The sequence below is a fragment of the Ailuropoda melanoleuca genome, chromosome 2, assembly GCF_002007445.2.
Source record: "Ailuropoda melanoleuca isolate Jingjing chromosome 2, ASM200744v2, whole genome shotgun sequence".
Lineage (NCBI taxonomy): Eukaryota > Metazoa > Chordata > Mammalia > Carnivora > Ursidae > Ailuropoda > Ailuropoda melanoleuca.
This window is the reverse complement of record NC_048219.1, coordinates 134,480,800-134,624,978: the sequence shown is the minus strand read 5'-3', so window position 1 is coordinate 134,624,978 and position 144,179 is coordinate 134,480,800. Positions and strand designations below refer to the sequence as shown.

Here is a 144,179-nt window from a genome sequence, read left to right as displayed (position 1 = left end):
TTCTTAAATTTCTGAATAAAAAGATAGATGACCTTCTTTCCACTTTTTCACAATACCATTCAAATCTGGGGACAGGTATATGAACTAAAATTCTCCCTGCCTAGCTCTTTTGATCTGAAAGCCTTTCACAGCGGTTGCATTAACGCTATCCGTGGTGCTGAAAACCAATTCCAGAACTCACAGGATTCCAGGTCTTAAACTGATCTGAAATGTTGTTTATGTAATATTTGATATAAATTTTATTTTTAAAAGTCTTATATCATCCAGGATAAGTGTTAGTATCTTATATACAAATATCTAAGTCATATTTTATCCACAGAATATGTAGTATACATGTTGACTGGAAGCCATAATGCTGATGAACCTATTTAATAAAAACATGATTATCAGTCACACGTTTTTTGATTCTTTATATAATATTTCACTTTATCCTTGCTGAGGTCATATTACGTAGCTTGTGCCAGAATTAGTGGCCCATTGACTGTATGGAATAGATGAGGATACCCAAGCCCACTTTTTAGTAACTTCTCCAGAGTTAACTAATAAGCAAGTCAGAAGAACAAATCTGGTTCTCTAAATTTAGTCCTATTTCTACAATATTATTAAGATACATTTATATTGTTTTTTAAAATGCATTATTAACATTTCACAAAAAAATAAAGTGACTTAGTAGGTCACATTATTTAAATATGTATACTCAACTATTTCATTTTGTAAGTTTTCTGCAAAAACATAGGATACTGTTATAAATACTCAGGGCACATAAGTCATGATCATTTTTTCTCAAATTTCCAGCAAAGCATTCCTAATGGCCAAGAAGCTTGAACTCATCATTTTAGAGCTTGAGATGCCACAAGCATGAAATATCATTGAAGCTTCACTTTATCTTTAAAATCACAGGAATTTTATAATAATTTATATAGCATTTAAATATTTTTCTTAAAATATGAATCATTTTTTCCATTGGTTTGAGGGTAAATTTTACCCTTTAGGAAGATGTATCTAACTTATCCTGGGATTTTGTGTATCTCCAGGTATGCCACTGCATACTCTTACAGATACAATATCCCAGTTTGAGGACCATGAAATGATGTGATATAAAATCAACTTATCTCAGCAAATAGATAATTACCTAAAGTATTTTTCGTGTATTCCTTTCCAGCATATAACTTCAGTTTTGATGAATCACAAAACATAGAATTCAATAATAATAGGTTATACCTTTTAAAAATTTATAAAGTATATTTGCATTCTTCATTTTTAGCATGCTCTTGTCAGTGTCACTGTGGTAAATTGAAAACACTGTCACAATCCTTTCCTCCTCCCCTGTTCGTGTTGTTTGCAATGTGACTACTATTAAGTGATGGAGATTATCTTTCCATCTTTTATCTGGGCTGACCTCATGATTTAGCAAAAGAATATAGTGGAAGTGATACTGTTCCAGTTTCAAGTCTAGGCCTCAAAATTTCTTAATCTTTTTTTTAAGATTTTATTTATTTATTTGAGAGAGAGAGTGTGAGCAGGGGAAGGAGGAGAAGGAAAAGGACAAGCAGACTACACTGAGCACGGAGCCTGCCGTGGGGCTTGATCCCATGACCCTGAGATCATGACCTGAGCCAAAATCAGGAGTCAGATGCTTAATCGACTGAGCCATCCAGGCACCCCTAGGCATCAAACTTTCTCGCATGCTTCTGCTTATTTTCTTAGAACCCTCTCTGACCACAATATGAAAAAGTCTGGGCTACCTGAGGAAGACATGAAACCACATGGAGTAGAGACAGGTTTAATTGCTGTAAACTTCCAAGAATAGCAGTCCAAAGCTGACCTGGCAGCCAATGCAGGTGAATGAACAAATCCAGCTAATATCAGCTAAGTCTAACCAGGATCAACAGAACCAAAAAACCATGAACTAACTAAATGTTCATTTGGGGATGGTTTGTAATGTGCCAAACCCAATTTCTTCATGCTCAATTCAATGTTATATTTTTCTATCGTAATATTTGAAAGCATTTGAAAAGTTTGCTTACTTCCTCTTTCCTGAAATACTTTCCTCACTTGCCTTTGCTTGGCACCATTCTATAGTCTACTTCTTCCACACATTCTTCTCAGTGCCCTTTGCTGGTTTTCCCCTCCATTATCCTACCTTTGAACATTGACTTGTCCCAGAAAACCGTCTTTGACAACTTCCAAATTATTGCTCTAGCCTGGTCCTCTCTCCTGAACTACAGACTTATCATTAAATGCCATTTAACATAGTCACTCTCTATTGACTTAACATGTGTAAAATGAGCTTCTGTATCTCTTGTAATATTCACCATCTTAGGTAATAGCAATCTCATCTTTTAGTGATGTTAATCCAAAACTTTAATGTCACCTTTGACTCTTCTCTTACTTTCATACTCCACATCTCATCAATTTGTGAACACTGTTAGCTTCTCTTTTGAAATGTATCCAGAATCAAACTCACTACTTTCCTATTATATCTTGGCATAAACCAGCATCATCTGTACTTCGTATCTTTGCAATATCTTCTTAACTAGTTTCTTTCTCTATTTCTTCCCTTGCCTTTGCTACAAGCTATTCTTAACACAGAAACTGAAGTCATCTTATTAGATTGTACATCATATAATGTACTCCTTTTTTCAAAACCTTCCAGTGGCTCTTCATCTCCCTCAGAATAAACCCAAAGCCTGACCAAATGCTCACAATGTTCTGAGCAATCTGAACATTTTTACCTCTCTGATTTATTCCCTGGTTACTCTTGACCTCACTCACTCTACGGCAACCATTCTAGTGTGCTTGCTAGTTACTCAAACAAGGTAGCGATGTTCCTTCTTCAAGAAGTTTCCATCTCTTGATCTCTTTGCCTGGAATGCTCTTCTATAGGTTTCTCATGTTTCACTTTCTCTGCAGTTCTGGTCATGGCTCAGAATGACCTCCCACGTAAAGCTAGCCCTGATCCCTACCACTACACCCTACTGCCTCTGTTTTTATTTTTTCCTGTATTACTTAGCTGACATACTATACACATTTTGTGTGTCTCTGCTAAAAAAATATAAGTTCCATGAAGGCAGAGATGTCTATTTTGTTCATTGCTGTAAACCTGGTTCATCAAATAGTACCTAGAACATCAAAGCTGTCCAAATAATAAATGAATTAGACACAGAATATGCATATCATTTTTTATTACTATGTCATGGAAATGTTATTTATTTTTATGTGTGGATTCCATGTTTTCATTAATAGAGTGTGAAATCAATATAGTAAATAGCATGCCTTTGATTAAACTATCATCCAAAATCTAAACAGAAAGCTGAACTTACAGTGGGTATTCAATAAATATGTTGGGTTAATTATATAAATATTGAAAGTAGACCACAATGCTCTACAATTGTTTTCAATGGAGTTCTAAAATAACTTTGTTAATATCATTGAACAACTCTTATTTCATGTTAGCATTTTTGTCACTTTGAAAAAGACTTTGAACAAACTTTGAGGAGATTATTACAATTTTATTTTTATTAAAAATGTTTATTCTCATCTAGAATAAATGTTTATTCTCATCTAGAATACATATATATGTATATACATACATATATATGAGACAGAATATATATATTCATATATATGTATTCTGAAATCAATTTGACATTCTTTTAGCTAGCAACACTAAACCAATAAAACATAATTTTTTAATGATTTATCTTTCTGGCACTATTTTAATCATAAAGTCTATAGTTTTATAGGTTAGGGTTTTATTTTGGCAGCTTGATTTTCAAAATTACTTTAACTTTTAGGGATGAAAGCAAGTGTAGTCATTAATTTTATGTGTCAACTTAACTGGCTAAGGGAGCCCAGAGTAAACATTATCTATGGGTGTATCTGTGAGAGTGTGTCTGGATGAGACGAGCATTTGAACTAGTGAACTCAGTAAAGCAGATTGCCCTCTCCAGTGTGGGTAGGCGTCATCCAATCTGTTGAGGGCCTAAATAGAACAAAACGTAAAAGAAGAAAGAATTCATCCCTTTTTCTTCTGCTCCCTGCTTGAGCTGAAACGTCTCATCTTCCCTTAGGAAGGGATATATACCATTGGCTCCATTGGTTCTTAGGCTTTTGGACTCACACTGCCTCTCCTGGGTCTCCAGCTTTGTATGTGTGTGTATATATATATTATATATATATATACACACATATATAAGTATAAAGATATTTATATATTTAAGCACATATATTTTATATAAAATATTTTACATGTAATTTATATACATTTAATATATTTATATGTTTATATTATATATAGCCACATGTATTGTATATTATTCTATATTTTATGCATTGCATATAATATAATAATTATTATAATATATCATTTTACACATTTATACTTATGTTTGATCAAAACTTGATTTTGTCACTTTTTACCACATCTCACTCAATTTTTTTAGCAACTGTACAATTCAAGAAAGGGAGAAAGACAATCTAGTTTGGACCTAATATTTGTTTACATTTTTTTTGCATCAATTCTTCCCACATAAAATATCTACATTGAAGAAATACAACCAAGGAAACCCCTGAAAAGAATGATTTAATTTATACAGTTTTAGGCACCTTGAAATATGCCAACCTCTTTTAAATTACTGGTTGCCAACTTCAAGACAGTTTTAAAAAGTTGAACTCTATATCTAATGTTTTTCCTGTAGCATTAGCATTGAGCATCGTAGACCTTTAAGCTATAAAAGGCAGATTTTTTATACCATATTCAAAGACTTCTAATACTGTTGGAAAAAAAGGGTAGCTTATCATACTAGTTTCAATTAGTACGAATTGCCATTTACTAGTATGTTATCAAACGATGGATGAAGAAATAAAGGGTCAGTACAAATTAGGCTGTCAAAAGCATGTAACTTCCATAAACAAAATATTACAAACAGACTATGTGCCATAATCTTTTGAAAGAGGAGGTGTTACAAAGAATTTTAGCATTAGCTAATGTTTGTTGAGTACTTTTTATGTGCCAACCAGTGTGCTAGGCACTTTGCAAAGATTATCTCATTAAATTTCCACAACAGGTCTGTGAAATAGGTTTTCTTTTTCTTCCCTCACAAAGATGAAGAGAATAAAGGTAAAATTCACTAGCTGTGTCTTGTGTCCCGCGTGTGGAACTCCAACTCAGACCTCTCTTTTCAACAGTCAGGTTCTATTCGAGTTCTACTTCAGACTCATGAGATAAAAAACACCGAAGAAAATATTTTAGTAAGTTTTGGAATTTATGTGCTTTTTGTTCTCAGCTCCAGGTCCTCACCAATTATGTGAGCCAAAAGGGCAGGGTGATCTTCAGGTTTGCTTCTCTTGACTGTGGCATTTTAGAACGGATGATGGGTTTGCAACTGATGGAAAGACTAATATAGGAAGACAGGAAGAGAAGGCAAAAAGAGAAACAGAAGGAGCCAGAGTGATTAAAGTAAATAAACTGTTAAGAGATTAATGACTGGGAGAAGAAGGCAGAGTGGTAAAGAAGAGAAGCATAGGACCCCTGGAATTCTACCAGAGATTCTTCTCCTCCGAGAAGATAGTTCATTGAAAGAAAAGTGCAGCTTTCCATGATCCACTGAATGAGAAGTTCTCATACATGGTAAAAGTCTCATGTGATCCTGTTACTGACACCAGAAATATATGAATGCTGGCAGGTGGCTCCCTGCTGAGGATAACAAAAGTACAATCGGGTTATCCTGACATCACTAATCAGGAGGGGCACTTCTGTCCTGGTCAAAAACTCAACCAACATGACGTACTGCTTAGACACACTAATACTCTCTGAATCCTATGACAGTATGGTCACTTGGTTTCCGCAAAAATCCCCCTGAGAGGCAGAAGACTGATCATAAACTCCAAATCCTTTTTTATGGTTCTTACAGCAGCCATTTCATAGAGCCTCATTTTTCTAAGCTTATTGTTATTATTATTACTAATAATGGTAATTCTCAGCTAAAAAATTTAGATTTAAAACTGCATTTGGTAAATTCCTAATTTTATTTCCTGACAAATTCACCTCTGTGGGGTAAATAACAGAAGGTAAAGAACTAAAACCACATTTTTTTTTAGAGAGAGTGAGAGAATGCACAGGAGTGGTGGGGGGAGGGGCAGAGGGCAAGGGAGAGAGAGAATCACAGGAAGGCTCCACGCCCAGCACTGACCCCAATGTGGGGCTTGATCTCACGACCCTGAGATCATGACCTGAACCAAAGTCAAGAGTCCAACACTTAACCAACTGAGTCACCCAGGTGCCCCTACAACCACTCTTAATTCAGCACAACAAATTTTAGGAAGAGCCTACCAGGATGGATTATGAGATGGGATGGAGAAGTCAGAGATGATTAGAATTCTGGAGGTTGCATGTGGCAGACAGTCCTGCTTCTCACCTATATGAACCATGAAAGCTGAACTAGAAAAGACAGTCAGGAGAAGCCTTAATCACTAGAAGCAGCCCTTTCTCTTACTGGATTTATTGCACCATAGCAAGTTATAGGGACCTAAGTCACATGAGAACGTTGTAGCATGGCAAATGAGAAAAATGAACTCAAAATAAAACCCTAGAGGGATGGGGCCTGAAAGATGCTAATTGTTTTGTAAATGGAGTGGAGAAAGGAAGATAAAGTCTAAAGAAATTTCTGAGTGTCTCCAAGTTCACCTTACTGTGAGGATAAGTACCTTCTGGTAAGTTTCTGGAGATAAGAGGTGGCACTGCCCATCTTTTCCCTTAACCCGTGTTTATATCGATCTGCTAGTTACTTAAAGTTACCTCTATCATGTCACAGTTCACTGGGGAGGTACTTCTGTGAGCCAGGCAAATCTACTAACTCATGGAAGATAAGGGATGTCAGGAATGGAGGGAACACCTAGAAAGGAAATATCACAGAATTAATAATTTTGCCACCTGGGTACCAAATAGTGTTCCTCCAGTATCTACCATCATTGGATGATGCAAATAAACTCAGTAGAGAGCCAGCTTGTTTTTCCCTTGGATTTGGCTCCAGTAGATATTTCTTTGTTCTAAAAATTAATTGGAAATGGAGTCCTCTGGATGGACAAACATTGTTTTAGGCATGTAGCTAGTCACTATGATGTCAAAGTAGAGAGGAGAATTGAAATCAGAATAGTAGTTTAAATGTTTCCTTTGAATAAGTGAAACACCACCAGCAGCATGGTATTATCCAAGATAAACAATGTAAGACAGTGGTAGGAAGGGGAATAGAGGCCCTTGAATACTCCAGTCAGGTCCTCACCAGCTGTGTAGGTATAATGTCAGAACTGCTCTTGTGATCAGCTAGGGTCAGTTAGTGATAGATTCTGAGTTCAATAAAATAATCTCAAAAGTAAGCGCTCAGGCTTCAAAGGAGATTTCATCGATTAGTTGAACTTACTATTTGAACAGGACCAGTTACCTAGAAAAACATAAATAGTATAGAGTTTTGCTGGAGGAGTAATATCCTCCTGACATGTTGGAGTCATAATTACTTCTAAGCCAGCTTGCAGAGCAGAAGTCAACAGGATCTTTGGGTGAGGAAGACTTCAGTTCTACCCAAAGACTATAGATAGGAAAATTTTGCCTTCTTGAGATCAGTTAAGTACAACAAACATTGGGAATATTAGCAGTGACCCATCATTAGTACTGCAAAGCCCTAGAAATGACAAGATACATCGATCAAATCAGGATCTCCCAGAGTGAATGCCTCATTTAACCTTGTCCATACACTTTGCAGTCATGTACACAAGAGGGTCTTGCATACTGCCAGAGATGACTTGAAATTTCCATTTCAATCTTTACCCTTCCACCAGTTGAGGTCTCTGGAGAACCTGCAGGAAAATGTCTGCATATCAGGAGACATTTAACCTATCCTCTTCTTGGATAAAAGGAGAACAGGGGCTAAGCAAGAAGTTTCTATATGTGGCTCTGGAATAAGAAGGGGCAATATTGTCAGATATAGCATAGTAAACTGTGTTAATAACAGAAATTAAATTCACATTACCATGAACAATGTGAGTAGACGAGGATGGTAAGTCAAGAATAAAAGATATGAATTTTGGGATACAAAATGAAAGCATACATGAGGAAGATAAAGCTGTCAGAGGATATCCAGTTTTTAGCAGTGCTTTTTTATGTTCTCCAGGATTAGTGGGCAGAGTTGTTGGATGTGTGGACCAAAAGAGCAACAAGATGATGAGATATAGTATTTGAACAATTATGATGACATATAGTATTTGAACATTTCATGCAAGATAAGTGGCATGATTCACTGAAATAGTGAATAGTGCAAAGGGGCTGTCAATAGATTCACAAGTAACTCAGGTGAAGAGAAGGCACTAAAATCTTTAAGTTCCACCTGCTTTTATCATTATACTCTGCTCAACTTAATGATAGCTATATGACAATGGAAAGAGCTACCCTGCACAAAGGAATTTCTTTGAGTTCCACCAGAGTTTGAACACCTATCAGAAGTGTTGTCAAATGGATTTGTACTGAAGATTTCTCACTGATGTAGGAATAGCTGGCTCCTATGATTCACTTTGCCTCTTAAATAACAAGATGCTGTGACCAAAGCAAATATCTAAATACCTCTCTTGTTTTACAAATCAGGAAACTGATTTCATATCTCCTTGAATTTATACCTCAGAAAAGGTAGTTAGCATGGGAGATAGCACTTGAAGAGAGAGAACTAGAAGCCCTAACACCTTATCGTCCAACCAGTTTTCTTTCCAGTAAACCAAAGAGTCCCTCCCATGGAAAGGATGTGCAGTTTCTCAGGAGAATCACAGTAAGAGTTGTTTCATTGCTTTGCCTTGCTTTGTGTGAAAGCATTTTATGTATTTCTAAAAGAAAATGCAATTAGAAAGAGTTGAATTAAGGAAGTCTCTAACATTTTTCAAACTCCAGGGTAGCAGAGACAATTCTCTGTGTTCACCAAACCATTACATTTTCCTCTTTAATATACAACTAAGTTATAAATTCTCAGTTCCCTGGCAGCTTATTGGACTATAATCAAGACAGTGCAAGCAAGAGTGATTCTCATCTCTTTCAGGATGGCTCTTCAATCTTTCATATGATTCTTGATAATCTCTTTTTTTCCTTATATCCTGGCAAGGTCCAGTGGAGGATTCTGAAGAGCTATTATATAAGATGGAATTGGGTCTTGGGTCATCAGTTATAGGAGTGAGAACCCAGGAGATGGAGAATAGTAAGGAAAATCATGGAGCAAGTCATGCCTCAGAGCATGTGGTGTTGATTAACAAATCAGAATTAAAGAATCCTTTGGCATGGTCCAGTATTGCCTAAAGTGTGTTCCCTTAAAATTTAGTTTTTCAAGATGTTAATGGATTTTCTACAAAGGGGGAAGGTAGTTTCTAGAGTCAAAAATTGTTTAAAGAATGTTGAGTATAATAATAGCACAAGCTGAGATATTATAACAAAGTTATACCTTGGATCAAAAAGGACAGAAGAATTATCTCTACCATAAGAGTCTAGATCATAGAGGCAAGCTCATACATAGGGACCATTCTGCTGTTCTGCTCCCTCCTAGGCAATTGTCCTCATCCTCATGGTTGAGCTTGGTTGACTTTCATGTCTGCATTCTGACCCATGGGTAGAAGAAAGAAGGTGGAGAACAAGCAATTTCCTTCTAAGCAAATAATGCATAAGTTGTACATTTACTCAGTTACAATTGACTGGTGAGAACTCAATTGCATTGCCATGTCTAATTTCAAGGGAAGATGTTGGGTGGCCATATTCCCAGGTTAATCTCAATTACTATGGGAAAAGGAGAGAACACACTTTGGGGGAAAACTAGCAGTCTACCATACTGGATTAAAAATATTAAATTCTTTTTTTACTGAAGGATTTCTCAAGATATTTAAATCACTAGTGCATATTATGTGTTCTATATGGTAGTGTTCTATAGGACATACCATCCGAAACATTGGCTTATCGAGTTCCTCTAGTTATAAAAGCAGGAACCTACCTACCTCACCTGCCACTGAAAGGATAAAAGAGTGGCCACTGGAGGAGACCACCAGATTCACTTCTAGAGTTCTACTGGGATAAACTAATGATGTACAACCTAATATAACACTTTCTGCCCATGGATTCTAAAAGGAAAACAACAAAAATAAAAATAACAGTAGAGAACTTATCTTGCTGCTTCCAAATTTGTATATGTGCTTGGAAATAAACATAAAAGGCTTTCTTCAATTGAACTTTTTGAAGGAGAAAAACACTTTACCCACACATTAAAATATTATCCACAGACTACAGTAAGTATTTTTAACACTTGTTAGTTAGGAGTCATACAGCCTTATAAGTTTAGAACAGAGTACCAGCACAGAAGGCTTAAAATATAAGAGTGGGAGTATTGCTGTTGGGACAAATTTAATGGCAGTTGTGGTGACAGCAACAAAACTCAGGTTTTCTGCCATGTGCCAATAATTCTAGGTCTCTCTCCTGGCTCTCTATCTCACTCTGACTGCTCTTTTGTCTTCCTCCTTCTACTATCATTTCTATCTGATCAGATGCAGTATTTTAATTATAAAAATATTATATTTAATTTGCTAATAATGATAATAGGCCCATAGATGCAAATGATTACTTTTTTTTAAATTGTCATGTAGTTGATAACACAATGTCACATTAGTTTCAGTTGTACAACATGGTGATTTCACAAGTCTCTACGTTATGTTATGCTCACCACAGTGGTACCTATCATCTGTCACTATACAATACTATTACACCACTGACTATATTCCTTATGCTGTACCTTTCAAAATTATTAATTTTCAATATAATTTAAAGTGTATCTGAGATTATCCCTATAATACCAGGAGACCCACTCTCTATCATTCAGAGATACTTTCTTTAGAGGGGAAGAAGTTAGATTTACAGTTGGCAGGTTGGTGATGCACTTTACCTTGGGTAGAACTATGAAACTGGATCACTAGTGTAAAGAGCATATATTTTGAAGCAGAAAAATATTACATGTCTCTGTTCCAAATATTAGCAATTGTGCTTTCTACATAATTTCTGCCAAGCACAGAACTAATTATGATTACCTGCTAAAAAAACATTCAATGGCTCACTACTGTCGAGGGATGAAGTCCCAGCCCTTAGGATGGGAAGTGAAATCTTTGTGATGTGACTTCTGCCTGCTTTCCCTTTTCAGGTTTATCTCCACTCCTCTACCATGTGCCATTAGTTTTCATATTACTGGATATTCCCAATCACAGCATATATTTTCATGTCTCTGTTCCCTCCTTCATATTTTTATTCCACAGTGAACCTTTTTCCTTTTCCATCATCTGCCTGGAAATCTACCAATCTGGTAAATCTCAGGACCTGTACAGACCCTGCCAACCATCTAAAGCAGATTCATCATTCCCTTCTCCTCCTTATCTTGGATACAGTAGTATAGCTCTATCATCCAAATTCACAAGGTTGTTACAAGGATCAATCAAATAAAGTTGTGAAGTTATTTTTGAAAGAACAACTGCTACAAAATCATTTTGAAATTATAAGTAGGCAGTGCTGGATAACAATCCCAAGAGAACCTTTGAGCTTCTTTGTTTTTCTCCTTTGGTATTGACGTAAGATGCTGTCACACTGCAATATCATATTTATTTAATTTTTTGTCATTGTGGCCCCTCCTTCTTTTAGCCTGTCTCTGGGAACACAAAGAGCAGACTGCTAATCAGAAGAGTCCCAGCTGGAATGAAATTGACAGTGTGGGTGCTGAACAAAGTGTTATTAACACTGTGGGCAGAAGCAAAGGATCAGAGAAATGCTTTCTTCCTAGAAATAGCTCCTGGGCTCTCCTCCACCTCATTTGCACCTCTAGGTGTTAGTCATGTGGATTTAAAAAGATAGCACAAAAAAATTCAAACCTGCCCTGTCTCTTTAAATAAAGGCAATCCCAAATGTCTGAGCATATCCAGACCATTGTGTAGATCCAATTAATGGGATAAATGTTTAATAGCAGACCCTGTGTTAGGTGTTAGGGATCCAAAGATAAACAAAGCAAAATCTCTGCATCAAGTAGTTTTACACCTTCTAATAGTTTACCTTCTAATAGTTTACCTTCTAATAGTTTACCTTCTAATAGGAAAATGAAACCAAGATTAACACAGGGGTGAGATACATTTTATAATGCAGACAAGTATAGCAGATGACCGAGCTAACCAATTTGAGGTTGGAAGCAAAGAGAAAATCCAGAAAGGTTTCTCAGGTGAAAAAAAAACGAATGTGTATCTACTAGTGTACTGATACAACATTCGACCTAAACTTATTTTGCTTTTTGGCCCAGCCTTTTAGACCATATGTTCTATGAATTTATCACTTGGTCAAATTCTTCTAAATTTGGGAAAATATTATAATCTACATTTGGAATTACCAGTTAAAGCACTTTCCTCTCTTGCCTTCTATCCAGCCTGAGTTTTAAGCAAATTTGATGTTTATTTAAACATAACCTGAAGTTATATTTAAGCTATTACTCTGTATTTTTCTTTTCTTACCAAGGAATTTTTTATAGTCAAATATTATAAATTTTATGGCATTAAATGTTGCAGTCAACTATTTACAAGTTAAATTTCATTTTAAGCTGATTTCACTTTTAAGTAACTTTCTATGCCCTACTACTTTCATTTTTGCATTTCCAAAATTATTAACACTTTCTAGGTTTTGAACAGATTGGAGACCCAGTTATAAACACAGAGGATCATATTAAGTCCCATTAACATATTAAATAAGGCCATTCCAGACAAATATTACAAGGTCAAAACCAGAGCTAAACCAGTATCATTTGAGTAAAAGGCTAATGAGTAGAAAGCAATTTTGACTAGATTTTTAAGCTTCTTATCTATTTCAAGGAATCTTGAAGTATCCTTCAGAACAGAGTCAATAAAAACAATTTATCTCCACTGAAACCCCCTAGTAAATGCAATGGAAATAAACCTGCTGCTTATAAAAATTTTTAGAAAAAAGTGATTGTACAGAATCCAAGTGGGAATGAAAGCTCCCCGGAAAAATCTTCAAAAAGGTTTAAGATGACCCTTATATTGTTGATTCCATTTGGGTAGCTGCCTTGTTGTGCACATACACTTATCTGATGACAAATTTCATGATTAATTTCAATATAAAAACCCTGCTTTTGTTTGAGTCTGGTCATCAGTGAAACAAAGAAAACCTCTTCTCTGGCAACACACTGGCCCAGCTTCAACTGGTAGGAGATACAAGAAAATGTAGTATAAGGCACTGCTTTTAAAGAAGAAAGCTATGAGGCTAAAAACAGAATGAGAGCCAACAATCACAGTGTGTCTCCTAGAATGAAGAACTAATTTAATGCTGCTCTTTCACAAGTAAATAGTTTTCATTCATGCTTTAATTAATCAGATTAATGTAAGCCCTATTTGGATGGAATAAATGTTTGTCTTTTCCATTCTTGTGTGTTATGATTTGCTTATTGGTAACTCAGCTCCATTTCAGATAGCTTAAAGGAATAATTCTGCTTATTCAAGCATGCTGGCAGAGCTGGTTCCAACAAGAAATATCTCTGCATTCAGAGTATGGCTCAAAGGTATCTGCAGAAAAAATACCATTTCTATTCAATCAGGCAAGAACATTTGTCCCAAAGTGATGAATCAAAAAAGTAATCTCTTATAAGGCCCAGACTGCACGTTCTAAGAGACTGTTTTCTTATACCATGATATTCTTTGTGGTAGAACACCTCCACCATCCCTCTTTATTTCCTCATTAGGGTTGGCTTCAGAGCCACCTCTTTCTGAACCTGTCCTGACTACCTTGGCCCACACTGGCTTCCTTCTTTAAACAATGCATTTTTTTGCATTGATTCTGACAATAGGATGAGTATATGGTCAACACATTGATGTGTGCTAAGGCTAAAAAAGAACGTGGGCTTTGGAGCAAGATAGTGCTTGGATGAAATTTCGGTTCAAATATTTATTAGCTCTGTGACCCTGGACACTTCACCTAACCTTTCTAGTGTCAGTTAACTCCTCTGTGATACTCATCTGTAACTATCTTACAAGGTTGTGAGTAAGTAAAAAAAAAAAAATGTAGCATACCTAGAACATAATAGATATTCCATAAATGCCATTATAACTTCTATACAAATGATGTCATAGACTATGATAGAGAAGATTTATTCATGTTAATTATATATATAAGTTCTTTCAATTTCAGTGAGTTAACATACAGTTTAATATTAGTTTCGGGTGTACAATATAGTGATTCAACACTGTCCATACAATAGCACATCTCAAGAAGTGCACTCCTTAATCCCCATCACCTATTTAACCTATTCCCTTACCGCATATTAATTATATTCTTGATTAGAGAAACACATTTTTAGGTATAATTCAAAAATCTATTCGATTCCCTGAGTCTTCCAGCAAGACTATATATTAAATATTCCCAAATGGCCCTTCTGAAATATTAACAGATTCATTTACTTAATCATTCTTTTCAACAAACGGTGCTGGGTCTATTGACTATACACATACAAAAGAATGAAGTTGGACCACTTCCTTACATCATGAAGAAAAATTAACTCAAAATATATCATAAACCTAAATTTAAGAGCTAAAGCTATAAAACCCTTAGAAGAAAACACAAAAGTAAATTTTCTTTACCTTGGGTTAAGCAATGATTTCTTCACTACAACACAAAAGGCATATGTACAAAAGGAAAATTTAAAAATTTGACTTCATCAAAATTAAAAACCTTTGTCTGATAAGGAACTTGTATCCAGAATATATAAAGAACTTTAACAACTTGACAATTAAAACAAAAAACCACACAAACAACAATAAAAAAACTTCCACTTCCAAAATAGGCAATGGGCAAAGGATTTTTACAGATATTTCTCCAATGAAAATATATAAATGGTCAATAAGTACAGGAAAAGATGTTCAACATCATTGATTATTAGGGAAATGAAAATCAAAACGACAACAAAATACCACTTTACACTCACTAGGATAGGTACAATAACAATTTAAAAAAATAGACAAGTGTTGGTGAAGATATGGAGAAATTGAAAACTTCCACGTGCTGATGGTAATTTCAAATGGTTTTGGAAAACAATTTGGCAGTTCCTCAAAAAGTTCAAGATGTACCATGTAATACAGACATTCCATTCCTAAATATACTAAAGAAAATTTTGTATATCATACAAAATCTTGTACATGCATGCCAATCACAGAATTATTCACAGTAGCCAAAAAGTGGAAACAATTCAAAAGTCCATGAACTGATGAGTGGATAGTTAAAATGTGGTAAATCTCTATAATAGACTATTATATGACAATTAAAATAAATGAAATACTAATACATGCTATACGATGGATGAATCTTGAAATCATTACGCTAATTGAAAGAAGCCAGTCACAAAAGACCATTTAATGTGTGATTCCATTTATATGAACCGTCCAGAATAGGTAAATTGATAAAGACAGAAAGTAGGTTAGCGGTTGCATACAGCTGAAGATGCAGGGGTGGAGGACTGGAGAAAATGGAAAGTGACTGCTACTGAATATGGGATTTCTTGTTGGTGTAATAAAGATGTTCTAAAATTGATTGTGATGATAGTTGCACAACTCTTTGAATATACTAAAAACCATTACATTGTGCATTTTAAGTGAGTGAATTGTATGACATACAAATTATTTCTCAATAAAGCTGTTTAAAAATCAAATCAAATATGCTGGGGAAGGAATATGTATGAGGAGTAAGTTTAGGCTGCCTCTGTTTCTGGCTTAGATGACTAGAGACCTGACACTTAAAACTACCAAGGTAGGAGAAAAGTCGTTGAGATAAATGTTTTCACCAAAGACAATGGGGAGTAGAATTCTATGGAAAAAGAAGTCAAGAGTGCAAAATAACAGAAATATCAAGTAACCTAAGAACAGGAATATGTCCTTACATTTGGTAATAATAAGACAATGGTGACTGCAAGGAAACTGGTTTCTGAGGAGTGGTAGGGGTGAAATCAAATTTCAATAGTCAAGGATTAAATAAGGACTTGACTGGCCATTTTGCTATCTCTCCTACACTGAGAGAACACACAAACCAAATATAACATCTAAATGACACTTAATCTTCTTTCCTTCTCACCTAAACTTAATATCTTTGCTCCTCTTCCTCTGCCACATTGCACCCAGATGTCAAGAATTTAGAGGACTTTCTTCCTATACCCTTTCCTAAAATGCATTCACAATCTTCAACTTAGAACCTGATCATAAATCTTGGCTCCAAGAACTCTAGTGTGCATGCCACCCATGTCTGGCATTGGGGACAGGTAGAAGCCCTGAGCAGAGATGACTGTGACATTAGATGAACAAATCACTGAAGCTTCATTTTAATCCAAGTCATAGAAGATAAGATGTTAGAGGGATAGGGAGAGGAGAATGCAGAGATTATGAGTTTACTACATGACAAACTAGACCTCAAAATATCACCATATGCTTGGAAAATAAGTTAAACCTTATAAAAACAAAAGAAAATGGAATGGTTAATAGAGTTAAATAAACAGTTTTGGTCTTGGATATAATAAAGTCTAACTTTAACTTTAGGATGAGGTGGGTTGGTTTTAATAAAATTGTATCTGAATAAGAAAAATGTAGCATCTGGCTGCTTAGAACAAATCTTCAAACTAAAACATTACAGTGATCATTCTCTCTGGCTCTCTATATACGACTTTGGTATTAATGCAAAGCAAATTTAATTTAGCTAATAAAGTGAAAAACTCCTAGGGGAATATTTCAGATGAAGACAAATGGGGAAACACCCTAAGAATTGAAATTTCTACATACAAGTATGTTTCTATTGTTTTTAATCAGAGGTATCGCAAGACATAGGAAGATACTGCCTGACTGTAATAGAGTTTGGCTAAAAATTTACCTGAATTTGGGTTAGGGAGAGGGACTGTCACTTATTTGGGTGTTCAGCTGCCACAAACATATTCCCTACAAGACATAATCTTTCATATAATTATTTCCAGGGAATGTAATTTTGGTGGTTTTTAGATGTCAGCACAAAGACACTCTTTGTTTCACATCCTCTTCCTAGATTGACCAACAGGAGAAAACTCTGTGAGGGATACTTGCTGTACTTGCCACTCTACACATATCACCCCATCTTTTTATGCCTGCATCCCAATTTTTCTGTAGAGATTTTTCCTGCCCAAATTTTTGGTACTTAGACTTTGTCAAGATCCTGTATTCTTCTGGACACCAAGCCTGGCTCAAAATTGGACATGAATCTCAATCAGAGCCAGTGGATTGAAATATCAAAGTTTTGGAACTATTTGAAGAGAGGGACACTTCCTTTTTAACTGGACTAGAGTTGTGAGGATGTAAAGCTGGAGCTCCTGGAGGCCATCTTGGCATAAAAGAGGAGACTATAATCTATGAATAAAGCCAAGAGTGGAGAAAGAAAAGGAGGAAGCTGTTATAGAGATTGGGTCCAGGCAATCTCATTTGATCCCCTGGGTACGGACTTGCCTCAGGTCATAGCACCTTCTAGACTTTCCAGTTCTCTAAGCCATAAAGTTTTTGTGCTTAAGCCAATTATGAGTGTTCTGTCACTTGAAGCCAAATAATCCTGACTGATTTTTACATCACTGATTCTAAAATGCCTGCTTCTTGGCAGGCAAAAGAAAACTGGACAGTCTTTTTTATAGCCAGCGAAGGACCCTATGTAAAAATAAGTCATAAATTCAGGCTGGCTTACCAAATATCTTTTCTTTCCAAATGATATTGATTATTAATGTGATTGACTTAAGTCTGTGTAAAACACATAAATGGAATAGCACAATATTAAAGAAATCTTTTTATTTGCAAGCGCTCTGGGAAAACATTATCAGATATGTGATAGCTCTCTGAAAGTAGTTTCAGTTCTAGCACTTGAAATTCTTGTACTCAATTACAAATTTGGTTTATTAAATGGCAATCTCATTTTATTTGCTTTTACCATCCACTGGGCTTTGCTTCTGCTAATGCTTAGGACACACCCTGTGAATTAAGCTTTAAGGAAAATGTCTATGCTTCCTTCAATCAACTTTCATATACAAAATGGAATGAAGACTATCCATTAGACAGAATGTGTTACCTAAATGCAATGCCTTCAACTTGTGAAAGAGACATGCCAGACAACCTCTCTTTGTCACCTCATTTATTTCCCCCAAGTTTATGACTTATAAAATGAAGTCTTTCAATGCTTTGTTTATTAGCAGCTAGCCTGCTATTGTTCAGTAACACATAGAATTTTAGGACTCAGGTTTCTAGAAGTTATTTAATATATCTCTCTAGCCAAAATTGTGTGCGTGCATTTGTGTGTGTATAATCGGAGTTTGTCTACAACCTGAGTCATTAGTCTTTCTCCATGTCACCAATCCATCATAATCAGAATAACCTTTTTTTTCTGGCAGATCTTTTCTGTCTAGCTCATCAGGGGTGATCAAGAACTTCATTGATTTAACTGACTATGTGCTTTTAGTTCTGTCAAACTCGGCTTTGGAGGTGGGACTTTTGGAGATGAGAACTCTGGTTTATGAATATGGCTGTCTTTTGCTGGTCAGTTTGTCTACTTTTTCTTTAATACTCTTTACCACTCAATTACTAAAAACTATCAAGTAGTTTAAGAAGTAAAATACACTTCCTTAATCTTTATTTGTTCTTAAAGTTATTGCTAGAAGTTCAGGAATTTGTAGGACAAATTTCTAATTAGTGAAGAAAAATTGCTCATGCTACTCCATCTTAAAAAAAATGAACTGCATTACTGGCAGTTATCCTTTATATGTCATGTTGCTTGTCAGTGATGATATAAACAATGCTAGGACAATTAATTTATAAGAGCACTCTGCAAATGGAGGAGCACAACAAGGACAGAATTATTGGAGTGTCTTATCAATTTTGCTGGTGAAAAGTTTGGTGGATTATGAAGATATTGGAAAATGAGTGAAACACTGAGGCTTTACACAGATGTAACAGCTCACTACAAAGGATTTGGAGATGAAATAGGTGTGGATTAAACAGAGTAGGTGAATCAAAATGTTTAAATTGGAAATTTCAACTGATGAAATAAATGCAATGCTATATTACAAAGAAGGTTCCAGACATCCATATCTGAATGAAGTTTCATGACTCTTACAACCTTATGACTCAAGGAAACAAAATTTGGTCTGTGGAAATTACAGGGGATTTCTGAAGAAAATTATCTTTGAAACTCCTACTGATTAGTTTCTAAAACACCCTCCAGCAAGAAAGATGGAGGTAACCCCATCTTCACCTCAAGCATAGTTATAGGCATTTCAACAGAATCTATCAAGGAGCTTGATCCAAGTCCCCAGCATTTAATCAGGGATTATGCACAGAAAAATCTAAAATGCTGCTTTGCAAAGGTTGCTCTTGCAAAGCACGAGAAGCGGTTTCTGCACTGGAATTGGAACCTATCTACAGAAATTGTCCGGGGGAAAAAAAAATAAGAGTTTCCACATGGTAGAGACAGTTAATGCAGAATCAGTTTTAAACCTTTTCAATTATCCACCTGAAAAGGCTGATGAGATATGGACAAATAATCTGCATGAAGTGGGTCACCAAATAAACAGGAGCTGAGGAAGCAGCATTTTCCAGGGGAAAAAAACCTGCTTTGTCCTTATGAAGGGAAGGGTAGTCAAATATTCTCAAATATTCCTTTTAAAGAATCACTCTTGAAAGAAGGAATCACCTCTAACAATTTGGCAATTCCTGAGATGATGAGATGCTGAAGCTGTTTTACAACCTTATCAGCCAAGTAAGAACTTTCCTTCCACTTTCCATCTCTCTCATCTTTAATCTAAGAGTGGTATGCTGGAGAGGAGAGGTAGAATCATAAGGAGGGGAAAGAGGACCTCATTCCTGTTTCCATCAGAAAAGGAGAAAGTTTTAAGTTTAAATCAAGTTCAAAGTTTTATTTTCTAAGTGGGTCTAGATACACATAGTGAATTGAGAATATGTTCATTACAAAACGAGACTACAAGATTTTAAACCACTTAAAAGTGACCAGAAATATTATTGAGCATGCCCAAGATTTGAACCATGAACAGATGAAGAAATTCTTCCACTCTATATCTTTTTTAAAGAACATTGAAGATGGAGCACCTGGGTGGCCCAGCCAGTTAAGCGTCTGTCTGCCTTCAGCTCAGGTCATGATCTCAGGGTCCTGAGATGGAGCCTCAAGTCAGGCTCCCTGCTCAGTGGGGAGTCTGCTTCTCCCTCTCCCTCTGCTGTTCCCCCTGCTTTTGCTCTCTTGCTTGCAAGCTCTCTCAAAATAAAGAAATAAAATCTTTAAAAAAATTGAAGATAAAAATGCAGTTGTCTTTGATATCATATGTTGTAAACCCTAGCTGTTCAATGTATTTTTTGGCTATGAGTATTCTGTAAACATATCGATGGCCTAGTATTTACAGTGTCACTATGTATATAAACATACTTATTCTGAAAACTCCTGAATGGGAGTCGTTGCATATAATTTGTTCAGGCCTTTTAGTAGCCACCTAGCTACCAACAAAATGCCAAAAAAATCTTATTTTGAAGGCTTCCAAACAATGGAATAAGTATGACTAACTTATAAGTAATTAACAAGTAAGCAATAAAAAACCATTGAAAGAGTCTAGAGGAATCTAGAGGAGTATGAAAAATCCAAATTTTAGTTTTCTTGATAGTATAGGAAGCTGAATTATCACATTAGATATTGATTTTTCTAATGTTTTCTGTATGTATATTAAGAGGAAGAAATAATACAGTGGAAAGAAATCTTTACACAAAGTTAAGTAAAAATATGTGTTTGAAAAATAAAGTTTGTGAAGAAATATGGTAGTTGACAGTTTAAAAACCATACGGTCCTTCTATTTGTCTTGCCAACAATCCTGTGAAAGAGGTAAGAACAGAAAAATTACTACACTTACAGATGATCCCAGGGCTGATCCTGAGATTTTCGCTAGTGCTCCTGGGAATTCATTCTCACTATTCGTGAATCTGGTTGGTTATAAGCTAAGACCTGCAGGAGTACACCATGTGCAGACAACCTGTCTGAGAAGGAAGGCAGCAAAAAAGAAACCGAGCCAAAGATGGAGGGACAGATTCCAGATGCCTTCATTTCAGGACATGGGACCTAGATGTGCCCAGAGCACCTTTAACTCTTACAATTTTTAGTTCATGACCTTGTTATTGCCCCTTTTGTCTTGAGTTCTTTTAAACAGGGGTTCTGTCACTTACAATCCACAGAGCTCTAAAATGCACATGCTGGCAATATAGCCACATGATTTTCTTTGACATAGTTTTCTAGAAGCACCCATTAATGCACTTCACAGAGATCATTCTGTGTAAGGTGACTGATTTCAGGACATTTACACATTTTAAAGCCTGCTATCCCATTTTTTCAGGCATTCCTATTTAACATAAAAAAGAAGGAATGATTGTTCTCTGAAGAGCAATTCCAGCCAGATGTCCCGTCCCCTAGCGCCTGTGCATACCTCCATCTTCAGATATGTGTTGTCTGCTGTGGTGTCAGTTTCCCTCCCTTGTCTGAAAGCTCCTTGAGGTCAAGGCCAGGTTTTATTCTTACTCGTGTTCCACCATCAAGCAGAATGAGTGGCATATCTTACGCTTTCAACAAATGTTTGGTAAGTAAGCTTCAGTATTTTTAAACATCAAAATTGCTGTTGCAAATAATTGTGTAAGCTCCGAAGGTGCGGTTCCCTCTCTCAAGGTAGTCTTTAACAGTGATATTACATATTATATTCTTCACAGGACACCCTGAGCCTGTCTCTGATCTATTATAATAATCAAATAGCACAGATGAATGACATGATTCTTATCTTGATGTCCCCAGCCCTAAGAGATAATCTGGCTCTCAACTATTATTATGTTTACAAACCTAGCCAGATCAAGTGAATCACAGCCTTGCTTTAACATGCTACTACTTCCTCTGCTGTGTTCTTAATCCTGCATAAATAAATAAATAAATAAACAGGCTAGATGGAGTAAATTAGTAGTATCTACCTGAAGGCTGGGAAACTGACACTCTTAAAACAGTGAGAATAAATCAACAACTAATATTTATCCAAGTGCTTACAATTGTCCAGCCTAGGCAGAGCACCTGCCTTGGTGTTAACCAGCATTTAACTACTGTGTAAGTGGCTGCCAAGCCCTACTTACTGCCAGGAATTATTTTAGAATCTAAAGTCTGTGTTTGCATTATCAGTCCTTCTATTTGGCTCCCTCCTGAGCCTCCCAGAGCCATGCCCGCCCACCCACTCAGCAAGGCTGCCTGGCACAGGAGCAAAGCACTGTGCTAAGTCCATTTATGTCCCGCAGGACAGCCCACCCTCATCCCACCTGCTCTACTGGAGGCTGAACAATTGGGTCCAGGTGTGCAGTGACCCATAGCAACAGGGACCAAAGCCAGTGCCACCTGTCTTGCTGGTTAACAGAAGGAAAGATTTTTCTAGAAGACTACACATTGCCAATTTGGGTAAAATTAATATCTCTGCAAGAGAAGTAAAGGTAGTATTATTTTCCAGATAGAGATAAAAAAAAAAAAAAACTAGTGTTGCTAGAGATAACATTGTAAGAAAAATAAATATGCAGTTGTCTCCAAAAAATTTTAAAAGATACTTAGTGTTGGCTATCAAAGGGGAGATAAGAATTGTTTGAATCTATCCATACAATTGAGTAGATCTATAGTAAATTATAGTTTCCCTCCATGGAACCAAACTCTGTATGCTTAAAGTTACTTCTTTGTCTTTCTGTTCTCCAGGCTTAAACACTATTAACATAATTAACATTTCCCTACAGGATTTGTACTCTGTTAACAGTAGTGTGTGCTCCCTTTTCATTTAGGTCAATCTTGAGAATCATTATCCATAAATTCTGTATCCTTCATTTTTAAAATCATTTGTCTCTACACTTAGCAATTAAAAATTTCTGATATGAGCACTCCTGCTGTCTGTAGTTTTTAATTTACCACTTTTTTTCCAAGTTCCTTAATTTGGTCTCAGATGAGAAATGCTGCAGCTTTACAAAATGCATTACCTATTTCGTTGTCAAAGAAGTAATCATTTCTTCAGAGATATCTGATTGTAATTTATTTTATGATTTTGTCCCACTCATTTCCATAATTCTTTAAAACATAAACTGTTGTGTACAGGGGACCACATTAGAAAATTTAGAGATTACAAGGATAAGTATGATATTTATGCTTCCATGAAATTTACAATCTACTAGGTGATTTAGATATTTAACAATTATAATACATGTTTATACATAATAAATGCAAAAAGAGAGTAAACCAGTTCTTCTTTCAAATCCTTTACCGTAAGAATCTGGGTGGCTCAGTTGGTTAAGCATCTGACTCTTGATTTTGCCTGAGGTCATGATCTCAGGATAATGAGATCAAGCCCTGCTTGGGGCTCTGTGCTGGGCGTGGAGCCTGCTTAGGATTCTCTCCCTCTCCCTCTCCCCCTCCCCTCCCTGTACACTCTCTCTCTCCCCCCACCCCCCCAAAAAAAGTCAAAGCTCTAACTTTGACATTCTATTCCAAATTCTCCAGCTGTGTAACCTTGGTCAAGTTACTTGACCTCCTAGAGCCTTAATTTCTACATCTTTAAAATTAAAATGAAGGCAACACCAACACTTACCACATAAAATTATGAGGATTAAATGAAATAATACATGTGAAGCACGTAACACAGTGCCAGTCACTGTGCCCACTAAAAATGAGCAATTTAATATTTATTGTCATATATTTTTATACCAAAGCATCAGAGAGGTTAAAGTTCAGATAGACAAATCAATGAAAACCTAAGAAGCGAACTGATTAAATAGAAGACTAATGGCATTGGGTAAAACCTTGGAGACTTCATTTCTGTGTGATGGGGGAGGCAGACAATAAATCCTAAAAATAACAGTTTGAATTTCCTATCACTGCAGTGGGATGGAGCACCAAAGTCAAAATAAAACATGTTCATAGAATGTAAGGAAATGTGGTATTTCTTGCATGCCCAGGTTATGGACGCTCAATTGGACTTACTACTTTTGGTCAAGGTTGATGCCATGGAAAGCTAACTCCCTGCATTTCTGGGCTGCATCATCTAGTCACTCAGCAGCCACTCAGGAAAGTAGATTCCCCCAAACTTGAATATTGTGGTGTTTGTTTCAAGTCCAAAGGAGGGAAACCTGGTGTAGTTAGATATCAAGTAAGAGAAAAGAGAGTTGCAAGGGACTCGGAGAAAGCACACAAGGTTTATAGTAAATGCACCCCAAAACTTGTCACAACTACTGAAACTGGAAAACTAAATAGAATACAGTACGTTATAAAAGCACAGTGTGAAGGAACAAGAAGGAGGTTAGTATTTGAAAGAATGACGACAAATTTAGAGAAGCAGTTGAAAATGAGAGGTTTCAACACAGATCCCTTGAAATGATGTGTGGATTGAGAGCAGTAGGTATTTGAGAAACAGGAATTTGGGCCCTCTTCTCTAGAATCAGCCCAGAGAGGGACCAAGACTGTAGAGAGGAATGGCTGACTTTTACATCTAAAAGATGTAACCCAGGCACCTAGATTCCCAGCGTAATAAAATATTTTGACAAAATTTGCCAAAGACACAAGCCATTGCTTAAAATCATCTTAATAAACCCTTCTGTATGATCATCCAACTTAAAATTACAACCTCCTACCCCATCGACTATTCTAATTCTTTTCACTACATTTTAATTTTTCTTTCTTTTTTTAAAGGTTATTTATTTATTTATTTGACAGAGAGAGACAGCCAGCAAGAGAGGGAACACAAGCAGGGGGAGTGGGAGAGGAGGAAGCAGGCTCCTAGAGGAGGAGCCTTATGTGGTTTTGTGGGGCTTGATCCCAGAATGCTGGGATCATGCCCTCAGCCTAAGGCAGACGCTTAACGACTGTGCCACCCAGGCACTCCAAATTTTTATTTCTTTACTCAATACTAATCTTCTAACGTACTATATAATTAATTAATTATGATTATCATTTATTATCTATATCTTCTTCACCCCTAAAAACAAGCTTCATGAAGGCAGAGATCTTTGTTTTGTTCACTGACATGTACCAAAAGCAGTTCCTAGCAAACAGCAGACACTCAATAATATTTACTGAATAACTGAATTATTGCAACCTATGCAAATATATGACCAAAGATTGAACCCTTCACCTCTACCTTCATGCGTCAGTCCCATGCAAGACTCTGGAACTTTGATATGATGGGTAGAGGTGCCCTGGTAATCACTGAAGTTGAAATTATTATCAATATTATTTTTTACACACCTGAACATAGATTGAAATTCATATATACAACATAAGCTCTGTAATATCTTTCAAATCCAAATTCTTTTGTCTATCTCCACTTTTGTCAGCTTGTGCATGCATTATCCACCCATCATCTTTCTCAGGTCTATAACAGTAACATTCTTTTTTTCTCTCTGCCTTTCCTCTTGGCCTCCATCTATTAGATGGAGTGTCTCGCTTCTTTTCTAGATTTTTCTTCATTAGCATCTTCCAATCCCTCCCACCCATCCCCCATCTTCATAGTTTTCTTAACGACCACTCTTCCTGCCTACAGCACATTGGAAAGTTGCATTAGCCTATTTACCTTTGTAAACTTAGAATGATTTTCTGAAATATGGATATGTAATTTCAAATGTGATTAAATGGATTAAAAAATAATTACTTAGATTTCTTTCCTCCACTAATAAAATGAATATACAAACTGTGAGGGATTTATTTTAGCTAAATTCCTCTTATAAAATTGATAATCTAAATAAAAGTTTTCATAAAATAAAATTTTTCAAAGAGTTACACTCTCTAGACTTATAAGATATATTGTCTAAGCACAGTTTCCTATTTTTACTGTTCTATTTTATTGAGGTAACATTAAAAAATGTTGTAAAAATTTAATGTAAGGTCAAGTAAATATTTTCAAAAATGAGAGCCTATCAAATTAAAATTTCAATTCTTCCCATATTGACTTAATCATGTACAGATTTGAACATAGTTACTTGCATCACCAAATTTGAGAAGACAGAATGAGAGATCGTATAAGTGAATTTTCTAAGTGCTTGCTTATAATTAGTACTAGATGCTAAGAGCTCATGGAAAAAAACAACACTGCATTTTTCCCTTTAGCTTAGCTCATCTGATAGTCTGACAATGTCACACTAACAAAGTTTGTGTAGGAAAAAAAAAAAGCCTGTTGCTTAGTCACAAAGCCCTAGAGTGGAGAGTATGTGTGCATACAGGTAATTATCCGGTGATCTTTCCTGAGAGAAGCAGAAAAGTCTATCCTCAATACCTGGCCTTATCTGCTTCACATCTGTCTTTTCCTAATGAAACCCCATGGTAAACAATGGGCATTTGCAAGCATCTAAGAGTATTAAGTCATTTGAATGGATGACACGTTCTCACTCCCAATAATTTGTTCAACAGTATGAAAGATATTATTGAACACTTATAGTTAAGTTGATACTTTGCACTTAGGTACAAGTTACCACAGTTGTTACACTATTAGTGAAGTGGAATAAATTTGCCTACCTTTTATAAAAACAGAGTAAAATCTTATTCTTACTCTGGTATTAGATGACAAGGCTTTTCTCAATACTGGCTTTCTGAAGAGGTAGTACACGAAGGTATGCATAGTCACACACCATCCAATGCATAACAGATATTTATTAAGCACGTACTATGTGTCAGGCATTGTATTAATAAAGAAAAGGTTATAAAAAGGTATAATGCTTGCTCGCAAGGACCTCATAGTCTGTATAAGAGTGTTGAAGAGGATGATTGGAAACAGATAAGCCAACATTTACACTGCGATATGAAAAATACTACTAGATGACAAAATACAACCAAATAACATAATGCTACCCATATATCCTGAAGAACACAGATGAGGATTTGTAAATCATTTATGGAGAGAGCATGACAGGGTACCAAGTTCATTATCTTTTCTGAGTCTTTAAGAATAAATAGCAGTTGGCCACATGTTGAAGTGAAATGTGGTTGAGAAGGGCAACGACAGAAATTTCAAACCGAGGAAATAGTGGAAACTAGAAAGGCATAGTGGCCAACATATCTTCTGAAAATTGCAATTACATGGTTGTATAGCAACAACATGGAGGGGAATCTATATTGGATACCATTTGAAAATGGAATATTTTTTACTCTTTTATAATAAGGGTAAAAGTATTTTAATATTACTGAATCAAAGCACACCTTATAGGTAATAATTTTGACAGTTACTGTACCTGAGATATGTGAGTCCTTAATATAAAATCACTCTGTCTACTGAGTAGACTTTAAATTGACAATTATCTTGTTTTTTAGATTGATTTTTACCATGTAATTTTGCTTTTCTGTACCAATTTTTACCACCTTAAAATTGTGAAAAGTATCTATACTTCTCAACTTTAGAGATGTTATAAAGAAAAAAAAAGACACAACGAATGTAAAAGTATTGCATTATCTTTTATCAGAAGAAGACCATTATTCCTTTTTATAATTTATAACACCTTATATATGAAACACTGGCAAACATGAGTTAGTGTCAGTATTTATCAGCAGAAGATTAAGATCTAAAATGGACTATAGAGGTGTAAAGGCACAGAGAACATTTGTTCTCTGCATGAATATGAATTATGTTTACTTTATGTTTACTTTAATAACAATAAAAATAAATGCAAGCATAGTGGTAGGTAGATTTGCTATGAAGCTGACTAAAAATAGAAACACAGGAAGCTGAATATAAACATGAATTAGGCCTTCTAGAAGAAGGCAGGTTCCAGGATCTCTTCAAACAGCAGAAAGGATCCATTCTAGACTCAAAAGGCAACCACTGAGCGATAAATAAATGTAAATGGCATGAAGGTATATATTTAACGTCTTTTTAATATCTTAAATGCTTAAAATTACACTAATAATGCACGCACATATAATCGCACAAGGTTTAACAGAACAGAAATATAAACAGAGCAAATCCTGACATTTCCATACATTTCATCCTTCATTCCCTTTAACAACTGTTAAACCTTTAATGTCCCTTTTTAAAAAATTCAATATAATCCACATACAAAACAAATGCCTCAAACATAAATGTTGGACTCAATTAACGATCATGAAGTGAATCCCTGTGTTACCTCCACCCAGGTGAAGAAATAAGACTATACCAGCTCCCAGATCAGCCCCAATCTCAACCAATTCTTGCCAATTCTTTCTTAACGACCACTCTTCCTGCCTACAGCACATTGGAAAGTTGCATTAGCCTATTTACCTTTGTAAACTTAGGATAATTTTCTGAAATATGAATATATAATTTCAAATGTGATTAAATGGATTAAAAATAATTACTTAGATTTCTTAGATAAGGTAGCCTTATCTCAAGGCGATTCACTATTCTAACTTCTAATATTAGAATTCATTTTACCTGTTTTTAAATTTAATAAGAGTAATCACAATGTGTTATTTATGTGTGTCTGCCTTCTTTCTGCTCAGTGTTATATTTGTGAAAGTCATCATGTTTCAGGCAGTAGTTTTAGTTTCTTCATTTTCATCTGTGCACACTATTATGGATTAAGAATATATCATAACTGTTTTACCATGCTCCTGTTGATGGATGTTGTGGTTTTACTCCTTTGAACAGTCTTCAATAATGTTGTATTCTTGTATTATACATTCTTATATATATGCACACATTTCTGTCATGTATATACCTAAGAGTACAACTCATTGGCTCACAGGCTACATTTAGGTTTAGTTTTAGTTGATAATACCAAAGTGATTTTTCAAAGTGATTGTACTAATTTATATTTCTATGAGCAGTATATGAGAGTCTCTGTAGCTCCAGATCCTCACCAATGCTTAGTAGTATTAGCCTTTATAATTTTAGCCATTCTGGTAGTTATAGTGGTACTTCACTGATCCAACAGGATAATAGTGTTCCTTTAAACACTGTCTTGGAAATAATAGTACAGGGAATAAGAAAATGTGGCCTGGGTCTGGGAATTTTATCATAAAGTGTATAGATGTTGCGAAAAAGCATTATTTGGCTATGAAAGCTTATGAAATTGAAACAGAGCCACTAGAGTTAGAGCTCTACCCACAAAGTTTTTGAAGATCCTGAGAAACCAGAGGCTGAAGGAAGAAAAAGACCAACTCAAAAGTCCTTACTGAAGGTTATTAGCTCTATTCTATTATGAATTTCTATGATTTATGCAGGATATGCTTACAAAGTGGTGTCAAATACCACTAAGGTTCCAGAAGCCCTATACTTGTAACCAACAACTATTTTACCTAAACCTCAAGACCACTTACTGAACACCTGAAAATCACCCGTCATTCCATCTGCAGAAGGAAAGCATACAAGCCACAATGAAGTTAGAATCATAGCAAATTATATCACCCTTCTGGTCATTTCTCCCTCTTCTTCTTTGTATTTAAAATGATAAATCCTGCTCAAATAAAATGAACTTCTTTAGCAAAAAAAGAGTAAAGATCTCTTTACTGACATTTATTTTTCTTTTTACTACAAGGTATATTGGCCCAATCATTATCATTTGTTTTTCTTGTCTTATTCAAACTAGTTATTAAAATGTGGCCTAGATCAGTTCAACTTTCAAAAATGAATTAATGTGGGGTGCCTGGCTGGCACAGTTGGTTAAGCGTCTGACTCTTGGTTTTGGCTCAGGTCATGATTTCAGCGTCGTAAGATCAAGCCCTACACTGGGCTCCACGCGCAGGGCAAAGTCAGCTTGAGATTCTCTCCCTCTCCCTCTGCGCCTCCCGCTCGTGCACTCTCTTTCCTGCCCCCTCTCTCCCTCTCTCTCTAAAATAAATAAGTGAATCTTTAAAAAAAGAAAAACAAAAAACAAAAATGAATTAATGTAATCCATCACATCAATAGGCAACAAAAAGGAATTAATCATCCCATTTGTGTTTAAAACTTACATGAAATTTCCTTTGTGGACATCCTTTGTTTCCACCTTATAATGTGGACTGATTGTATTTTCAGCCTCCACAAAAATTTGATTCTGGGATAGGAATGTTACTTCTTACTAGGCAGATTCACAGATGAACTTGAATGTTTTCTGGATATTATGTCTTTGTCTTCCTTGGTTTTCTTTTCCTTCCTTTCCTCTTTTTTGGGGGGGGGTGGAGCTGGAGTATATGCTCAAATGACTTTTCAAAAAAGGACATAGAGAAGCTAAAATTTTATTGGTTAGATTATCTGAAATACCTTTATTTGGTTCTCATACAAGATTTGATTTTCCAGCTTGGCTCGGAACAAAACGATAAAACAATGTTCTCCACACCTTTTAATATCCTTCCTTCCTTGTACCTACTATCATTTATTGTTAATAAGTCTGATGGTGATCTGATTCTTTTTTGTTTTCTTATCTTTTATGTTTTGAATTTTATAATGCATCTAAATGTGTGTTCCTTTACATCAAGTGAATCCTTAGTAAGTCTCTTCATTTCTGGAAATTTTTCTTGTAATACATTTATTTATTTATTTATTTATTTACTTACTTACTTACTTTGGGGATTGATGCTCTCTCTTTTTTTCTTATCATATTTTCATATCCTTGTGTTTAGTTCAACTTTCTAAAAGATGTCTTTATTTTTTCCTTTCAGACTATTTTTCCTCCGCTTTATGTATGGTATATACAATTTATGAGCACTCTTTATTACATTTTATTTTCCCCCAAGATTTCCCATTCCCACTTCATAGATGCAATATATTTTTATTTCTCCAGGATACTGATTATAGTATTTATGTATTTGCCTTAGCTCCATATATTGTCTTGATTCTTCATATTTACATTTATACTATTTTTGCATTTGGACTAAACCACCGTTCCAAATTTTAAGGTAGGGATGGAAATGAGCAGGAGATATCTAGAAAAACTTTGAAGGGAATTCTAAATTAGGTTTGGACATTGGAATAATAATTGTTACTCACTGGCAGATCTAGTGAAGCAATTAAAAATATTAGCAATGAATATGTAAATCAGATAAGACTAATATTACCTGCAAATTCTATTAAATTTGGCATTATTTATATTTTCAACTTATATTGATGTTTATTATAGCCATATAATTCTATTAAATTTGTAATAATTCTATTAAATTTGTATAACTCTATTTGTTATAGAACTGCATTGTTTTTCTTCTTCTTCCTCAAAATTTCATCCTATGATAATTCCATCTTATTGTCCTTAGAACAGTCTAAAATACACATACACATACATACCCATACAAAAATCAGTTCCCCAGAACACACTATTAAGAAAATCTTTTGAGTGTACGGATATGTTCTTTTGAGTATATTACCAAATTTGGGCATCAGAATGAATATACTTCTAAGTATTATTACTGGTGGAGAAATTACCATGGGGTGCTAGGGATTGGCAGAGTTAATGAACATTTAGTAAAGCAATGGTGAGCAAGGATAATTTGGCTGTGATTACAGAAAAAACATCAAAGTTTCTAGAAAATAGAAATGTTTCATGACAGAAAACTTCCATAATGAAATAGTAAAATGTCATGAATTTTCATTAAATGTGTGAGTAACAGTGGTCTAAGTTAATAAAATCTAATTTTCTTTATGCTTCTCCAGGACTTGGTGCATATTGGTATCATACGTGTGGTGATATGATATATGAAGTACTAGGTCATGTGTTTTTACCTCCCCCCATATTTGTTTCATCTGTAAAATGTATATAATTCTTCCTATAGGTAAGGGTTAACTGAATATATTCAGAGTGCTTAGAAGAGTATCTGACACATAATACTGAAAAAATTTTTTTGTTACTGTTGTTATTATTAATGAATTTCTTCACTATTACCTGAAGATTTTCCCTCCACCCAATTCTGGCCAGATACCAAAGCTATTATTTCCTAAGTGGAATTATCATGGGAAACAGATAAAAGAATCATCAAATTCTCTCATTTTAAATTTAAAAGTTTTTGATCTTAAGTGTTTTAAGTTAAATTGTGTCTACTGTCCTCCCAAAAAAAAAAAAAAAAAAAAAGGGCATATTGAAGTCCTGATCCCCGGTGCCTCAGAAAATACCCTTATTTGGAAATAGGGTTTTACAGAGAAAATCAAGTTAACATAAAATCAGTACAGTGGACTCTAATCCAAAATGACTGGTGTCCTTATAAAAAGAGGAAATTCGGACACAGAGGCAGACATGCAGACATGCAGTCTTTCCTCTGAAAGACTATGTCAAGAGATGTAGGGAAAACAGCCTGGAAAGATGGAAACAGAGACTGCAGTTATGCTGCCACAAGCCAGGAATGTCTGGGCTACCAGAAGCCGGAAGAGGTAAGAAAGCAGCTGTCCCCCACAGGTTTCAGAAGGAGTATGGCCCTGCTGACACCTTGCTTTAGGACTTCTAACTTCCAGAACTGTGAGACAATAAATTTCTGTTGGTGGGAGCCACTCTGTGTGGTAATTTGTTACAGCAGCCCTAGAAGACTAATATATTAGGTATAAGACAGAAAGATTTGAGAGGAAAACTTGTGGATCCAGTTTACTACTGGCACAGAAGGAAGAGAGATCCAAGCATAACTTTTTTGGGGGGCTGGAAAGGAAGTTTGGGAAGAAGCAAGGGAACTCAACCGAAGAGGGTCTCTGATGGGGCCCCCTACATAGCTTGCTCAACCAGGATTAGCTAAAAAGGTAGAGAGATGAGAAGCTGGAATATTCCAATGTAGCAGAGATTGTGCTTCACTTGTCTGAAGCCCATAGAGCACCTATGATCCACTGAGATGGAAAAAGTAATACAGAGATGGCGGTGTGGGATACCTCAGATGTGGGACTTACATCAGTTACAGCCCAAAGTGACTCTGGAAGCCTGCTAATCGTGTTTCTTCCTTCCTTCTCCAAGGACAAGAACGAAAGCTACCTGAGAGGAAGAGTTGACAAACCTGAGGTAACTAATGCTTACGAAGAGGGGATGCTGCCATGCAAAATTGGAGGATGGTGTTTCTGGGACCAAAGGGGAATGCGGGCACGTTGGTAGATGTCCATGTGGAGGGATTTTGGTACCCAAAAATCATACAGGATTCTACACCTCATTGGATGCCCACATAGAAAAGCAGGAGGCTGGGAACCGTACTCTGCTTTCTCCACGTATATAAGCATTCCTGGACTTAAATCAATCCCTGTGTAAGAATACGGAAGAGGAAAACTGTACACTGCTTTAGTATAAACTTGAAATCATTGGGAAAAGCCTCAAGTGACTCAGTCTACCTCTAACTGACTAGATTTATTATTTGCCATTAGACAAAATGTGGCTGGAATTAAAAACTAAGTAAATAATACTCCTTGAGCACGTAGCTTGAAAATATGGTACCTGCTATATTTGTCTCTCTTCATTATACATAAGCTCCTTGATGACAGGCAGTGTATGTTTTTATCTTTGTCTTTTCAAAGCTAATATAGCACTTAACATATATTAAGGTGTTCCATCAATATGAATATATTTTAATTAATTAATGATAAGCTAATAAAATTATAGTTGTTCGCTCTAAAGTAAATATAAAAAGTCAAATAAAATGAATAGCAGTTTCATTAGTTGACAAATCTCTTTTAATAAATTGATAAAAGTCATTTTCATTTTGCTTATGTATAGCGTGCTTCAATGTTCTTATAAACAATGTGTTCTCAGGTATTTTAAAGACCTAGATATAACTGATTTGAATTATCTCATGTCAGGTGAATTTAATTGTTCTTCATGTCATATATACACACCAAAATAATCCACAGATCTAAATTAGCTAGACCTCACTAAAGTTTAGAATACTTTTCTACATTCAGATATTGTTTCTTGTACATGTTTTACCAAAAGCAACACAAAAGACTATCAGTTAATGTGTACTACACTGTTCTTTAAGGAGTCAGATTACTCACTTGGAAAATAATCCATCCCATGAGGAGAAATTTTCAGATGACCAGCACAGACCACAAGAGAGATTTTTGCAAAACTCTACACACAGGGTGTAAGGTAATCTAAAAACGTAATTTTCAAACAGATATTTGTAGGTTTTATGTTCATTGTAGTAGTTTATGAGTGAATAACCTTCGTAAATTTATAAAATTTTATAAAAAATATTGGTGAGGCCCAAATAAGTGAGTATGGGAAAGAGTCTCTTTGTACATATTCATATGCAGGGAGATGTTGCATTTTACCTTACGATAAAGAATAATGAGGATGTTTTTCCTTTTGTTCAATTTTGTGTGTCTGCCAGTAGATGGCGGTNCCCGCAAGCTGTTTTCTGATATATGTTGGGTACCATAGACTGAATCTCAGAACAGGAAGCGGAGGCATAAGCAGAGAGGATTCTGGAAAGGTCTCTTTGTTTTCTTGTCCACAGAGAAAGCAAAGAAAAAAACATGGTAATTAATTTGTAAATCTCTGTGGCCCAAAATCTGAACAACTGCAGAGGAAGGCACCTTATACTCTAACCATCTTGGATACGGGGCTTTGTTATGCTGTGATCTGTGAAGCTCTGTTTTATCAGGTAAGCTGGCAAAACATTTAATTATCTGCACCATAGAATCTCGCCACCAGATCATTTTTCTTATTTTAAAATCATCTTCATGCTGTTATTTTTAACCTAATGCTGTTTTAATGTAAATTACAGGAACCAAAGTCATCATTTGATGTGTAAACTGCTTACTATTCCTTTATCTCTCAAAGGAAATAGAGCCTCTGTCTAGAAATGGTGACTTATGGTAGAGACTAGGCATTACTGATCTCATGTTTTTGAGACATGCAGATTGTTATGATTCATTGTATTTAAGGAAAATATATTTATTGCACAAAGCTGACCTAATGGATTTCGTGGCTATACATCATCTATTTGAATGTCCAGTGTGCCCAGTATTTTTTAAACATAAATGTGTAGTGAAATGGGAACTATTATACTTGTGCTTTAGTCTTTTATTTAACAGCTTTGGAGGGGTCGTGTGTATAGGGAGTGATAACAATATAGAGGTGTAATAATCCATTTTCATGGAGGGAAGAAGATAACCAATACTAATCATTAAAAAGAGATTTAACCTTTTAATAATAAAATGATCCCTATATGCTCCATAATGTGTTATTTCTTTTATATTTTAATATGTTCATTTTTATATTAAATATTTATCTTTAAATTTATTGACTTAAAGGGTATTATATTTTCTTGATGAATTATTTCAGAAGCTTGATATGTTTCTGTTTATTTTTTTCTGTGTAGATTTAACAACTAGTTATTATTACTATTAATTACCAGGGAGAGCCACTTGAGCCAAAAAACAATTACTTACTTTATCGATAATTATGTATTTTTTGTAGTTTTCTTTAAAATATTTTATAGCATAACTACAAATGCTGCAGTCAGTTAGCAATCACATACATAGAATAAGAAATCATTGGCAGAAAAATCTGTAGGTATTAATTGAAAGAAGGGTTTTAAATATCATAAAGTTGTTATTTTTTTAATACAACAGGTGGTGTAATGTAGCATATGAGGACAAAGATAAAGGCATACGTGCTTGTAGGAATTTGCATGGAAAAATTTCAACACAACCACTCCAAGTAGTGTGTGTTCTATGTGAAATACAGACCTCTGATTTTAACCTGGGTTTCCAGTCAGTACTGGTCAAAATGGCCTAAGGACAGAACTTGAGTACTTAAAAAGCAACTGTACTTTCTAGTGATATAGCAAAATACTGATTTCTCAATATTTTACAAAAAATATCAATAATACTCCCCCTAAAAACACAAAATAGTGGTTGCCTCAGAGAAAAGCCCTGAGTCTTGTGTATTTCAGAAGAACTCCTACCATAGGATATGAAGAAAACTGTTTCTTTAAAAAGGGTTCCCAGAAATGGATGTCAATTGGCTTCAGTGTATTGTGTACTCTGTGCTTCTCTACAGGGGACTGAATTTGAGTAACTTTGTTCTATGTAAACACAAGAGCTGCTCTTGATTGAACTGTTTTAGATTTATGAATGGATGTTTGTGTTTCAGCCCTCAATATGATAAATTTTTCAGTATATTTGTAATAATCCCTTATTTGTCTATATAGGTAGTCATGATGTGAAGAACGTATGTACACAGAGTTCTTCACAAAACTGGCTCTTTGAAAATTTTGGAAAATCAAACCTGTTCTGATTAAGTGATATATCAAGTAAGTGTGGGTATCTTACTCTTTAGAAGAATCTAACAGTGACTTCATTTGTAAGGTCAAGAAAAATGCTGTAGGGGCGCCTGGGTGGCACAGCGGTTAAGCGTCTGCCTTCGGCTCAGGGCGTGATCCCGGCATTATGGGATCGAGCCCCACATCAGGCTCTTCCTCTATGAGCCTGCTTCTTCCTCTCCCACTCCCCCTGCTTGTGTTCCCTCTCTCGCTGGCTGTCTCTATCTCTGTCGAATAAAGAAATTAAAAAATCTTTTAAAAAAAATGCTGTAATTTTTTTAAAGGTTTATTTATCTATTTTAGAGAGAGCACAAACAGGAGGGGCAGAGGGAAAAGGAGAGAGAAGCTCAAGCAGACTCTGTACTGAGCAGGAAGCCCAATGTGGGGCTCCATCTCACAACCCTGAGATCACGACCTGCGCCAAAACCCAAGAGTTGGACTCTTAACCAACTGAGCCACCCAGGTGCCCCAAATAATACTGTAATTTAATGGTGTAGTAGAGATAAATAAGTTGAACACTGAGCTGGAAGTCTCAGTTTCTGATTCAAATTCTGCTACTAACGAGCTTTATCACTTCGGAAAATATACCATGTATTACCGAAATACATTTTCCTTGCCAGTATGGTTATTAGAAGCAAAAATAGGGGCACCTGGGTGACTCAGTCATTAAGTGTCTGCCTTCGGCTCAGGGCGTGATCCCAGAGTCCTGGGATCGACCCCCATGTCAGACTCCCTACTCCTCTGGGAGCTTGCTTCTTCCTCTCCCACTCCCCCTGCTTATGTTCCCTCTCTCGTTGGCTGTCTCTCTCTCTGTCAAATAAATAAATAAAATCTTTTTTAAAAAAAGAAACAAAAATATATAAGGACATTTCTCATTTTTAAAATTTTATGATTCTAATTTACCTGGATTTTCACCAATTGATTTCTCAGCTTAACTGTAATATGATACAACTTTAACTCTTACTGAGTTGTATATTACCACTAATGGTGCACTAAACCTGGAGATAGAAAAATAGAGGACTAGAGATGTTTTAAAGATCCTTGGCCAGTTCCTTCTGTGGTGGAAATAACCAGGAAGCAATATGGAGAAGTGAAGAAGAGTAGGGCTGACAGACTGAATCTTAGCTTCACTATTAAATGACAAAGTATTTAAACTTTCTAAGCCTCTATTATATCATCTATAAAATAGGAATGATAGCACTTAATGCTGCAGGATTGTGTAAATAAATAATGTCTGTTCAGTGTTTATTATACATCCTGGGTGATGACTGATGCCCACCCTCCCCTCATCCCCTGCCCCCCATTAGTAGTGATGGTGATATAATATCTTCCACCACACCAGGAAGGACAGAATGAAACTGCCAAGAAACTCTGTAGCTGAAAAATGATAATTCTCATCCTGGAAGAATGCCCTTGCTGAAGCAACAACAACAAATGTGCTCCCTATAATAATATCGATTAGTGCTAACATCCTGGGCGTTTCCTGGGAGTTTAAAGAACTCTCCAAATACCTTCTAGAAAACCATTCTTTGGCCCAATGATATATTATCAGAGACTCCACTTCGAAGGCTTTCTTCTTTTTAACAAATTAGGGTCAAGGAGCTTTATTTCATTTGTGACTTAACAGATAGACTCATCAGACAAAAGACCTCTTTGAAGATTCACAAAGAAAATCTAGGTTTCACCAAGAACATTTAAATATTCCCAAATTTCTACTACGGCCATCAAATTACAGAGCCTAAATCCCAGAAATGACCACATGTGTTGGCTATGCGATCAACTCACAAACTCTCTCCTGCTTAAGTCCTATTAATGGTACAATAAAAGGTGGGAAGGCAACTTGCGCCTGATGAAATTGTAGACAACTGCAAAATCCCTACTTCTCTCCAAAGGTTTTTTCTACGTGCAGTTTTACGCTCTTGACAGCTCTGTGCTCCTGGGATCTTTGGGAGCTATAGCTGAGATGACCATTCAGCACCCCAGGCCTCCTAATCCCACCCTTCAACCACCCTGGGCCTCTTTACACAGACTCAAGTAACTGCACTGTCATTTTCATCTTCATGGCAGCCAAGACGACTTAATGGGCTCACGACTAGAGAGATATGAGAAGGCTGAGAGTTTGGGAGGCTTAACGATAAGAGGGGAAGATTTCTCAATTACACCGTGTTCTGCCTGGAATTTGTTGGTTAGTCCCTCTTCCTTGATTCTAGGTAACTCCAGCTTTTGTGATTCCTTACTTTTAGGGTTCAAATTAACTGAAAGCAAGCATAAATATAAGGATATGAAGACAAATGCACTTTTTTCCCCACTGAAGAATGAACAAGTGACTAGATAGTGAAATTTCTTTGCTTGAGTGGCTCTACATATTACTTTTTCTCATTATCATTCATGCATAGGAACATTGTGAACTCACTGAAGGTTGGGAATTAGTGTTTTGTTTGTCATCTAAAAATATATTCTTCATTCTACCTTAATATTGATGGTTGTTTTCCAAAACTATGAAGATGAATTACCTACCAGCCCCTGAAATATAATTTAAGATATTAACAGTACACTTCTGCACTTTCAGGATCTATTTTTAAATTTTGATTAATTTCAATTCTAAATTATCTTTGCTTCCACTTGAATTTTACCCCAGAAACAACTTTAATGGCAATTCAACATAGAACCTGGTATCTGAACTATTACTTATTGAGGGAGATTGTTGTTTGAGGTAGTTGTAAAATTTGGGAAGGACAAAAGCCAGTTGGATTATTTTTTTATGTTGCAAGGTCATATATTTATCTTTGATTAGGAAGCTACTTTTTAGTTCAGTTTTACCTGATGATATTTCTCACCCTGAGGTAAAGTTAACACATTCTTTGGATACATTTTAATGGAGTATTAACAAGTGTAGATACCTATTTCAGAGCAGAATAGGGTTTTCTTTTATTTGATAATATGGTAATAAAGAAAATCTGGCTCTCCTATTATGCAAGGACATGCTTTGTTCTATGAACTGCCTGACAAGCATCAACTCTTTGGGTACCTAAAATCTGAATCTACACCCAGACATATAATTAGCCACAGTAGAAGAATTCTTTAAAATATATATGAATGCCTACTGGATACCACAAGTTTTAATGTGCCCTATCTATTGATTTTTTTTTATATCCTACCTCTTTTCTTCAGGATTTGAAGTGCTGAAGGAACTTATAGAAAGAAGTTTAAAGATGTTTTGTCCCAAGACATATGAATAGAGAGCAACTGCAAAGTAACTTAAAAGCAGGTTTACAATGTTAAATATATATATATTCCGAACAAACACAGTGCATATAAACATATGCTAGGTGGTGGTTTGGATAAGGGAATTCTCAGGGGTTGTTTCAGTTCAGAGAAACCTTTTAAAAGTCTGGAGTTATTTCTGTAATAATTGAATTAGGCTTTCATCCTTTTGGAGACTGCATATAGGGAGCCCTTCATGTGATTAAGCTCTGTGCTGGAGCAAAGTGAAAGAAGTGATGGTCCTTAAATTATTAAAAGGTGGTTGAATATTGTTTTATTCAATGGGTGAATTCAAAGATGGGAAGTCACTCTTTAAATAACTTTGGCCATTTTGTGCCAAGAAGCTCACTTTGGGGAATTTTAATCTCCTAATATTCAGAATATTCTTACTCGGGTTGTACAGAACATTGTGTCCTTTTCCTTTTCCAAGAGCTCTGACTGGAATAATTCACTAAATCTCAGTTATTACTGCTAAGTGACATTGTGCTTCTGATCTAGAACCCAAAATATTCTTGCATAGGGTTTAACAGGACACATTTTAAGGGCATACGCCTCTAGTTAAGAACCAGTTATCTGTTAGTTTCTCTGTCTCATTGGTGTTTTTGCTTGTGACATTTATTTTTCTCTCTGTAAATTATTTTTGTTCTACCTAATGAAGTGTTGAGCACTTTCTTTTCTTGAAACTTATATCATGGTTGGAAATAGCCTTGCAAATAAATTCTTAAGGAAACACCCCCAAATTTTTACATGGGCAGAAGGGTAAGAAAAAGAGTGAAGCCAGCCAGCTTGAGACTATGGAACTGGACAGCCATAAACAACCATATCCTTTCCAAGGAGGTGAAGTTCCATCTTAGGGCTAGGAGACTGATGAATCAAACGATTTCTCGAAAGAAGCTAAAAATCCAGATTTTTATTAGAAAACTCCCTCTTATTAAATATTGTCATCTATTTCAAACTATTAACAATACTGGATAAATCCAACAAAACATACCTACAGGCAGGGTACGGCCAAGGGAGTTTGGCCAGGTTTTTTTTTTTTTCCCTTTTGCCAATCCAACCAGTATTTTTACCAGTGAGGAAAAATAAACCTGATAGAGAGGAAATGGCTTGACTGCATTTCGAGGCACAGTCACAATAACACTCCTATTTCTTATCTACTACTCCAGGCCTCAACCAACTGCCTGTGATTTTCCTATTACATTCATTTCAAACTCTTAAATATTCTATGCATTACCTCCCATTTCTGTTTTTCCTGCTGATATTTAAGTCACCAAATTTTAATTATCATCATAGATCCTTTTTACCCCATTTTGGTTGCTATTAGTGCTTCCCTTGCTGTCATTACCATGTTACTGATATGATAGTTGATATAGTATGTAATATTCCCACTTCTGCCCTGTTCTGAAACTATTGAAATATGTCTTTAAATTAAAATTCAAAAATCAATCCTTTAATAGGATATTTACATGTTCCTGAGTTCCATATAATCTCAAAGTTCTAAAATATCATATTAAATTATCTTTAATCGTAGCCAACAATGATTGCAGTTCAAGTGATCCATTCTGAATGTTAGTTTTCAACCATTGTGTTGGGCTCCACTATAAATCTTATATATTTATACCGAAAATTAAAGTATATTATTATATCAGCATTGGAAGAACAGATAAAAGTATAATTCACTATCATATTGCATTCTCTTTCATTGACATAAAAATCTGGTAGTATTAGATAAGAATACAAAACAAATACATGGGCCTGGAATGAAAACTTGGCCAGTAAATAGAAAATCAGAAAGAAAAAAAAAAGCAAATGAGAAATGACAAAAATTAGATTTTTAAAACCTCACTAATAAAAATGACAGAAGAAAAGAACAGTTGAAGGGAAATAGATATGCAAACATTCTGAGAGAAAACAGAAAAAGGTACAATATGATAAGGTTTGGCTGCACACTGGATTCACCTGGGAAGCTTAAAAAGAGCAATGCTGGCTCCACATTAGACCAATTCAATTATATTCTCTGGGGCTGAGCCTGGGTATCAGTGTTTGTTTAAAAGCTCTGCTGGTAGTTCAAACATGTGGCCAGGTTTGAAAACCAGCTGACTGAAGGAAGGCAGAGAAAAATAAGAGAAGCTAATGAAAGGTTGGCTAGTGAAGTAAAAGATAGCTAGAAATGACTTTCCAAATTATTTCAAAATTCTAGTAAGTGGGCGTGTGTTAAGCAAAGAGACTATGCAAATACTTAGGAAAATAACAAAAAATATACTCGTGTCCATTTCTTCCTTGGTTAGAAAGGCTGGTATTTATTCTATATGTTTAAGCAGTTTTATATTTCAAATTGCTAATTTCCTACCCTTACCTCTATTTGAAAGTTGACCCAGCTGCTGGCTATGGTATATTTTGCAAACTAACAATACAAACAATTGTGCATGCTCAGAAATAAGCATCTGTGAACTGCAATTTGTAAAACCGGAGATTTGCTCTCTTTTTATTCTGTACCTCATAAATTGCTCCTTTGAAAATTAAGTCTTAAATAATCAAATAAGAGTTTCTATTGAAAGATACTCTTTGAATGTCCAGGTCATCCAACTGGAAACAAAACATTGATTTCTCATTTCTGAAACTGCAACTGTGGCAGATTGAGAGGAAAGGCAGATCTGTAAACCAACAAATTTCTTAAAGCCAAGACGCATTTAAAAGTGTATTTTCAGAAAGTGATATTTATAAGAAAGAAATGAATTAACCTAATAGCTAAGTGGAATTAATAATGAATTGCATTTCTTAAAAGGATTCCATTACCAAGGTGAGTCAGCTTTTTCAGCTCTTTAAGAAGACATTTGCAGGGTTAACACCTCAGTTGCTTTTTTATGTTGGCTTCTCGTGCAAGCACAGTCCTTTCCACAGCTGGGAGGAGACTGCGGTAGCCTTTAATAAAACAATTTTCTATGTCCTCCAGGGCAAATTATATCCTAAAGTCTTTCCTCTAGATAAACACCATTTAATATTTACTACTTGACTCTGCTTTCTTCATAACCGCTACCATTCTGTCAACCTGGTCAGTAAAATTACCCCATAGAGAAAAGATCTGTTAAATCTCAAGATGAAAATAGCCATATTTTAAGGCAGGAGGCTGGTGCTTCCATAGTAAACAGAAGAAATACGATGTTATGTTTGAGGCTAGATTTATAATGGATGTCTGCGAAACAGTGCCTGGGTTCGTAAACTGGGATCAGATAATTTACTTAAAAATAATTGATGTCCTATCTTTATGTACAAAGTACTTGGGTAGTAAACAATGAAAATATAAAAAACAAACAAGTGAAATGTTAATAAGAATTGAAGCCTGAACCAGAGAAGAAATGTTTTTCGAAGAACGGTCACCTTAAATTTTTCAGTGAATATAGACAGTAAAAAATTTATTGTTGATATAAACATTCCCTCCACCAACATGGTGACAACTGTGATAACTAACCTGATTCTTTGGGGAAAAGCATTTCAACTTGTCATTCAAAAGCATTTAGTACAATTGAAAAGGGAAAAGGTAATGCTTTGGGGTAAATAAAAAGTGACAGAGCACATCCAAGTCACAATGCAGATGTTTATGCAAATTAACACAAAGGAGTTAAGCTACACCACCAAAGCCACAAAAGTGAGCTCTCCCTTATACCTTTGTTAGACATGTTGTTTACTAGGTGTCTTAAAATTATTTAGAGTCACTGTAAGGCACGTTTCTCTTAAACATCCGTTAAATGCACAATAGCGATGATACGTCTCAGACAACACTTTATGAGATCAATTTAATCATAAAATAATACACATTTTTTTCAACAATCCATATCCCTCAGGAAAGCTAAATTTAGAGAATTTTATGTGTGAGAAAATACTTTCTATTTATTCTCTTAAATTCTTCCTGAATCAAAAGTTTCAGGGCTAAATATTTAAAGCATTAAAAGGCACACAATGTGAGGACTCTTTGTACCTTCACAACCAGTTGTTTTGTAAACCTAGAACTGCTCTAAAAAAAGAGAGTCTATTAATTTTTTTTAAAAAGGGGGTCACTTGAAGAATTAGTGAATTCAATGCCCAATATTACAGAAGCAATTTTGTCATAATCCTGAATGACCCATGTCTTTGAGGAGATAATTCAGGGGGAACACCTAGAACACTGCAGGAAGACCACAGATTCCAGTTATGTCCTTTCTAGCATCTTCTCCCTTGAGCTTTTACATTTCTCCTTATTTGTTGCCCTCTCTAGCCAGGGTCTTACTTGCTAGATATTCCACCAGGATGGGCAGGCTACATCCATCTTGGCTCTCATTAGCAGTTCGGTTGCTGCAAATCCTTGCCTGAAATACAAGTTTGCATCACATGCAATTTTTTCTTACCTGTGGCATTCTGGTTGTCTTTAGCCTCAACAGAATTGAGCATTGAACAGCATCCTTCCTGCCTTTACATGCAGAGACATTCCACTGTGTGTTCCTGCTGCAGTAAGTGGCATCATTGACACCTAAATCAGAGCAGCGCACACAGGCCCTTGCTCTAATTTGGTGCCAATGATGTGCTCTGTGGCTGGGGGGGAAAAAAAACAAAAAAACTGACTTTTTGGGACCTGAATTCAGATCCTAGAAAAATATCTTCAGCTTCTCTTTACTTCAAAAGCCCCTATTTTGGTGGGGCGGGTGTGTGTGTGTGTGTGTGTGTGTGTGTGTGTGGAATTTAATCAAGTGATTTCTCATATTCACTGAAAACTAGACAAAGTTTTGAGAGTTTTTTTTTAAACTGCTATTTGTATAAATTTCTCATCTAGGAAGAAATTTCATGTATAAGAATTACATGAAGAAAATACATGAAGAACTCATGCATACAGAATGGAATATCTAGAGTTAGAAAGGATGTGAGGGATAGTTCTTTTCAGCAACCAACCTCCCAGCTACACTATACTCAAGGCATTCATAATATCTGTTCATCAAAAACATGGTTTAAATTTGAGCAAGCTCATAGTTCATGAAAGTATTCTGAAAAGAAGATAGCCTCTAATAGGTATAGCACAGCCTAGCTCAGTTACATGATTAGTCCAGTACTCAATAATCCTTGTTCAGAGTACAGGACTATTTTTGTACCCATCATTCTCTCCCAGAGGGACAGATGTTGGAGTGCATCTGGCACAGTTCCAGAGTCTGGACACTGGAACTAGAGTTTTAGAAACAAAAGAGGCACTACAAATGAGCTAGTCAATTTTCCTCCTCCCTTCTCTTTTGTAGATGTGGACAATGAACACCTAAGATGTTGAGCATTCAATATGTCACAGCAAGTGACAGCAAACACAAGTCTAGAATACAGGTTACCTGAATTGCAGCTTCCATTCCCCTCCTGTTTTCCTCCCTCTCTCCATTAGCTTTTCATTAAATCTTGTTTCTAGAAAGACTGAGTGCAGCAAATTTTTCCATTATGTTGCACTGTCTTCTGTGGCACCATCTCAGGGTCAGAGCGTATGGCATAATAATCATCTATTCAGGGGGCACGCTTAATAGAGAAGGTCCCTCACATGGCTGGGTTCTGATGGAAGGAGAATCACATGACAGCCAACACTCAGCCCCACTTAAATCAACCTGTGCTCCAGTGGAGTTTACCAGTAGAAGTGATCTGAAAGCAGTGATTACAACCTCTCAGCTCCAGGCTAGATAAATCTCAAACCTCTGCAAACCACAAAGGAATGCAGGTAATATGTGGAAAAGTACGCACCACCGTCTTGAATGAACGCAAGTTGTACCTCAAGATCCTAGTTCTTAAGTTCCCTCAGGTTGCCAAGTGAAAAAGGCAATCAACTCTTAACACTCGGTTGTGAAAACAGTGCGCTGTCATTTTGATTACAGCCAGTAAACAGTCTGTGGTTGCCTGGAAAGAAGCTGCCTAAAGCACACAGCACCAACAAGCAGGAGGAGAAACGGGGCTGAGGGCAGCCCAGAGGGCTCTCTGTTACGGCTGAAGCGGCACCGTCGCTACGCTGGTGTTATGGATCAAGGATTTATTACTGGTCTGAGAATGCTGTTTGCTTTCTCTTTGTCATCATTCCAATTTATTTCAAAACAGAAAGCTTTCTATTATTCCGCTATATTCAGATTGAAACGTGGTTTCCTCTCCAGAAACACATGTGCTGCAGGACACACCCACACAAATTATTTGCTTATGGACAAAGTAACTTTTTCACTATAGTGTTTCTTGGTCTCAAATCCTATGATTTAAGGACAAAAACAATAATCTGACCAAGTAAAACAGAAAAATTATCCATCCAGAGAGAGCCCCCCACCCTTTTTGAGCATCAGAATAGGAGATTGCCTCCCTTTTTAACTCATGTGTTTGTTGATGGGTTTGATCACTTGGAGGAGGATGGGGGGGTAGGACAAAGGGATATATCAGACCAGCACTATTCAATAGAAATATAATGAGACCCAGAACGTATTTGGAAATTTTCTAGGTGCTAAAAAATAAAGCAAAATAAACAAGTGAAATTAATGTTATCAATGCTATGTTTTATTTAAGCCAACACGCCCCAAATATTCTCATTTCAAGATTTGGCACTAGCTACACTTCAAGGGCTCAACTCCTGCATCTGGCCAGTGGCTACCACACTGGACAGGGCATTTGTAAAATTTGTAACTTCCTGCTTACAGTAGTAGCTAGTCAATAAAATCCTTATTGACTCAAGCAATTTAACAGTAATGTAGAAATGTAGTGATCCTTATTCCTCAAAGAATTTAACAGTACATGTAGAAGCAATTAGGCACATCCTTAAGAACAACAGAAGATAGAATATTGTAATTATTATATGAATTTTAAAGACAATATATGTGTGCTCTGGGAGTTTAGAGGAATGCAAATCACTTCTGACTTTGGAGTGAAGGTAAGATTTTAACAGGCAATGCCTGGTGGTGAATGATATTTCAGGCAGAAGGAATGTTTTTGAAAGCCTGAGGCCAGAGACTGGGAACTTTCAGGGAATGGCAAATAGATCAGTTTGACTAGAGAAGAGCATATATATAGGAAAGTATATAAGATGAAACTACAGAAACGGATGGTAAAATATTTTTAGAGAGAGAGAGACTTTGATTACTTTTTCTAAAGAAAAACAACACTGGATTTGGTAGTTCCATTTACTAGCCATGTAATCTTGGACAAGTTACTTATCCTCTCTGGACCTTATAGCTCCTTTATCTGAAAAACGAGGGCAATAATCACATTTATCTCATAGGGTTACTGTGAAGATTAAATGAGCTAATCAGTGCCTATTGCACAGTAAGTGCTTAATTTCCTGTATTATCATTATTATTTCTTCTTCGAGATATTTTGGAGTGGGGAATTCTTTGAGTAGAGCATTCAGTCTTCATTTTGCTTTGTTTTAAAGAAAGTCTAGTAAACTTAGCCCACTTAAACAATTACCTTTGAGGTAAACAAGATCTCAGTGTATGTATTTTGATCTAGATTAAATAGGACTACATAATTAGGAAATACAGTATTAGGAAATCCATACAGAATTTGGCTTTCATTGCTGTTTTTTGTTTTATCATGTTAATGGTTGCATGATACAAAACTAAGTTACTTTATTTACTTGGCCAATCCCCTATTAGTGGACATTTCAGTTTTTTCTAGGCTTCGTTATTATAAAATGTGCTGCCATAGTAGAATACAAGCCTTTCTAAAGAGTACTTGTAGGTTGAAATAAAAATTACTAAATTTGGGGGGAAAACCAAAATTAAAAATCCATTTATTCAAAAAATGTCTGCTGAGCACCTACTATGTGTCATACACTGTTCTAAGCACTTGGGATTCACTGGTGAACAAAACAGACCAAAAAAGGCAAATATTGTGGCCCCTGCAAGGCTTATGTTCTACCCAGGGGAGACAGAATGTGAATAATGAACATTACAAATAGGTAAATTATGTAGCACATAATAAGGTGATAGATAGTGCTTTAGAAACCAATGGAATGGGGTAAGAAGCTGGAGGAAAAGCATAGTAGGTCTCTTTGAGAAGGTAAATATTTGGCCAAAACCTGAAAGAGCTGAGGCAGTTAGGCATTCAGCTACCCAGAGAAAGAACATGCCTGAGAGAGGGAACAGTATATTTGTGCCTGGTGGGTGCAGAGGACAGAGAGAAGCCAAGCTGGCTGAAAAGCAGTGAGGGAGTGGGAGAGCAGGAAGAGATGAGTTCAGCTAGGTAACTGGAAGCCCATATCAAAAGGCCTGATAGGCAACTGTGAAGAGTTTAGTCTTTTCTCTGGGTAACTCCTGAAGGCTTCTGTCAGAGGAATGACATGATTTGCATTTTTAGAATCAGCTACTCTGGGGTGAGGCCTGGCAAACTGTGTTTTAACAAAAAGCCATCTAGGTGACTCTGACACTAACGAAGAACTACTACTCTAAACTTAAATGGTGAAAATAGATGGACCGACAGATCCTTTTCAATTTTAGCATGCTGGGTTTCCAAGTTCAATTTTTAACATTTATTTTCATAATAAAATTAGGTATATTCCTCAAGAAAAAATTTAAAAAGAAGCATAGACTCATGCTTACAAACAAATTTTTTAAATCACGTAGGAAGTTTTGACATTTATTATACCCCATCTCTTTATAAAAATATGATCGGAAGTGGTCTATTATTTTTTAAATCCATGTGCAATACAAAGTTGAAGACAGGGCCAATGGACACAATGGAGGTGATAACTTGTCAAGACTGTGGATTAATGGAGTTACTCTTCTGGAATGTACATTTAGCTCTGGGCCTCCTGGACTCAGCGTTGTTAGAGTGAAGGCAGGAATGAATTTTATAGAACTCAGAGAAACAAATACCAGATTTTAGGTTAATGTGAATCACCATGCAGCCTTCTGATGGTCAAATCTGATCCAGGAGAATCTCTGGAACACCCAGAGGAGTGGATGTACGGTTTACTTTCTAGACAAACTTCCTGTGTTTCATTTCATAGTATCTTGGTGATTTGGCCATTTGGAATGGTCCCCTTGATAAGGGCCTCAAGTCTTAAAACCAAATGAGCAGCTGGTAGGGTAGGATGATTACAGACATTGGAGAGCCAACCAATATTCCCACCCAGATGGAAGACTGCCCCTTCCCTGTGGGGAAATGCTGCCAGAGACTGGCTGGCAAAGTCTGTGAGTTCCTCAATAAGAGGCTTTGGATCTGCTTCAGCTTTTGCATAAAGAGCTAAGTCCCCAGAGTTTTACAGCTAATGCATGACAGAAATGGTTTTGATCTGGAAAATTCTAAAGCAGGTACATTGTATTTTGAGTATAAAAGAAGACAGATGTACTGAAAGAAAAGAATAGCATAAATGGCCAAAAACAGTGAAAAGATAGACTAAAGAGGAAAACTGATGGTTAAAAACAATGAACCTGGAGTAAGACAAAAATTTTTAAAAAACACTGGGTCTAGGTCTTGAAGAATAAATAGGATAAACTAAAATACCACAAAAAGGAATATAAACAATTAAACTCACCTCTACCAAATTCAATTGTCGACATTAGCATTACATTTAATAACATTAATATAAATGGATTAAGAAAATTAAAATCAAAGCAACTTTGTCCAAAGTTCCTCAGCTGGTGACACCTACCCCTTTCAGGGTAAAGCCTTATGTTCTTTGAGCTATCACTTCCTCATTTGTGGCAAGAAGAACGTCCCCTTAATTTCCAAAATGCTGAAATTCTATGAAGATAATTTCAAAATTTGGGGGTGGGGAATGTCCTGATTCAATACTTATATTAGATAATCTGAAAATAAAGTTTCTGAACCATCTTATTTTATCACCTTCTTAATGGAATTCACTGAGTTCAACTAATTTTAGCCATTAGTAGAAGACTTACTTGATTTAACCTTGTTTGGATCTTTTGTGCAATTATATTCAGGACTTCTGGTAACCATGTTACCTAGTGTCCCTTGTGTTATGTCCTAAGCAAAACTTCCTTTCTCTCTTTAGTTCTCAGAGAAAGTTTGTCTTTTTATACATAGCTTTTAGGAATTGTTTTTGTTTTTTCCTAAATCCCATGTGCTTCCACTTTTTCTTACCTACTGGGAACATCAGAGCTGAATTCTAGCCTTGATTGTGTAAAGTACCCATCTCAAATTTCTAGTAACCTCTCTTCATGTCCTTCAGAGCAGACTTCTCAAATTATAATCCACATGCCACCTGCACTAAATTCATTTCAGGGAGCTTGTTTAAAATGTAGATCTCTAGGCCATGACCCAAACCAACTTCTTCAGAATTTCAAGAGACTGAACCTAGAAATCTGCATCTTTGACAAGTAGCCCAAATGATTCCTAGCTCACTGAAGTTCAGAACTACTTGAAAGAATCCTCATTCTCTAAATAACTCGATTAGGCCAATTTTATATTAGTTAATCTGTAAGCCATGGTCTGCTTTTAAAGATGACTGAGGCAGAGATCTTAATAAGACACAATGCAACTTGAAGTATGAAGCCTAAATTGGAGCATGCGGCCATCTACAGAAATCACTACTATTTCCCACGTATATTTGGGGTTGGCAAATCCTTCCCATTTGGAGCCCAGGCCATAGGATATATTTTTTCTGATCCATGAATCAGTGATTTTCACAATAGGGAGAGGATAGAGAACTTAAGCAAATCAGAACTTTTTGGGATGCTTTCTCAAACTACTTTCCTGCTCCTCCTTAATGTCTTAATTTCCTTGGATATTCACCCTCCCTACTTTATACCCCTCCCTGTTCCCAGACTAAAGATGGAAAATATTTTGGAAATATACCTAAATTGACATTTTGGTTTTTCAACATCATGCTCATTATATGCCAGGCAGGAGATTAAGGTATTTAAACCCAGTTACTTGTGTTCTGGGGAGGAGAAGCAGCATTCATCAAGCTTGAGGCTATAAAGTAGAGGGAACATTTATTGAAGGGCTATACATTTATTTAACAAATCAATATTTCAAGCTCTGATGCATGGGTCTGTCTGACGGGTATTATTAGTCGTATAGTAATAACTCTAAGACTATTATTATTATTGCTACTTCTAATACTACTAAAACCTCCAGCTTTTATGGAAAACTTACTTTATGCCAGCTCTTGTATGAGTTATTTACAAGCATGTGCGTATCTCTGTGTGTGTATGAAATATCTATCTCATTTAGCTCTACCAACAGCCCTGTTTTCACTAGGTATTGTAATCCTGCTATCTGATGGGAAACTAAAAATTGGATTGGTTAGGTAACATGTTCAATGGGATGTAGCTAGTGAATGACAGAGCTAGATCTGTGCTATTACCAAATGAAAGGTAAGAGAGGAGAGACAAAGGGAAGGTCATAAAGGTGCCTGCACACTTTGCTAAAGTGACTATAAGTCACTTAAGGCCACTGACAATTTCTAATAAGGGTAGGATATGTGTTTTAGAAAGATCACTTTGATGACAGTAAAGAAAAGACTGGTGGCTTAGGAGTGAGTTCTCATCTGGAAACGAAGATTTTAAAAGACCATGTATAAAAGAAAAAGGTGAGATTTAATAGTTTTGTTTGTCATAGTAAATTGTAAAGGGAGATTTATTGGTGAGAATCCATTGCAAGTTTGGTTTATGGGCACTGAATAAGTGAACTGATGTAAACATTGTTTTAAATATCAATTGCTGATTTTAAAATTACATATCTTGTCCTTTGAAATAATGACTGGTTTAACCGGGCTGAGTTATTGCTAATGGTTAAAGCTGAAAGGAATATGACATCAGATTGCAATACCTGGGTTACCATTATGCCTTGGTTTAGCATGCTAGTTTTTCATCACTGCTTGTCTAAAACTTACTCTTAGAAGCCACTGAATAAGGCTTTCTGGTCTTATCTTAGTCAGCCAATCAGATGTGGTTTTAGGTGGAGAGGAAAAGGAGCTAAAAACAAACTAGAATAACGATCCACAACACCAGTGTGGACCACACACTCCACTGGTCTACTTCTTTGGTCTTTTGAAGAGAAGAAAGAAAGGGGGAGCAAAAAGGGGAGATGGAAAAAAGGAGATAGGAAGCCAAGAACAGGAAGATGCTCTGGAGCTCTGGCATATCTTCAGAAAGAGTAATTAAACCAAGGCTGCCAAAGAAAGAAGAGCCCCACCCCCACCCCAGGGCCCTGGAAGGGGTTCCTGGCCCCATCGTTCCTTAAGCACATCAGGGCACCCAGACCCAGACCCAGAGCACCCATTTCAATCCAAATGCCAAAGATGCTGGACTAACTTCACCTGTTTCCCTCTCTACACAGATTATGGAGCAAGAAAGCTGACATCAAGCCACATCAGAGTTCATCAGGGATGAGACATCTGTCAAGGATTTGTGGCAGAGTGGCTTACAGGAATAAAAATACAAGAACTCTTCTAGGGATAGTCTAAGAACAAATGAGATAATTCCCAGAAGTGGCCTGAAGCTTTTCCAGAAAAAGGTGCTGTAACTACCTAAGGTATCTAAACTACCAGTTGGTATAAATCTGTGTTTGTGGAAGGTAAACTAAAATATCTATTAGCTAACAAGGTCAGTTGTATCGGGGGCAAGGTGGGGAAGAAGGCAAAAGAGTGATTAACTCCCTCGTTGCTAGTTTGTTCCTCCAAAGAGGCAAACACTTAGAAACATGGAAGAGATGACCTCCAGGAGTGAAACGATGCCAAAGGCTATTGATGTAAGAAAGAAAAACTAACCCAGCTTTTTCTCTTTTTCTTTTAAAAGAGACATTCATTCTGTGTGTTTAGTAAACTAACCAGGACTGTATTTACTTGCATTTTATTATATTTATTTAGTAAGTGGATGCATAGCTCATCTGTTTGACTGGGTAAAGGACATCTAAACATTTGGTTAGTATTTGGTTGTAAGCCGGCTTCTGAACTGGCCAAGTTTTTGAACTGACCAAGGAGTATTTACTTGTCTGGTGTATCATCTGCAACTAACTAGAAAAACTGTCTAAAACTATCTTAGTCAAGAAAGATGTTTATTGAATATAACAAGCAGTGCAGAGGTTGTTTGGGTCCAAGAGCTGAGTGATCCATCAAGAGCCCAGGGGTAGATCTGTCTCTGTGATCTGCCATCCTCAGTGTGTCAGATCTGCTTTGCCCTCAGAATGGCATCCCTTCTGGTTGCAAGTTGACTGAAGTAATGCCATGTATCATACCTCAATGCACCAAGGTCCAGGGGACAGAGAATTCTGTCTCCTCCTTGCTCTCTTTGTTAGGAGTGAAGAAACCTTTTATAGACACTCACTTAGCAGGCTTCCCCCCACCTTTTGTTGGCCAGACCTGGACCACAAGCTTATTCCTGAGCCAATGATTGGCAAGGGGCTTGGACAAGGTATCTGGAGTAGAACAGATGTTGGGGAGTTAAACACACAATTATCTTCAGTTTGAAAACATACAGTAGAAAAATTGAGGAGCTAATAAAACCAACAATTTGTCTATTACAATGTTGGCTTAATTGTTATTACTTAGCAGTTGTCTCTCTGCGTTTACAGCTGTCCGATAAGGAAAAAGTCACTGGGAACATCAACTCCTAGAAACTAATTATTATTTCCAAGATAAAGATTGTTCTGATCACAGAAATGAGCTCATGCTTTCCTACTCAGCTATTTTTTTTTCCAGAGGTATGCCACTGAGTCCAGGTAGAGAAAGGCAGAAATAGATTGTCTTATTAAAAAGTTAGCAAATCAATAAATAACATTTATGTGTGGACAATCATGAGTTTAGCTAACAGGAAGAGAACAATGACAGAGAAAGTCTAAATTTCATTAATATTTGGCCATGTCATAGTGATATCCTTGCTATACAGTTACTTTCTTGACAGGTTTATTCAGACCAATAGTATTGCATAATTTTTTGACACCACAATGAAAGCAAGAGGTAATGATATATAAGAAGCTAGCCTAGGCTTTTAATTTATCTTCAAATAACTCTAAAGTACTTAAAATATATGTATGTCAATGTGTATCCATTAGATGTGGGTTTTATGTCTGTTATTAATCCATTCCTGTTTATCTTCTACATTAAAAACAAAGGTGATGACTACGTTGCTCTGTTTCTTAGATTACGCCACTCCATTCTGAATATGGGACTGTATACATAGTAACCTCCCGGTGAGGTAGTGGACTTATCCTAATTCCATTTCAGAACACATGAACTAAAAATCTCATTTCATAGGCTTGGATCCCAGGCTACTTCCTGAACTATATGGGTTTAAATCCTGTCTTCTTGACTTACTACTTTTGTAATTGGAGATTATCCAACCTATATGTACCGCGGTTTCTTGATCTCTAAAATAGGAATAGTAAGGTTAAATAAGATTAAATGATTAAACCTCATAAGATTAAGTGAGTTAATGTATATAAATTACATGACAGAGTATCTGAGACATAGCAACAATGTAACAGAGTTTTATCTATCACTATTGTTTAATTCTCAAAGCCACCTAGTTAGGTAAGCACACCAACCAGATGTTACTTCAAAAATCTTCTGAAATATGGAAAATAACGTTTAATTCTGCCTTGGAGGGTGTCCAGTCGTTATCATTATAATATGCCAAATGCTCTGCATGTGCCTTTAATAAATTATTATTCTCTTTGTCACATATGCTACTTTAGAATAAATACCAGATAATCACTAACCCCAAATGAAAACCCTTTTAGAAAATATTAATAACTTTATTAAAAGGAAGGGTAGTTAGTCAGTCCATTTTGTCTTTTAGATTATGCCCTTCCTATAATAGTCTCTCACTGATACCAAGAAAACACAGCATCCTTTCCTCAGCAATGGACCCAATCTTTCCCCAACAATTTGCTCTCTCATCATCAAGGACATAAAAATACATTGTGGATTTTTTTTTTCTGATCTCTCAAGTTGAATGACACAGAGCAGCTTTCCATCCTTGAAGATGGCAAATTTACAGCCTCTGACATAATTTTGTCTCCATGGGAACAGACCAGAACTAATTGATTTTTGTCTGTAACATAATCATAAAGACCCCTACAAAGGGAGAGAGAAACTATTGATATTAACAGGTTATAGACCAATGCAATTTTCCAAACTGTGCTATCCTGGAAATTAGGCAAGATTAAAACTCACAGGCTATATGAGTAATGGGAAAAATAATACTTTTGTCCTTGCTATGTAATGCCATGGCATATCCCAAATGTTTACCATGCCCTTTTTTTTCAGATTATGTTTCATTAACAAATATTAGCTTTGTATTTGTATTTGTTGGTTTCGTATAGTTTTAGAAGCTTATGTTAATATCATAGCATACAGATTATGTGTGCCTGGAAAACTGAATTAAACTATATAAATCTATTTTTCTGTAGTTATTTATATACAGCTTAGATCTTTAAAATCAAATCACACAATAGTAAGATTCAAGATAAAAATGTCAACTATAATAGGAAAAGTCAGTCAAGAAGAGAATGTGTGGAAAATGTTTTGCCTCAGAGCAACAATTTGTGTTGTCAGTAGACGTTTCAGTGAAGGTTACTTAGCTTCTCTGTGCCTGTTCTTCATTTATTTTAAATGCAGGGAGTTGACTAATTGTCAAATCCAATATATGCCTTTTAATTAGCATCTTCAAAATTCCTCTTTTGGCATCTATGTAATTGTTTTGACTTCATTGTCTAATTTTCCTCTCCTTAAAAACTGGTAGTCACAGGAGTCCTGCCTTTTAAACTTTCCAGTTTTTTCCTAGACAGTGTAATGTTTATTCTTATCTTCAGTTTCAACCAGTGACTCTTTAATCAACATTTTCCCAGCCCAGACGGCTTCCCGATTCTCAGACCCATATTTTAATTACATACCCAGCTGTCTCACAGGCATCTCAAACTAAATAAATGCCAAACAGAATTTATTATCATGCCCTACAAATTCTCTCCACTTCTCTGTTGGGTTAATGACAACTTGTGGCTTAAACCAATCTGGGATTGAGCTTGACCCCATATGTCTTCATCAAGCCATGTATCAAGACATCATAAAAACCTCATTGATTTTCTCTCTTCTAATTTTGCATTGAATACAGTCCTCTGGCTATGGTTTGTTTTCTCCGATGGCCTACTCTCTTCCAGGCACTGTGCTCACCTTCTAGGGGGATTTTCTCATTTAATGTCACATTAACTCTATGAAGTATGTGTTATCATTGCTATCATTACCATTATATGCAGATAGGGAAACTGAAGATTATGAAGGATAAAAAAAATTGCCCAAGGTCACACTGCTAGAGAGTAGCAGAGCCAGAGCTTGAATACAGTTCTGACTGCCATGTCTAGGCCCTTAAATAGTACACCTATAGTCACATTCCCTTGCCCTCTCCTTTAGGCTCCTGCTGTCCATCCGTTTCTTTCTAGGGCAATTCTCAAAGGGTGGTTCGTGGACAACTGGAGGTTCCTGAGTCCTTTAGGGGGGCAGTGAGGTCTAAACTATTTTCCTAATATTAATACCAAGATGACCTTTGCCTTTTTCACTGAGAGCACAAAAGTCATGGAGTGAAACAGCTCATGCCTTAGTAGGAAGCAAGGCAGCAGCATCAAACTATAGGACGAATCCTTGTTTTCTTCACCACCACGCACTTACAGTAAGAAAAAAGGGCCAGTTCACATAAGAATGTCTTTGATGAAGTAGTAAATATTATTCATTTTATTAAATCTTGACTAAAGGAACATGTGTTTTTAATATTCTGTATAATGAAACTGGAAAAATACATTTCTGCTGCATATTGCAGTGCCACGGCTGTCACAAGGAAAAGCATTTGTGTGATTGCGTGAGTCAGGAGTTGAATAAGCCACTTTTTCTTTTTTCATGGAACACCATTTTTACTTGAAAGAAGACCTGACAAACTACAGTTATTCAGACTCAGATATTTAGCAGATATTTTCTAAAAAATGAACAAAGGAAAAGCTTGTCACTTCGGGAAAAGCAAATGACAGCATTCGTTGTCAATGTTAAAACTGGAGCTTTCAAGTGGAAATTGGAATTTTGGAAAACTTTTACCTGCCACTGGGAACTAGACAGCCTCCCGATATATTATGACTTTTCTCATGATCAACGGTGATATTAACAAATGTGATTTTGAATGTTAATGAAATTTGTCAAATTTGGGGAAATCTGCAAAACACTGTGCCAATATTTTCCAAATGATCCATGCATAAAGGTACAAAATCCATCCAAAAGGCAAAAGCAGTAAAAAGTTCCTGATGCAGTTTCAGATTCCACATTGAAACTAATTCAAGAAATTATCATTTGTAGAGTTTTGATGTGTATCAAAGAATATTCACAAGTGCCTGAAAAGACAAGCAAAATACCCCTTCCTTTTCCAGCTATATATATATATGTAATATATATATATCTTATATATATATATATATATATAATATGTGGATTTTCTTCATGTACTTCAATCAAAACAACATATCTTAACAGATTCAACTTGGAAGCAGATAAAAGACTCTGGCTGAATTCCATTATGCCAGACAGTAGAGAAATTTGCCCAAATTTAAAATAAATTCCTTCTCACACTATTTTTTTTAATTTGTGATAATATTAGTTATTTTTATTAAAAATACATTTTATATGTAGACATACAAGGGCTTATTATTATTACATTAATAAAAGTTATAAAATCTTATTTTTAATTGGTAAATATGAATAGATAAATTCCCTATAAACAAAAGCTCTCTGACATTGTCAGTAATTTTAAGAGTATAAAAGGATCCTGAAACTAAAATGTTTGAAAACCATTGCTCTAGGATCAGCCCACCTGTCTACCCTTCATACTGCCACCATTTTTCTAATCTTCAAATTGATCCCATCACTCCCCATCCATGGCTTATTAAGCATGCTGTATAAGACTTTTGGTGATTATATCCTGCCAGTGTTTCAGTCCTTGCTCTCACCACTCCCTTTTGAGCACGTTGGTCTCTACCCATAATGAACTTCTTAGTTCTTCCCAGGCCCTCCCTGCTTTTTTCCATGCATATACTGTCTCCCAGTCTAACGTGTCTCTGCTGATGTGTCTTCCTACCAACTTCGTCCCAACTACTACCACCACACCAGCTGGTCAAATCCCAACTAGTCTAATAATACTTCCTCAGGGAAATTTCCATGAACATCCCCCCCCCCATCCTTACCTGGGCAGAACAAATTACTCCCATTTATGGCGCTCAGACAATAACCAGCTGTACATAATTGTATTATAATTATTTGTGTCAACATCTCTCACACTGGACTGTCAGCTCCTTAAGAGCAGGGACCATGGGTGTTAATCCAAACACAGTGTTGATACATAATAGTCACTCAATAAATATTTCTTGAATAAGTGATCCTAATCCTTCCAGGTTTAAAATTCTGTGGTCCATCCTATAATAGGATTTTTTGAACTGCAGTTTTTTTTATTGATTAATAGAGGGATGCATTTCCTTTATTCACACACATTCACACACACATTTTGGTTTTTAATCAAAGAGATCATCTCCTTAGGTCTTCTTTTATTTTTTTGTCCTCGCAAGGACAGCTCTGGAGAAAATCTGGCATATTAAATTTGATGTATTTTAATAAATTATAATGCACATATATTCATTAATAATATATATCCCACACCAAGGCATCAGTAGGAATTAATTTTTAAAAGTCTGCTCTAATAGGAATAAAAAATTACGTAAGAGGTCTATATAATAGGCTCACAAAGAATAAGAAGGAAGAGGGAAAAAAATTAAAATAGAACTGCCATGGAACTATGAGATGTTTCTAAACAGCAAAGCTGCAGAAGAAGCCATGAGAAGCTCCCCTCACTGTGATTTTTAATGTCTCAATCTATCCAAATATTGGGCAAACCTTAGTTTGCCTTGGAGGAAAAGCCAAGGGTCTGGAACTGGCCTATCTTCTTAGGATTTAGAGACAATAGTGTGGTAGTTTCAAAGAGACTTCTTTACTTCTTTTTGACCACGACTCAAATTTTTTGTTCTAATCCTTGATAAGTGAACAAGAAGGTAAAAAATTATTTCTGTTTAAATATGGATTTACAATTTTGTGATACCTTGTTCCATGTCATCTCAGAGAAATGAAAGTAATCTATACAGATTAAAATTCCTCCACATTAGATATTTTTAACCTAATTTCATTTTAAAACTTAGGAAATCAGGAAACTCCAGTTAAATGTGTATAATTGGTTATTTCCTTATGGCAAAGTGTTGCTCCATATATGGTAAGGTATTTCAATGACACTGAGGTTGAGGAAAGGTAAATGTCATAAGCAAACTGTTAGTGACAGGCTCAGTATGAACCCAGAACTCAGATTCTGATTGCTGCATGTTTTCCATTCCATTGTTAGTAAGGAAACAAAAATTAGTTTAACTAAAAGCTCAAATACAAAAGTAACCTTTCTTCTCCTCTAAGAAAGCAACCATGTTTCATCGAAATGTCTTAAGATAGCTTTGTCATGCTGTTTCATTTTCATTTAGCACTTGGTAAGAACCTTATCCAGTCAGTTCATGAAATGTGATGAGAGATAGGTGGATTACATGTCTTGGTATTTAAGGCTTGCAGTTAATGTGCAAACTCCTTCCACATTCAAAAGTATAAATGTGATTATTCCATACAGCCTAGTGCTGGGCTATGTGGACACCAAAATGGACATAAAATGGATAAAAACTTTAATTCTAGTTTTTGCCATTTGCCATGAATTTAGAAAGCACAAAATACATAGCTGAATTATAAGGTTTGAGAATAGTTTTTCTATTTTAATAAAAAATGAACAAACTATTTATTTTGTGTCTTCTAAATTCACTTGATGGAGTACAAAAAAACCAAAGCAAAACAAAAAAGCCCCATCCCACCATAAATCAGAGTTCTTTTTCAGAGCTAGTGCCAAAAATGGCATGGCCCTTGGCATCTGATATTTTATAACTTACTTAGAATATACCTTCATAGCAGCAGAAAATATAGCAATGTCATATTATAAATACTAAGTCAATGAAAAGACACAGCTATTAAAAATACTTTAGTTATCGAATAGACCAGGGAACTAATAATTCAGAAATAAACTCAAAAAACACATATAATGATCCATAATCATTTTAGTCGATATCATTTTTCTTATCTTACTATAAGATCTAGAGTTTCTCATCGTCTGTAAGCTTAGTATATCCATGCAATAAACAGCTAAGAATTAAAAGGCCATTTAGGGATAAACTACTATGGAGACCAAAGTAAATGTGGGGGCAGAGATGGGGTGGGTGGTTGGGATAGGGAAAATATCACAGATGACTTTGGTGATTACCCTGATGTCATGGTTGTAGATTGTTCTATAAGAGACTGATGTACTCACTGTATCTTGTTGTTACCGTTTCTATTTTTTATCCTGATTTTTCAAGTGTGATTTCTGGCACAATGCAAAATAAAATAACCGTTAATTTATGTTTCAAAAAACAAGAAAATACAAGAAACCAGCATGGGTTTCTTGTATTTTTGACAGTTCTGTCACATTTCTAGCAGAATTTTCTTTACCTTTCCTGGAGAACTGAGCAGGTGTCTGACTTCTTTCCTTTCTAATCAAAGACAGTTGCTTGGCATGTGTGAATATGCCCCTGTACTCTGTACTTCCTAGGCCACTCCTGGAGCTCCATGGTCAGCTGTGGTTCCACCAAGTCAGGGCCTTACTTACAGGAGAATGGCTTGAATTGTGAGGATGCTTGAAACCACAACAGAGGAAACACCTCAGGGAATGAAAGATAATTAGATTATGATAGTTGACACAAACACTATGCTTACTCATTCCAAAACTATGCTAGACACTTAATGTAAATTAATTCATTTATTCCTTATGATAATCTGGGAGGTTAGTTCTCATAGCATCCCCGTTTTATTAATGGAGACTGAAGCACTGAGGGTTACATTTTGCAAAGTCATACAGCTCATAAATGACAGAGCCAGGGTGAAGAACAGAGAGCCTAGTTCCACAGTCCATGCTTCTAACCATTACACCAAATGGAAGATTAAGAAAGAATATGAAAAGTGTCTTGGAATAGTTGAATAACAGCAGACTGGAAAAGGAAATACATTCTGCATTGCCTCAGAAGATGCTTCAGAAGGATCCAGGGTGAAAAGCTGAAAGAAAATAGTTTTGGGGGCACCTGGGTGGCTCAGTTGTTTAAGTGTCTGCCTGCAGCTAAGGTCATGATCTTAGGATCCTGGGATCGAGCCCCACATCAGGCTCCCTGCTCAGCAAGGAGTCTGCTGTTCCGTCTCCTTCTGCCCCTCCCCTCTGCTTGTGCGCGCTCTCTCTCTCAGTCAAATAAACAAATGAAAATCTTTGGGAAAAAAAATGAAAAGAAAATAGTTTTGACTTCTCTGTCACTGCTGATGGTCTGACTTTGTTTGGAGAACCAATGGTCAATGATGCTAATACTGATGACCAGAACAGTGGTTGGATTGGGCAAAACTTCTTTTCCTATTTTGAGATTTTATGAGTCAGGCGCATACCAGTGCATTTCTTTATTTGGAGAGCTAGTAAGATGTGATAAAAGGAGTGGAGGGGGGGAATGATGGGTCCTTAAGTAATTTCACTGACAAGCATTACTGACATTACTCTTTTTACCAAAGTATGCTACAATATGTTTTGGCTCAAAGGTCTCAGACCAGACTTTGATAGACTTATAAAGTTGGTTTATTGTAAATTAGATTGGATAATGATGCTTCCAGGTTAAAATTTGTAGTGCAGCACAAAAATGTTTATACTTTTAAAAATTTACCAAAAGAATCCCCAAAGAAACATTGTAAAATGTTTATACTGTGCACTGAGAAAGAAAAGAAGTCTATGCATTGAAGAAGAAAATATTTTTTCACCAAAAATAAAGTAATATTCATTTATTAATACACTAGCAAAGAAATTACTAGAAGAAACATTAAATGACATCTTGGTTGATTTTCTTAATCCCTCTCACTCAGTTGTTTTCCTAACTCTCATGCATTTTTTTTCCTTGGTAGGCAATTCTTATGCAAGAAGCTAAACGTAATTAAATGTGCAGGATGAAAAAATGGCACAGGCACTGCTGGTACCCCCGGGGCCTGAAAGCTTCCGCCTTTTTACTAGAGAATCTCTTGCTGCTATCGAAAAACGTGCTGCAGAAGAGAAAGCCAAAAAGCCCAAGAGAGAACAAGACAATGATGACGAGAACAAACCAAAGCCAAACAGTGACTTGGAAGCTGGGAAGAACCTTCCATTTATTTATGGAGACATTCCTCCAGAGATGGTGTCAGAGCCCTTGGAGGACTTGGACCCGTACTATATCAACAAGAAAGTGAGTGTTGATTTTATACTTTCAAAAGTTAAGTTACAGCTCCAAATTTAAGTTTTTAATTAAACACTAACTTTAATATACTTTTCTCTGGCTCATAGACATACGGCATTGTAAGTTTTCTACTGTTAAAGATTTTATACTTTTTATTTCCACTTACTTTTACGCACAGTACAATAAGCAGAAACATTTATAAGAAATTGAAGTCAAGGTTTGGCTACAGTGAAGAGATATGAGAGATAAACCATTTCTACAATTTCACAGTAACTGAGATAGTCAAAATTAAAATTGACACCTACAAAGCAAAATATCCATTATCACCGACATATTTAAGCACATGGTAGACAAGAGAAGAACAGCCATGTAAAAAAGAAGAGTTATGGGCATATGTGCTTCTTATTTTTTAGTTCTTAATTGGCTTAAGGTTTCCTCACAATAGATTTGTATTCTAGAGGGTAATAATCTTACTCAGCATCCTCCTATAAGAAGATAATACATTGACAAGCACAGTCACACCTACTTATTGTTAAAACATCACTCTGTGAAAAAAATGTCAAGAACAAAAGACAACAAACCCTCAAGTTTTCTTTATCTACATATGATTTGAATCAAGTTATGACTATGCCTTCCTAATGCTATAATAACCACATAATTCTGTAAGAATTAACTAGTTTTTTATGTTAAACCAGCTGTGCAGAGTTTTATAGTAAATACTTTTTTTATTGGATGATAGATTGTGCTTCATTTAATTGGGTATTTTGGAATTTTATAACCACCATTTATATTTCACATTCATAAGCATAAAAACAGGTCTATGTAGAAACTAAAGATAAATAAATATCACCATGAATTGATGGTTTGTAGTTTAAAGAAAATACTGAATACCTTATGAATCAGAGCAGTCCTTTTAAAAAGAATGGCTAAGGAAACTGCATTCTTTAAGCCGTATGCAATTTTAACTTATGAGGTCAGTGATGGGTGAAGAACCTGACTGTTACCATCCAGAGGTGGGACTAGCCCTATTGCCCTACAAGAAGGGCTTCTCAAACTTGCATGAGTCTACAGTGAGGATCTTGCTAGGATACAGATTCAGATTCCAGAAGTCTGGGTGGGGCTAGAGATCCTGCATCTCTTAACAAGTCCTCGAGAGACCCCTGCTGCTCTAATCACGGGCCACACCTGGAATAGCAAGCTTTAAAATGCTTTCTGTAAGTCATAAAACCAATTTAAATAGTTAAACAGGCCTTTTCTTTTTCCTTTGAAACTAGATTCATGAAGGTGGCACTTAATATAGATTCACATATTTTTAAAAGTAAATTATTCCAGAACTCCACTACAGAAGTGATAAGGAAAATTTTGAAATTTAGTTACTGTATTATTACACATGATGATGACTGTGAGACATCCCCCAAGAAACTAGAATAAAATTCTCCCCAAAATTACTGATTCAAAGTATATATTTGCAAAGATGTTTTTAAGAGACAGGGGTATGCTTACTCTGACATGCTTAAGAGTATTAGCTACTTAAAGAAAGGAAGTATCCTTAAGTAAGGAAATTGGTAAGATTAAGGGGTGGGGAGAACAACAGAGACAAACACCAGCATTTTCCAAGGGAAACAGATCTTTAGTAGCAGCCCTGAAAGCATTTTACTCCCCAAATCAAGAGCATTTCATTGTAGAGGGGCTAACACGGAGCTACCTAACAGAGGTGTCTTTAAGCATTGTGCAGCTTTTGATTGAGTCGGTTGTTTGGACCCCACCCTCAGCAAATAGCCTTCTTATTATAATCTGTCTTCCTACAGATCTGCTTTAAAGGAAAGAATATGCTGGTTATGCCACTGCAATTATTTCAGTCCATGTGACAGTAATACATCTCCTTGTAAATAAGTAGATTGGCATTCTGATTTTGTAAGTCAGGCTTTCAGGCTTGGTTAATGTGAGTCTGCTGCTAAGAAACAGAATTGTTCTCTGTGTGCTAACAAAGTCAGTTTTTATTGCCTCCCTGTCTGAGAACCAGACTTGGACTTTGATTTATTCCTAGTGGCCATGGTCCATCTTGGGAGACATCTAAACTATTTACTTTTTACTGTTGGCGCACTGCCTTTCTTTAAGTATCTATAAAAAGGAAGACTGAGGTGATACTGAAGAAAAAGGTAGTCTGTGATTGTTAGGATTGAAGGAGCTAACGTAAGAAGCTAATGGAAAAGTTCTGGAATTTGAAAACAAGGTATGAAGTTTATGTTAATTATATGAATAATGCAGGTGAAAGGCACTTCAAAACTGTGAAGCATTATGTAACAGTTTGCTGCCATTATGATATATTTTACATACTTAATTTAATCAGATAATCAGATGAGCCACATCACAATGTATTTCAATGGTGTTTAAGTTGACCAGGTAATAACTGAAAAATAGTTACAGTGATAATCATGGCAGCCTACGTTTGTTGTGTTCCTACTTTGTCAGGCACTGTTTCAGTGCTTTAAGCGGCATAATTCATTAAATATTCCAAGAACCAGTCAAGCAAGTACTATGTTAGCCTCATTTTACACATAGGGATGTCAAGCCCAGAGAGGTTAAGTAACTTGCCGAAGTCACACTCTATAAGTGGTGAATTCAGGGATTAAACCCAGGCAGTCAGAGCTCTTAAGCACTAAGCAAAACTCTACACAGCATTTATTAATAAAATGAAAGAAAACATTAAAAAATTGGTTGTATACTTTTTTGAATTCTCTGCTTGATATGGTCCTATTCAGAGATGTAAAGCTTACTCTTGCCTCGAGTAGTAAAAATTTTAGTGAACCTATAAGATGTATATTTATTTGGGAAAAAGCAAGCAGCATTCCAGAGTGATCAACTAGTTTGACATACTTTCAACTATAACATTCATCACCTTAGTACCAATATGTAGTGATTTTTTTAAGTCACATCCTTATTTATCATTACTTGGACACCAGATTTTGGACTTGACACTATTTATCCCACCTCCAATTATCTGTCACTCTCTCCAATAATTTTGTGTAGGTACATCTCTCAATAACTACAGAGTCCCAAATTTCAAGTATCTTCCTTGTAAGTTTTCACTATATAGGATATTAGTATTTTATTCCACATTTCTCAGAACTCAAAGTTTTGTGTTAGGTGGTGTTCCCCAGAAATAAACTGAAATTGGGCCTGCTCTGTTCCAGAGCCTGAAAATTCAATGAAGATGCCCTTGGCATGTCATTTTTAATTCCATTAGTTCCACAAAGGCTAATCTTTCAGGAGAGCGGAGGATTCCATGTTGAAAGGGACAGTTCATTCCTGTCACTCTGTTTTTGGAGATTTTTCAAAATAAATTCCTCTCTTAATGTTACAAGTCGTAACTGCTTTTTCAGGGAAATTGCCTCACAAAAGCACGAATTATTGTGAACTTTACGTCACTGAATGCCTAAACAGATCTAGATTGTTTGTAATAGTAAATGATCTAATCCTGTGAATTCAAGAAAATCCTTTAATGCATTTGTGCTTCGAGGCCAGTTTTCCCGATACCACTGCCCCTTATGGACGATCTCAATGCTAGTAAAAAAAGTTTACTTGCCCTCTTTATAGAACTGTTCAGATTTATAGATTGCAGTCATGGAAAATGGTTGGTTAGGTAATGCTTGGCTCCATGGTCTTGAATACAAAAGGGCAATGTACGGAGAAATTGTTTTCTGTGTCCTTTATACTCAAAATATAAATATTTCTGTCTACCTATTCGAACACTACCATGTTGTCAATGAACATGATTGTATGGGATATAGCCCTTAGTTTAACAGTAAAAACATATTATTAAGCAAATGGATATATTGATGTCTTAAAGGTAAATGGCATCTTAAAGGTAAGCCTGCACTTAATTAAAACAACTATTTATGTTCAAACCACACTATTAAATACTGTGAAAAAAATGGAGAAAAAGTAGATTACAGGCTTTTATGCTTAATAGTTTATAACAACTTCTAACCTAGTCCTCAGTGGAATGAACCCTACATGTAAATTGCTACTTGACTGTAATTACAAGCAACATGCCAATGTGTGCAAATTAATATACTAAGACTTACTGGTAAAGGAAAACAATTAGGAGTGATCAGAAGGCAGTGATTTATCTGGAAAGATATGATGGAGGAGGTGATTTTGATAACTGAGGACATTTTCTGAGAGTAGGGCTTTTCAACCCTGCCTGCATATTAGAATTACCTGAGGAAATTTTTAAAATAATACCCACGTCTTGCCCATCCTCCAGAAATTCTGATTCAATTGGTTCTGAATAGGACCCAAATACTGGCAATTTTAAAATCATCTCAGAAGATTCTAATATGCAGGGGCGCCTGGGTGGCTCAGTCATTTAAGCTTCTGCCTTCGGCTCAGGTTGTGGTCCTAGGGTCCTGGGATCAAGTCCCACATGAGGCTCTCTGCTCAGCAGGAAGCCGGCTTCTCCCTCTCTCCCTGCCTCCCACTGCTTGTGTGCTCTCTCTCTCTCTTTCTCTCTCTCTGTCAAATAAATGAATAAAATCTTAAAGAGAGAGAGATTCTAGTATGCAGAGAAGACTAAGAACCTTTGATATAATAGTTGGTGGGACCTCACTGTCAGGCCTGTTATGGACCTGAAAGGGGGGGAGTTCATATTAGATGACCTCTCAGGTACCTCCTTCCTCTAGGATTTTATGACACATTTTCAGAATAAGAGGGGGAAGCTGACAGGTTGTGAGTGGAACTGACAAGTGGACTGACCTGTTTGGAGCAGAAATGCCTTAGTGGGAAAAACTAAAAGGTGATCCTAGAGAGGTCGCGGGTAATCACTGGGTAGCATGGCTTAAATGCTAAATTGACGATTATAGGTTTCAGGTCATAAAATTTTAGCTACAGAATGCCCTTTGAAATGATGTATTTAAGCCTAATTCTCAATGCAGCTGTTCCTTCTCAGTATTACCAGCAGATCCACAGAATCAGGAAAACCAGGTTATTCAGCCTGTTCGAACATTTTAAAGTAGGGCAACTACCATAGGGAAATAGAGAGGCTTCATAAACTTTAGAGTTCAAAGACTTGAAATAATTAAAATAAAAAAGATTATCTTAGTAGCAATATGTACAGAATAATCTGAAAAAGTTACCAAAACTGGAGACAGATGGTAAGCTTTAAATAAAATTGGAGTCTGTAAAGTTAACAGTTTGATAAAAAATTTTGTGTATGATCATCAATTTGTATCAGAAAGTTGGAACTCTAGAGACAAATTAGATAATAGTAAATCATATGTTTATTTGTAGCTATATGTTAATTTAGGGGAGAAACATCTAACATATTTATAGTTACAATATACCAAATTGTTTAAATAAACATGTTTGAACTAACAAATCAGGTAAAAAGTTCTTCATGTGTTTATTAAGCTCTTCCAGTAAGCCACATGTCTAATCTAGTAATTTTTTTTCATATTTTTTTTCAGACTTTTATAGTATTGAACAAAGGGAAGGCAATTTTCCGATTCAGTGCCACCTCTGCCTTGTATATTTTAACTCCGCTAAACCCTGTTAGGAAAATTGCTATTAAGATTTTGGTACATTCATATCCTTTTCATGTGACTAAATGCAATTGCTTGATTTTACAGAAAATGTCATTATTTTATATATATTTACGTATGTTTTATATATTATATATTATTTCTTTGAGATTAATGGTGACATTGTTATTTAATCTGTTCTCATTGATTTCCTGCCATTTATAAAAAGATTAGTATGAATGTGATGATTCTAGAAGTAAAAATGAAGTATGTTAGTGAACGTGTAAGTGAAACATACTGTGTAGAAGGAACAACAACAAATCTACCTCACTTTTATTACAATGATAGTCAAAAACCATACAAACAAGGACAGAATAGGTATGGGTTTCAAGAAAATTCTCCAAAAGGCAATGATAAAATAGAAAGGTATACAGAGGCTGTGTTTAAGAGTGGGCATTTTTTTAATTTTTATTTTTTTGTCTTTATTTAAATTCCTGTTAGTTTAACATACAGTGTTAATATTGGTATTGAGTATACAATTTAGTGATTCAACACTTTCATACAATACCCAGTACTCATCACAAGTGCACTCCTTAATCCCTACCACCTATTTAACCCATTCCCCATCACCCTCCCCTCTGGTAACCATCAGTTTGTTCTCTGTAGGTAAGAGTCTATTTCTTGGTTTGCCTCTTTTTCCTCCTATGATCATTTGTTTTGTTTCTTAAATTCCACATACAAGTGAAATCATATGGTATTTGTTCACTGACTGACTTGTATCACTTAGCATTATATTCTCTAGTTCCATCCATGTTGTTGCAAATAGCAAGATTTCAATCTTTTTTATAGCTGAATAATATTCCTGTGTGTGTGTGTGTGTGTGTGTGTGTGTGTGTGTACACCACATCTTCTTTATTCATTCATTAGTTGATGGACATTTGGGGTCTTTCCATAATTTGACTATTGTAGGTAATGCTGTTGTAAACATTGCATGTATCCCTTTGAATTAGTATTTTTGTATTCTTTGGATAAATACCTAGTAGTACAACTGCTGGATTGTGGGGGTAGTTCTATTTTTAACCTTTTGAGGAGACTCCATACTGTGTTTCAGAGTAGGTGGACCAGTTTGTATTCCCACCAACAGTGTAAAGGGTTCCCCTTCCTCTGCATCCTTGCCAACACCGTTTGTTTCTTGTGAGATGTTATCATTTTTTTCTTTTTCAAATTTTTATTTAAATTCTAGTTAGTTAACATATACTGTAATACTGGTTTCAGGAGTAGAATTTAGTGATCCATCACTTAGATATAACACCCAATGCTCAACACAAGTGCCCTCCTTAATACCCATCACTCATGTAGCCCATTCCCCACCCACCTCCCCTCCATTAATCCTATAGTTAAGAGTCTCTTATGGTTTCTTTCCCTTTTTTTCCCCCTTCCCCTATGTTCATCTGTCTTGTTTCTTAAGTTCCACATATGAATGAAATCATATAGTATTTGTCTTTCTCTGACTGACTTATTTCAGGTAGCATAATACACTCTAGCTCCATCCACATCATTGCAAATGGCAAGATTTCTTTCTTTTTGATGGCTGAGTAATATTCCACTGTGTGTGTGTGTGTGTGTGTGTGTGTGTGTGTGTGTGTACACATACCACATCTTTTTTATCCATTCATCAGCTGATGGACATTTGGGCTCTTTCCATAATTTGGTTATTGTTTATAATGCTGCTATAAACATCAGGGCACATGTGCCCCTTTGAATCAGTATTTTTTTTATCCTTTGGGTAAATACCTAGTAGTGCAATTGCTGGGTCACAGGGTAGTTCTATTTGTAACTTTTTGAGAAACTTCCATACTGTTTTCCAGAGTGGCTGCACAAGTTCACATTCTCATCAAGAGTGTAAGAGGGTTCCCCTTTCTCCACATCCTCACCAACTGTTGTTTCCTGTGTTGTTAATTTTAGCCATTCTGACAGGGATAAGGTGATATCTCATTGTAGTTTTGATTTGTATTTCCTTGGTGATGAGTGATGTCAAACATCTTTTCATGTGTCTGTTGGCCATCTGTATGTCTTCTTTGGAAAAATTATCTATTCATATCTTCTGCCCATTTTTTAATTGGATTATTTGGTTTTGGGGTGTTGAGCTTTGTAAGTTCTTTATATATTTTGGATACTAATCCTTTATCAGATATGTCATTTGCAAATAATCTCCCATTCTTTAAGTTGCCTTTCAGTTTTGTTGATTATTTCCTTTGCTGTGCAGAGGATTTTTATTTTGATGACGTCCCAATAGTTTATTACTGCTTTGGTTTCCCTTGCCTCAGGAGACATATCTAGTAAGAAGCTGCTATGGCTAATGTCAAGGAGATTACTACCTGTGTTCTTCTCTAGATTTTAATGGTTTCATGTCTCACATTTGGGTCTTTAATCAAGAATGAGAATTTTATATAGACAGATTCAAAATAGCCTTATAAAAACTAAAAGACAAAAGACTAGAGATAGGCAAATAGAACTGAACTTTTTGAGGTTCATTTGAATTCTTTTCATTCTATTGTTTGATATTGGCAAGGATTTATATTTTTAAATAAAAGATTTACCCCAAAATAATCATAATCTTCCTTAGAGTGAAGTCTGATTGAGATCCTAAGAGAAATTAATTACAGCTAATTCTCAGCAAGTTTTCAAAATAGCATTCATCTGTTTAGGTATGGTGTGGACTTTAGGTTCAGGTTAGGTATGGATACAGAAGGATAGCTAGATGGCCCATTAAGTTCCCCCACAGTCTATAGTGAAAGTAAAAAGTTAGAAAACAGTATTAACTTATCAGGAAAAAAATTCTCTCCCTTTTCTCTCCTTTAATAAACACTAAAAGAATGAGTCACAGCCCAATAAGACTATTAAGAGTACCTAATTACAGTAGAATTCTCAGTCAATGCAATCCTTGAATATACTTGGGTATACATTCTCAGGGTTTTTATATTGCATTCATTAACATTTTGTCAGTCAGTGGTGATTTTAAATTATATCTGAAGTACAACTCTAGATATAATTACATTTATAGTTTTTACACTTTTACACTTATATTGTGAACTTACTGAAGAATGGTCATTTCCTCTTGCAGTGCTATTTCACATAACTGATTGGAATGCAAAATTCTCATTGCTTAAAATAGAGATCTCTTTCCATTAAATTCAGTTCTGTGAAATTTTACATTCCATGTAAAATGAAAAAGAGCAGACCAAGAATGTATGAGAGGCTTTGAGGTTTCTTATTACTTTTGCCATTGTTTTAAAACAAATAAGACAAATTTCACAGGTAACTTTGATGATTTTTTTTGGTATTGGATTGTTTGTAAATGGCCATGATAATATACTAGCATTTATTCCTTAACTACTATCTACTTTATTCAGCATGCTTATCATGTGCACTATTTTGACCAACTGCGTATTTATGACCTTGAGTAACCCTCCAGACTGGACGAAGAATGTAGAGTAAGTAAGAATGACTTCTTCAAAGGAGAAATGCACACTCAAATTCTCTAGCAATTGTATTATGGTTATGGTCTGAGAAGTTTTAGACTTTGTGGAGTCAGGCTAAAAACTTCTAAGAAAAAGTTATTTCCATAACATGAAAGAAGATAAGGGAAGTTCTTTGTGGGAGTTTCTCTTCTATGAGGTAAGTATTCTTTCCAACAAACTCATGATAGTATCTGTTTAAGAAAGGTTATAAATAGTATATACACTAGCTGGTAAACTAAACAAATCATTTAGCATAAAAGTTAAAATTCAATCATAGTTATGCGTTTTAGATTAAAAAAAAACAATGACTATTTTGGGCACCTGGGTGGCTTAATTTTTTAAGCACCTGGCTCCTGATTTCGGCTCAGGTAATGATCTCAGGGAGCCTATGCGGTGCCCTGCGTCAAGCTCTGCACTCAGCAGGGAGTCTGCTTGAGAATTCTCTCTCTCTTTCAAGTAAATTAACAAATCTTTAAAAAAAATGACTATTTGAGTAATATGATGAATAAAATTATTTTATTCTAGTATATTACTATTATTGTTATACTCTCATAAAACAGATTAGGCGTTTAGCACAATATTATTATATTAGGTATTTTGGTTATATGTTACATCATTATATTTGGGAAAATACATTTAGGTGTTTAAGTAACTTAGATATTTAGTTATCTTTAGATATGTAGTTTATTTAGATACAGCATGTGTGCTAAAACACCATAGATGTGTTCCATAAAAGAAATAAAAGGTCTTTACAAAATCATAGCTCAAAAAATAACAGGGCTTAAGGGGAAAACATGATTAAGAGCAGATCACTCAAAACTTATGAAACATTGTAATTAGAACACTAATAAAAACCGTAACAATCCCAATAAAAAGATATTGGCCTAGTGAAAGCTCTATAGACATTTGTACCTAAAATCACAGCCAGAGACTCCTTTGCAGTCTCAGACTCGAGGCCTTGTCCTTCCTCCCTTAAGATGAAGACCTGGGGACATTTCTAGCATATCATCAAAATAAAACATTTGATTTATTATTTTAATACAAAGGAAAAGGTCTAAGCACAATAGTTCTTGGACATGTTAAACTACCCCCTGCTTCCACTAAAGAAGACTCTTATGTCAATTTTCTGCATTAGTACAAAGGTCTTCCTTTAATGCTAAGGACGTTTTATTTAAGTGTGAAGAAAAAGATGCCACTAATTGATTAAAAACATCAATGTACTGGGGGAAATTTTTGCATTAACTAACATAATTTCTGCATTATAACGTTATTCCCTAAATTATCAGTCACATATGAGGCTATTCATGACAAAGAAACATATTTAGTGAAACAGAAGGTGTTTAGGTTATGTAGGCTATTTATACATTGTATAGTACAATGATAAGGTTTAGTGAAAAAACATTTCTAGTATGTTCTTGTTATTGTTGTATTTTTTAAAAGTAATATCCACTAGGAGATGTTATTATGACAAATATTGCCACTTCTATTTCTGCTTTTATAGGTTTCTATGAGGATTTAATGCACTATTCTAAGTCATCATTTGTCAGTTTAACACATTAAAGATTTTTTTTATAGTAGCTTGGAAATGCTCCTTAGAAATCATTTTACTAGAGAATCCAGTTCTTCGTTGAGGCAAGCAATTTAACAGAATTTTTAGTTATTATTTATGATTTGTGCATTAACAAATGGACATACCTATATAAATCCATTCTGTATGTACTCTTCCTAGAAGAAATTACTGAAGCATTTAAACATGTACAAATGTCATTTATTTGTATAACATTATGAAAAGATAGGTAAAGAGCACATTTGAATATTATTACTTGAATATGCAGGTCTCTCTCTTTTCTTAGAGGGAGGGGGATAAATGGAAGGGGCCAAGGGAAGGGGAGAGAATCTTAAGCAGGCTCCACATCCAGCACAGAGCCCAATGTGGGGCTTAATCTCACGATCCTGAGATCATGACCTGAGTCAAAATCAAGAGTCAGATGCTTAACTGACTGAGGCACCCAGGCCCCCCCAGCAGGTCTCTCTTTTTAAAGCCATTTTTATAGATTACTATGTCCATTATGAAAATGGTCTTACACCTACAAAAGGTTTTAACTTCATTCAGTGGGAAAACTTCGCACAGGTTTCCTGATCGTTTAACAGGATCATTCATTACTTGACAGCAAAGTAGAAGGAAAACAAGCAAAATTAGTGGTTACAGCCAACAAGCCAAACCAAATAAACAAGAGGGCAAAGAAAGAACTCAGTTCTGATATGAAAACAAGTCACTGATAGCATAAACAGTCCCAGTACAAAGAGATGATATGCACAGCATAGGCTGAGGACCATATGGTATAGTGAAGGTCATGTTATGAAAGGCAGGCAGATCTACAGACACCGTAATTACAGGAAAAAAAACCTGGGTGACATGGACAGAATCAATAATATGATTAGGAGCCTAGTGGGGCAGAGCTAAGAAGGATCAAGGTCCCCTTGATTCTCACTTACCTGTTCAATCTAGCTTGGTAATAGGCACTTCTGAACACCTGTTCTGGGCAAAGCTCTGTCTCACATGTTAAGCTCCAGGACACTCTTCCTTGGATAGCTATCAACGAAAACAGGGATAGGAATAGGGACTTTAATCTTAGATAACTTAGAATTGCTTAAGCAAAGACCATAGGGCATTAACCATTAATGTGATAAATAAAACATACATTGACCTGTCTCTTACAGCTTTTCACAAGGTAGCTAGCTCTGAACAGAAATGTCACAGTGATTATGTGTAATGTGCAAAGTTCCAAACTAAAACAAAAGTAAATGTAAGCTTGGCACTGTAAATTATATCTTTTCCTAAAGAGGTCAGCTATTTCATGATAAGTAAAGATAGCAATTATATTTATTCCTCAAAAAATCAACTGAATTATTTTAAAAAGGAAGAGGAATGTTCTTAGGAAAACTTAATGTGAAGATTGCTGCACAGATTTTCCTCTTATTTTTTGTTCCCTCATCTGATAGAAATTTCTGCAGAAAACAATGCAGAAATAACTCTCCTAACTTTATTCACATACAAAATACTACTAGGTGGGAAATATAATTAATTTTAATAGAAGTAAATCTAATCTTTGTGGCTTAGGTGAAATAATCTGAAGGATAATCTTAAATTACACTTTTTAAAAGAACACAATATTGAAAAACAAGTACTCTTTCTCAACTATTTTTGGAAGAAACAGAAATAATATTGTCAACACTCAAAGGAGAGAGGGCTAAAAATGCACTAAATATCAAACAATAAATAGAAAAGCCTTTCACCATTTTGGAGGCTGAAATTTGAATGTGAGCACATTTAAATTATTTGGCTCAACTGTACAGAAATGGTAGCTGATGAAGGTAAGAATCAGAAATTTGGCTTTGCTCTGAGTTTTGGTAATTATGTCAGTGTGCACACATAAAATATTAATAAATTATAAATTTTCTTGTGTAGATATGTATGAGAGAAGCAGTTTTAAAACTCTATGCCTGACTCTTAAAGATAAAAATGGGAAGCATATTTTCTAGATTAGACATGGGAAATATGCTTAAAAATTTCTAATCATTAATAAATTTGAATGAAATATTTTATTATAAATAAATAAATCCAAGAAATTTTACCTCAAGAGCTGTATTGTCTAATGAGGGAGACATGTGAAACCTGAAATTTGCCTAGTCTTAGTTGTTGAAATAATATTTTCGATACGTTGGTTTAAATAAAATATAATATGAAAATTAAATTTACTTATTTTTCCTTACTTTTTTTTATTTGGCTACTGAAAATTTGAAAACTACATATTTAGCTTGTATTATAGTTTAATCAAACAGTGTTGCTCTAGAGGGTCAAGCTTGATCATTACCCGCAAAACTCGTGAAACTCTTATTCTAAAGTCTAAATAGTTAAGCAAGATCAGATTCTTTGGGGAAGATATTATCTCTTCAGTTTAACCCTTTACTCAGGTTTATAAGATTAATTAGACTAGTCAAGTCTTTGTAAATGGAAATATGAAATAAGATTTTAGCAAATTAAAAAACCACAAAAGGATAAGATCTGCCACATTTGAAACCATGTATATTAGCAGCTCAAACAAAATTGTTAATTTTTATTTGGATGCTTTCCCTAGGTACACATTCACTGGAATCTACACCTTTGAGTCACTTATAAAAATCTTAGCAAGAGGGTTTTGCTTAGAAGATTTTACATTCCTTCGTGATCCATGGAACTGGCTGGATTTCAGTGTCATTGTGATGGCGTGAGTATTTCTGAAAAGTTGTTAAGCTCAAAGGAATGAAAATAGCTGTAGCACAAACCAGGTGGTTGTGACATATTTTAAATGCAGAGTTTGCTTATTAGCTAAATTAACTATATGCCTCATATATTTTGAGAATAGACATTAGACTGCATATAGTAAGGTAAATCTATCTGGTAAATGAGCAATAAACAATTACTTTCATGTCATATAGCCTTCCACTTCATCAAAATGAAGTTATTCATTGAGCGGAATACCTCCAATTGTACTTTCATTTCTTACAAACTTGTTCATATTAGTGAAAATTACATTGAAATAAGGCAGCAAAATTTAATTCCCTAAAAGCAGCTTTCAGCATATGACACCCTGAGGTCTGTAGCAAGTCCATTTGTTAAACTCAAGGGGCTCTATACACCAAACCCAGCTTTCATTCTTTATTTAGTATAAACTTTGCCAAAACTATCAGTAACTTTGATTTAATTCTACAGGTATGTAACAGAATTTGTAAGCCTAGGCAATGTTTCAGCCCTTCGAACTTTCAGAGTCTTGAGAGCTCTGAAAACTATTTCTGTAATTCCAGGTAAGAAACTGGTGTAAGATGACAGGCTCCTTGTATCTCCAACTTTTCTTGTGTATTATTGTGTTGTGTGTGAACTCCCTATTACAGATACGTGACAGAGTTTGTGGACCTGGGCAATGTCTCAGCGCTGAGAACATTCAGAGTTCTCCGAGCACTGAAAACAATTTCAGTCATTCCAGGTGAGAGCTAGGTTAAACACTGGGGCTGACTTTAAATATACTGTAATAATATTTAGGTTGAAATCACACTAGATCATTAGACTTGTTTATTATTCTTGTTTGTCAACTACAAGAATGCCAAACGATGTTTCAAAACAGTTCAGTTCCTAAAATTTTAGATATTATATGCTTATTTATAAAGTCAGCCTTTGAGTTTAACAGAGAATTGCATGAGTTGTCTATAAAAATACTAGTTTTGTGCACGTGTGTGCACTCTCTCTCATGCTTTCTCTCTCCTTTTGCATTTATGATGTAAAGTTTTCTCTTCTACAATCTGGAAAAAGCTTTGCTACCATGCCTTTACTAACTTACTTGGGTTTTACCATTCACTGCAGATCTATTCTGAAAATAGATCTCCTTTTACAAAGGAGAAAAGATTTTTCTTGAACAGTATGGCATAGAATATCTAATACTTTAAAATTCTTTTCTCCTCTGAATTATTGCTACTTGTAGGCTGGTGTAAAGAATGAGTTGGAGGGAGACACCTCATGAAACACAATCTGAAATGAAAGATAACTGCAAGTTCTTCTTTAGATGTCCATGACAACACATAAAACCACACACAAAAAAGCTTCCTGCCTAGATATTTACACTTTCATTTTAAACCTCCAGAAGCATACTATTCATAAATAAAATCTGCTTTTCATCCATTTTCCAAACCATCTGGCTATCCATAAAGCTTTGGTGTCTAAATAGCCAAGCAACCATTTATGGGAAAAGAGAATGTGTGTGACTAAGAAGACACTGCGGATTATGACTCTCTTCCTTGGATGACTTACTGCTGTCTCTCCTCAGGTTTAAAGACCATTGTAGGGGCCCTAATCCAGTCCGTGAAGAAGCTTTCTGACGTCATGATCTTGACTGTGTTCTGTCTGAGCGTGTTTGCGCTAATTGGGCTGCAGCTGTTCATGGGCAACCTGCGGAATAAATGCTTGCAATGGCCCCCAAGCGATTCTGCTTTTGATACCAACACCACATCCTACTTTAATGGCACAATGGATTCAAATGGGATATTTGTTAATGTAACAATGAGTACATTTAACTGGAAGGATTATATTGAAGATGACAGTAAGAAATATTGCTACATTGTTAACCTTAGGGTTGCTGAATGAATTTTCAACTATAAATAGTTGAGGCTATGGGCTTGAAACCTCTTTGTAAATATACTTCATTGTGTCCACTTTGGAAATAACTGAGATAGTCAAACTCTCATTTATTCCCAATGTCAGTAGGATAGATATGAAATGAAATAATTTATTCTTTATATTAACAGGTCACTTTTATGTTTTGGATGGACAAAAGGACCCTCTACTCTGTGGAAATGGCTCAGATGCAGGGTAAGAAACACAATTTTAAAAAAATGTAGAACACCTTGAGAAAAAGCAGATAGGAAAAAAATACAAGGGTATACTTACATGTATATAATAGTGATGCTACCTACCTAGGAAGTACCTTCTCTGTGTTAGAGGACTGTTATCAGTTCCAAACTCATGGTCATTAAAATCACCCCTCTGGGTGAAGAACTTTTCTCCAGAATTCCATAGTTAAGCCTGATTATTATACCTGATTATTACCCCAAAGTGTGAAGACCCCTAGTCTGTCTTTTTCTGTAAACCCATCAGAGCTGTTTAATAAATACAGGGAACATTTTGATTGTTGTAGGTATGTGTTGATGTGATAAGTTTTGCTCTGGCTGGAAAAGATCCAGAATGTATCATGATCTTCAGCAGTTGGGAAACTGCCTCAAGAGAGTTAGGTATTCTTGAAATAGCACGAAAACCCCATGTGCAAAAAAGCCAAGGGACAGATATACGTCAAAGGCATGTCTAGGTCTGAGTCTGCATGCCTAATAGTTCTTTTTGGTCACATTCTACAGTAAGAGACACTTTAATGTCTTAGCCATCCTGCTGGTCACTCATACTTAACATATTTTCCCAAGAGTATTATAAATTGATTTTAGATCAGGGTGTGTAATTTTTTTAGAAGCCAAGGATAGCAAGTTAGTGACTCTTAAACCACAGAATTTACACAGAGGTATTTTGAGTCATCCTAGTAAATGGGAAACTCAGGTGGCCGTAAAGATCTAGAAGTATTATTAAAAATGTGTATCAGTCCTGGAGATGGTGTCTGGGGGAGAGGGAGGTGTAGGAATTGTTTTCCTGATATTTTTCCTAACCTTTGTTGGGAGAATGTAGTGAATAAGAGCATGAATTCTAGAGTTCATATATATCTGGATTCAAACCCTCACTCCACCATTTACAAACTCTGACTTTGGAAAAGTGTTCTAAGCTCTCTGTATCTGAGTTTATTTCTAAAATGTGGAGAGTAATATTGTCTTTTAGGGTTGTTTTGATGATTAATTACTTAATACACATAAAGCCCTTGGTTTAGCACCTAGTCCACCATAAGTGTTTATTGCATTTTAGGTATTATTTTTAATATCATGGTTAATGTAAAACCCAAGATAAAATTTTGGAAAAGGTTGGATGATACATACTTTATCACTATTAAACCATAAGAATCACTACTCTTTGTTGAGTACTTAGTATGGGTTGGGTGATTTACATGGTAAAATTGGTAGCCATTCTTGTTAAGTATCAAATAAAATTCTAAAGAAATCTACCCAATTTCAAGACTTCCTCTAAGGATACAGTAATCAAGACAGTATGGTACTGGGGAAGGAAGAGATAAACAGATGAACGAAACAGAATAGACACCCCCCCAAAAAATAATAGACCTACACAAATATAATCAACTAATTTTTGACGGAGGAAAATTCAATTCAATGGAGACAGTAAAGTTTTTCGAACAAATTGTGCTGGAGCAATTGGAAATCCACATGCAAAGAAATGAACCTAGATACAGATCTCAACTTTACACAAGAACTAACTCAAAATCAACCATAGACCTAAATGTAAAATACAAAACCATAACTTCTTTAAGAAAGCATAGAATAAAATCTGTACGATTTCAGATTTGGTGGTAAGTTTTAAACACCAAGAACCCAATCCAGGAAAGAAAAAATTGATAAGTTGGACTTAATTAAAATTAAAAACTTCTGCTCTGCAGAGACACTATAAAGGGAAAGAAAAAACAAGCCATAATTGGGAGAAAATGTTTTCAAAAACATTTATCTGAAAAAAGACTTGTATCCAAACTATACAAAACATTCTTAAAACTCGACAAAAAGAAAACAAATAACACAATTTAAAAATTGGCAAAAATCTGGACACCCTACAAAAGAATATATACAGATGGCTAATAAGGATATATAAAGATGCTAAACATCATTTGTCATTAGGGAATTGAAATTTAAAACAACGAGTTACTACTATATACCTATTAGAATGGCTAAAATCCAAAAAAACTGGTAATACCAACTGCTGGTGAGGATACAGAACAACAGGAATTCTCATTCGTTGCTGATGGGAATGCAAAATAGTGCAACCATTTTGGAAAACAATTTGGCAGTTTATTACAAAATAAACACAGTCTAACCGTATGATCCAGCAATTTCCCTACTAGATATTTAGCCAATTAACTTGAACATGCATGTGAGTATTTACAACAGTTGTATTCATAATCACAAGAAACTGGAAACAATCAAGATGTCCCACAACAGGTGAATGGATAAATATGATGTACTCATCCAGTGAAATATTATTCAGTGATAAAAAGAACATGAGCTATCAAGCCATAAAAAGACACTGATGAACCTTAAATACATATTAATACATGAAAAGAAAGAAGCCCATCTGAAAAACCTATATTTTTCTGATTCAAATTACATGACATTCTGAAAAAGATAAACAGCAGAAATGATTAAAAAAAAATCAGTGTTTTTCAAGGGTTCAGAGTAAGGGGTTGATTGGGTGATGCATGGGGGATTCTTTAGGGTGAAGAAACTTCCTTTTTTTTTAATGATTTTTTATTATATTATGTTAGTCATCATACAGTACATACCTGGATTCCGATGTAAAGTTCGATGCTTCATTAGTTGCGTATAACACCCAGTGCACCATGCAATATGTGCCCTCCTTACTACCCATCACCGGTCTATCCCAATCCCCCACCCCCCTCCCCTCTGAGGCCCTCAGTTTGTTTCTCATAGTCCATAGTCTCTCATGTTTCATTTCCCCTTCTGATTACCCCCCCTTCCTTTATCCCTTTCTTCCCCTACCGATCATCCTAGTTCTTATGTTCCATAGATGAGAGAAATCATGTGATAATTGTCCTTCTCTGCTTGACTTATTTCACTTAGCATTATCTCCTCCAGTGCCGTCAATGTTGCAGCAAATGTTGAGAATTCATTCTTTCTGATAGCTGAGTAATATTCCATTGTATATATGGACCACAGCTTCTTAATCCAGTTCTGTTGAAGGGCATCTCGGCTCCTTCCACGATTTAGCTATTGTGGACAATGTTGCTATGAACATTGGGGTGCAGATGGCCCTTCTCTTAGGGTGAAGAAACATCTGTATGATTCTGTAATGGTGAACATTAAGCATTTGTCAAAACTCATAGAACTTAACAGCACAAAGAGTTAACAGTATTTGCGAATTTTAAAAAAGCATTTGTATGGTTGAAATACAGAGTGTAACAAAGGGATACAGATATATTTATAATGTATAAAATAAACTCACTGAAGGAGTAGGAGAATAAGTGTTGATCTAAACAACTTTGGAAATAGGTGGAGTCTGTAAGGCAAAGGCAAAAAACCCCCCAAAAACTGTACTCTAGTTGGTAAAGTTGTTTCCCATGCTAGTATGGATTAACAATCCTGAAATTACTGTGCATGTATACTAGTATTGAACAATTAAGTATATAGATAGTAGATGACAGAAGCCAGCCTCTTTTGGAGTAAGAAGTTACAGAGAAGCAAAGGTAGGAGTCTAGAATGATATCATGTGGTAATGAAATAGGGTTGGAGAGAGTATGACCTCCTATTTAGCTTAATAGAGGCACAGATGTTTACATATACATATACACATGTGTTATCAGAAACCAGATCTGTGTGGTATGTTTATTGCTAAGGCAGTGTCACTGCTTCTAGGCCCTCAGCTGACAAAGCAAGGAGATATATGTGTACACACACACGCACACGCACACACCGACACTTGTCCTGGGTTCTAATACTGTTCTCCAATAAAAGAACAAGGACTTCTCGGGGAAATTGCTGACTCTAGAGCAGGAAATATAAAAGATGAGTCTGAAGTACGTTGTAGTGCCACAAAGTAAGAAAGTGCTAAAAAACAAACAAAACAAAACACACAGAACTATGGGGTTACATCAAAGAGATACAGGAATTAATGGAAAAGCTCCCAATGGCCAAAACTGTAATAATTTAAGCAACAAAATAAATAAAACAATTAAATTAAAATTCAAAGCATGAAATGAATATCATGAGTACCTACTCAGAAATAAATGATTGAATAAGTAAATAGATAAATAAACAAATGAGAGATAACAGACAAATCCCCCATGCAAAAGAATTCCAAGTAATTTGCATACATGCTGTACTCTTAGAAAGGTGGAACATAATGTGGGGGCTGCACATAGTGACTTTATTCCAAAGAACGCACTATGGGGAAAAAAAAAAGAAAGAGTAAATGTACACTGGAGAAACCTGACAAACATTACGTCCAATCAGGTGGCAAAAGTTAGTATCACAGTGATAAGTCCTACTGATCACATGTATCCTGATCTGATGTGACGATAACGATATTTTACCTCCTTCAAAATCCATCCCCAATCTAATTATGAGAAAAACGTCAAACAAATCTCAATTGAAAGACATTCTTCAAAATACCTGAAAGTATTCCTCAAAACTAACAAGATAATCAAAAACAAGGAAAGTCTGAGAAACTTTATCAGGGGGAGTCTAAAGTGACATGGTGACTAAATGTAATGTAGTATCCTGAATGGGACCTTGAAACATAAAAAGGATATTAGGGAAAAACTGAGGAAATCTGAATGAAGTATGGACTTTGGTTAATAATAATGTATCATATTGATTGAAGTATACCACACTAATAGATCAACAATAGAGGAAACTTGGGCATGGAAACAGGGCATTTATTCTGGGCCTTCTTTGTAATTTTCTGTAAATCTCAAATTATTCTAAAATATAAGCTTTACTTTATAAAGTTCTACAGAAGTGCCTACTGAAGTAGCTCATTAAGTTGTTCCCTACCCTTTGTTTTCTGGCCTTGCATTTTTAATTATTGATTCTTGCCACTTTGTAAAGAGCAGGACATTGATGATGTCAGAGGCTAAAGTGTGTGGTGGCTGCCTCTTTGCCATTCTAAATGTCCACAAATCTGACTCCTTGCATCCCAGTTTTCTATTGGTTTTCCTAATAAATTTCATCTAATAACAGTATCACTGTAAGCAATTACCTAAAGTGCTCTGGAAATGAAGGCAAGAAGATCCATCATAGACAGCAACTCTGGGTTTTGACAATTCCTATAAATCAACGATTGAAATAGCTATAATTGCCAACCTGATGCTAGCACCATTTCTCTCTCTTATAGCCAGTGTCCAGAAGGATACATCTGTGTGAAGGCTGGTCGAAACCCCAACTATGGATACACAAGCTTTGATACCTTTAGTTGGGCTTTCTTGTCTCTATTTCGACTCATGACTCAAGACTACTGGGAGAACCTTTACCAGTTGGTAAGTGTCTTAGTCCATTAGGGCTGCTACAACATACCACAGCCATACCACATAAACAATAGAAGTGTATTGTTTACAGTTCTGGAGACTGGGAAGTTTAAAGATCAAGATGCCAGCATGGCTTCATTTTGGCAAAGGCCCCTTTTTGGTTCATAAACTGACATCTTCTTGCTGTGTCATCACCTGCGTAGAAGGTGCTAGGGATCTCTCTGGGGGTACTTTTTATAAGATACTAATCCCATTCATGACAGCTCCACCTTCACCATCTAATCACCTCCCAAAGGCCCCACCTTCTGATACTATCACATTGGGCATTAGGATTTCAACTTAGGAATTTTGGGGAGACACAAGCATTCAGAACACAGCAGTAAGGTTCAAATTAACATGTGTGAGATTTAATTTTATGAACATACATGATCTGACAAGTATCAATACTTGTTAATAACACTCTTGAATACAGAGGAGGGGCCAGTACAAAGCAAGTATGCCTAGAATCCCAATTGTTCATTCAGTCAGTACAAATACAATAAAAACGTTTTATATGAAGAACATTCTTCTAGGAACTATGGAAGATGAAAAGAATGTTCATGGCTTTGAGTTCATAATCTAGTTGTAGATATAAAAAGAACATGTGAAAATATTTTAAAAATCAATTATATAAAAAAATTTCAAGTTAAACCCATGGTTAATTGGGGCTAGAAAAGGAGGAAAGAAAGATGTTATCTCTAGATGGTATCGAGAGTAGGCTGCCATGGAAGTAGAACTCCATTGAAAGGAATTAAAGATAAGAGTTCTTATATGTTAATAGTGGCCCCCATTATGGACTCTAAGATTTTAGTGGGGTTTTGCGTATATATCCAATATATACTAATTTGAAATGTGTGTGTTTGTGTCAAATGACACTACAGTCAAGTCTCAATTTAAATATTATTTGTGTATGTTTGCATGCGTGCATGCATGCACTTACATGTGTTCATTTTAACACCAAACAAATCTTGGTCAAAACACACTGGATGCTAAAAAGTATTCATCTCCTCACTATCTAATTATGGAAATCAAATCTTTATTTGGGGACACTACAGAAAATACTGATGAAATTATCCTTTTTTCCCCCTAGACATTACGTGCTGCTGGAAAAACATACATGATATTTTTTGTCCTGGTGATTTTCTTGGGATCTTTCTATTTGGTGAATTTGATCCTGGCTGTGGTGGCCATGGCCTATGAGGAACAGAACCAGGCCACCTTGGAAGAGGCAGAACAGAAAGAGGCTGAATTTCAGCAAATGCTGGAACAGCTTAAAAAGCAACAAGAAGAAGCTCAGGTACTGAGTGATAATAAGCAAAGTTTTATTACTGTTATTGTTATTATTATTGTAAATTTTAAGTAGGAATATTATTGTAGCATAGAGGTCAAACTGGAACCAGTTTTCATTTGGTATACAGGCACTGCCATTAGAAATGAGAGTAAGCTATTTAAACCTAAAATTGTTTCTGAAGTTGAAATCAAAGGAACTTTTTGACATTATATATAAAGAAATTACTTTGGAGTACAAAACGCATTCAGGATAAGGTAAACTATGAAAGTGTCTCATGAAACCTGAGGGGAGAATCTGGCAATCAGTTTAATGTGAAAAGATACATAACTGATATTTCCAACCACTCATGTTTCATCCCTAATTATAACATTTCAGGTTTTATTCTGAAGTTAATTGATCTCAAACGTTAACAAGAAAACTTTATGTATACGTACTCTTAACCATTCTTTGGGGTTTCTGTAGCATAAAAGGTGTTTGCTACAGCCCCTATCAGGATATCAGGAAAGCATCTGCATTAGATGACAACTTTAAATTCTCGTTAATATTGAAAGGCTATTTGAGCTCAGGGCATGGCGAATGGCGCACTCATGTCTTGAGGGAAGAGACAGAACAGTATTTGCTTAAAAGGAAAAAAAACACATAAATTGAAAAGTGAAAATCATGGGAAGGTAGTAAAATCTGATTCATGGCAGTAAGAGTTCCTCTACATTTTTACCAGTACTTGGTATGGTCAGTCTTATTAGCCATTCTACTAAGTACCTCATTGTTTTATTCTGCATTTTCTTAATGACTAATGATGCTCAGCATATTTTCACATTCTTATTTTCTATCTGTGTAGCTTCTATTGTGAAATGGATGTTTAAATCTTTTGCCCATTCGTTTTTTAAACTGGGCTTTTCATTTTCTTGAGTTTCGAATTGTCTTTATATATCCTGGGAATAAGTCCTTTAGTCCTTGATGATATATATGCTTTGCAGATATTTTCTCCTAATCTGTAACTTGTCTTTTCAAGTTTCAATACTCCTAATAGTATTTCTGGATAAAAATTAAATTTGGATTAAGAATATTTATCAAGTTTTTTGTTTGTTTAGTCGTGCTTTTGGTGTTGTATCTAAGATATTTTTGCCAAATCAACATCATAAAGATTTCCTATTTTTATTCCTAGAAGCTTTATAGTTTCATGTTTTATATTTAGGTCAATGACCCATCTTAGGTTAATTTTTGTTTAAGGTGTAGTTTTATGTTGAGATTTTTTTCTTTTGCATATGGGTATCTAATTACTACAGCACCATTTGTTTTTGTTGTTGTTTTTCTCTTTTTTAAATTTAAATTCAATTAATTAACATATAATGTATTAGTTTCAGAGGTACAGGTCAATGATTCATTAGCCTTAGATAATACCCAGTGCTCATTATATCACATGCTCTCCTTAATGTCTACCACCCAGTTACTCCATCCCCTCACCCCACCCCCCAGCAACCTTCAGTTTATTTCCTATGATTAAGAGTCTCTTACGGTTTGTCCCCTTCTCTGTTTCGTCTTGTTTTATTTTTTCCTCTCTTCCCCTATGACCCTGTTTTGTTTCTTAAATTCCACATATCAGTGAGATCATATGGTGACTGTCTTTCTCTGATTGACTTTTTTCCGCTTAGCATAATAGCCTTTAGTTCCACCCACTAGCAAATGCAAGATTTCATTTTTTTTATGCCTGACTAGAATTGCATTGTATATATATACCACATCTTCTTTACCCATTCATCTGTTAATGGACATCTGGGTTCTTTCCATAGTTTGGTTACTGTGGACATTGCTGCTATAAACACTGTGGTGCAGGTGCCCCTCGAGATCACTACATTTGTATCTTTGGGGTAAATACCTAGTAGGGCAATTGCTGGGTTGTAGGGTAGCTCTATTTTCAACTTTTTGAGGAACCTCCATACTGTTTTCCAGAGTGGCTGCACCAGCTTGCATTCCCACCAAGAGTTTAAGAGGGTTTCCCTTTCTCTGCATCCTTGCCAACATCTGTTGTTTCCTGACTTGTTAATTTTAGCCATTCTGACTGTGGCAGCACCATTTGTTGAACAAAATATTCTTTTTCCACTAAATTGCATTTGAACCTTGTCAAAAATCAGTTGTCCAGATGTGAATGGATCTATTTCTAGATTCTATTCTGTTCAATTGATTTGTTTCTCTTGACAGCACTACACATTCTCTTTATTACTGTAGCTGTTTAACAAATCTTGGAATCAGATAGTTACAGCTCTCCAATTTTTTATTTTTCCAAAGCTATTTTAACTATTCTAAGTCCTTTGCAGCTTCATAGGACTTTCAGGATCAGACTGAAATCGTCAATTTCAGTTCCATTAGTTCTGTTGCTATGTCTTCAAGTTTATCTTTTCTTCTGTAATGTCTGCTATACCATTAATCCTATCCAGTGCATTTTTCATCTCAGTTTTTATAGTTTTCATCTCTAAAACCTTGATCTGCACCTCTTTTATATTTCCCATGTCTCTAACATTTTGAACATGACAGTATTGTTATAGTAACTATTTAAAGTCCTTAAAGTCCTTTTCTTCTAATTCTAATGTCTATGTCAGATCTTGATCAGTTTTAATTAATTTTTTTCTACATTACTGGTCATATATTACTGATTTTTTTTTGTATTCCTGACAATTTTCAATTGAATTCCAGATACTGTTAATTTTACCTTTTTGGGGTGTTGGATATATTTGTATTCCTATAAAAATTCTTGATCCTTATTTGGGGACATTAGTTACATTACTTATAAACAGCTTGATCCTTTTCCCTCTTGAAACCTTTGAAGATCTGTTAGGTAGACTAGCAGAGCATCTAGTCCAAGGCTAACTATTCCCTACCACTGAGTGAAGATCTTTTGACCACTCTACCCAATGCCCCATTAATGCCATGTCTTCAAAACCAGTGTTACATGTATTCTGTTTTAGTGGTTGTTTCAGGAGGGAGAGAAAATCACTGTTACTATAGCCTAACCAGAAGTAGTCCAAATAACTTTTGTACATAGGGACATTTTGATACGTAGCAATTTTTTTCAGCTGGACAGTTCTGGATATTTAAAGCATTATTTGAATGACAGCAGATTTATAGATTCAATGGGTAGAGTCAAAATTTAGCTTTTAATAATTCTGAGTTACTTGAAGATGCACAACATATAGCATTAAGTTCTTTTTTTTTTTTTTTTTTGGTGAGAGACGGATTTGACAATGGATTGTTAAGCTGGTAACCCAGCCCAACCATATTCTTAGCATTTGTTAAACATGCTGGCTTTGCTATTTTCACCTTACCACTACGTACAGAGTAGTATCATGGCTATATTTTAGTGGTTTTATAAGGAAAGCTTTAAATAAGTTTGGTGATACTTAAAAATCTTATAAAATGTACCTCATGCTTGGCAGAAAGTTCTACTACATTTCAAGTACTTAAGAGTTTATTTCAGAACACTATAAATAAAACACATTTGTAAGATAATGAAATACATTAGTTATTTACAGGGCAAATTATTTCAAAGTTTTAAAAAAACATGGGAAATAATATTTGTAGATTGTATATAAATGTACTTGAAAGCATCGGATTATTATATTATCATTTATAAAAACAGACAAAGCAATGTGCTTGAAAATACTGCATAGATACATAGTACAGGAAAAAGAATACATTCTGAAATTCAGCCACTTTAGGGTAAAATATAGCATCAATTAAAAGAGTAGAATCATTTAAATTTAGAAGTAAAAGTGCACAGTGTCTATGAGAAGTTTAAAGAATCTAATTATCCACCTCCTAATTAGGTCAACTAAAAAATGTGCATTCTTTTCATTTAAAAGTCAGTTATTGGATTCCAGTGATCAAATCATGATTTGGCTCAGCTTTAGCTTCATAGGTACAAAAATTTAAACTGATCCTAGGGTAACTGATTCTAGTGTTTTAATTTGGACTGGGATGACACAGTACCAATCCAATTTTACCTCCTTATTGAAAACATAGGTAATGATGCCCAGTAAATAGCCAATATTGAAACAGAGGAAGGTGATGGAAGCAGACAGAGAGGGAGATGTAGTCTACCCATGAGATCACTGGTGCTCCACCATAACTTATGTCTTGCTAACCACCTGTCACTCTTGAAGGTACCACCTAACCAATGACTTCATAAAGCCTACCATCACTTCCACTTTCATTTAATATCTGTTGAAGGACCTCCTGAAGCTAGTCATTGTTTAGACATGAAAAAGTAACAGTTAGCTTTGTGAACTCACAAATCAAGTGTAACTTTAAAGGATGATTAAAGACAAAACCCAACAACAACAAAAAAGGTTTTATACTGAATCATCATTGTGTCTGGCATTTTAATTTGTGATCTTTAAATGCCTAATGGTTCCCTTTCTTCCCCTACCAATCTTCCTAGTTCTTATGTTCCATAGATGAGAGAAATCATATGATAATTGTCTTTCTCTGCTTGACTTATTTCACTTAAAGGGATAAAGAAAGGGGGGGTAATCAGAAGGGGGAATGAAGCATGAGAGACTATGTACTCTGAGAAACAAACTGGGGACCTCAGAGGGGAGGGGGTGGGGGAATGGGATAGACTGGTGATGGGTAGTAAGGAGGGCACGTATTGCATGGTGCACTGGGTGTTATACGCAACTAATGAATCATCAAACTTTACATCAAAAACCAGTGATGTACTGTATGGTGACTAACATAATATAATAAAAAAACATTATAAGAAAAAAATAAATGCCTAATGGTGCCCAACACAATATATCCCATATGTTGTGTATATAGGTCTGATATGAAAAATTTAATAGTAAGTTTTGGGACAAAATTAGAAATATTGCCATTTAAGAGAGCCAATATAATTAGAGGTAAAATGGAAAAGGTATTATAGTTAATGTCTTGTAATTCTGAATGGGTTTTTAAAACTGGATTTACGTTTAAAGTGAAGTGTAATTACAAGCAGTCACATGGCTTTATTTCCTAAGGACACACAAATACAGTGAGTTATACAGCTTTTGTTGAATCACACAGAAATGTTATCAGAAGAACTAAATGTTACTCCTTGAGTAAATACTAAGCATATATTTGTTATTTGTTAAAAGAGGAATTCATCAAGGGGCACCTGGGTGGCTCAGTAGGTTAAGGGTCTGCCTTCAGCTTACGTCATGGTATCAGGGTCCTGAGATCAAGCTCCACATTGGACCTCCTGCTCAGCGGGGAGTAAGCTTCTCCCTCTCCCTCTGCTGCTTCCCCTGCTTATGCTCTCTCTCTCTCTCATTCTCTGTCACATAATTTTTTTTTAATTTAGAGAGGAATTCATCAAGCCAGTGAAAGCAATACTCTTAGTCTAAGTAAGCAGGACATTGTTCTTGTCACAGAGATGGATAGAAACAGGTACACAGACATACGAGGTGACAGGAAACATCTGCCTTTGAGGGAATTGGCAAATCACTGGCAGTGGAACAAGTGACAGATTGAGTTGATGAGTGACACAGAAAATGTGTTGTGTCGGAGGGTTACCATTGTTGCCTTAGAGATGCTTTAGTTTTGAGTTATTTGAACTGTTATCCAGAATAGGTAGGGAAATCATGTTTTATGCAAAACAAATTCCGGAAGTGATTTAAATGAACATGAGTTTCAGGATTATGGCAAAGGAATATTACCACCACTTCCTTTGTTTCTAACCACAAACAAGTCAATAAACGATTAACACTATGTGTTGTGCTGTGTTACTGTGTATACAAAGTGGAAAGAAGAATTAAGGACTTTATTTGGATAAAAATAAATATATATATTCATTCTTTCAACAAGTGCTGTATATTATGTATCTTCTATGTATCAGTTACCAAGCAACTATATTTAACTTGCTACAAATAAGTGCCTCATTTATTCGCTTTATTTTATGTATATTTACATTAGCCTCATTCATATTTACAAAAGGCCTTTAATATTTCTCATCTTCCATTACTGACATTAAAAGTGATACTAACAATCAAGAATTGAATAAAAAATCTGGTTATATGACTATGTAATTCCATAAATTCCCAAATTCTGAATTAATGTTCCATTTAATTGCTGGGCATTGTCTTATACTGAGTCTTAAATTGAATACAGTATTCAATATAAACAAATACCTGTTTTACATTTTATGTACATTTTACATTGCTTAGCCCAGCACACATATTTAATACTATATGTAGTACTATGGTTCCCACCGCTGAGATCATGACAATCCTAGAGAATTTGTATTTATAGCACCTTTAGTTTTAAACCTTTTTTTTTCCTTTGTAATTGTAGTTGAGATGAGATTCAGAAATGCAAGCTACTGTGGGGGGGGGGGTTGCNACACACATATTTAATACTATATGTAGTACTATGGTTCCCATCGCTGAGATCATGACAATCCTAGAGAATTTGTATTTATAGCACCTTTAGTTTTAAACCTTTTTTTTTTCTTTGTAATTGTAGTTGAGATGAGATTCAGAAATGGAAGCTACTGTGGGGGGGGTTTGCGTCTCCTCAGGAAGAAAAAAACAAAACGTACATGTTGTCAAACTCCTTATAAATAGTTTTATCTTCTTTCCTAAAATGTTTCTGTTATACAGACCATTCTGACACAGTTTTTTACAATATCTTGAAAATTCAAGTCTAAATATTTCTTATTCTTCCCCCACGCCCACCCCAGTGTCTGATACAATTGACAGCATAATGCCTTTTTCATCTGTATTCACCAAACATTTACAGGACATTTTTTATGTCAGNACAGGACACTTTTTATGTCAGGTGACATACTAGGCAATGTGTACAAACTCATTTGACAAAATTCCTATCTAGCATATATCTAGTCGAGAAAATAAAACAAAATGGGTAGATAAATTAGAGTTGTTTGTATTTAGTAAAGAGTTGTATATGTAAAGAGTTGAACCAGTATTCTCATAATCTAATCATTTCTACTTTCATGATTATATTTAAAAGCAGGAATATACTTAATGAGAACTTAGCCTTGTTAGGAACTATATCACTGTTTCATATCCTCTAGTCATGGTTAGATCACTTCCAGTCTAAAAGTACTAAAAATATTCATTACAAAACAATTTGCCATGCTTCATCTTAGAGTTGGTTGTTTCTTTAGTATATTCGGAAATTCAAAATGATTAAATATATTTAGTGCTGAACCATAAAAAAATATTTAAAGAAGATCTCATAATCCCTTAAATGATTATTTCAGGTACCTGTTGATTGATATGTTAATCATTTGTTATTATTTATAATAATAATAGATAATTTATAAACATTTAAAAATTTAAAACTTAAAGTGCTATGTAATAAATTAATCATGGTAATCTCTGGAACTAACATAAGCCCAGGGATGTGAACTATAGTACTAAGTGTAATTCAGATGGAGGAAGAGATCAAACTAGCCAATATATTCCCACTACTTCTATCTAGTGGTAAAATAGTAGACACTTTAAATGCTTTGAGTTCACAAAAAAGGAAAAGAAAAAGTCTTAGACCTAGATTTAGAAGGAAAAAACACCACTCGGTTGTTCACAATCACATGTGGGAAGAACAAGCCTGTGGATGGAATTGGAATAGTAATCAGACCAGCAAGCACCACTAAGAGAACATTTGTTTTTAAAATTTATTTTAAAGATAGAAGATATTTTTAAGAGAGCAATTTTTCTTGAAAATGAAGCTAATCTCAAAAGAGTNAAAAAAGGAAAAGAAAAAGTCTTAGACCTAGATTTAGAAGGAAAAAATACCACTCGGTTGTTCACAATCACATGTGGGAAGAACAAGCCTGTGGATGGAATTGGAATAGTAATCAGACCAGCAAGCACCACTAAGAGAACATTTGTTTTTAAAATTTATTTTAAAGATAGAAGATATTTTTAAGAGAGCAATTTTTCTTGAAAATGAAGCTAATCTCAAAAGAGTCAGATTTTTTTTAAAGGCTTTCCAAGAGATGTGCCAAACCAGACTTTTCTTGCCTTAATGCATAGGTTAGCATAGTGCTTTATACTGTCTTAAATTGTCTTTATTAGGTAAACTCTCTTAAGACACAATGAAATGACCAGAAGACACAATGTTAACCTACAGTTTAGTAGTCTTAATGGTAATATCTGTACCATAGTCAATGGTTTCCAAAATTACTTGTTGTAAACAGTGCCTGGCTTTGTCTTAAACAGGCAGTTGCAGCAGCATCAGCTGCTTCAAGAGATTTCAGTGGAATAGGTGGGTTAGGAGAGCTCCTGGAAAGTTCATCAGAAGCATCAAAATTAAGTTCTAAAAGTGCTAAGGAATGGAGGAACCGAAGGAAGAAAAGAAGACAAAGGGAGCATCTTGAAGGAAACAACAAAGGAGAAAGAGACAGGTTTCCCAAATCTGAATCTGAGGACAGTGTCAAAAGAAGAAGCTTCCTTTTCTCCATGGATGGAAACCGACTGACTAGTGACAAGAAATTCTACTCCCCTCATCAGGTATGGTGTTCTATGAAGTGCTCCAGTTTGTTCTGTCATTGCTATTGCTTTGTAATTACTGTAGTTTGTTTTGGTATATTTTTGTAATATCTGATATAAATGAGGGACAGGGAACTAACATTTAACATGATTATTTAATTTGTATCATAAGCTGTCTTTAAAAGAGACTTTTACTAAACCATTAATAACTTTAAAGGCAATCAGCTTTAAGCATACACTATTTTGAGACCATGTTTCTTAATTTTCTGTTTTTGGGGGGTGCAGGGGTAAAACTTATCAGACTTCTCTCTTCAGTGAGAGTTTTGCAATCTCTTGTTTACCTTTTTCATTTTGAGACCTCAAATGAACTTATTATCTTTGCATATGAGTGTCTGCCTTTATTATCTGAGATTGTAATTGCCACATATGCATGAATTTTGAAAAGAAATGTCTCTGGATTTTGCCTTGATCTTTTGATATGTGAACCATGCTGTCATAAGTCTCCATTATATATGCTGACATGGTGTCACGCTATGAGACATTAGAATGAAATGATGACCTAAATGCTCTTGGAAGAGACCTAAATTGAAGACAGTCTATTTTTGCTCTGACTTAATGCCAACTACACAGTTCTTCAGCATATTTTCAAGTCAAAGAGGGAAAGTGGTTTTAATTGTTTGTTAATACATTTTATGGGTTGCATAATGTAAAGAGTAAATAATTGTGAAATCTGTGATAAGTATAGTTATGACTTTGAACACTGGTTCCACTAGAATTTCATATGCGACGCATTATTAACTTTTCTAATCATATTAATCTGGCTCAGAATTATACCCTAAAAATAATACTTTGAGGGACACTATGTAATTAAGATAAAGCAAAAAACTATACATCAACCAAGAGATATGATATCCTTCTTATAAAGAACAAAAACTTTTTTAAAAATTGAAGTGATAAGCACAAATTCAGCATAGTGTTTAGCTCTTGGTTGGGAGGAAAGAGCATACACAAGTTATCAATGGGTGTTTATCATTTGTATTGAATATGTAAATAAAATTTTAAAAAATAAATAAACTCCCTATTAATAACTTGAATTCTCATAGTAGGACAAAATAGATGTACACACGAGAAGTTAAAGGATAAAAACCATTTTCCTCCAGATAATGCCAATATCAAGAGATCCAATTACTATCTTGGCACAAAACAAATATAAAGTATGGTTTAAATAAGTACAACACATTTGGGATTCACTGGAAGCTCTATTGGGGAAGTTAGTTTCTTTGACCAGGTTCTTTTGTCTTAAACTGTCACCTTGATATTTTAGCATTATAAGGACTATTTTAGGAGTCATTAGGATTAGGAGTATTTGACACTATACTATAATGACTGACATCACATAAGCTTGTGTTCATATCTCAACTCCCAAGTGAGTTCTGTGACCCTACTCAAATGACTTGCATTTTTGTAAGATTTATGTAAAAGGGGGTAATAATGTCCACCTTAAAGAGTTGTGAGAGATTAAGCAATATATAGAAACCTTATGTGACAAGCAGTAAAGCTCTTATTAGGCTAAAATTGGTGAGTGATTCCAAATGAGGGAAACTAAAAACTTTTGAGTAGTTGCAATGATCACAAATGTGTATGCACAGTAGCAATATTTACATAAACATATTTATATGTTTTTGAAAACAGTATTGTTTCCATCATTGTTTCATCACTGTGCTCAAATAGAAACTGGATTACTTCACTCAGCCAATCAACGAATATTTATTGACCACCTACTATGTAGCAGAAATAGTTCTAGAAAATGAAAATACTTTGTGAACCAAAGAAGATACAATTCACTGATCTCATGGAAATTTATACTAAAGAAGACAGACAATAAATAAGATAAATAAGCTACAGACTATATTAGAAGGCATAAGTGCTATGGGAAAAAATAAGCAAATCATGAGAAGGGGATCAGGAGCACTAAGTAGATGTNAGACAGACAATAAATAAGATAAATAAGCTACAGACTATGTTAGAAGGCATAAGTGCTATGGGAAAAAATAAGCAAATCATGAGAAGGGGATCAGGAGCACTAAGTAGATGTGAAAATTTCANTAAAAATTTCAAATACGGTGGTTTGGGAAGTCCTCACTGCAAAGGAGACATTTAAGCAAAGAGATTTTTAAGGAGGCAAGGGAAGAGACTATCTCACTGAAGAGCATCCCAGACCCATTAAAGAACCAAATGTAAGGCCCTGCCATGGCAGTACGCCTGGAATGCTCAAGGAACAGCTGGGAGGCCTGTGTTGAGTGAACCACAGAGAGGTTAGGGGCAGAGAGAAATTAGGTGGCAGCCAGAGTTTTAATACTAAAAATAGAATCAGTATATACATATGTCATATGTAGTTCATTTTTTAGTATTGGTAGATAGATAGTAGGTAGTTAGATAAATAGATAGGTAGATAGATAAATGGACAGATAGACAGATGGGAGATATTTCAAAAGTAAAAGAAAGATCCTATTAACATTGATATTTACAATCCCCAGCAAAGACAGGCAGGGAGCATTAACACAACTCACAGGCAAAAATATGCCAGAAGCAGTTTACAATTTCTGGTTGTATAAATTAAAAAGGGCTCTGTGATACTAAAGAGAATCGGTGAAGGTAGTAGGAATAGGAGGCGTAAGATGGACATGGCATGCGTTCAAAACAAATTTATCTTCTGAAAATGTCAAGGCAGAGAAGTCACAAATTATGGGTGTCCTACCCCTACTAACATAAATTTTTAAATGTTATTTTACATTTATTACATTATTTTATCTTCAAATAAACAAATCATGTTCATAGTACAACATGAAAAGGTACTTAAGAGTGTACAATGAAAAGTTAATCCCCTCCGAAGATTTTAGCTATGTTGTTTGGACACACCAAGACAATTTATTTTAAACCAGGTTTGTTGCTCTAACCAAGTATAGTTGTTGATTTATTGAAAATATTGATAGGTACATACAGTTAACCTGAAATGCTATTAAGTATTTCCAATACTCACTTTACATGTTTCCACTAGAATATCTTTACATTCTCTGCATCATCTTGCACCTTGACTTTTCCCAACTCACTTCAAGTTCAATCCCTACATTCAGGATTATGTTTTACAGATCTAATTTCTTCTATTTTCCCTTTTGTTAATGAAAATTATAAGAGAGAAAGCTTCTATTTACCTTCTTGGAACAAGCAAAAAAATAAAGACACCTGGGATTCGTGTTTTGCCATGCCTGAGGCTAAGAAAAATGGCCTTTTGGTCTTTAAAGCATAAAAGCTTATTTTCCTTAGAGAAAGGGCTGCCACAGCTGTGGGTATTCCCTCTACTTTGCTGCATCTTCTAGTGTGTTATTTTTGGTTTATTTTCTCTGAATACTATTTTTGTTATCTTCTTTCTTTTTCAGTCTCTGTTGCCTTGAAAGCTGTGCTCACACCCATTATTATACTTTCCAAAGAGTGAATAGAAGTTTCAAATAAACTCAAAATTCTGGAATGCCTTTGAAAACACTCCAACATAAAAACATCCAAATTAAAGGCATGTACCAGATACATTATAAACATGCATACATACCATATACTGTACATCCTGATTTTCAGTTTCCAATATCGTACAGACTGACTTTCAGTTTCCAAAGACAGTCACTGAACATAGGTATATTAAGATGATAACATTGAACCACCCTAGGAATTAATGTAAGACAAAGTTAGTGTTCTTCTAATACCTACATTAGAATCACCTGGAATGTGTGTTGAATATTCAGATTCCAGAGTTCCTATCCCCTACTTACTAAATCCCAAGTCAAAAAAACAAACAAAACAAAAAAACAAAACAAAACTGGGACTTAAAAATACATATTAAAGTTTGGAAACATAAGTCGAATAATAACTAATATTATATTGATAATTAAAATTGAGTCTAAGGAGATAAAAACATTAACATTCTNACAAAACAAAACAAAACAAAACAAAACAAAAAAACAAAACAAAACTGGGACTTAAAAATACATATTAAAGTTTGGAAACGTAAGTCGAATAATAACTAATATTATATTGATAATTAAAATTGAGTCTAAGGAGATAAAAACATTAACATTCTTCAATACTGGGGATTGAATTTAAGTCTTCATAATAACTGATTTCTTGATCACTTTGATTAACTAGAAAATCAGTCTAACTACTGTCTGACCAACTGTATACCAACTGTATACAAACTGAGTGTCACAAAGACACGGTCTTGGGTTGGACAAGCTGGATAGCCAATAATAGCTCCTGTAGATATTTTAACTAAGTCCAAAGCAACAGCACAGTTCTTAATGAATAATATCTTTCCAGAACATCACTATGACAGAGGGCAACAATGATTATTCTGGTGCTTTGCAGTCTGGGAAAAGCCATAAAAATAAAGCTAAAAATGGGGCCTAAGAAAATCAGCATGACCTAATTAGGCAGAGGATCCAAAAATAAATTTGATGGAGTCTGCCTTTCCTATGTTTTTTCCCACTAAAATTATTTTATTTGGCTTTATACTGAAGTTTGGAGGAAGAATGGGAAGGTGCAGGAATGTTTGCTGTGGCCATATGGATATGTATACATATGTGTGTGTACATACATATATACATATATAGGTATATATACGTGTATATATATATATACACATATACATACAAATATATAAACACATACATACATATATACATGTGTGTGTATATACACACACACACATAGATATATAGATATATATATCTATATAGATATATATATACACACACACACACCCTGGCTATGAAGACAGGTAGGAGGTCACAAGAGTCCAAGCAGGGGGAACAATGGGGAATGTCATTGTTAATGATAAGGAGAGTAAACAAAGATTCCACAGACTGAATAGAGATTCTTTTGAAAACTATGACCAAAGCTAGAATAGAGATATTTGGCGCTGCTAGTTTAAAATTCATTCAAAAGGTGAAAGAATGGATTTCATGTTAAATCTTCATTTTCTAGTACCAGAAACCATTTACTCAACTTATTTGTGAACATATGTAATAAAAAGGTTTTGAATCACCCAGTTGCCTTTAATAAAATTAAAGTGAGATCAGAAGGAGAAGCTGTCTTCTACACATCACTCTCTTCGGTAAAGTCATGTATATATGTCTTGCTTTTTTAATCTAGTGTTGAATTTATGTAATAATAACTATTTATATGGTACTTTAGGAATTCTCTCTGTTGTGTTTGTTATGACATATATTTTCTTAAGGTGAATCACTCACTAGTAGCTATTTGGGAAACTATTAGCAAATTTGGAAGACAGCATCATAGGTAAGTTTCGTGACTTTTATTCCCACATGGACAGAGACAAACAGATCCAGAAAAAGAGTAAACTAATTTCCTTTTAGAATTCAAAAGAAGAGAACAGAGAGATAACATTTTTGTTTTTAAAACATTATCTACAAGTAACATATTTGGTACAGATATTTTAAATTTGAGCCAACTATCTTGAGTCATAACTTACTTTTCCAAGTTGCATGCCCTTCAGATCATAGCATTTCGGAGTAAAAGCCATCTACTATTTGTTTAACCACCACTTCCTCCAAAAAGATTTGTCCTTTCCAGCATCACATTCCACACCTATAACATTATGATAACAAAATCCACCTCACAGTATTAGAGTTAAGATCAAACGAAATGGTTATGCACTTAGCATATTGCAAATTAGGAGTCTTCAATCAGAAAAAACACTCCTTATACTTAAAATTTTGCATTGTGGTCTTTAATAAAAATATCAAAACGTATGCGTTCTCTATAAACTTGATTACTTGTGTTTAAGAGCAAGACTATTCTAATCCAAATGCAAATAGATTCTGCAATATTAAGACCTGTTAAGTAACTGTGTTTCCCCGCCCCCCCCCAATTCCTTTCTTCCTTGCTCTCTCCTCAGTCTCTGTTAAGTATCCGTGGCTCCCTGTTTTCTCCACGACGCAATAGCAAAACAAGCATTTTCAGCTTCAGAGGTCGAGCAAAGGATGTCGGTTCTGAAAATGACTTTGCTGATGATGAGCACAGTACATTTGAAGACAGCGAGAGCCGGAGAGACTCACTGTTTGTGCCGCACAGACATGGAGAGCGACGCAACAGTAACGTTAGTCAGGCCAGTATGTCATCCAGGATGGTGCCAGGGCTTCCAGCAAATGGGAAGATGCACAGCACTGTGGATTGCAATGGTGTGGTTTCCTTGGTGGGTGGACCATCAGCTCTAACCTCACCTACTGGACAACTTCCGCCAGAGGTGATAATAGATAAGTTAGCTACTACTGACATTATACACCAATTTGAAATAATCAAAGCCTGGCCGGTTTAGCCTGTTATCCTATCCTGCCTCCCCAAGATGAAATGCCTCAAAAATAATATATGATCTATTAAACGAAAAACAATGAATCTTTAGAACCAATTGAATTGTATGGACCATTAGCTTTCAAATGCCTTAGAGTTTTTAGAGTCTGAGAGAAAACATATCCGTAAATTCAGTAGACCTACCAACACAAAATAATGGGCACTGTGAAAACTAAATTGTTATTATAAATGTATGCTCACACACAATTATATAATTATTCATATTCTGGAAATTTAATATACTTAAAATTAAGTATTATCATGACCAATATATTGACAATAGGCAGTTTCCATACAAATATCAATATTACACGGATCCTAAAATGTTTTGATGTGTACTAAAATGACTCTAAAATGTTTTGATTTCTTATAGGATGGCATATAGAAATAATCAAAGAAATCTCAGGAAAGCACACACATTTCATTGTACATCTGTGTTTGTGCATGGAAAAAAATTGGCCCATATATGTCAATATTGTCAATACAGCTTTAAAGAAAACAATTCAGCCTTGCAACATTATAACCTTATTATTTTGGAGGGAGAAGACTGATCTGATTATTAATTATTGAGATAAGCTGAAAATAATCTGTATTTGAATGAAATAAAACAATATATGACTTCAGCATGCTTATGAAAAATTCTCTGAAAATTCCAACAGGTTAATTAAAACATTCCTGCAACAAAATTGCCCTATACAACTGCATCTAACTGGTGAATTCTTGTTAAACACTATCACCTGTGATAATTTTTAAAAAGTGTTTGTAACTTAACAATAGACTCAGTATTTTATTATAACTTGAAAGTTATTACCTGGAAAAACTGCATGTAGCATGATTTTCCAAAGAAATGCTATGTGGTGTTGTATTATTCATTGAAAGGGTGGTTTGAACCATCAGTATTTGGTTTGCAGGGCACCACCACTGAAACAGAAGTCAGAAAGAGAAGGCTAAGTTCTTACCAGATTTCAATGGAGATGATGGAGGATTCCTCTGGAAGGCAAAGAGCCATGAGCATAGCTAGCATCCTGACCAACACAATGGAGGGTAAGAAGCAGGACATGAGACAGTCAGCTTTACATGATTATATGCTTTTTGGAGCTATTTCTTCTTCTCATAGAATTACCAAAGTCAATTACCCAAGATCAGAACTGCATAACAGAACTAAGCAGATGATATATAAAATACAGCATTATCACACTGGTTACAAAAACGAATACTGTTTGTTTTTCTTTTTAACTCCTTATTTTGTCTGCAGAGTGGTATTTCCCCATTCCATATAATGTCAGTGAGTTTTTATCATTACATTACATCATCCTTAACAAATTAGAATATACACCTCCCTTTTTAAGTCTTGGCATGCAAAAGCACTAGGAAACATCTCTTTTAAGCTTTAGTCTATTCTCCGGGCAGGGAGGTAGTGATGGGGATGGGGGAGGCATGTGAAAGAATTGAACAAATGAAAACAGTGTTCAACACTGACTCTAAGAAAAGATCTCTTCTCCATCTTCCACATACACAGAAACCATTACATTCCTCCAAAGGAGAGCTTACACAAATGCTTGCCGATTTTGACACATGCGAACAGGTAGCAACTAGTACCCCCCTGTTCATTCATTAAATAATTCTCCACTTCATGAAGTTTGGAGGGATATTACATTAGTTCTGCAATTTTACAAGCCTTTTATATAAGTAGTATTTAACATGTGTTCTTTAGAAAATAGCAGTTACATTTTGTATCTTGTCCTGTTGGTGTGTATGATATCTAAATAGTCACATAATAATTATAACAGGTTTCACCCATTAAAATTACAAAAAACGTTTTAAAATATTTTATGTTAAAATTCTGAAAGATACGAATAAATATGAATAACATAAGTAGATATGGTTTGAATCTATACTAAAAAGAATGTACTACATTCTCATTGTGTGCAAGATTAATGCTGAATGGTCACACACATTAATAAGGATCACAGCTTTAGACAGTGTTCTTAAACAGACATTTCCAAAAGAAATAATAAGTGTTTGATACATTTAATATTTCTGTAAAGCTTATTTAAAAATTGTTTTGGGGCACCTGGATGGCTCAGTAGGTTACGCATCTGCCTTCAGCTCAGGTCACAATCTTGGGATCCTGGGATCGAACCCAGCACCTAGCTCTCTGCTCAGCAGGGAGTCTGCTTCTCCCTCTCTCTGCTCATGCTGTCTCCCTGTTTCTCTCAAACAAATAAAATCTTAAAAAATTTTAAAAATAAAATAAAAATTATTTTGATAAAAATATGGCAATACAACCAATAATTACCTAGTTGTTAGGTAATAAAATTAGTTAATTTGAAGCAAAATATTAAATTGAAGGTGTTTATTTTCTGTATTTAAAGGAGAAAGATGTTTACATGCTTTTATGAAATGTTTAATGAATATTTTGTGAAAATATTTAATGGGATTGCCCTCTCAAGCTTGTTAAGCTAAGCAATATGAACTTCCATCCCCAGGTAGAAGCATTGATTTTATAAAATAATGTATATTCTATAGCAACAATAATTCAATTTTATTGTTATTTACTACTCTTCCTCTTTATTATTCCCCTAGAACTTGAAGAATCTAGACAGAAATGTCCACCATGCTGGTACAGATTTGCCAATGTGTTTTTGATCTGGGACTGCTGTGATGCATGGTTAAAAGTAAAGCATCTTGTGAATTTGATTGTTATGGATCCATTTGTTGATCTTGCCATCACTATTTGCATTGTCTTAAATACCCTCTTTATGGCCATGGAGCACTACCCAATGACTGGTCAATTCAGTAGTGTATTGACCGTAGGAAACTTGGTAAGTTCATCCGTAGTTTACTTATTTCCTCTGGTAGGGGTGGGAGATTATAGACCAAAGAAAAAAATCCACTTGTCCTGTGCAGGGAATCTCAGCAATAAGATCTAAAATTGTCAACTGGTATGAATGCTGATTGCTCAGACCAACGTCCATACTAATTGACCATGGTGTCTTACCAGTTGTAAGCTCATTTAAATTTTTACTGTCATTCTTGCTGAAATATAGGTGCAGAAAAACCATAATATCTAATTCTGGCTCCACGAAAATACAGTTTTAATATACACAGCCTCTGAAGAAATCATGTCCATTGAAGGAAATATATAAACACTGATTTCTGTACAAAAGAGGACATAGTTGTCTCAAATTGAATTACCTAATAAAATGCTTCAGTAGTAGTCACACAAGAGAAGAAATAGTTGATGAAAAATGCATTTGTAATTTAGCCATACTTTTGGTTCAAATTATTTGATCAGGCATCTGTGTATGTGTATGCTGACCTGTACATTTCCTCCTTTATATGAGAAAACTGAAATGGAAAAACAAGTAAGAAAAGGGTTAATCAAGAGAGCTTCCTCTTTGGCACAAAACAGAAACAAACTCAAACTAGATTAAGGGGGAAAAAAAAACCCAACTCCTAGAATGGAAAGAAAAAGCTGAACTACCAAACCATATAAAGGGTAATTTTGCAGTTGGGCTTCAGGAAATGCTTTAACCAAGAGCTTGGATATAGCCCAAATGTTCACTTCATCTTTTGTCTCTCGGTCAGGAAACATGCTCAGCCATAGCTCACTGGTTTTATATCTTGTAACCTCTGCACTGGAAAAAAACCTGTATCTCTTTTTCAGTTCTAGTTCAAAGACTCATGATAGGACTCTTGTTTGACATAGCTTAGGTCTGATGCTCACCTCTGGTTTAATCAGAGGAAGAAGGTGGAGCCATGTGAAAACATGACAGACCTGAGGAATCATACAGGTGTAGGAGCAATTCCCAACAGAAGTTGAAAAAGAAATACTGGGCAGACAATTACATAATGTCTACCCAGTAAGTGACCTCAACTTTACTCCATTATTTGACTTTGTAGAACACCTACCAGATTGAGATTTTCTTCATCTTTGGCATCTGTGAATGGATTTTTTTAAAATGATTGTTCCTTGATCTTTCCAATCACTCCGTGTCTGCCTTCTTTTCTGGACTTCTTATGTCTACTACAGCTATGTTTTCCACTCAATGTTTCTATGTACTCAATAACTGTAGGAATTATCTACTCTCATGGTATAAGCTGTACCCTGCCTATATTTCCATCTGTTACAGAACACTGTTTAAGGATATCTTTAACACAATATGTGACAGCTGAAAGATCATCTTTCTCACAGCTTACTGAAAGTCCTAAGTATCTCAGTTCAGTCTTCTGTTACCTCTAGTAGTAGCCTCCCAGCTTCAAAGAGCCTTCCAACTTCAAAGATAGAAATCTGATAGCCATTTTGACTTACTTTTCCTTTATTTTTTATATACAAGTCGATAAGAAGACCCATTATTTCTTTCAAGGTACCTCTTTTTTAATCCTATAACTATGATTAAAATAACATTTTTAAAACTCTGCACTCAGTATATTTGCACTTTGCTACAGTATCTATTATCTGTATTTATGGTTCAAAGGTCTTATCTGATTTTCAAGACTCCTCATCTGATCCTATCCTTTCTATAACATCTTATGGTCCATTGCTTCAGTCACTATTGGCCCATCAGAACAACCATGTGACCATACCACACAAACACCACGTTTATATATTTACATATGGGAAAATATTTCACTGTTTTCTACATTCACATCTAGAGTGTTCTGACTCAAATCACCTCAATTCTTCATATTCTTCAAGGTTATGTCCCATTTTTCCTTTGTATCTCCTACAGTGATTACATGGCTGTAGCTCAATAAAGAAACAACTGGTTGTTTCCTACCCAAACGGGCTGTTTAAAGTAGCATGCTTTCATGAAAGAATGTGGGCTTTGAAGTCGGGCAGAACTGGGTTTGGCGTCATTGCCAATGCTTACTAATAATGTAGCATCTGGACAAGTCTGATAAAAAATCTGAGTCCTTGTTTTCTATTTTGAAATGGATATAATGATACCCATCTCGCAGAGTTGTTGTGAAGGCTGAATGAGGTAATATGAAAACAATACTGAGCCTGGCATCTAGCATGTGCTCAATAAACAATTTCCTTCCTCTAATATATGCTATTAACCTTTCTCTGAAATACTGATGGAAAACAGTTCTGTTCTAGCTCCTGTATTTTTCCCAAGACACTCAACAGTTAGGAAGTTGAACAGTTAGAAAGAAATTTTGGAAATTTGCCAGAGTGAAGCAGGAAATTGAGGTTTTATAGAATTCCAATGTTGAAGCACTAGAGTTTTGAAGCACAGGATAAGGGAGATTGGATTACAGGATGATTAAATGGAAAAGCACTAGACTAAAGCACCAAAGCTAGGTTCAAGTCCAATAATCCATGCTAAATAACTAGGTTCTTGAAAAAGCCATTTAGATATTTGGGTCTGTTTTCTAATGAGTAGAATGTATTGGACTAGATGATTTTCCATGTCCCTTCCAGTTCCAAATTTGGTAACTTAATGTGTAGCAATGGAGACAATGATATACAGAAGTAGGGTGGAACACTGATGACTGAGAGATTGTGGTAAAACCATTGATAACCTAAGGTTAGCAATGGGGATACAAGGCTCATCAAGATAGAGAGTACACATGATAGGAAACAGACCTCAGTTAACTATTTCTAACCATAAGAGTAGAAAAATGTGTAAACTGTTTTTATTAGCTGAAAGCTCCTGTTATTATTAATAATAATATCATATGTATAAGGTATTTCATAGTTTCCCATATATCTTATTTTACACCCATAACAAGCTTTATAACAAATATTTATGTATAGAAAATTATATATATTTGGGGCGCCTGGGTAGCGCAGTCGTTAAGCGTCTGCCTTCGGCTCAGGGCGTGATCCCGGCATTCTGGGATCGAGCCCCACATCAGGCTCCTCCACTGGGAGGCTGCTTCTTCCTCTCCTATTCCCCCTGCTTGTGTTCTCTCTCTCGCTGGCTGTCTCTCTCTCTGTCAAATAAATAAAATCTTTAAAAAAATTATATATATTTAAATGTATGAAGAACATGTAAAAAAATCAATACATACAGAGACAAGAGAGACAGAGAGAGAGAAAGAGAAAAAGAAAAGAGGAAGAGGGAGTGGGGGAGAGGGAGAGAATATATTACTTATATCATGGGTACTTAGCTGACTTTGGATTATATTATACACCATGGATGGTTGCATTGCATATTTTGTGGAATTTATAGTTTGCTCATTTAAATAAATTTAGTTGATATGGAGTAGTTATTACTACTCAAACGATTACCTTTACCTTATAAATAAGGACATCTAGGTTTGGGTTGAATTGTTAACAAAGGAACACCCCGTAAAAGACTTGTAGAACTTTCAGGTTTACTTAGATCAATGTGCCCCATTTGTATCCTGTTTCTGGAGCATATAAAAATTATACCACTTCTCTACTAATTGAATTGATTGATGAAATTTGAGTATCAGGAGACCTCAAATATCTGTTGAGTTTCTCTAAGACACTCTATTTTGTTTTTGTTTCAACCATTATAAAACCCATGCACCCACCTTACAGATTTTATAAGCAAGAAATCTTTCATCAATTATAGTAGGTTAGACAACCTCTTTACCATACAAACATTCCCAACTAACCAGTAACTCTTTCTTCAGGGAATACAGATAGAGGTTTGTAGCTCCTACACCGACTACTTTTCTTACTATAACTTTCATCGTAACCAGTGATTAAGAGTCCATGATATCCCTTTATTCTGCTGGACCCTGAAGGGAACTCAGAACATGGTACCTGTACTAAGGATCTTTCTGGTCATTTGCAAATAAAAGCCTAAAGAAACACAATTAAGAAAATTATTTCAGTTAAGTGGTGTGGTATAGGGTATGAATTTAACATCTCAGGAAAGGGACACGATAACCCCTTGAGAGAAAAAAAAATAAAATAACTCGTTTTTTGAAAGATAAAACACTTAGGAGCCAAATCCTAAAATTCACCTGGAGGCATCTTGCATCAATGAAAGAGTGCTATCTAGCCATCTAACTTCTTTCCTACTATAATATAAAGCTATCTTGTCTCCAAACTAACAATTTATAATGAGGGTCTTATGTAATAATTGTGTGTACACCGATTTCCAAATAAAATTTGGTAGGCAATACAATGCTGACAGAAATCCAAGAATTTCAGATGCAGATCTTGTTAGTCATCTCAATGAATATCCTCATTTGACAGATGAGAGAAAAGAACATCATAAATGTTAAATGATTTCCCATCATTTTTCTTTAAGTATATTTCAACTTCACCTTTTCCACCCAATCAACAACAACAACAAAAAAATATTTAAATGTGTATCCATTGGGGCGCCTGGGTAGCGCAGTCATTAAGCGTCTGCCTTCGGCTCAGAGCGTGATCCCGGCGTTCCGGGATCGAGTTCCATATCGGGCTCCTCGGCTGGGAGCCTGCTTCTTCCTCTCCCACTCTCCCTGCTTGTGTTCCCTCTCTTGCTGGCTGTCTCTATCTCTGTCAAATAAATAAATAAAATCTTTAAAAAAAAAAAAAGATGTGTATCCAAAAGGCATGGGAATAATAAAACTAAAACCATTAAAACAAGAGGCCAATAATAATACAGCAAAAATAGACCACAGTTACATCGAATTCACTACCAAAAAAAAAAAATGGACATCAGTCTGGGCAAGTAGAGGTTCCATAGAGCAAACTGACCAGTACTCAGCCTTTAGAACGAACATTTCTCCTTTACTGTACATCAACAGAACTTTCCTCTCCAAGTACTCAATAGGAAATACTTAATAGGAAAACCTTCCCATTCCTGAAATAAGACCTTATTCCCCAACATTTGATCATCCTAAGTGTTGTGCCCCCCCAAAACAACTCAAAATGCTGCAAATTTCTTTATTCTTGGTCCAGACTCCCAGGCCAATTCTCATCTCCATCGTTAGCACTTACACTTTTGCTATTTATCATGTGTCATCGTGTACAACAGATTAGGAACTTTCCACCGAACTTACCTCAGTAAAGAAGCTGGCTTAGGAAGCCTATAAATTCATTGTCCATAAGAAATTTATCAGCCTAAATGAACTAGGTTTATGCAGTCTTGGGTCTGTATATCTTAATTACTACTATATTTTCAAAGACCAGCAAAATGTCTTCCATTTAGGTGTTCAGCAATTTTTTCTGAATGAATGAGCGGCTACAGAAGCATATAACCCAAAATTTCAAAAGACAAAAAGCTTCTTCAAGAAAACAAGACAGGGGCACCTGGGTGGCTTAGTCGTTAAGCGTCTGCCTTCGGCTCAGGGCATGATCCCAGCATCCTGGTATCGAGCCCCACATGGGGCTCCGCCACTGGGAGCCTGCTTCTTCCTCTCCCACTCTCCCGGCTTTTGTTCCCTCTCTTGCTGGCTGTCTCTCTCTCTCAAATAAATAAAATATTAAAAAAAAAAAAAGAAAGAAAAAAGGCAGAATTAGGCTAAGCCCAAACAACAAACATTTGATATGTTTTTTATTGTCTTGAGTCTTAAAAATTCTTTGTGTTATAGAAAAACCAAAGGCTGCTGAATGTATGTTTCTAAACACATTACACATTAGCATTTTTTATAAACCATACATGGGAATTATTTACATAATCTGATACATATCCAGAGGTTGCCAGTTTTTTTTCTTTTTAGAATTTTTGATGGAATTTTAAAACCATGTAAACATAGGCATTAAATCAGCATGCCGGATTGACTTTTGCTAGAACGAGTAGGAATTTTTAAAAACTCGTAACCACTGACAATGCAGTTTAGACTAAAATGTACCAAAAAAACAATACCAATGATTTTTAGGGCCTAAATTGAACATATTTAAGGATATAAATAAATAAAATTTTAAATGCAAATTATAATTAAAATATTATTTTTAAAAAGGAGTTTCATGTTGGGATTACATTTTAGATGAAAGAATGCACATTTAAGGTATAGCTTTTTATAATGCAGGAGATCTGGTCATTTCAGAAGAGCTGAAAAGATCATCCTATGATATTTCTGTAGAAAGGAATATTTACAGATGATTTACCTGGATAGTTTCTACCTCGGTTTAATGTATCTCTATGATCAGGTTGCTAACTCAAATAGCTGTTTCTGAGACTTAGTATAAGAAATAAAATTTCTTTAAATCAGAATTTATTTTAAATTCACCAGGGGAAAAAATCCTATGGTGAGTCATTGCATAAAATAAAAAAGAAATAATATTCAGTGTGCATTCCACCATATATCCGGATTTTCATGCACTAGGATTACTTGAAAAACATTTTATTTCTACTTAAGTGAATGCATGATGAACTGAAGTTAAGCTATTTTTTCTGGGATGGGTATTTCCCTAAGGTCTTTCTATGTTAAGGAAAATAATATGTTATTGCATTTATTTCTTTTTTAAGATTTATGTATTTGAGAGAGAGAGAAAGACAGAAGAGAGCTCAAGTGGGCGAAGGGACAGAGGGAGAGAAATCCTCAGGCAGGCTCCCTGCTGAGCTCGGAGCCAGAAGGGGAGTTCTGGCTCTTCCAGGACCCTAAGATCATGACATAAGCTGAAATCAAGAGTCAGATGCTTAACTGACGGAACCACCCAGGTGCCCCTATATTAGCTGCATTTATACGTTTTTAAGAGTGGATAATGATTTCTTTTAATTAACATGATATTTAGGAAATTTAAATAATTTTGATACTGTTATTTTGACAGAGTTCCTTCAAGGTAAAGGCTGACTTACCTTGTAAATGGTAAGCCCTATGACTTTATAGTCATAAAATGAGCTTTTACTTGTTAATTAGGATAATTGCTTTAAAAGATTTTTTGCAAGAGTAATTTCATAACACTTTATGCCGTTGGGTCTCTTAGCCTGTGGTGCTGAGTTAAAAAACAAATTTTGAATTTGTTTCATTTTGTTTCTATTGTCAAACAGACATTCATCCAACCACTCAAATAATTTATTAATTTTAATTATGGGTGTATGTATACTGAGAATGTTCTCCTGGTGCTTTCAATTAAATCTGCAGCTCCTTACTCTATTAATCCATTAACCTTAATTCTGAGGCATGCATCCAGAGAATATTATTATAAAACATTTGTAGCAAACTAACTCTTACTTCAGGAACATTTATAAAATTACAGAAATAAGATGGTGTCCCTTTAAAAACCCACAAAAATCAAGAATAAAATGTGGATTTTACCAAATTTAAAATAAATTTAGAGTAACTTCAATTAATATATAGATCCGTTCCTAATGCAATAATATTAAAAACAAAATTCACTGTGATTATGGGAGAAGTCTAGTGTACCAAAAAGGGCAGTAATTCAGTAGTTACTACTCAGTATCAGATTTAAAATGTGAATGAGGAAATGTTTTAAAATCAGCATTTTCTTGGCTATCTAGCAGATTTGTTAAATAAAACAAATCCACTTAAAATACTCCCCTGGAAAAAAATGCTAAACTTGTATCAGTTTGTCACATTTTTCCATTTTAAATGTTAAATATTTTTACTCAGGACTATTTAATATTCTTTACAGATTCTTGCAGTGTCAAAAGTTCTTCAGTGTTTGTGATCTCTATTTTACTTTAGGTCTTCACTGGGATCTTCACAGCAGAAATGGTTCTCAAGATCATTGCCATGGATCCATACTATTATTTCCAAGAAGGCTGGAATATATTTGATGGAATTATTGTCAGCCTTAGTTTGATGGAACTTGGCCTGGCAAATGTGGAGGGATTGTCTGTACTGAGATCATTCAGACTGGTATCTACTTAGACTATGTTTATATTCTATCACTGGCAAAAATTTTATTTTGAAAATGAATCAATGTGTATCTTACACTTACTATTAATAATATTTTAAATCTACACCAGTACACGTGATACTCTAAGAAGATATATAAACATTCTCTTTAAAGCTAAGAGTGACTATTTTCCAAGAATGATAAAAATGGCTGAAACACTTCATAATGATTAGCTATACCGCACACATTTAAAAACACACATGTGCCTCAAGTTATGTTTTAAATTCACTCAAAAATTTTTTTGCTTCAACTCTTAAAGAAATGCAAATGACAGTTTTAGGCCTCAATTAACCTTAGCTTCTTATCAACCTTACTTATATTAGTGGGAACTACTTTAAAGGAACATGTAGGAAAATATTTGATATCATTAGCATTTTAAACAATGGTCTAACAAACTTTTTTAAATTTGGCAAAAAAAATTTATTTAAAAATATATAAAATTTTGTTGAAAATTAAGTAAAATGTGTATTTTTTCAGAAAGAAAGCCTTTATGTAAGTTATTTTTATCAAAGTAATTTTAATTTTATTTTATAAATATCCATTAAAATACGTAACTTATACTTTTAATATTTCTTTTTACTCTAAAATATAGTCTGAGGGTGACATTAGTTTATTAAAATCAATTCAATTTAAATGTCTCTAATCAAAATATTAATTTGTTTTCAGGGATATATCTGTTGCTGAATCAGAAATGTTTTAGTTATCCTGACATATTTTATCTTTTTATTTTTTCATTTAATGATTTGACTTATAATTCATGTATTATTAACTATTTTTTCTGGATTTGAATTTTAGTATGGTTTGAGATCTTATATCCCTCAGAGGTAGGTCTACAATATGGTATATTAATAAAACGATGTCTAACTAACTTCCAAAATTATATTGTGACTTCTTCTGAGAATATCTTTTCACTTAATTACAGCTTCGAGTTTTCAAGTTGGCAAAATCCTGGCCCACGCTGAATATGCTGATAAAGATCATTGGCAATTCTGTGGGGGCTTTAGGTAATCTCACCTTGGTGTTGGCCATCATTGTCTTCATTTTTGCTGTGGTCGGCATGCAGCTGTTTGGTAAGAGCTACAAAGAATGTGTCTGCAAGATCTCCAGTGACTGCCAACTCCCACGCTGGCACATGAATGACTTCTTCCACTCCTTCCTGATTGTGTTCCGTGTGCTGTGTGGAGAGTGGATAGAAACCATGTGGGACTGTATGGAGGTCGCCGGCCAAACCATGTGCCTTATTGTTTTCATGTTGGTCATGGTCATTGGAAACCTTGTGGTATGTATATATTACAAATGCTTATAATTAAGAAGAAGATCAGACAGTAGCTAGGAAGGTGGCCTGATACAATAGATAGCTCTGGTTTTATCATCAATAACCTAGACTCAAATCCCAGGACTAGCACTCTGAGCTTGGGCAAGTTACTTAACTTCTCTGAGCCTGAAGCTTCCCAACTATGAAAGCTGAATAACAAAGCTGAAATCTTATGGTTGGTGTGAGGATTAACTGAAGTGTATCTGTGAAAGATGGGGAGCAAAAGTTTTTTTCTTTGTTTTCCGAGGAAATGTTTTTATGAAGACTAATTTTTTCCATATTACCATTATGGCCTCAATTATTTTTTATCCTATTATTACTTTGATAAGAAAATGATCTCCACTAAATCTAAAAATATAACTGTCTATTCTATATTGCAATTGCTCTTTACACATTCATAGTTCATACTGTTGGCTTACTAAGAAGCATAAGTTGCATTTAACCAAATTTTGAAGATAAATTTCAATAAAATAGCATATTATATTGTAGCTATGTACTATAATTATTTAAATGACTTGGAAGGGACAAAATGTATCCTTCCCTGAATTTGCTTTATTAAAAGAAAATAAATTATTGCAGTGTAAGTTATTCACGTGTATGGACACTGACCTAAAGAAGCCTACTTTTAGTTCTGACTTAAAAGCACTAACGTAAAAGCACAATTTGTGTATTTATGTATTTTAATGCTTACATATCTCAATTATGTGTGTACGTAGTGTTCTTTATGCCGTCATACTTAACCTTTCCTTTGAGGTACATTTCAAGTAAGACTGCTTGGAAAAATGTTTGTGGGATAACTGTAGACATGCAATTTTTTCAGAATAGTAAATTAGGAAAATCTAGATTCTGCAGAAAATCTGATACAGAAATAAGGAAACAAACTATGGTTCTTGCTTTGATGGGAAATGTGTTAACCTTACATAATTTGCATTTAGACATTTTGGCTATTATAAATCTGTGGCCACTGGACAAAGGAATTTATATTAAAAGTATACTGTTTTAGCACATATCACCAGGCTATCAAATAAATAAATTCATTGTTTATACACATGAAGCTAGACATTCTCTAGACAAACTGATAACATGAAGTAAAATGACTAAAATGATCTTTTTTTCTCATTGGCCAAAACCATCAAAATGGGATTTTTCTCTCTTCACTGGCAACCCTGAGTAGACAAGTTCAGTCTTAGAAGTTCTGGTTTCCTGTTGTCCTTCTTGGTATGAAAGAAAAGGCACTTGTTTTATCATATTGCCCTTACAGCAGGTAGAAGGTGTCAGGTCCTTTAAATAGTGTGTGATTAGGACACGTGTCTAAAATACAGTAAGCATTATAGAAGTATTTGTTGAATTAATTTTAGCAAAGATCTATGAGTTCCCTGTTTATTATTTTATGCATACTTCATATTAATGTAGCAAATTTTCTTTTTTTCGTTTAGGTTCTGAACCTCTTTCTGGCCTTATTGTTGAGTTCATTTAGCTCAGACAATCTTGCTGCTACAGATGATGATAATGAAATGAACAATCTCCAGATTGCAGTAGGAAGGATGCAAAAGGGAATTGATTATGTGAAAAATAAGATACGGGAGTGTTTCAGAAAAACTTTTTTTAGAAAGCCAAAAGTTATAGAGATCCATGAAGGCAACAAAATAGACAGCTGCATATCCAATAATACGGGAATAGAAATAAGCAAAGAACTTAATTATCTTAAAGATGGGAATGGAACCACCAGTGGTGTAGGTACCGGAAGCAGTGTTGAAAAATATGTAATCGATGAAAATGATTATATGTCATTCATAAACAACCCCAGCCTCACCGTAACAGTGCCAATTGCTGTTGGAGAGTCTGACTTCGAAAACTTAAATACTGAAGAGTTTAGCAGTGAGTCAGAACTAGAAGAAAGTAAAGAGGTAAGAAAGCTTTTAAAGTTTTTGTTGCATTTCCTATAATAACCATGCATTATGGTTATTTAGTATTTTTATTGTGTTTATATGCATTATTAAAAAGTATATTGAAAGTTATATATGGCAGTGTTGGAAAATTATGAGATATTTTTTATTGGGAAATCCATTCATAGAAATTCCAACTTTCCAAAGGAAATCATCATTCTGAATAATTTGTATATTTATCTTCTTGATAGTTTGAAAATCTGGCCAAAAATGTGGCCTGCCAAAAAATAAACCATATTTAATACATTCTATTCTATACATTTCATTATGCTTTTTAGACAAATCAACCAACCATATTTTATTGATCGTGTGAAAGTGTCATCTCCTTATTATCTATTTTAGGTTTTGCTCTGATTTTTTTAATGTGAAACTTCCATGTAGTTTTTGTTCACCTCTGAAAGTTTTACTGACTATGACAGAGTGTTATACATTCATGAAAGTGTTACACATATTTGGAAAGTGCAAGTAGAACTGATTACTACATTTTGCCCAAGGATGAGCAAATCCACAAAGTGTTCCACATTAACTTGAAAGTGCTAAGACCTACTTAAAAAAGCTCCACTTGAGGATTACAGTTAAGAGGTAAAAGTTGAAAAGCTGCTCTTACTTATATCACTAGTTGCTCAAAATAAAACAAAGAAGAAAGGGAATTGTTCTTACTATATGATTAGAATTCATATAATCCCATAATAGTAGCTTAAGGGTATTAATTCTGCAATTCTGTTTTATGGAGAACAGGATTAAAATTTTTTACTATTACTTAGTTTTGGACTTCTAATATACCAGTGGGAACTAAGTCTAGCACAGAGTTATAAAAGACAGATTTTAGCTTGAGGGTACGATATTAGCACCACAGGAATCAGACCAATGATGCCTGATTTTGTAAGCATATTTTAAAAACTTCTCTTTTTAAGAACAGTATCCACAGAAATTGTATAAGTAATAAGTAGCTGACAGTGTCGTAACTCATAGTTCCTGATCCTTTCTTTCCAGCATTTCAGCGCTGCCGAGATAGATTATAATAGTAAATTTGAAAATATTTTTAAAGGTAAAAAACATATACAAAATATATATACAATATATATAATATTCTTGGAATTCCACCCAAAGTCCACTTACTGGGCTCAATTCTAATTTATATATTGCTCATTCTGATAAAGTAAAAATTCAATCTAATTTTATTTTTCATCACCTAACAGATTTAAGAAAAAACATCAATTAATTAATGAGAAATTACTGAGCAGTTTTTGTGAACTCAGCACTGTGCTGGATACTAAGAGTAAGAAAGAGTTAAAGGAGAGCTCTATAATATAACTCCCTTTGGGAAATCTCAACATCTTTGAGGAAGCCAACACTAATTCTCAAAATCATTAAAGACCTATTAAAAAGTTTTATCCTGCAGGACTGAATATAAAAATTATAGGTACTAAGAACGGCAAGAACATAGCCACTTGCTAAATGGAAGAGATAAAATTGAAATAGGCCTCCAATTTGGGTCAAATGTATGATCAAAAAGTCAAAGCAAAACCCTACCGAAGGAAAGCCACAGTTGAGAATAAGCTTGGTATCAAGGAGTAGCATGGAACAATCAGCATGAACAAAGTACTGGTTGAGAAGACAGTGGAAAATTTGTTTGGGTGAGTCAGGTATTTTCAGATTGTAAAGTCTTTGAAGTAAGTAGAAAAATTGAGAATTGCCTGCATAGTCAATACAGAGCTATTTGTTCTGAAGCAGGGGAAAGGCAAAATAGAAAGTGATGTTTTAGGAAAGTTTATTTGATATCAATGAGTAAAACAGTTTAGAGTGAGGGATGAAGGGGTTTATCTTGAGGAATGTGGTAACAATCATTTGATAGCAACGAGGTGATGAAATTCTGGGCTAAGGTAAGGTAATATGTATGGGCACTGAGACCTTCTGGCAATCTGACAAACTAGTGAAGACTAGGAAATTGGAAAAAAGTAATTCCACTCTCTGAAAGGGCCTTTTTAGGAAGGTTACCAGGTTTAAGTGGGAAGAGGGAAGAATTCAATTGGAATATACTGAATTAGAAGTGACAGTGTTGGGGGTGAGAGGCTGGGTGAGAAATTAGGGTTTAAAAACAGATATGATAATTATCTGATTCCTTGAAAATAGAGGAGCTTACCAAAGAAGTAATAAGGGAAGACTAGGGACAAGACTAGCCTGGTGTCAAGAAGAGGTAGAAAACCAGAGGTAGAGAAATTTTGTTACATTAATATCATAGGTTTTATCACGTTGGATTTACGGAAATTAAATATCTTAATTACTTTCTACCAAAAAGTTGGTTTCCAGAATATTTCAAAAACTCTATAATGCCTACAAATATTTCAAATGACCGCTTAGAAAAATACCACCTCATTGTGATGTCTTTTTAATGGCTAGAAAATCATAAATTTGGTATAGGGAGACACAATGTCTGGGAAACATTCTATGATCTGAACAAAAATTCCATTTTGGGTGACTCTTCTTATAACCATTCTACCCTCTTCCAAGCTAAATTTTGGATACATGGAAACCAATTATAGAGTGTAATGAAATTGTTTAAAATGTACAGATATATTAGTGTGAAAATTTATCAAACTAAATATAAAATTAAATACTTTTATAAAGCTAGGATAAAATTTCAAATTATTTCACATGGTAGAAATAAATTCAACAATAAATTTTATATGGATGATTTTTAAAATTAGTACCCCTCCAAAAAAAACCCTGAAAAAGTAACAGGGAAATTCTCATATATGCTCAAAGATTAAAAGTACAATGTTTTTAAAAATAAAAAGCAAAAAAATCAGCATTTTCTAACATACGGTAGGCTTAGATAAATTCCAGGAAAGTTCCATTTTAACCTGAAATTTCTGAAAACTGCTGGCACTGAACATAGGTCACGTTTCAGATGTTGGCTGGGTTATTCTTTTTTAATAACCATTGCACACACACACACACACAAATGAAAAATAACATATCCATAAAGTAACATTTTGGTTCATGCTTCTTAGTTTTTTGACCAAGTAGAAAAAGAACATTGAGCTATGTTTTGAAGAGCACAGAATAACCTTTCTTTTTGCTGACAAAGTAAGAAATCATAAAAACTAAACCAACAGGGTGATACATTTCTCACTAAAAAATTAGTAAGTACTTTAAAAAACTTGCAATACATCCGGCTTTAAGAAGAAGCAGTAAGTTAATCATTAACTTAGGTGGTATTTGAAAACTCTAGTCACTCTACTCCTTACATTCATTTTCATAATACTGTGTATCTAGCTATAGCGCAACTGGGGAGAAATGATCCCTAAAAGCAGTTAAAGATATGAATTGCTGTTATTATTTTTATATGTGTTTATATATCTATATTCATTATATCCATATATATGGATCGCTAACATAAACAGGCTGGTATGAAAACAAATACAAAGCTTTGCATCAAGAAATGTAAGAATTAAAGATACAAATTGCAAAATAGTGATCTTTTTATCCTGGGAAAACTTGGAATTATACAAATCTTGTGACACGATATAAAGTAGAATTTTGTTTGTTTTTATATTTTTAACGTTCATGTAATCATGATTTCTTCGAATATTTATAGAACTATGAATTCTTACAGTTTAGTTTTTTAAAAGGTTTCGTTGTCTTCCTAGGTGAGGATATGGACTAAATGCTCTTAAGAATCGTATCTGAAGTTGAATTCCAAAGCACAATCTAGCAATATCATATTGTGACCTTCACTGCTTACCGTTCTTACTTCTCACAGGGGTAAAATCAAGCTGGAGCCATCAAGAGTGCAGCTCTGGTGTTTTTTAACCAGCCAGAGGCTCGTGCCACCACTTTTACCCAGGTTACCCAAGCAAGTTGTACATGTACAATCACTTTCGAAGTGAACTTTGACTGGCCTGCATGCTACTCAGCTGTTCCTTCCCCTGCCATGGCAAGGAAGTGCTAGATGTGCCCAGCTGCTCTCTGCTGAATTGTGTGACACATCATAGCATGGTCAGGCGAGATGGGCAGTCCCATATCATATTTGATTCTGCTAATGAGTTTTCCAGTTTAGTCTTTTAAACTTTGAAAAGGAATAATTGCATGCTCTATAGGATTTATATCTATTTTAAAACATGATAGGAATGTTTAAAGTTCAATATAGTCAAGAATTTAAGAGAGCATGCATTTTTTTTTATTTCTCTGCTTTTATTTCATTAAAATGAGACCACAACTTTTTGTTGTTGTTGATTCAGCCCTTATAAGTAAATTGTATTACCAAAATGAGCCTCGTGGGATTTTTTTGATAGTGCCATTTTCAGATCATTATATTCAGATTCATGAATGTAATTTTCAATCCTTATAATTCATTTGCTCCAGATGGAAATGTGTGCTTTCATGGTTTTTTTTTTTTTTTGAAAGGCTCTATAAAAAATAAAAGCAGGGTGATCGTAAGGTTTTGGATATGAAGGGCCATAGTCTGTATGTATTTGGGCACCACATATCTTGGATTTTCATGTAGTTTAGGAAAGTTTTTAAGTCATATGTCTGTAAAACCATAAGTGTTCAGTGCAAAGTAATCAAAAGAAGGAAAGCATCATGATATGGGATAGTTCACTGCATCTTGATCATTAAGTAATGGTCCAGTGTACCCATTTTTTTAAATTTCCCTAATCTACCTTAATCTTCCCTAAATTTTCTACCCAAAACTGAGCAGGTAAAAAAGATACATAGAAAATGTCCTGTTTTTTTATGTTAATTATAGTTTTATGAGGAGTAAAGGGCATCTCCCAAGATTACTATAGGTTTGTGGATTAACTAAGCCTTTAGTTTATTCTCTTGACTCAACCTTCTCTTGTTGATATCAGTGCTTACTGGAATCTCAGCCAGGGTGGGGGTTCTGGGAGGGAAATTACAAAACAAAAGTAGAAGAAAGTTCCTGAGTATTGGCAATTTCAATACTTTTGGTGAAAAAGAAACCTAATTAGAGTTTAAGGTTGTTTCTAAGTTCAATTCATACCTACTCTCTTCTTCCTTAGGGATAACTGAGAATTAGCTGAAGAATGCAACAAATTCAGAAATAAAACTATTAACAAAATGTAGAAAAAATATATAGGTCCTTGATTTATGCAATTTTACTTAGCAATTACTTTTAATTTTTGGGTATAAACCAACATTGGCCAGTGGAAAAAAAAATCTTATTCTTTCTTCACAAGCAGAACAGAATTAAATGGTATTGGAAAATTATCTTTTACATCATGTTTATAACAGTACTCCCTCCTTTTCAAAGCCTTCATGGAAACTGAAAATAGATACTTGATTAAGATCCCAAACACATGCCCTTCTGAAAAAGGCATTGTGTTCTGTTTTCAGAATCTGGAGAGCAATGGAAGTACCTCTAGGCTTTCTCTACTTGCTCTCAGTGTCTTCCAAACACTCTCTGTGAAACTGAATGTGAGGCAACTCTTCCAGAGGCACAGATGAGTCTGTGAATACCATTTTAAACCCATCTTGACCTTCAGAGAACTGTTTTGGTGCTTTCATGTACTTCTGTTGAAATAAAACCTAATTAAGGCTAGTTTAGATGGAAATTTTTGTATATCTTCTCAAGATAAACCAGCTTTTTCTTTTGGCTTCTTGGTGCCCTTTTACCTTACTCTTCAACTACCACACAATTATTTTCACTTTCAAATATCATGTTGTTACTAAGGCCATTTTCAAATTAAAGAAGCACCAGGGCTGTTGCACATTTAAAATATGTTGAGGCAAAACACATACAGGTGGTTCATACTTTTAACCATTCAGTAAGTGGTCTAGAAAAGAGAGCTACTGGTTTTAATCTTGCTCTTCCTGCCCTGGACAAGCAGCCCAATGGCCTCCTGGTGTGTATACCTATTCTTTCAGTGAAATATTATAAGTCAAGATATGGATATGCATATCCAAAAGACCAGACTAAGGCCCTGATAGTATGTGTGACCAAAAGATTTTCCTCATCTACTTGTAAGACAAAACTCAGAAGTTGTGAGAGAAATGGCTAGATTTTAAAGGCAATCTGTAATGGCTCTTAATTTTTTTTTTTTTTTTTTTTTTTTTTGCCTCTTGAATCATACAGCAGTTTGTGAGAGTCAAACATTTGATAGCTGTTGAAAATAAATGAAATGTAAGCGCATTTCAGTGGAAGTAGGCCAGTTGCTAACATTCTCTTCTATCTCTGAAAGTTAAATTTCATTATTTAATTGGATAAAAATCAAGAGCAATATGCATCACGAGGGGGAATTTCTATGTAAGTTCATGTTATTACAGGGGAAAATGGTCTCATGGCCTTTATGGGTGCTGATTCTGTCATTTCTTACGAATGGTATTTGCAGTTAATCTTCTTGAAAACTTCATATTCAGGTACCATGTCTTTGAGAACATGGTTCTTGGATCAGCGTGCGGCTTCCACAGTATTGCGCCAGGCTTTTGCTATAGCCAGGCATGTTTTCTGTGGCTGAATCAGGCCTGGAGAATGTTGCATCTTAAAACCTGCTTTCCAGTGTGCATTTGTAGAGCATAAGCCATCATCCCTCTGTAGACTCAGTACTTTCTACAAGGGATGTAAGAATCAAACCTTAAGTGCCATAAAATATTGGAGGGGTAAGGAGAAAATAGTACAAGAACACAAGTTTGAACTTGTACTATATGGTTTTATATGGAAGCTTCCTATAGTTATGCCTATATAACTAATTATATTTTTCTAACTACTTCTGAACAAGTATTGATTTAGTTATTCAGTATAGCACTGAGTTCCTTAATATGGAAAATTTCATTTCAGGTTTCTTTGCTTTTTTTTTATATACCATTGTAGTATCACAACTATGGCAATATACAGAAAGTAAGTTATTCTTTGTATTTATCATCAGTCACTTGCTTTTAAATCAGTTACATGCTTTTAATAAGTTTGGAAGTCATTTTGGTATGGCTATGATAAAATGCATCACAGAGTACACTCTACTAGAGTATGACTGCCAAAGTATTGAAATTAATTAGGAAATGTTTACGTTACATGGATGGTATTATATCAACATATAGGATTTCAAATGCTTAAGTAGTCTCTAGGGCAGAAATTCATTACTTAAAAAGACAGTAGTAAAATTCTTTACGTATACAATGACTAAAGCGTATCAGGCACTGTATCATAATTGGTAAATTGTTCTACATTAATAAAAACACACTCTAAGCTTTACTTTATAAAAATGTAAATAAATTCACAATTTTTGAAACTTGATGTGGTTGACACAGGATTTTTGTAACTTTATAGAAAAAATGTGTATGCTTTCCTACGACAAAAAAAAAAAAAGTGGCCTATGAAGGTTACAAAATGAATAAGCCTGATTCTCCAAGTTAAGAAAAATTAACTTTATGTCAACCTCCACAGGGAAAGGAGGCTCCCACAAAACACTTCTTAGTGAAATGAACCCTAGCCTACCAACTATCTTTTAAGCTTTGGTGCATAGAGGTCTAAGAGACTCTGAACATTCCTTAAGAAGCTTTCCAGGGTATAAGTTTAAAAAGCTTATCCTTATAATCAGAAAAACTCCTGAATCACAGTGAAGCAATTCTCCACGTAAAATGGGTTCTGCTCATTTGAAAGAGCAGAATACATGCGGAGTTTTGGCAGGGGGTCGGGGTGTCTGTTTTTACAACACATGTTATGGCTCATAATACCATGCAGATAGAGGCAAAGGAACTCACTACTGTCCCTCTACTTTAAAATCTTCACAATATATAAAAGCATAACCTCCACAGCTATTTAGAAAATTGAAAGTATTTACATCCAAACATGTTAACCACATTCACAAAAATATTTATATCTGAAGAGAGTACTAATAACAAATAGACATCCAGAGGTCAGTACTTGGTAAAGAGTAGATTCAGTTGTCATCCAGATTAGTGGCTACCATTACTTGTGCCATTTGGGTTTATTTTAAGTAAGTATTTGTATTTAAATATAAGACACCTGTAGAGTATATGGCAGAAATTTATAATACAAAAAATTGAACATTTCACATCATATTAATAGTGGTAAAATGAGAACAGTGTGTTTTCTAGTTTTCAAATGGAAAAGTATACATGTATTTGTGTGTATATACACATATACTGATTACTTTCTTCACTCATATTTCTTTATTGTGTCTGCCAATATTTTAGAAAAACATTTTGTAATACCATGTGTTTCTACAGCTAAAATATTATTAACTAAATAATTCCTATTCATTAAAAATGTATTTTCTAATACAACTAAATAAAGTTCTGTCAAGGTCATTATTGAATTATATAACAAAGTAGAGAGATGAAATTATCTAAACATTATAATTCTCTCTATAAAAGTAATTCAAAAATGCAATCAATCATTCATTTATTGGCTCTCTATAAATTTGATATAACTATTTAGTGTCTATTCTATGCTTGGGTCTTTTGGTGTGTGTGTGTGTGTATTTTTGGTATATATGTTTTTGTTTATGTACATAAATAATTTGTACCTATGTATAAGTTTATGTACATATATAATTTATATATATCCATGAGACTATCAGATCAAACAAAACAAGTATAATGGCTAACATTCTATAAAATTTAGCATGGAGAAATCATGCAAGAAAGAAAGGCTTCATGGAGGAGGTGGACCATGACTAGGCTCAGAAGAAACTATCCAACTTGGTTTGACCAACAGGAGAAGAAACATGAAGCTTTTTATAACTAACCTCAAAATAATTTGGTTTCTTACTGGTTTTATTTACGCTGTGGATATTATTGCTGCCACTCATCAAATGTCATAGTGTTCAACCCATCAACCACCGGTGAAATTGGAAGGGAAGAGTTAGTTGTTGAGTTCAAACAGCTATTCGGTTTTTAATTCGTTATATCAGAAACTGTTACAGTTCTATCCAGCAATAGCTTTCCTGGGATTTTCTTAAAAGAATAAAGATATTCTGGTTATAAGAAGCAGAAAAATCCTGGGGCAAGAAAATATGTCTTGGCCTTTCTCACCTCTCCAAAAAAGAGGAATTTAATGGTAAAAACTCTTGCACTATAATGATCCTAAGAACCATCAGCCAAAAATGATGGCCTAGCTTCTCTCATTAGCATACTCCAGACTAGGAGTATTTTATTAAATAGAATTATATTTTGATTTAAATTATTTTTCATAATATATTTAATTTTCATAATATATTTAGTTAGACATGATTAACCTCACCCTCAGAGTAACATCAGAGAAAATACCATCTGGATAGTACTTTACAACTAGTTCACATTATAAAATATTAAACTACATTTGTGTTCTGATTTCAGTAAATCAGGAATCTTAAGCTAAATTTCCTCCAATATGACCAATGTTTAGGGAGTCATTTGGGGATTTTTCAGTAACACATTAACTCTTTCAGAACGCTAGGGCAGAGTGACCCCTACCACTTAGCTACTAAAGTTAATGAGGGCTTAGAAACCATTACCAAGTCCATGTGCTGTTTTTTCATCCTAAAAGCTTTCCATTGGCCAGGTTGTGTTGTATGTCACGTCTTTTCATCTGTTTTCTTACAACACTGCAAATGTTTTCCCAAGTGATCTCAAAGTACTTATATATTTATTCTTGTAACATTAAAGTGGCTCTTCCTAACCATGTCACAATGATTTATTTAAAGGAAAAATTCACAGCCTGATAACATGTTGAATTCAGAATGTGCTCCTAATAAAAGTCTATACAGATTCTACCCAATGCCATTTATGAAGAAATTTCCATTTCATTTAGAATTCTTTGGCAAGTATTGAACTCACTTAAGCAGTTCAAAGAGAGAGAGAGCGAGATCTATCATTTTTCTGCTAGTAAAGTAAGAAGATTATGTAAGCCAGAGGAAAAATATAGCTCAAAGTTGAAATATAATGACTGTGACTAATGTTAATGTGCTGCTCTTCCTTTCTAAAATTATAGAAACATGGACAGTAGTTAGACACAACTGGTAATGGACTTTGCTCTGAAAAATTCCATCGTAAGAGGTGGAAATTACAATTTAATTTGATGCATTTTAATTAATATAATCAGTAGTGAATGTCAGCATACCAAACTTTTATCAAACTATTTTTGATTTGGCCTGAGAATTAACTTATTAAACTATTTCATATGACATCCATATACAAATAGAGATCATAAAACAAATTAACCAGTATAATTCATCCTTTCCAAATCACCCACATTGAATGCTGTCTAAACTTTTTCCGTCTGAATCAGGTCAGTAGTTTCATTGTTTTAAATATTAGGACATTAATTATGTTAAATTGTTAGTACATAATTTATCAGCAAAGTTAATAGAGTCAAATGTGATCGCTATCATTTTTTCACACTATGACAAATTAGCTAAATAAAAGGAGAGAAAAATCACAATTTGCAATGGGGTTTTCTTTCTAGAAATTAAATGCAACCAGCTCATCTGAAGGAAGCACAGTTGATGTTGCTCCACCCCGAGAAGGTGAACAAGCTGAAATTGAACCTGAGGAAGACCTTAAACCGGAAGCTTGCTTTACTGAAGGTAAACAAGCTCTAGTATGCTTAAAATGCAATCTCCCCTCTTTTCTTACAGTGACTGAAAATACCTCACTTGAGAGAACTATTTCAAAGAAATGGTAAAGGCATGTTTATCTCTGTTTTTCTCTTTTCTTCTGAAAAGTTAATTTATCTATATTTCCAAATTATATTATAACAGTGACTGTGCCTGGACAATTAAGATGATCTGACATGTCTTTTTTGTTGTTTTCTTTATCCTCCAGAATGTGGAGAAGCTAACCCTATGAGATAAATGGCATTCTGGAATGTCATCTCATTGATACTGACTGCAATCCCTTCAGACCTCATTGGCAATGTTGTGATTTGATTTATAGATGCTGCAGTAATTACACCCCATCCCTCACAGTTTCAAATGTGGTTAATTTGTGCTGTGATTAGAGCTGTTTGGGGATGCTGATGTATTGTAGAGCCTTGACAGGCAAAACAGTAGTTGTTCTCACAACGATCAGTACAGTGTCTTGCACACAAATCAATAAAGATTTGCTGATTCAATGTGATTGGATTTAATCCAATAGTAGTAGCTCAGAGAGTTAGAGCAAAGAATGGATGGAAATGAGAAATAATATGAAAACTAGGAGGGGGAGGACAAAGGAACAGCGATACTGACTAACAAGATGAGTCATAGGTGTAACTAAGAAAAGCACTGAGGCTGAAAATAAATTAGCTTGGGAAAACTGACAGTTGCTGATACCTAGGAAGACGGAGCTTTTCTGTGCATGAAAAGGAGGAAGTGAAAAATTCAGGATCACATCAAAAAATTAAATTATTTGAACATGAGCTTTTCCCCAAACCTGAGAGGTGTTCTTGGACCCTATTTCAATGGACTTGAGGCAAAGACACATTCTAACCAGTGTTAAAAATGAAACTATTTATACTCACACAACTCTAGATAAAGTAATTCCTTGAATTTTAGGTTCCTAGCTAAATATATGCCTCTGAGAATGATTCATTGTATAGAAGGGATGCTGAAGATAACTAAGGAATGAAGTAGTCAGTTACCCTGTAAATGATGATCTGAGATTGGCATGGGGAGAAAGCAACAAAGTTTACTTTTTCCTAAAGATTAAGATATATTTTCTAGGAAGGGGGGAGGTGGGTGGGAAAGCAAAGAAGGTGGGTAGGGTGATGGGCAAAATAGATAAAGGGAATTAACAGGTACAAACTTCCAGTTATAAGTCATAGAGATGAAAGAGAATACAGTCAGTAATACTGCAATAACTTTGTGACAGATGGTGACTACACTTACTGTGGTGAGCGACTGTTGAATCCATATGTTGTACAAAATACATTTTTCTCTAATTTCTTATATTTAATGCTATATTTTAGGATGTATTAAAAAGTTTCCATTCTGTCAAGTAAGTATAGAAGAAGGCAAAGGAAAGGTCTGGTGGAATCTTCGGAAAACCTGCTATAGCATTGTTGAACACAACTGGTTTGAGACTTTCATTGTCTTCATGATTCTTCTCAGCAGTGGTGCTTTGGTAAGTGAAACGCAAAATGGTAAGAGTCAGGTTCTAGTGAAATAGCTTTTTTTCCTGAAAATACCATAAACTTACATTGAGTTTAAGAAGCAAAAGAGGAGGCATATCTATGCCTGGCAGAACATGGCACCCAGGGTTTAACTATGCAAAATCAGTACATAATAAATCAGAACTATGAACAGCCAGATGGAATTTCTCATCTGGTGTTTATCTAATAGATGTTTTCCTCACTGAGACAACCATTTACAGAGACATTCTGTAACTATGTTAACTTCCATGTCAAATACCATCCAGTTCACCCTAATAATTATATTAACATTTATGGACTAAAAGTGTATTTTATTTTCTTTATGTATAATCAATTTATTCTTTCAAAATAAGCCAGATCAGTCAGGGAATCACTGAAAGTAATGTTGGACTAGGCCAAGCCTATCCCTCATTAACAGAACTTCTAGTTATTTCCTGAGCTCATATTACTTCTCTAAAAGCATGTCTTTATAGCAGTAATTGAGATAGAGATTTTGGGGTGAGAGGCAGGAAAAAAACATACTAAATCAGTAAAGATATTGACATTTCCTTGCCAACATTTTCTGTTAGTTTTAGTCTTTAGCTTTTGTCTGATGTTTGTCAGATATTAGCCAGTATTTATCAAATTACTGCTTTGTGACCAATATTATACTAAGCAATTTTATCAAGTATTTGGGGGAGGCAAGCCATTCAAGTAAAATAAAAGCATTCTTGATTCACAGGCTTTTGAAGATATATACATCGAACAGAGAAAGACTATCAAAACCATGCTAGAATATGCTGACAAGGTCTTCACTTACATATTCATTCTGGAAATGCTCCTCAAATGGGTAGCTTATGGATTTCAAACATATTTCACCAATGCCTGGTGCTGGCTAGATTTCTTGATTGTCGATGTAAGTATCCTGAGTGATTTTTATGAAACTATTTTTTAAAGAGGCACATTTGTCATTTCATATATTCCTGTGATTAAAACCTTGATTTTGAGAACCTAGTTTCACTAATGCTGACACAACTATGCAGTTTAAAAAAAAAAAAGCCTACAATAAATGTAAAAATTAGGAAAGTTTCATGGGAAACAGTAGAAGAGGTCCCAAAAATGTGGACAGTGGTAAGGAAAACACAGAGAGTGTTCTATGCCACAAGCAGACAGTTCTTTTTCTGAAAGTTAAGGACCTCAAGGTAGGGAATAACTAAAAATCTGTTGACAGATCTAAGCACTTAGCTTATTAACAGTTACATTTAAAAAAACAACTACAGGAGATAAAGATCAAGACAGATTTGGGGCTCCTGGGTGGCTCAGTTGGCTAAGCATCTGCCTTTGGCTCAGGTTGTGACCCTGGGGTCCTAAGATCAAGTTCTGCATCAGGCTCCCTGCTCAGTGGGAAGCCTGCTTCTCCCTCTCCCAGCTTGTGCTCTCTCTTGTATCTCTGTTGCTATCTCTCAAATAAATAAATAAATAAAATCTAAAAAAAAAAAAAAGACAGACTTACAGCCAGGAATTGTGAGATTGCGTTTTAATCCCTTACTAGACTACCTGTTACTAAAAAATGTTAAAATAACCCATTTACTGTATTCATTTGGCCACATACCCCCAGAGACAATAAAATACATTTCCATTCTTAAATCAGTAGTTAGATATATCCCAGTAGCTATTCAGAAATTTACCATGCATAGCTAGGTGTAGGAGCCCTGCTCTGAATCTGATTACCCTGGGGTAAGTAGTCATAAAAACATTACCAATTATAGGATCTGTCTGACTTGCAGCTTATTTTCTTATTCCAAGCAATGAAGAAGCACTGGGGCAAAATGACAGTCATCTGGTTCTTTGTAGTCTGTGATATTCCATTGCACAAGGCTTCAGAGCCTCCCAACAAAACAAGGTACTTTAAGCACTATCTCTAGCTGTTCCCTAGCAATCATAAAGGACTTTATTTTTAGCTCTAACACTTGCCAATAAGAATCAATAATTGCTGTATGTGTACATGCATTATTTTTCTCATTTTGATAAGTAAGGGCCTATCTAAATTCTACTCCCCTTTCTCACATACATACATACTTAGAGTGCTATAACCAAAATGTGTTTAACCCTTTGAGTTGATAAGAAATCTTCTACCAAGTCACTTTCATAGACCAGAAATGATTTCCGAGTTCCATGGTCAGCTTTTAATGGATAATAGAGGTGAATTTTAATGTTATCCTGAAAAGCTATCCATAAAGGGACGCTTAATATTCTTATAATCTGCAGCTGGAACGAGCTTCAAAGATCATCTAGGCTTTATTCTAGACATTAGGAAACTGAAGCCTCAGTTTAAATTATTTTCCTAAAATAATACAGCTACTTAGTAACAAAGCTGAGATTAGTGTCCAAATTTCCTAATTCTCAAATCAGTTCTTCTTTACTCCAGGGGTTTCCTATCTAATTGTTATAAATGTAATGCTATATTTTCATACTGGCTTTGGGATTTAGCATTTATAATCTCCAGCTTTTCACTGAAATGATGGAACACTGAATACATTTAAGAATCCTCTCTGGTTCAGAAAGATTTTGTCAAGCATGAAGATCATTTACAAATGTGATAGAACTTCTCCAGAGAATTCTGAATTTACTGAAATATTTACATTTACTAAAAATTTTACATTTACTGAAATACTACCTTGTACTTCAAGTATTTCATACATATATGTGTGTGTATATATATGTATATATTTATAAAATATGAGTAAGATGCAAAAATCTCTCAAGAGCAGGGGTTTTGTATCCTGTTTATATCCTTAGAGACATCTAATATGGATACTTAAGTATCCACTGAATAATGTCTAAATGAATAAATTTAATTTCAAAGAATGTGCCAAAAAACAATTACTTCCCTCTTAGTCTCAATTAGTAGACTGAAACTGGGTAATTAAAACCTTCTACTTTGGGACAAGTTATGGTCTCTTAAATGGATCTATTCTTTACTAAGCCAGGATGGAAATATGTGGATTAATATAACCTCAGTAAATGCAGAGATAAAACTGTTTTTAAAGCACAAGTAAAACATACTTAAAAGAGCTTCACCAGTTCATCAGGTATATTGATGTAAAGAAACTAAAAAGCTATAGAAAGCTTACAAAAAAAAAAAAAAAATCTGAGGTGTAAGTGAAGTACTTCAAACCAGAAAGAATATGCTTTCAAACCTTGAAAAATTTATCTGTGTAAAAAAAGTAATCTCTTCAATTCCTTACCTAAAAGTAAAAGTAGACTGCAGTGGGCTATCTATCCAACCTCCTAACATTCATTCATTTATTCAATAAATGTGTTGAGCACCTAAAAAGGGCCATATGCCCTTTTAAACAAAAGAGGTATGAACATGAACAGACCAAGCCCTGTTAGAGCTTATACCTTGTGGGAGGTAGGAACAAACAGTAAAGAGGTAAACAAATAAAATTTAAAAATAAGCTATTTTGTTACATGTGATATGACTGTTTTTCCTATTTGGGTTTTGTTTCTTGGCTTTGTTTTTTTGTCATGAAGAAATGTTTCACATTGATTTGGTCAAACCTACCAGTCCTATTTTTTTCCCCTTCTTGGTTTGTTCATGCTTCTGAAAACCCTTTCATATCAAGATTATTAAAATATTTTTCTATGTTTTTCCCCAGTTTTATAGTTTAAGTTTTGTGTTTCTTCATTTTTATATTTTAATTTTTTATCAGTCTGAAATTTATGTTGGTGTAAGGTGTGAGGTTAGGATCCAATATTAATTTCCTCAAAATTGTTTCTCATTTATTTTTTTCAGCTCTCATTTGAAATGCTACCCTTATCTACATGCTAAATCTCAGCATGTCTTAGGTCTAATTTGGACTTTATTTTGTTTCATTCATTTCTTTGTCTACTAATATGACAGCTTTAATTTTTGCAGATTTATAATTGGTTTTAATATCTGATGGGATCAGTCCTCTCTGTTCTTCTTAAAATAATATTTTAAGTTACACTTTTTCATGCTAATATTTTAAAGTTTATGTAGTTCCAAGAGACTCCTACACAACTTTTTAAAAAATATATGAAAAAATACATCGGCTAGCACCTAAAATAATTATAGTATTGCTTATAATAGTTTTTCACTTTATTCTCTTGGGTTTTTTTGAGGTCAACAAAAATATATCTGCAAATAATGAATTCTACTCTTCAAATTCATATAGCTCTTATTTCTTTTTCCAGAAAATGTTAGAAAAATAAATAACGCTGGTAGTGGGCATATTCTTTTAGCCCATTTCAATGAGAATGCTTCTAGATTTTGCCATCAAAAATTATGCAAGTGTTTGGACTGAAATGTATCATTGGAATGCATGGAAGTGATTATATGGTTTTTATTTCAACTTGCTCATACTGAGCTTAAAAAAATTATCTTTAGCCATTTTAAAGAGAAATACATTCGTATTATGTGGTTTGTTAAGCAATCACAGAACTCTTAGGGTCTTCTTCAGAACCATCAAATCCCTCCTGCACTATTTCTCTTTCTCAGTCTTGCTGCCACAGGAATGCAGAAAGGTCTGGATGACAACCAAACCATCCCCCTGAAACTTCTAACAGGGACAGTTTCCTATATTTGCTGTATTGTGAGGCACCTAGACTCATATAAATTTATACTAAAAAATCAGTTTTTGTTAAAGCGTTTTTGTTACACTTTGCACACATTAGCAAGAGAGCCTCTTATGTTGAACACATAAGAAATGAGGATAAAAATACTAGATGTTGAAAGGTTGGGGACTTGTTTGCTGAGGTGGAAAACACACTGGACTAGAAAACAGAAGACATAAATTCTAGTTATGTCCGTTGCTACCTTTTTTTAGACTAGTCATTTGACCACTCTCAGGCAGAGTAAATAGGTAAAAAAGCACGCTACCAATATGTGTTGGTATCTTCAAATTTTAAGTTCATTGCAAATCTTTAAAATTATTTATTTCAAAATTGCCTTTAAGCTATATTAAGTTTTTTTATTAGTTAACTCAATAAATTAGTTTTTGTCCTACACAAATTAGAATGAGGTCTATTAAAAGAAGCTCAGGGGCGCCTGGGTGGCATAGCGGTTAGGCGTCTGCCTTCGGCTCGGGGCGTGATCCCGGCGTTATGGGATCGAGTCCCACACATCAGGCTCTTCTGCTATGAGCCTGCTTCTTCCTCTCCCACTCCCCCTGCTTGTGTTCCCTCTCTCACTGGCTGTCTCTATCTCTGTCGAATGAATAAATCAATAAAATCTTTTAAAAAGTAAAAAATAAAAAATAAATAAAAGCAGCTCAGTTCACTAATACCCCACTTCTCTAGAAATTCACAGAGTCACCCCACTGTGGGGTGGTTATATGCAAGTGGTGTCTCCCAGCCTTTGAATCCCAAATTTCCTATCCATCCAGTACTCCCTGATTCTGGCCATTGCCTGTCTTTTCTTTTCAAACCATAAGCTTCCTTACTTTAGGTTGTGAGGAATTTGCAGCCACTTCCCTTTAAATGCCCAGTTCTCAAATAAAGGACTAAGAGAGCATGAGGAGCTTCAGTCAGGAGCTCCAGAAGCCTAAAGAAGCTGCTAATGCTTCCGAGGCAAAGGAGCCCAGAACATAGAAGCCCGCATGTTCTCTAATAACCTTTCCCGTCTTTCCAGTCTTCTGTAGCAGCAAATGGTAGACAGAAATGAATAACTCAATAAATTATCCTGCCACTAGTCACTTATTTTTCCGTTAAATTCTCTGAGATGTATGCTAAATTAAACAACGAGGGAAGAGTGGCTCCCTTTGCCTTTAAAGCTTCAGTTCTAGTTTTTGTGTCACCCTTCAAACCATGTGTTCTTGGGCAGATCAGTTTCCATCCTACCTCACAAGAGTCTTGGAAGGATTCATTTAGATCCATTTTCAACAGCCCTTCTTGCAAGAAATTAAGCTCCAATACCTTTAAACCATCCAGTGGATATAATGAATTAACTCCTCCCTATGCAGCAAGGAAAGTACTACCTTTGTACAGTCCTTGCGAGAACTGAAAAGATAGTCACTCAAACCATTTTCTGTGTTTCATGGCTCAGATGAGGAATAAAATTTTGATAATGTATGCAAAAGGTTAAGATATGGTTTTGAAGTCAGATCACTTGGGTTCAAGACCCACCCAACTCCACCTCTTATTACTATGCATCCCTTTCCTTGGGGTGGGGAGAGGGTGTGGGAGTGGGGCTCAACTCCCTCACCAGTGAAAAGGCAATAGTAATAGTACCTACTTCTTAAGATTTATAAGCATATGGCACTTAGAACCTTGCATATAGTAAATGTTCAATAAATCTTGTTATCTAAGCAAATAAAATCTTCTCTCAAAAAAGGGCATGTCTTCTTTAACCTTTCATATATTTAAGTAAAATTTAGTATATGTGTAAATATCAGAAGGTGTATTATCACTATGAATTATAAGTCTAGAAGTTTGGAAAACATTTCTTCATTATTTTTAAACTACATGGTCTGATAAAAAATTTTTCAGGTAAAATTATTCCATTATTTATTTATCCAACACATATTGACTAAAGCATTTTAACCAGGCAGTATTAGGCACAGTAAGAGAAGAAAGTTTCAACCCAGCCCATAAAAAGTTTATGTGACCTGGAACGGGGAAAGAAGATATCTAAATCAATTGATTCTATTAAATGGGAAATGCCTCCAGTACACATAACCAAGATACTACGTAAGTTCAGGAGAGAAACATGATTTCCAATCAATGATATTAAGCACAGACCCATGGAGGATCTGGCTTTTGAACCAAATCCTGAATCATCAGTGATATATGCACAGGTTGAAAGGGGTCCCGGGGGTTAAATATCTAACTGGAAGGGTTTACATGTTTATAGAAATGAGCAAAGATTGTTTTCATTGGTAAGAAAAGCAACAACATGACAAGAAGCTGGCAATATAAGATGAACCCACTGTGTGGAAGATGATGGCTGCCAAGATATGTCTGAATTTTATTTAGTTGGTACTAAAGAATAGACACCACATCCTATGCCTTTAGTTAGCAGTTTATTTCCAGGTGAACTATTAATATCTTTTCTTTTTGTAGGTTTCTTTGGTTAGCTTGGTAGCCAATGCTCTCGGCTACTCAGAACTTGGTGCCATTAAATCTCTACGGACACTGAGAGCTTTAAGACCTCTAAGAGCTTTGTCCCGGTTTGAAGGCATGAGGGTAAGAAGAATAAAAGCTCTCTGACGATTCATATCAGAATTAAATGTAGGTAATGACTTAGATACAGAGGGGTACCACACTCCTCTGATATTTACTTCATAGAATTACAGAATTTCAGAGCAGGAATCTTAGATATCGCTAAGGCCAGCCGCCTAAAACTGATGTTTATTTCAATGGGTCCTCAGAAATTGTTTGTGGCAGAACTAGGACTGGAATCCAAGTCTTCTGATGATAGTTCAAGGATGTTTCCACAACATCCAAAAAAACACGTGCTGCCATTTATTTCTTTTCATCACTTATACATATTTAGATGATTTTTTTTACTATGACATTCAACCTAGTAGGGGTTTTTCTTCCTCCCAAGAGGCAGTTTGATTCCTCAAAAATCACTGGTAATGAATGAAAGGTAAATGGTTTTGTGTGCTTTACTTCTTCAATTAATATCAGTAACAAAAATACTCATTGTACAAGAAAACAACTCTAAATTGTAGTCTCTGGTAAAATCTATACATCCTAAGCAACCAAAATAAGGGGTTAGAAAAATTAACTAGGCATTTCAGGCCACCCCTGGAGTTTGTTTTAAAGATCACCCTTTTAAGTGAGCATTCTGAATGAGGTTCACTTTTTCCACAGCATGTGTATTTTCCTTTTCAGCTCTCTTCTTTAGTGTATATTTTATGCATCTACACTACACACTTATTTAGATACACAACCACTTGTCACATCCCTCAAAATACTATTTACCAAAGGCCAGGTTTGTTTAATCCAGCATGCAAATGCACATGGATATTGAATTTCTCCCTGGCCATAAGGCTTTTATGTTAGGAGGTTTGTTTAGAGCAATAAAAACACTTCAGCCTTGACTTAGAGATTCACTCATCAGGGAGAATGAAACCATTCTCCAGACTTCCCAGAAGCACTATAAGCAAAGAAATATTTGATTTTACATTGTAATTTCAATTCAGTGCTACTTGATAAAAAAAAGTCACAAGACAAAATTCATAAAAATTATTACACAATTTCAAACCAATCTTTGCCATTACTGACACTACTTAAGCTCTCATTTGCTTGCATGGTTTCACATTAACAATTCCTTTCTGAGGGAAGATAGTAATGAACAAAATAAGAAACTTATATATTTGCTCTAATCTGAAAACATATTCAGTTTGGCATTTTTAATTCAACCATATGACAGAATTAATGTTCCAGCTATGAAATATGGTAAAATGTATCATGCAGTTATTTAATAAGAAAATTTGTGGAGGTCATTTTACACAAATTTTAGTAGCAAAGAAACATGGCAAGTATAATATACATTACTTAATTTCTAAAAGAAATACAATTCAAGTAGCATATGAAATTTTTATGATTTTGGATTTCAGGTTTTGATGTCAATTACTTAATTTCTAAAAGAAATACAATTCAAGTAGCATATGAAATTTTTATGATTTTGGATTTCAGGTTTAAAATCTATTAAATCAATTTAAAAATTTTTGGTGTTGATTTCTAACATAAAATTTACATTATTTTAAAATAAATCAGTAGTTTCATTTAATAGTTTCATTTGTTAAATGCTTAACAAAAGGGTCCAATATGAATCAGATTAAATTAGATAAGAAAAAATACTGTCAACCTCCCTAGGGATTTCAAAATAGAGCTTAAGCTTTTGAATTTAGTGAGAGGATAGGTAACTTAATTTCTCCTTCAAGAAACAGATCAGCTTAGGTTGATGAAGTAACATGTACCCCAAAGTGAATATCTGAGAGATTTAGAATAATAATGAGGATGTATTTGGTATTTTTATGTCCAGAGATAAATTACATCTCATTTAATAAACTTTCTTAAACTGGGATTTACCAATAGAGAAAAAAAGAACCTTGTAAATTCTTAACCCTATTCTTCATAGTCATAAAAAGTTGACTTGATCTAAGGAGGCAGATTTAAGGCATTATTAATACTTAATTTGCAAAGGGTTTGTTTAACCATGCTTTCAAATCATCAACCATTCATTAATACTCTTGAAAATTAAAATGTATTGCTGAATGACAATTATTTCTTCTGTTGGTATTTAATGCATTTTTTTTCTTTTCTCCCCAGCATACAAACATTTTCTGACTCCATCTTACTATATCAGGTTTTTATTTCTTTTCACACTTTGGCATATTTTGCGTTCCTTAAATCCTTTAGCTCTTTAGTTGTGTCACTGTTTGTTTTCCCTTATCAAATATGTCCTAGAAAACATCACAAAAAACAACGTATCCACCTAGATTTTTATTTAACTCTTTTCACACCCATTTTAGTATTAAATAAATAAATGAAAGGAATGGTTTTCATTTTAGTGATCTGTAAGCAGCCTTATCCTCATTTCTCTTCTAGGTTGTTGTGAATGCTCTTGTTGGAGCAATTCCCTCTATCATGAACGTACTCTTGGTGTGTCTCATCTTCTGGCTGATCTTTAGCATCATGGGTGTGAATTTGTTTGCTGGCAAGTTCTACCACTGTGTTAACACAACAACGGGTAACATGTTTGAAGTCAGTGAAGTCAACAATTTGAGTGACTGTCAGGCTCTTGGCAAGCAAGCTCGATGGAAAAACGTCAAAGTAAATTTTGATAATGTTGGCGCTGGCTATCTTGCATTGCTTCAAGTGGTAGGTTGCCACTGTATGAGTTCTGGAAACGTTTTCAAAATGTTTCACAAAAGATCATTTCTATGATGTCCTTCGTTTGAATAACTAATATCTGACAGTACAAAAGTAGTTGATGATAACACATATACTATTAGCTTAACTTGACTTCAAGATGTTTTACAGTTATTTTAATATGTATTTCCTCAGCATTGAGCTTTTAGTATGTTTTAATATGGTCCTGCTTCCTGGTTTTTTTCTTATTATATTATTATTATTATTATATTATTGAGTGCAAGAGCACTATTACTGTTTTTAGTTTTCCTTAGCAATCCTTGGCAAAGGAGCAATTTTATATGTTAAAATAACAATGTACATATTTTAGTGATGAATTAAATGTATAAATTATTAGCTGGGAAATTTATTTACCAACATCTAAGGAGTATGGTTCTACTATCTGCAGAAATACAAATCTTATGGAGTAGATTTCAAAATGCATAATGTTTAATAATTTTGACTTAATTGACCACATATTAAGTAATCAGTAATTCACTAATGAAAACAACTGAGTTGTGTTTAAACACACCATAGGTTTGAATCACAGAACTTATATTTTGATATAGAAAGGATTTGAGACTGAGATGGGTATTTTATGAATCAAGCCTCCAGTTAAATTTTTGTGTAGAAAAAAATTAATATCTTCCAAGAGAAACAAAGAAAATGAATTCCAGACTCGAAATACAATCATATTCTACTTCAATTCAATTTTTTCATTCAATTAATTTCAATCTCTTGACACAGAATTTTATGATATCATACAAAAACTTACTTGTAGTATGGTAAAATGCCATATTCTTGGATTAGGTTTTTATGTAGAATTCAAATATGTATTTTTCACAGGCCACATTTAAAGGCTGGATGGATATTATGTATGCAGCTGTTGATTCACGAGATGTAAGTATCACTCAAATACTACTTATAGTTAAAAGATTTTCTGTAGTGAACATTTGTAATAATTTAAGTGAATGACCAAGAATTTTATACTAGATGCAATCAGAACATTAATAATTTCATACAGAAATGATCCTCTTAAGCTAATGTACTTCAATAAAGATGATATTTTGGTTAATATATGTCTGATACATATATCTACTATGAAAGGATATCTAACTGCATGGATCAGAAGACATCAAACTGGTCCATAAATGAGACTAAAGATCAGGAACATCGCTCATGAGAAAGTAACTTGCCTCTCCCTATCCCTGAAAAGTATAAACCAGAGTTTGTGAAGCAGCTTCCAAAAATATCATGAAAAAAGCAAGCACGTTTCAGGGAAACTCAATTTTGAAAATACGAATTAAAAAAAAAATTCCTCAGAACGTATCTGTTTATGTTGCATTCCTCTTAGAAGTTGGTGTTCTATTATTAAAGTAATATCTTCAAGAACCAACATCTCCAGACCCAAATTTAAAATGCTGCAAAAAAATTTATAAGACTAATAATAGGTTCAAAATATTTCTTGTTATACCACTGTCATTTACTCTAAAGAAAATGTACAGGTAAGCCACAATAGAAAAACAGATTCAACAACAAGCATAAAAATTACAAATTTTCATTATCTTAGATCCTACTACTTTGAAAAAAGAACTTTTTTTGCAGAACAGTATCTCAGAGCAAGGCAAAAATAGCTCTAGATTAAGTAAGAACACTCACCAAATTGTTAACTTAGTTGAAATATTTATTATGTTTTTAAATATTATTTAATATTTTCAATACTATTTAGGTAAAACTTCAGCCTGTATATGAAGAAAATCTATATATGTATTTATACTTCGTCATCTTTATCATCTTTGGGTCATTCTTCACTCTGAATCTATTCATTGGTGTAATCATAGATAACTTCAACCAACAGAAAAAGAAGATAAGTATTCCTCAGCTCTCAGTTTTCCCCATTCTGAGGTTCTGTATGCTGTACATCCGAATAATCAGGATACTCATAGTCAACACAGACTTAGATCATTTTTATATTCTTTTCAGTTCACTGTGTGGTCAGTTCAGCTTCAGAGTTTAAGCCTCTAGTTGGTTGCTCCTCTCTAGGTCCGTCCTCTGCAGAGCTGCTATATTGTCTCTGTGACAAAAAAATATGACCACTGCTTCAAAACATCCAGTGGGCCTCCTCTAATGCTCTACCCTTGCTTACAGAGAATTTCAGGAATTATTTCCACCCAGTTTTCTAGCTTCATTTTCTCCCACACCACATTTCTATATCTACTTCCCTACTCCTCAGTCTATATCTGCCATCACGACTAACACACATTACACACATAGCTACATGGATTTTTTGCCCTTTCTGAACAAGCCATGCTCTTGTACATCCATGACTTTATATAGGGTATTTTCTTTTCCTGGAATGCTTTGCCTAGCACACCTCTAATCATCTGTTAAGGCCTAGCTTAAGGGTATCCTCCTATATAAAGCCTGTTAGTCTTTAGGGTTTATTTTGATCTCTACAATACTTTTTTATATATCCTTATATATTTTCCAACTGTTTTCATTTTCCTACTCCACGTGACAACAAGATATTGTGTCTCATATATCTATTTAATTCTAATAACAGTTACATTTTCTAGCATATGGGAAGTACTTAAAATTATTGAATAAAAGAAAGAAAACAGTGAAATGGACTAAGAAAACATTTTTTTCTTTCACAAAAATATATTTGAGACCCCTGAGCCTCCTTCTAAACATAATATAATCAAGTTAGGATCCTGTACTAATCAGAGATCTATGTGATTATAGGTTTTACATAATAATAAAGTACTCAGAATTTCACATAAATGAGAAAAGCAGAATATATATATAATTCATAAATATATATATGAAATGGGATAATTTCCATTTAAAAATTGAGAAAAGACTAAAGACTCAAATATTTTTGTACATTATACTATTGTAACACATGTTGAGATTGTAACCAGTTTTATACTATATCTTTACTTTGGAGGTCAAGACATCTTTATGACAGAGGAACAGAAAAAATACTACAATGCAATGAAGAAACTTGGATCCAAGAAACCTCAGAAGCCCATACCTCGGCCAGCAGTAAGAATTACTCATCTTCTTTAATATTCTAAAGCCTTATTTCCATGTGATGAAATTGGCAGTGCTCTGGATGAGAACATACTGAGTGATATGCCCTAACTGTAAAAGTTGATATTGTTTAACACCGTTTACAACTGCCACACTCAATAAGAATTACTAAGTTCTTAAAAAGGAGGTAATGCTCTTTACAGTTTGTCAATTGAAAACATCCCACTTGAGGTTCCCAATAACTGTTTCCAAAGCAGCCTTGTATTCCTGCTGCCACCTACTGCTTCTAGGAATGTACCCAATCTTGTTATATGGCACTCTCTTGCCATTTAAATAGATGGAGTCTGGAAAACTCCTATCTCACCCCATCACTTCCCTCTATACTATTTGTTCTCTCCATTTCGTATGACTAGAAAATACTCAACCTTCTTAGGAAGGAAAAGGGCACCATCAAAATAGTTTGTTTCACCAAATACACAAAAAAAGAAAAAGAATCAGAATACATACTCTGCAGATATTCACAATATATGAAAAGACATAATAATGTTATGTTCATAGAGCTGTACTCTAACTTATCTATCTTAGATGCATAAGGAAACTGAGGCCCCCCAAAAATTGTACCCAAAGTCATAAAGCCTGTAATTGCCAAAACGGGGACTTAACAAGCAATTGTGAATCAATGACTTCACTTTACCATATTCTTAGGAGTTTTAGAGTTGATGTTAGGAGCAACGAAGAGGGGGGATAGGGCAGGATACACAAAAGGGCATAAATCTGCTTTACCGAAGGTCATTTAAATATATTTAAAAGAAGGAAACTTGGTCAATTCATGAAATTGATTTTCAGTAAGCTGTGAAATTTTATTTTATATTTTTATTCTAAATTACTAAAAATTTATTTCCCTAATAGAACTATATTTAATGACCACATGAGTACAGTGATCTTTGAAAGTATGTGACTCCTGAGATGACTGCTAATAAGACAAAGAAAAGATGTCATGCATTTTTGTTGAAGCATAGATAAAGAACAGATGAAGAAAGATAAATAACAAACACACAGACACCCATAATTAGAAGAGGTAGAATAAAACAGATAATGACTGACATATTTTGAAGGAGGGAAAGATATATATAATATATAAACCAAAATTCCTAAAGTATTGATAAATGAATTAGGGTATTCACCCATCTAAAAGTCTGCCTGTATCAACCTACTTTGTAAATCCTCATTATGTTTTCATAATTTTTTTGTAAAAAGTATCATCGTTTTTTTAAATCAAGCAAAGCCCATGCATAGTAACAGCCAATTGCCTCCAATTTTATGACTTTCATTTCCTTCTCGTATTTTAATGTGAAGAGAAATGGAGCACAAAGAATTGTTTAGACTAATGTGAAGGGTGTATATCTCATGGCCATATATGGAAGGACTTCACCTGCAATTTTACCGGATCATTATTTATGAAATATGCACATAAACCTCTCTCCTCTCTTTCTAGAACAAATTCCAAGGAATGGTCTTTGACTTTGTAACCAGACAAGTCTTTGATATCAGCATCATGATCCTTATCTGCCTCAACATGGTCACCATGATGGTGGAAACTGATGATCAGAGCAAATATATGACTCTAGTTTTGTCCCGGATCAACCTTGTGTTCATTATCCTGTTCACTGGAGAATTTGTGCTAAAGCTCATCTCTCTCAGATACTACTACTTCACCATAGGCTGGAACATTTTTGATTTTGTGGTGGTGATTCTCTCCATTGTAGGTAAGAATAGTTTAATTACAGACAAGTACCATTGTAGGTAAAGCTCCCCAAACCCTGACAGCTGTGCAATACGGAAATTAGATCTGAGAATGTTAATATGTATAATTCTTAAGTTAACCACTACCGTTCATTTTCCTCTAACTGAAAAATGTCAGTATTCAAAAACAGAAAACAATGTATTTAGAAATTTCAGAAATAATCTTTGTTTATAATCAGAATATTTCACGTGTGGGGATAACTTCAAAGTAACTGTATATATAATCTTAAATTGTTATGACACTCTGAGATTACTTAATTTGTTGGTTTTTCCAAAAATCAAATTTTATAACATTATAGAATCATTAAATAGAATTCTGTAATCTTTAATTACTAATACGAGGGAGGGCACCCAAATATTTAGTGAAAGTTTATACTCATAACAATCTTTCTGTTTTCAAAAAACTTGAAAAGATAAAGCATTCATATAAGCATAAAATATTCACTGTTTAGTTGATTTCTATATTTTTCCATAGGCATGTTTCTGGCTGAGCTGATAGAAAAATACTTTGTGTCTCCTACCCTGTTCCGAGTGATACGGCTCGCCAGGATTGGTCGAATCTTGCGTCTGATCAAAGGGGCCAAAGGGAATCCGCACGCTGCTCTTCGCTCTGATGATGTCCCTTCCGGCCTTGTTTAACATCGGCCTCCTGCTCTTCCTGGTCATGTTCATCTACGCCATCTTTGGAATGTCCAACTTTGCCTATGTTAAAAAGGAAGCTGGAATTGATGACATGTTCAACTTTGAGACCTTTGGCAACAGCATGATCTGCCTGTTCCAAATTACCACCTCTGCTGGCTGGGATGGATTGCTAGCACCTATTCTCAACAGTGCACCCCCTGACTGTGATCCCAACACAATTCACCCTGGTAGCTCAGTTAAGGGAGACTGCGGGAACCCATCTGTCGGGATTTTCTTTTTTGTCAGTTACATCATCATATCATTTCTGGTCGTGGTGAACATGTACATCGCTGTCATCCTGGAGAACTTCAGTGTTGCTACTGAGGAAAGTGCAGAGCCCCTGAGCGAGGATGACTTTGAGATGTTCTATGAGGTCTGGGAGAAGTTTGATCCCGATGCCACCCAGTTTATAGAGTTCTCCAAGCTCTCGGATTTCGCAGCTGCCCTGGATCCTCCTCTTCTCATAGCCAAACCAAACAAAGTCCAGCTCATTGCCATGGACCTGCCCATGGTCAGTGGGGACCGGATCCACTGCCTCGACATTTTATTTGCCTTTACAAAGCGTGTTTTGGGTGAGAGTGGAGAGATGGATGCCCTTCGAATACAGATGGAAGACCGGTTCATGGCGTCAAATCCCTCCAAAGTCTCCTATGAGCCCATCACAACCACTCTGAAACGCAAACAAGAGGAGGTGTCTGCTGCTATCATTCAGCGTAATTTCAGATGTTATCTTTTAAGACAAAGGTTAAAAAAGGTATCAAGTGAATATAACAAAGAGGCAATTAAAGGAAGGATTGACTTACCTATCAAAGAAGACATGATTATTGACAAATTAAATGGAAACTCCACCCCAGAAAAAACAGATGGAAGTTCCTCTACCACATCTCCTCCTTCCTATGACAGTGTAACAAAGCCAGACAAAGAAAAGTTTGAGAAAGACAAACCAGAAAAAGAAAGCAAAGGGAAAGAGGTCAGGGAAAATCAAAAGTAAAAAAGAAACAAAGAATTATCTTTGTGATCAATTGTTTACAGCCTATGATGGTAAAGTCTATGTGTCAACTGGACTCACTCCCAGAGGAGGTCTATGCCAAACTGACTTTTAATAAATACTCATGGTCAGTGCCTATAACAAGACAGTGACCTCTCCATCACTACAACTCTGTGAGTCAGGGTATCAACAAGATTGACAAGAGGTTGCTGTTTTCATTACCAGCTGACACTGCTGAAGAGAAATTCAATGGCTATCTAGACTGTAGGGATAATTGTGCAAAGTGATCGTTGTAACTACACCAAACACCTTTAGTACAGTACTTGCATCCACTCTATTTTTAACTTCCATATCTGCCATATTTTTACAAAATTTGTTCTAGTGAATTTCCTTGCTCCCTAATTCATAGTTTATTCATAATACTACGTCACTATTTTTGTAAATGCAGTTTAAGTTGAGAAAAAACATATAAGAGCCCTGTGTTCCTACTCCATAAGTCTCTCAAATAATTAGCAAAAGTGTTTTGAGAGATAAAATTCGCACTCAAAACCAAAAAAAAAATATTCTAATGTCAATAATTTCAACTTCCGTTTTCTAGATGGCTTTAATTTTGAAAGTGTTTTAGTCTGTTACATTTGTTTATATCTGAACAGTTATGTGCCTGTAAAGTCTCCTCTAATTTTTAAAGGATTATTTTTATGCAAATATTGTTTCAGCAAGTGCAAATTTTATTCTAAGTTCCAGAACTCTATATTTAATTTGGTTAAATGCTTTCCAAAAACAAAATGAAAAAAATCTAGAAAAAGGACATCTAAAGTGTCACTTTAGAATAGTTGTCCCACTTTTTGCTGCGGTATTGCTTTGCCATCTTCTACTCTCAGCAAAGCCGACATTTTATGTCAATTCAACACCCCCTGTTATGTAAATAGTTATTTTATCCTGTGGTGCATGTTTGGGCAGGAATATATATATATATTCTGCTAAACAACATCTATTAAATCAAATATGTACCACAGTGTATGTGTCTTTTGCGAGCTTCCAACAGGGATGTATCCTGTACCATTCATTAAACATAAATAGTTTGAAGACTATCACTAATGCATGTTAATATTGCCTATGCTGCTCTATTTTACTCAACCCATTCTTCACAAGCCTTGGTTAGAAGAAGTCACATGTTGGTAGAGTGAATTCAAACAGCTCTATCCAGTATGTCAAGCAGAATAGCTTGCAGTTACTTAGAAGTACCTTTACTTTTGCATTTTTAATTCAACTTGAGTGTCATATGGTGTCTCTCTATATTTCAAAAAAACACACTGCGTACTGCCTATTGTCAAAACCTATACTTCATATTTTGCTAAAAATATGTCCAAAACTTGTTTAAATATAAATAATGTAAAAATATGATCAATTTTATTTGTTGCATTTTGTACATAAGAAAATTATTTTCAGGTTGATGACATGGCAATTTATTTTACTTTATGCTTTTGCTTTTTATTTTTAATCACAACTCCAAACTTTTGAATCCATAAGACTTTTCAATGGATAATTTCCTAAAATAAAAGTTAGACAATGGGTTTTGTGGATTTCTTTGTTATAATATATTTTCTACCATTCCAATAGGAGATACATTGGTCAACATTCAAACTTAGATCATTTTTTTACCAACTATGGTTGCCTCAATATTACCCATTATTCATGGAAATTTTTTTTTACTCAAACTTTTGTAGTATTTGCTTATGCAGACTAGTCTTATTTTTTTAATTCTTGCTACACTAGAGCTATTAGAGAAATAACATGGGCTCTGTCCTTTTTAGCCATGAACGAAGTGGCAAAGTTGTGCAATTACCTAACACAATATAAATTTTGTTTTTTGCACAGACCAAAAGTTTAATGTTAACCTTTTACAAAACTATTTACTTGTAGTGTACTAATGAACTGCATGCAGGGAATTGCTATTACTAAAAAGAATGGTGAGCTACGTCATTATTGAGCCAAAAGAATAAATATTTCATTTTTTATTATATTTAATTTCTTGGCCTCTGTTTTTTTTTAATTGATGGATGTTTAAAATATACATAATTAATGAAACCTGTACTTGGTCTGACATTTGTATACATAAAAGTTCACATGCACTTTATAACAACCTAATACATGATTCACCAAGGAGTACCACAGAATAAAAGCTCTGAAAAGCAGTTTTTGTGAACTTTTTTGTGTGCAAAGGATCAAATCCACATGCTCCAACTTGCAGCTTCAATAACAACAACAGTAGTCATTGACAGTGGTTGTCAATACTAATTACTTCCCTTGGCTGTAAGAATTTTAATCTCAACTCCTCTCGGTGTTATTGATGCCTTCACCAAATTTCTTAGTAGGTAGCAAAGGTTATATACTTTGTTATTAAATATGTTTCATGAACTATTTACATATAATGTATTAATTATTAATAATTAACGTAATTAATAATTAATATTAGTAATTAACATAATTAATTTATGTTAACTTTTTTCCAGGGCCATTGGATTTATGTCATCTCAAAAGCAAATGTTTATTCTCAGTGGAAAACCCCAGTTGTAAGGCAAAGTAGATCTAAATAAGCATTTCATAGTTTCCTCAATGTAAATGATATAAACTAATTTCAGAAGAATTCATTGGCTTCTTTCTGCTAAAGCCAATTTTCAGATCTCACCAACACCACAGAGAAGTGAAGTATTACTTTGCAAAATGCTTAGCCTTTTTATGCATCCCATCATATAATTTTGGCCAAGTATTCTATTAGCTG

General features: G+C 34.9%; 1 protein-coding gene across 1 annotated transcript; it reads left to right on the top strand.

Annotated features, from left to right (window-relative positions):
* Positions 1–34,413: 34,413 nt before the first annotated feature.
* On the top strand, positions 34,414–143,576 carry SCN3A (sodium voltage-gated channel alpha subunit 3). Its single transcript, XM_002926919.4, is given in 29 exon segments — positions 34,414–34,642; positions 51,848–52,042; positions 61,578–61,891; positions 67,351–67,469; positions 70,809–70,898; positions 75,065–75,193; positions 75,858–75,949; positions 76,784–77,056; positions 77,262–77,325; positions 82,522–82,663; positions 83,781–83,987; positions 92,198–92,488; positions 98,433–98,780; positions 99,796–99,928; positions 101,471–101,709; positions 109,454–109,627; positions 110,590–110,946; positions 112,419–112,889; positions 123,358–123,478; positions 124,840–124,994; positions 125,744–125,917; positions 132,088–132,210; positions 134,587–134,859; positions 135,736–135,789; positions 136,619–136,756; positions 137,833–137,937; positions 139,421–139,691; positions 140,204–140,310; positions 140,312–143,576. Coding segments are annotated over 27 exon segments (6,003 nt in total). The 5' UTR covers positions 34,414–34,642; positions 51,848–52,042; positions 61,578–61,627; the 3' UTR covers positions 141,401–143,576.
* Positions 143,577–144,179: the final 603 nt, after the last annotated feature.